General features: G+C 44.8%; 1 protein-coding gene across 1 annotated transcript; it reads left to right on the top strand.

Annotated features, from left to right (window-relative positions):
* The first annotated feature begins 22,499 nt into the window (after positions 1-22,499).
* Positions 22,500-65,602, top strand: LOC120986522 (probable N-acetyltransferase 16). The gene is made up of 3 exons (XM_040415146.1): positions 22,500-22,779; positions 41,382-41,606; positions 64,958-65,602. The coding sequence occupies exons 1-3, from the start codon at positions 22,597-22,599 to the stop codon at positions 65,567-65,569; spliced, it is 1,020 nt and encodes a 339-aa protein (XP_040271080.1). The 5' UTR covers positions 22,500-22,596; the 3' UTR covers positions 65,570-65,602.
* Positions 65,603-133,183: the final 67,581 nt, after the last annotated feature.

Genomic DNA, 133,183 nt, shown 5'->3' with positions numbered 1-133,183 from the left:
GGCCGTCTTTAATATTGATTCAACCCTGGGCAAAATTTACTTGGGCCCCCTGGATCCTTCCTTCCCACACCCTAGCATGCAATCACGCCCTCCACCACAACACACACAAAAAAAATCCATATACCTGGTAGAGTCCAGTGAATGACTGTAAATACTTCCAATTCTGACGACTCCAGCGGCTCAGGATCAGTGCTTAGGGCAGCTGGGCTCAGGCTGAAAGTGGGCACCGCTCTGCAGGAAGGAGACCGGGGCTCGGCTCACCCTAGTGTTACAGTGCACCCCAGCACCCCACAGTATGCCGTATAGCACCCTATAGTATACAGCACCCCACAGTATGCAGTATAGCACCCTATCGTATACAGCACCCCACAGTATGCAGCATAGCACCCTATACAGTAGAGCAGTATAGCACTACACAATATACAGTTCTCCACAGTATACAGCACCTCACAGTATAGAGTATACAGCACCTCACAGTATACAGCACCCCAGAGTATACAGCCCCCACAGTATGCAGCACCCCATAGTATACAGTAGAGCAATATAGCACCCCACAGTGTACAGTAGAGCAGTATATCATCCCAAAGTTTACCGCACCCCAAAGTATGCAGTATAGCACCCTATAGTATACAGCACCCCACAGTAGGCAGGCAGTATAGCACCCTATAGTATACAGCACCCTACAGTATGCAGTATAGCACCCTATAGTATACAGCACCCCACAGTATGCAGTATTGCACCCTATAGTATACAGCACCACACAGTATGCAGTATTGCACCCTATAGTATACAGCACCCCACAGTATACAGTAGAGCAGTATAGCACTCCACAATATACAGCTCCCCACAGTATTCAGTAAAGCAGTATAGCACCCCACAGTATACAGCAACCCAAAGGTATACAGCACCCCACAGTATACAGTAGAGCAGTATAGCACTCCACAATATACAGCTCCCCACAGTATACAGCACCTCACGGTATACAGCACCTCACAGTATACAGTATACAGCACTTCACAGTATACAGCACCCCACAGTATACAGCCCCTACAGTATACAGCACCCCATAGTATACAGTAGAGCAATATAGCACCCCACAGTGTACAGTAGAGCAGTATAGCATCCCACAGTATACAGCACCCCATAGTATACAGTAGAGCAGTATAGCACTCCACAATATACAGCTCCCCACAGTATACAGTAAAGCAGTATAGCACCCCACAGTATACAGCAACCCAACGGTATACAGCACCCCACCGTATACAGTAGAGCAGTATAGCACTCCACAATATACAGTTCTCCACAGTATACAGCACCTCACAGTATAGAGTATACAGCACCTCACAGTATACAGCACCCCAGAGTATACAGCCCCCACAGTATGCAGCACCCCATAGTATACAGTAGAGCAATATAGCACCCCACAGTGTACAGTAGAGCAGTATATCATCCCAAAGTTTACAGCACAACACAGTATGCAGTATAGCACCCTATAGTATACAGCACCCCACAGTAGGCAGTAGAGCAGTATAGCACTCCACAATATACAGCTCCCCACAGTATACAGCACCTCACGGTATACAGCACCTCACAGTATACAATATACAGCACCTCACAGTATACAGCACCCCACAGTATACAGCCCCCACAGTATACAGCACCCCATAGTATACAGTAGAGCAATATAGCACCCCACAGTGTACAGTAGAGCAGTATAGCATCCCACAGTATACAGCACCCCATAGTATACAGTAGAGCAGTATAGCACCCCACAGTATACAGCACCCCATAGTATACAGTAGAGCAGTATAGCACCCCACAGTATACAGCACCCTACAGTATACAGTAGAACAGTATAGCACCCCACAGTATACAGCACCCCATAGTATACAGTAGAGCAGTATAGCATACCACAGTATACAGCCCCACAGTATACAGTAGAGCAGTATAGCACCCCACAGTATACAGCACACCATAGTATACAGTATAGCAGTATAGCACTCCACAGTATACAGCACCCCATAGTATACAGTAGAGCAGTATAACACCCAGTATACCCCACAGTATACAGCCCCTGACAGTATAAAGTAGCTTACAGTATATTAGTATAACAGCCCCTGTCACCTTTTCCTGATGTAATCTTCACACAAAAAAGCTCTACAAGTCTGGCAAACTTCTCCTGCAGCAACACTCCTGGTAGACAGGACCTTTGATGACCTCATAGCCATGTGACCAGTAATATTGCTAGGTTACTGTTCACATAGTGATGATGTCATCTAAGGTCCTTAAGAGAATCACAGCTCTTACAGTTCGCTGCCTGGAGTGCCGGCAGGCAGGCATGGCATGGCAGCAACCCCCTGTGTAGCTTACAGCCTGACACCCAGGGCAGTGGCCAGCAGGGCTCAAGAGGCAGCTGCCTTGGGCCACCCAGGAGCAACTGAGCCCGGGGCAGCTGCCCCTTTTGCCCCTTGTTAAAGATGGCCCTGCACAGGTAAGCCCTTAGATAACCTATAAATAAACACTGAGAACTATTAAGCTAAAAAATATTATTTTATTGAGTATATAGTTAAAAACATATACAAAGAGATGACGAACAAGTGCAAAAAAGTGCAGTACAATCCTGGGAGAGTTTATCCAGTATGACAGAGTAATAAGGTAAGTGACCAAAGGTATAAACGCCTGTATATAGAGAAGCTCCTATACAAAATATACACTTAAATAGAGTATCCACAATGCAAATAAATGCATCAAATATAAAAGTGCAAGTGCATATTATCTATTATGAGTAAAGGGCAAAAATATCAGCCCTCAAATGTGGCTCTTTCCAAATGTATAGTTGTATCTATACAGCTAAGTATAACAAACAGTAAAGTGCATGTGCAAGCTGTAGGAGATGATAGATAAGTAACATAACCAAACATGGTTCAAAAGGCAGAGAACCGCAACAGAAATAGTCAGACATGCGGTCCAAACAAAACAAAGTCACATACCGTATATGAAGGTAACAGGTCCACAGGAAGACTGCACACCCCGACACGCGTTTCGATTTGAAACCTTTCTCTGTGGGTACAATCTTCCCACTGGAGAGCTGATATTTAAATACCCGTGCCACCTATCCAGAACATGTTAATCAGTCATGTGATATCCGGAAGGCTAATTGTTCAAAGGCACAGGTGAACTGCGCAGAGGCCAGTTGCGCTAGTGCAGCTGCGCCCTTTGACCAAAGGACCTTCCATGACGTCAAACGCGTCATGATCCCACGAGATGTTCAAAGGCCGCGTAATGGCCAGTCACGCAAGCGGCGAAGTCAGGGGGATGGGTCATATGATCGTGAGTCCCGATCACATGATCTCCTATGGTTCAACCCCCAAAAAATCGGAGGTAAATACCACAGATCATAAACAAATGAATATATAGGCATTAATGGTACAATTATGTATACAATGAAAGTGCATTGTGCATACTACATGGGCAGTAATAAATTAATAAATAGACTGGAGGTGGTGAAATGACCCGCGGGGGTCATAAACAAATGAATACATAAGTATTAATGATACAATAATGTATACAATAAAAAGTGCATTGTGCATACTACATGGGCAATAATAAATGAATAAGTAAACTGAAGGTGGTGAAATGACAAACAAAGTCACAGGATCACCAAATGATGTGGCGGCCAAAAAAGGACACCCACCAGAGAGGGATCGCATGACTAAGTATTATAGGTGATTAAGCAATAATAAAAAGTGGGGTAGATTGAGTCGCGGCCACAGGATCTCCCAAACATGCGGAGGCCAAAAATGGACCTCCAACAGAGGGAGATCATGTGACAGAGAGTCACGACCACCAAAAAGGAGGAGAGTGAAGTGAATCACGGTCACGGGGTCTCCCGATGGTGCGGCGGCCAAAAGAGGCCACCCAACAGAGGGGGATCGCATGACAGAGAATAAAAAAGTGATGATGAAGTATTTAAGAAATAAGGTTAAGTGAATTGCGGCCATAGGGTCTCCCAAAACATGCGGTAGCCAAAAAATGGGCATCCACCAGAGGGAGGTCATGTGGCAGAGAGGCACAACCAAGAAATATGACGACATAATTGATGTGAATATAGAGTGATACATCAAATCATGATGTATCCAGATGAAGTGACAAGTTAAATAATGAGGTAAAGTGAGTCGCGACCACAAGATCTCCCAAATCATGCGTTGGCCAACAAATGGGCATCCAACACAGGTAGGTCGTGGGGCAGAGAGTCACAGCCAAGTGAATAGAGAAACATGACTGATGCAATTATAAAATAATGCATCAATTACGATACATCTAAACAAGTGACTAAGTTAGATAATCGGGTACAGTGAGTCGCGGCCACAGGATCTCCCAAAAAAATCATGCGGTAGCCAAAAAGTGGGCATCCAACAGAGGGGGATCGTGTGGCAGAGGGTCACAACCGCGTGAGTGAAGGAACATGATTGATGCAATTATAAAATGATACATCAAAATGAAGTGACATATTAGTGATGAATTATTATGAAAAGTGAATTGGAAATACTTGATGAAAAAAAGAGAGAACATCAATACATATTTTTCATGATTGAATGAACAAAAATATATAGACAAGCCCATAAAGGAAGTAGGAGACATAAGATGATGTTTCCGTCTTCAGATTGAATCTTCAATGATGCAAATGATCCGTGTCCAAAGTGTCTTATAGGAAAAGGGAAACTAATGTATTAGCCTAAATGTGGAAAGGACAGCATTAGTATCGAGACTCTCCAATGGGAAGATGCAAAAGAACACTATATAGACATGAAAGATAAAAAACCTAAAAAGATAATGCTAAAAAATGTCTACATATTCACTGTAGGAAAGGGGCATAAGACAGGACATCATTGAGGCCTTTTGGTTGTGTCGTGTCCAGGGTCCAGATCCACTTTGTTTCTAATTGGGCGAGGCGTTTCATCAAGTTACTGCCACGCATGCCCAAATCAATATGATCTATCCCACAAACTTTCAAAAGGGAGGGATCACTGTCATGGAAGTTCTTAAAGTGTCTCGCGATAGGTTTTAAATCGTCCACATCGGTGGAGTCTTTTGATTTCAAGATGTCCCGAACATGTTCGCGGACTCGTACCTTCAATTCCCTGCTGGTCAATCCCACGTAAATTTTCGGGCATGGACAGGTGGCATGGTAAATTATCCCTTTAGTTGCACATGAGATGTGGTGTGTGATCTTATATGTCTTGGTCTGCATAGAGTTCATAAACTCAGTGGTCCTCAGAATGTTATCACAGGCCACACATTTCCCGCAAGGAAAACAGCCCCATTTGGGTCCTTTTGACCCAAAAATTATGCCCTGTGCCTGAGGGGCATAATAGGATCTCACCAAATGGTCTCCTAAGGTTTTCGCCCTCCTAGGTACAACAGATGGATGTGGGGGTAATATTTTTTCTAGAATTGGATCCGCCCTCAGAATAGGCCAAAATCTCTCCAAAATTCCTCGCATGTGTTGCCATTGTGAATGATAAGGAGTAATATATCTTACCATGTCAGATGTTTCTTTCTTTGTTTTAGGATAAATGAGATCTTGTCTTGCCGAGTGTTTGGCCCGATTATACGCTCTCTTTACTGATATTTTACTGTAGCCTCTTTCCAGGAAACGTTCTCACAAAATATCCGACTGGATCTCAAAATCCTCATTGGTGGAACAAACTCTCCTGATCCTGATAAACTGGCCAGTTGGTATAGCTTCAATTGTCTGTGGAGAATGGGAAGATGACGCATGTAAAAGTGCGTTAACAGCAGTTTCCTTTCTATAGATGTTGGTTTGTAAATAGCCTGATGAGTCACATTTAATTAAAACATCCAAAAACTCAATTTGTTTCGTGTTGTATTTGTAGGTCAAGTGGATGTTATACTTGTTCTCGTTGAGATTTTCCATAAAGGATCCCAAAGCTTCAGAGGTGCCTTGCCAAATAAAAAAGACATCGTCGATGTACCGGGCCCAGAAAATGACCCGGTCCATCGACGTGTGCCCATCAGACATAAACAGCTCCCTCTCCCACAGCCCCAGGAAGAGGTTGGCGTATGAGGGCGCGCAAGCCGCCCCAATCGCCGTCCCCCGGAGCTGCAGGTAGAAGGAGCCGTTAAAGGTAAAAAAAATTGTGCGTGAGGGCAAATTGTAATAAATTAATCAGGCAGGCAGAAAAATCTTTATCGCTATTTGTCATGGATAGAAAAAATGAAGTAGCACGTATCCCATCCTTGTGGTTGATGCTGGTATAAAGCGATTCGACATGTCACCAGCATCATGTCAGGATCAAGGTGAATACCATCAATTCTTTGAAGAAAATCGGCAGTGTCTCGTGTGTATGATGGTAAATTTTCCACCATAGTTTTCAAATTATGATCCAGAAATTTGCACACATTCTCCAGAAGGCCCCCACATCCCGATATTATCGGCCTACCTGTTGGTTTTGTAGGACTCTTGTGAATTTTAGGCAAGAGGTATAGGGTAGGTATTGAAGGATGTCGTACAGTCAGTGATTCACATAGTTGTCGAGATATGGTTCCATTGGTTGCGGCTGTTTCCAAAAGATCTAACAGTAGTAGACTGTAAAAGGAGAGGGGATTAAAAGTTAATTTTTTATAACATGTTGTGTCCCTCAGTTGGCGATAGGCCTCTGCCTCGTACATTTTACGGGGCCAAATGACGATATTCCCCCCCTTGTCTGCCGGTTTGAACACGACATCTTTCCAGGATCGTAAATTTTTCAAACTTTTACGTTGATCAAACGTCAAATTGTCAGCGGTCCTCCCTACTGGAAGTTGTGAGAGCTCGTTTGATACTGATCTCACAAAGAGATCTACTGCTGAACATAAAGACAAGGGGGGGAATACAGTATACAGCATCTCACGGTATACAGCACCTCACAGTATAAAATATACAGCACCTCACAGTATACAGCACCCCACATTATACAGCCCCCACAGTATACAGCACCCCATAGTATACAGTAGAGCACTATAGCACCCCACAGTGTACAGTAGAGCAGTATAGCATCCCACAGTATACAGCACCCCATAGTATACAGTAGAGCAGTATAGCACCCCACAGTATACAACACCCCATAGTATACAGTAGAGCAGTATAGCACCCCACAGTATACAGCACCCTACAGTATACAGTAGAACAGTATAGCACCCCACAGTATACAGCACCCCATAGTATACAGTAGAGCAGTATAGCATACCACAGTATACAGCCCCACAGTATACAGTAGAGCAGTATAGCACCCCACAGTATACAACACCCCACAGTAGAGCAGTATAGCACCCCACAGTATACAGCACCCCATAGTATACAGTAGAGCAGTATAACACCCAGTATACCCCACAGTATACAGCCCCTGACAGTATAAAGTAGCTTACAGTATATTAGTATAACAGCCCCTGTCACCTTTTCCAGATGTAATCTTCACACAAAAAAGCTCTACAAGTCTGGCAAACTTTTCCTGCAGCAACACTCCTGGTAGAGAGGACCTTTGATGACCTCATAGCCATGTGACCAGTAATATTGCTAGGTTACTGTTCACATAGTGATGATGTCATCTAAGGTCCTTAAGAGAATCACAGCTCTTACAGTTCGCTGCCTGGAGTGCCGGCAGGCAGGCATGGCATGGCAGCAACCCCCTGTGTAGCTTACAGCCTGACACCCAGGGCAGTGGCCAGCAGGGCTCAAGAGGCAGCTGCCTTGGGCCACCCAGGAGCAACTGAGCCCGGGGAAGCTGCCCCTTGTTAAAGATGGCTCTGCACAGGTAAGCCCTTACCTGTGCCTGTGCCGGGAGCCTGTCTGAAATCACATGCGGTCACCGGGAGCAGGCAGTTCCGAGAACTCAGCCCAAAAAAGATAACTTGATTCAGATGTTGGTAATCGTAATTTGTGATATATATATATTATGTCCTTTAATGAATATGAATGATGGTTCAGTAAATAACTTGGTTAGTTGTCAATACATTATGTATATGTTTCTTATTTTGCAAAACGTTTATATGTTACGGCATTGTAGACTTTCTCAGGAGTTGGTCTTCTATATAAGCCAAATTCCACTCCTGGATCCAATCTCCTTTACTATATATATATATATATATATATATATATATATATATAGCGCTGTCATTCGGTATGCCTTGGCTCTTTATATCAGGGATTATGTTGCTGCATCAGGTTATGACAGTACCGGGGTCTCTCTGGATTACTGTAGTCTTTCCATACGGGTTTCAGAGAAACCAGCTCCTTCCTCAGTGGCTTCGATCAGTAATCCATATATCGCTACTATGTATACCCAAAAACATGGGTGGAGTAGATTACTCTCTGGGATTCTGTTAAAAAGTGGAATGGATCCTCACATTGTTCTGGTTATGCCTTCAATAAATATACTAATAGATGTAAAAAACATGTTAAAATTGTGTACAAATAAATAAACAGATTATAGAGATATCTATACCAATCTACTTACACCTATTATATTTATAGTTTATACATATATTTTAGGGTTGGGCGAACCCGAACTGTAAAGATTGGGTTCGTACCGAACTTTAGGATTTTTGGACCCAGGACTCGAACCCGAACATTTTAGTAAAAGTTTGGGTTCAGGTTCGGTGTTCGGCGCTTTCTTGTCGCTTTTTGAAAGGCTGCAGAGCAGCCAATCAACAAGCGGTTAACTGTCTGATCTTAGAAGCCATCACAGCCATGCCTACTAATGGCATTGCTGTGATTGGCCAGTGCAGCATGTGACCCAGGCTCTATATAAGCTGGAGTCACGTAGCGCTGCACGTCACTCTGCTGTGCTTAGTGTAGGGAGAGGATGCTGCAGGTGATTTCAGGGAGAGAATAGGAAAGAATCTTTATTCAGAATGTGAATCTAACTCAGCGATCTACATAGATTGTGTTGTGTGGGTGCAGGGCACAATCTTTTTACCCTGCCCTGAGCCCAGTGACCGAAAAATAATATTTTATGCAAGCTCAGTGCACCAGCACTGCATCTGAGCTTTTGTGACATTGAAATCCGAACTTGAAAAACTGCACTAATAATCTGGTTGTAAAAAATCACCCTTTTTTGGCAATATACAACATCTGGTGCATTTGCAGGATTAGTCAGTGCAATTTAAGCTAGAAATACAGCCATAATTAACTGTTTGTTTTTTTAAAACACCCTTTTTGTGCAAAATACACTATTTTACATCCCTAGCTGCATCTGGACGTGTGAAATTCAAACGTTATATACAGCTTTCATATTCTGTTAGTAAAAAAACACACTTTTTGGCAATATACAACATCTGTATTAGTCAGTGTGTAATTTAAGCTAGAAATACAGCCATCATTTTCTTGGTTTTTAAAATCAGTTTGCCAAAGTTATTTGAAATACAGCCATTTTGGGCACAAATCTTTAATTGTGGCCTAGTGTGGGTCAGGGGGCGTGTGAGATACACGATTAATATACTGGGGTTATATTCTTCTATTAATAAAACACCCTTTTTTGGGCAAAATATAAAATTTTTCAGGCCTTGCAACATCAGCACGTGTGAAATTCAAGGGTTATATACTGCTGTCATATTCAGTTATTAAACAAACACCCATTTTGGGCAAAAAAGTTCATTTTGCAGCCTTTGCTGCATATGTCTGTCACCGCCAGTTCTGTGAGAAGGTCTAGCAGACGTTCTTCTCTACTAGAGTTGAGCGAACACCTGGATTTTCGGGTTCGACGAGTTCGGCCGAACTTTCGAAAAATGTTCGGGTTCGGGATCCGAACTCGACCCGAACTTCATCCTGAACCCGAACCCCATAGAAGTCAATGGGGACCCGAACTTTTGGGCACTAAAAAGGCTGTAAAACACACCCGGAAAGGGCTAGAGGGCTGCAAAAGGCAGCAAAATGTAGTTAAATCCCCTGCAAACAAATGTAGATAGGGAAATGATGAGTTAACATAAAATAAATAAAAATTAAACAATATTAATTGGAGTGAGGTCCCATAGCACAGAATCAGGCTTCAAGTCACCCACCAATGGAGAAGGTCACTTACTATTATTTTGACCACAGCACCCAGACAAAGGAGAGAGGTCCCACAGCAGAGAACCAGGCATCATATCACCCACCACAGGAGTAGGCCACCATTTAGTTACTTTGACCCCTACACCCAGACGGAGGAGAGAGGTTACACAGCAGAGAATCAGGCATTTAGATCACCCACCACAGGAGTAGGCCACCATTAAATCAGACCCCGGCAACCATGTCAGATGGCACAAGCATAAGCTTTATATCAATCAGCACAGGAGAAGGCGACTTTGACAGACTTTGACCCCTACACCCGGACGGAGGAGAGAGGTTTCAAAGCAGAGAATCAGGCATTTAGATCACCCACCACAGGAGTAGGCCCCAATTTAATGGGACCCCGGCAACCATGTCAGATGGCACAACCATCAGCTTCATATCAATCAGCACAGGAGAAGGCGACTTTGAAAGACTTTGACCCCTACACCCAGACGGAGGAGAGAGGTTTCACAGCAGAGAATCAGGCATTTAGATCACCCACCACAGGAGTAGGCCCCCATTGAATCAGACCCTGGCAACCATGTCAGATGGCACAACCATCAGCTTTATATCAATCAGCACAGGAGAAGGCGACTTTGAAAGACTTTGACCCCTACACCCAGATGGAGGAGAGAGGTTTCACAGCAGAGAATCAGGCATCATATCAACCACCACAGGAGAAGCCACCATTTAGTTACTTTGACCCCTGCACCCAGGAAGAGGAGAGAGACACCACAGCACATATTCTGGCATCATATCAGCCACCACAGGAGAAGCCACCATTGAGTTACTTTGACCCCCGCACCCAGGAAGAGGAGAGAGGCACCACAGCACATATTCTGGCATCATATCAGCCACCACAGGAGAAGCCACCATTGAGTTACTTTGACCCCCGCACCCAGGAAGAGGAGAGAGGCACCACAGCACATATTCTGGCATCATATCAGCCACCACAGGAGAAGCCACCATTGAGTTACTTTGACCCCTGCACCCAGGAAGAGGAGAGAGGCCCCACAGCACATATTCTGGCATCATATCAGCCACCACAGGAGAAGCCACCATTTAGTTACTTTGACCCCTTCACCCAAACAGAGGAGAGAGGTTCCACATCAGAGAATCAGGCATCATATCAACCACCACAGGAGTAGGCCCCAATTTAATGGGACCCCGGCAACCATGTCAGATGGCACAACCATCAGCTTCATATCAATCAGCACAGGAGAAGGCGACTTTGAAAGACTTTGACCCCTACACCCAGACGGAGGAGAGAGGTTTCACAGCAGAGAATCAGGCATTTAGATCACCCACCACAGGAGTAGGCCCCCATTGAATCAGACCCTGGCAACCATGTCAGATGGCACAACCATCAGCTTTATATCAATCAGCACAGGAGAAGGTGACTTTGAAAGACTTTGACCCCTACACCCAGATGGAGGAGAGAGGTTTCACAGCAGAGAATCAGGCATCATATCAACCACCACAGGAGAAGCCACCATTTAGTTACTTTGACCCCTGCACCCAGGAAGAGGAGAGAGGCACCACAGCACATATTCTGGCATCATATCAGCCACCACAGGAGAAGCCACCATTGAGTTACTTTGACCCCCGCACCCAGGAAGAGGAGAGAGGCACCACAGCACATATTCTGGCATCATATCAGCCACCACAGGAGAAGCCACCATTGAGTTACTTTGACCCCCGCACCCAGGAAGAGGAGAGAGGCCCCACAGCACATATTCTGGCATCATATCACACACCACAGGAGAAGGCCTCTTTCAGTGATTTAGGCCTTTGGACCCAGACAGAGGAGAGAGGTCAGAGATTAGCTTCATATCCCCCAGCACAGCAGAAGACCGCTTTATTTGACTTAGGCCTCAGCACCCAGACAGAAGACAGAGGTAGCATGGCAGAGGTTATGGCTTCATGTCACCCGTTAGTTTAACCGGCCACTTTCATCTGGTTAGGCCCCGGCGCCCAGACAGAGAAGAGTTTCATTCAACTGTGGGTTTCATAAAATTTGTATCAAATAAAGAAGTGGCCCGTAGCACAACAAGACATGTTTTAGGCAGTTAATAAGGACTACTCTGCACAAGGGAGGGACAGGTCCTGTGGGATCCATGCCTGGTTCATCTTTATGAAGGTCAGCTTGTCCACGTTGGCTGTGGACAGGCGGCTGCGCTTGTCAGTAATGACGCCCCCTGCCGTGCTGAATACGCGTTCAGATAAAACGCTGGCCGCCGGGCAGGAAAGCACCTCCAAGGCATAACATGCTAACTCTGGCCACGTGGACAATTTCGAAACCCAGTAGTTGAATGGGGCCGAACCATCCGTCAGGATGTGGAGGGGTGTGCAGACATACTGTTCAACCATGTTAGTGAAATGCTGCCTCCTGCTAACACGTTCCGTATCAGGTGTCGGTGCAGATAGCTGTGGCGTGGAGACAAAACTTTTCCACATTTCTGCCATGCTAACCCTGCCCTCAGATGAGCTGGCCATGACACAGCTGCGTTGGCGACCTCTTGCCACTCCTCTGCCTTCACCTTCCACCTGTTCCCCTGTGACATGTGGGAATGCTCTCAAGAGCGCCTCTATCAGCGTGCGCTTGTACTCGCGCATCTTACGGTCGCGCTCCAGTTCAGGAATTAAAGTGGGCACATTGTCTTTATACCGGGGATCCAGCAGGGTGGCCACCCAGTAGTCTGCACACGTTAAAACGTGGGCAACTCTGCTGTCGTTGCGCAGGCATTGGAGCATATATTCGCTCATGTGGGCCAGGCTACCCATGGGTAAGGACAAGCTGTCCTCTGTGGGAGGCGTATCGTCATCGTCCACCGTATCCCCCCAGCCACGCACCAGTGATGGGCCTGGGCTGCCACCCCACTGTGAACTTGCGTCATCCTCGTCCCCCTCCACCTCCTCCTCCTCATCCTCCTCGTCCTCCAGTACAGTGCCTTGGCTGGCGACTTGTGAACCTGTCCTCTGCTGCTTAAACAAACCTCCCTCTGAGCCACTTCGAACAGACTGGCCCGAAAGTGTTAGAAACGAGCCCTCATCCTCCTCCACCTGGGCCACCTCCTCTAACATCATTGCCCTAAGTGTTTTCTCAAGGAGACATAGAAGTGGTATTGTAACGCTGATAACAGTGTCATCGCCACTGGCCATGTTGGTGGAGTACTCGAAACAGCGCAGCAGGGCACACAGGTCTCGCATGGAGGCCCAATCATTGGTGGTGAAGTGGTGCTGTTCGGCAGTACGACTGACGCGAGCGTGCTGCAGCTGAAACTCCACTATGGCCTGCTGCTGCTCGCACAGTCTCTCCAGCATGTGCAAGGTGGAGTTCCACCGGGTGGGCACGTCGCATATGAGGCGGTGAGCGGGAAGGCCGAAGTTCCGCTGTAGCGCAGACAGGCGAGCAGCGGCAGGATGTGAACGGCGGAAGCGCGCACAGACGGCCCGCACTTTATGCAGCAGCTCTGACATGTTGGGGTAGTGGTGAATGAACCTCTGCACCACCAAGTTCAGCACATGCGCCAGGCAAGGGATGTGCGTCAAACCGGCTAGTCCCAGAGCTGCCACGAGATTTCGCCCATTATCGCATACCACCAGGCCTGGCTTGAGGCCCACCGGCAGAAACCACTCGTCGGTCTGTTGTTCAATACCCCGCCACAACTCCTGTGCGGTGTGGGGCCTGTCCCCCAAACATATGAGTTTCAGAATGGCCTGCTGACGTTTACCCCGGGCTGTGCTGAAGTTGGTGGTGAAGGTGTGTGGCTGACCGGATGAGCTGGTGGAAGCAGTGGAGGAGGAAGCCGAGTAGGAGGAGGAGGCTACAGGAGGCAGAGAATGATGCCCTGCGATCCTAGGGGGCGGAAGGACGTGCGCCAAGGAACTGTCCGCCGGGGGCCCAGCCGCCACTACATTCATCCAGTGTGCAGTTAGTGAGATATAGCGTCCCTCGCCGTGCTTACTGGTCCACGTATCTGTGGTTAGGTGGACCTTGCCACAAATGGCGTTGCGCAGTGCACACTTGATTTTATCGGACACTTGCATGTGCAGGGAAGGCACGGCTGTCTTGGAGAAGTAGTGGCGGCTGGGAACCACATACTGCGGGACAGCCATGGCCATCAGCTTTTTGAAGCTGTCTGTGTCCACCAGCCGGAATGACAGCATTTCAAAGGCCAGCAGTTTAGAAATGCTGGCGTTCAGGCCAAGGGCTCGAGGGTGACTCGGGGGGAATTTGCGCTTCCTCTCTAAGGTTTGAGATATTGAGAGCTGAACGCTGCTGTGTGATATAGTGGAGACGCTAGTTGACGGTGGCGGTGGTGGTGGTGTCGGTGGCACATCCTCTGTTTGCTGCTCGGCAGGTGGCAACATTCCTCTCGAGGCGGAAGCCGAGGCAGCAGCGGTAGAGGGAGCAGGGGGAGCCTCAGCGAGTGCCTGGTTTTTAAGGTGTGTACCCCACTGCAGTTCATGCTTTGCATGTAGATGCCTGGTCATGCAGGTTGTGCTGAGGTTCAGAACGTTAATGCCTCGCCTCAGGCTCTGATGGCAGAGCGTGCAAGCCACTCGGGTCTTGTCGGTAGGACATTGTTTAAAGAAGTGCCATGCCAGGGAACTCTTTGAAGCTGCCTTTGTGGGGCTGGGTCCCTGTTGGCGATGTCCAGTAGCAGGCGAACTCTGGGGGCGGCGGCTCGTCTGCTTTGGCCCCCTGCTCCCTCTTTGGCTTCGCTGTTGTCTCGGTCTCACCACTACCTCTTCCTCTGAACTGTGAAAGTCATCGCCACGACCTTCAGTCCATGTGGGGTCTAAGACCTCATCGTCCTCTGCATCGTCTTCCACCCAGTCTCCCTCCCTGACCTCCTCCTGTTCAGTCTGCACACTGCAAAAAGACGCGGCAGTGGGCACCTGTGTTTCGTCATCATCAGAGAGTCGGTGACTCTGCTGTGGTGGTATTCCCATGTCCTCTTCATCTGGAGACATAAGTGGTTGTGCGTCAGTGCATGGTATGTCTTCCTCCATTGGGGAAGGGCTAGGTGGACGCCCCTGGGAAACCCTGGAAGCAGAGTCTTCAAACAGAAGAAGAGACTGCTGCATAACTTGTGGCTCAGACCGTTTCCCTGATATGCTTGGGGGTGATGTGACAGACTGATGGGCTTGGTTTTCAGGTGCCACCTGTGCGCTTTCCGCAGAAGACTGGGTGGAAGACCATGTGGTGAACGTGCTGGAAGCACTGTCGGCCACCCAATCGTTAATGCCTGTACCTGCTCAGGCCTTACCATCCTAAGAGCGGCATTGTGCCCCACGAGATATTGCGGTACATTCTGCCGGCTAGTTGAGGGAGTTCGTTCCCTACTGTGTGCGCCTGGGGCCGAACGGCCACGTCCTCTACCAGCAACAGAGGCTCCACGGACACCACCACGACCGCGTCCTCGTCCCTTAATAGTATTTTTCTTCATTGTTGCGATTCAACTCGCACCACAATGAAATATATTATTTTTTATAAGCAAAATCCCCTCACTGGAATACTTTCAGTCTTTTGACTGTATGGATTACAGATGGAATGACTGTTATATGTGAGTACCGCTTTCTTTGACAGATTCTAGTATGGGTACATATATGTTTTCCCAACCCCAGCACATTAGTTTGCTAATTCCAGATGTATGAAACGCAGGCCTAACTGTATCTAGTATATTGAACGCCAGATAAACTAACTTGGCCTTTTTTAAATAAAAAAAATTCCCTCACTGGAATACTTTCAGTCTTTTGACTGTATGGATTACAGATGGAATGACTGTTATATGTGAGTACCGCTTTCTTTGACAGATTCTAGTATGGGTACATATATGTTTTCCCAACCCCAGCAAATTAGTTTGCTAATTCCAGATGTATGAAACGCAGGCCTAACTGTATCTAGTATATTGAACGCCAGATAAACTAACTTGGCCTTTTTTAAATAAAAAAAATTCCCTCACTGGAATACTTTCAGTCTTTTGACTGTATGGATTACAGATGGAATGACTGTTATATGTGAGTACCGCTTTCTTTGACAGATTCTAGTATGGGTACATATATGTTTTCCCAACCCCAGCACATTAGTTTGCTAATTCCAGATGTATGAAACGCAGGCCTAACTGTATCTAGTATATTGAACGCCAGATAAACTAACTTGGCCTTTTTTAAATAAAAAAAAAATTCCCTCACTGGAATACTTTCAGTCTTTTGACTGTATGGATTACAGATGGAATGACTGTTATATGTGAGTACCGCTTTCTTTGACAGATTCTAGTATGGGTACATATATGTTTTCCCAACCCCAGCACATTAGTTTGCTAATTCCAGATGTATGAAACGCAGGCCTAACTGTATCTAGTATATTGAACGCCAGATAAACTAACTTGGCCTTTTTTAAATAAAAAAAAAATTCCCTCACTGGAATACTTTCAGTCTTTTGACTGTATGGATTACAGATGGAATGACTGTTATATGTGAGTACCGCTTTCTTTGACAGATTCTAGTATGGGTACATATATGTTTTCCCAACCCCAGCACATTAGTTTGCTAATTCCAGATGTATGAAACGCAGGCCTAACTGTATCTAGTATATTGAACGCCAGATAAACTAACTTGGCCTTTTTTAAATAAAAAAAATTCCCTCACTGGAATACTTTCAGTCTTTTGACTGTATGGATTACAGATGGAATGACTGTTATATGTGAGTACCGCTTTCTTTGACAGATTCTAGTATGGGTACATATATGTTTTCCCAACCCCAGCACATTAGTTTGCTAATTCCAGATGTATGAAACGCAGGCCTAACTGTATCTAGTATATTGAACGCCAGATAAACTAACTTGGCCTTTTTTAAATAAAAAAAATTCCCTCACTGGAATACTTTCAGTCTTTTGACTGTATGGATTACAGATGGAATGACTGTTATATGTGAGTACCGCTTTCTTTGACAGATTCTAGTATGGGTACATATATGTTTTCCCAACCCCAGCACATTAGTTTGCTAATTCCAGATGTATGAAACGCAGGCCTAACTGTATCTAGTATATTGAACGCCAGATAAACTAACTTGGCCTTTTTTAAATAAAAAAAAATTCCCTCACTGGAATACTTTCAGTCTTTTGACTGTATGGATTACAGATGGAATGACTGTTATATGTGAGTACCGCTTTCTTTGACAGATTCTAGTATGGGTACATATATGTTTTCCCAACCCCAGCACATTAGTTTGCTAATTCCAGATGTATGAAACGCAGGCCTAACTGTATCTAGTATATTGAACGCCAGATAAACTAACTTGGCCTTTTTTAAATAAAAAAAAAATTCCCTCACTGGAATACTTTATGGCTTTTCACTGTATGGATTACAGGTGGACTGGTATTAGTAGGGGTGACACAAGCACACCCAAGTCCCTGATGTAGGATTTCTATGGCACAGACCACTATTACAAGTGATTAATGGACGTTGGGAGAGATTGTGCTGCAGCACTAGTCCCAAGATAGCCGCCGCCTATCAGCCCAGTAACATGTGCCACAAAATGGTCTGCACAACCTTTAAAAAAAATAGCCTTGGACTGTGCTGCTAAATCGCTATTGGTCTGAATCCCAGGTGTAGATGTCTGACTTGTTTGGAGCTTTGGAATGCACACTGTGGCAGCTTCTGCTGCAGCACTACAAGTCGCAAAATGGCGGCCGGCGGTCAGCCCGGGTACATGTGGATGGAAAAATCACTCTGGCCACTCTAAAAATAGCCAATCCCTATCAAAAAAGCAGCTCAGCTGCAGTTGTTCAGATGAATCACAGGTGGAGGAGAGAAATTTGCTTCCAGTTATTCAATTATCCCTGCCTATTCTCGCCCTAGCATCAGCTGCGTCTAACCCTGTTCTATTCACATCGGGAGTGAGCACGTCCCGACGTGCGCACAAGCTTATAAGAGGCTGAGTCACATGCTGCACTTGGCCAATCACAGCCTTGCCAATAGTAGGCATGGCTGCGATGGCATCTTAGGGCAAGTAGTATGATGCATGTTGATTGGCTGCTTTGCAGCCTTTCAAAATGCGCCAAAATACATGCCGAACGACGAACCCGAACTTTTACGAAAAAGTTCGGGTTCGGGTCTGTGTCACGAACACCCCAAAATTCGGTACGGACCCGAACTATGCTCGAACTGTTCGCTCAACACTATTCTCTACCTCTTGTATGATGTTCTTTGTTTTGGTTTCACTTTCTCATCTCCTTTCCTTCTGCCAGGTGTCACTTATTTAGACATAATCGTCTTCCTTTATATTCCCTCCCATACTGCCTCACTTTGCGGTTTATACTACTTCCTGGGTGAAGTGTTCACTGCTGGAGGCTGTGTATTCTGTTAGCTCAGATACGTCCTTTACTTTATTGTGTTTGCTTGCTGGCTTGATTCTAGGTGACCCAGACTCCCTCCGCATTAAGTGCAGGGAGCCGGTGGTCGTGTCCCCTCACTATTATAGGGTTTTCAGGTGTCACACAGGCTTAGGTACGTGGACATGCAATCGTCTACCATCGAGACCCTTGTATGTGCATAGCAGTCAGGGAGAGCTCTTAGGGTTTTATAGGGCTCACCTATAAGCTCCTTAGTTTGGGATAAAGCCAGTCGCTCGTTTATTTATAAGTTCCAGCTATCTGCAAATCTCATCCATGACATTACAGGGAGTGCAGAATTATTAGGCAAGTTGTATTTTTGAGGATTAATTTTATTATTGAACAACAACCATGTTCTCAATGAACCCAAAAAACTCATTAATATCAAAGCTGAATATTTTTGGAAGTAGTTTTTAGTTTGTTTTTAGTTTTAGCTATTTTAGGGGGATATCTGTGTGTGCAGGTGACTATTACTGTGCATAATGATTAGGCAACTTAACAAAAAACAAATATATACCCATTTCAATTATTTATTTTTTACCAGTGAAACCAATATAACATCTCAACATTCACAAATATACATTTCTGACATTCAAAAACAAAACAAAAACAAATCAGTGACCAATATAGCCACCTTTCTTTGCAAGGACACTCAAAAGCCTGCCATCCATGGATTCTGTCAGTGTTTTGATCTGTTCACCATCAACATTGCGTCCAGCAGCAACCACAGCCTCCCAGACACTGTTCAGAGAGGTGTACTGTTTTCCCTCCTTGTAAATCTCACATTTGATGATGGACCACAGGTTCTCAATGGGGTTCAGATCAGGTGAACAAGGAGGCCATGTCATTAGATTTTCTTCTTTTATACCCTTTCTTGCCAGCCACGCTGTGGAGTACTTGGACGCGTGTGATGGAGCATTGTCCTGTATTAAAATAATGTTTTTCTTGAAGGATGCAGACTTCTTCCTGTACCACTGCTTGAAGAAGGTGTCTTCCAGAAACTGGCAGTAGGACTGGGAGTTGAGCTTGACTCCATCCTCAGCTTGTGTGTCTTGTTAAGTGGTGGTCGTCTTTCAGCCTTTCTTACCTTGGTCATGTCTCTGAGTATTGCACACCTTGTGCTTTTGGGCACTCCAGTGATGTTGCAGCTCTGAAATATGGCCAAACTGGTGGCAAGTGGCATCTTGGCAGCTGCACGCTTGACTTTTCTCAGTTCATGGGCAGTTATTTTGCGCCTTGGTTTTTCCACACGCTTCTTGCGACCCTGTTGACTATTTTGAATGAAACGCTTGATTGTTCGATGATCACGCTTCAGAAGCATTGCAATTTTAAGAGTGCTGCATCCCTCTGCAAGATATCTCACTATTTTTTACTTTTCTGAGCCTGTCAAGTCCTTCTTTTGACCCATTTTGCCAAAGGAAAGGAAGTTGCCTAATAATTATGCACACCTAATATGCGGTGTTGATGTCATTAGACCACACCCCTTCTCATTTCAGAGATGCACATCACCTAATATGCTTAATTGGTAGTAGGCTTTCGAGCCTATACAGCTTGGAGTAAGACAACATGCATAAAGAGGATGATGTGGTCAAAATACTCATTTGCCTAATAATTCTGCACTCCCTGTATATTCTGCGTTTTTCACGCAACGCAGGCCCCATAGAAGTGAATGGGGTTGCGTGAAAATCGCAAGCATCCACAAGCAAGTGCGGATGCGGTGCGATTTTCACCCATGGTTGCTAGGAGATGATCGGGATGGAGACCCGATCATTATTATTTTCCCTTATAACATGGTTATAAGGGAAAATAATAGCATTCTGAATACAGAATGCATAGTAAAACAGCGCTGGAGGGGTTAAAAAATAAATAATTAACTCACCTTAGTCCACTTGATCGCGTAGCCCGGCATCTCCTTCTGTCTCCTTTGTTGAATAGGACCTGTGGTGAGCATTAATTACAGGAACAGGACCTTTGATGACGTCACTTCGGTCATCACATGGTACGTCACATGATCTTTTACCATGGTGAATCACCATGGTAAAAGATCGTGTGACGTACCATGTGATGACCGGAGTGACGTCATCAAAGGTCCTGTTCCTGTAAATAATGCTCACTATGTTATGAGGGAAAATAATACAATCTACAGAACACCGATCCCAAGCCCGAACTTCTGTGAAGAAGTTCGGGTTTGGGTACCAAACATGCACGATTTTTCTCACGCGAGTGCAAAAATCATGGGTGTTCCCGCAACACACCCGCACATTTTCCCGCAACACCCATGTGAAAGAGGCCTTTGTGTAACAGTAGAAAAATGCCCCCTTATAATGTGCGCCAGTACATAAAAGTGCCCTGTTGTGTGGCAGTATAAAAAATACCTCCTCTTAGTGCCCCGTAGAGCCAATGTCCCTATAGTACCCTCATAATGTGTGCCAATGACCCCTACTGTGTGCTCAGAAAACTCTCTTAGTGCCCCCAATTGAGCCAAAGTCCCCATAGTGCCCTATAATTTGTGCCAGTATAAAATACTCCTATATCATGCACCAAAGTGCACCTCCCCTTGTCCCTATGGTCATCTGCAAATGCGGTCCGCAATACGGCAACATGCAGAATGGGTCCGTGATCCGTTCACACCCCATAAAAATAACATGTTCTATTTTTTTTGTGGTGCGAAGGCACGGAGAGAAACACAAATTTTACAAACAAATTTGCTTTGTGACGAATTACTTCATCACAAAGCACATTTATTTCTAAATAGTGGGAAGGGTGATTGCGCTGCCCCCATCATTGTACCCCTCAGATGCCGTGTTCGTAGCTGGCATCTGACATTAATAGCACAGTGTAATAAAAATAAATAAGTAAAATCATACTTACATACAGGCTCATGCACACAACCGTATGTATTTTATGGTCCGCAATAAACGTATCCGCAAAAAATACTGATGACGTCCATGTGCATTCCCTATTTTGCAGAACGGAACAGCCGGCCCCTAATAGAACAGGACTATCCTTGTCCGTAATGCAGAAATTTTTTTTTTTTTTTTTGAAGACATACAGACATACAGAATGCACACGGAGTAAGGGCTTGTTCACACAACCATGTGCTGCCCGTGCCATGGACCGCAAATTGCGGTCCGCAATGCACGGGCACCGACCGCGGGGCAGCCACAAGCGCTTCGCAGACCCATTCACTTGAATAGGTCCGCGATCCGTCCGTTCCGCAAAAAGATAGAGCAAGTTGTGCTTTTGTGGGGTTCCGTTCCGTACTTCTGTTCCCCACCATTCCACATCTCCGTATTTGCGGACCCATTCAAGTCAATGGGTCCACATCTTTGATCGCACATCCCCATGCTGTGCTTTGATCTAAAATTGCTTCTCGGCATAAGGGCGCATTCCACCACTGTAGTGTTTTACAAATCCGCAAACTGCGCAAATGAATACAGGCCCATGTGCGTTCCGCAATTTGACAGGGTGGCTTTGTCTAGCAGCAGGGTTGCTGTTTTATTGCTGGGTTCTGCCACCCGCTGATGCAGTGCTGCAGCGTAAGTAGTTGCCACGTGGTACTGTGCCACATTAGAATAGGTCCCACTCAGCCAGGGTGGCTTTGTCTAGTAGTAGGGGTGCTGTTTTACTGCTGGGTCCCACCTCCTACTGGTGCAGCGCTGGTGGGCATCATGTGGTGCCGTGCCACATTAGTGTAGGTCCCACTCAAGGAGGCAACCTTGGCGTGGTGAGTGGGCTTATACACTCTGATAAAAACGTGTACCAGTGTCTCATGTACAGTATGTATATCAGGGGGTTGTATACCATTTATTACGTGTTGTTGTTTTTTTTAGCTCAGAGGGTGTGAGAGGCTTCAAAGAGTCTTTCATAACGACATGTTTTTTGTTTTGTTTTTTACTATCCAACCTCCAAAAAAATCTCGGTTGTTAATGGTGAAAGGATTTGTACCAAGATTAAAACGTATCCCCAGTATAAGGGACAAGTATCGGATAATGTCTGACTGCTGGGAACCCTATCAATCTCAAGAATGATGGTAGACTTTGCCTGATTAAACTTCTTCTCTTCTCCTTTCAGCTGAGACTCTGGTCTATATCGCGCAGTGACACCATGTCTGTTCCGACTTCAGTTCCAAAAATAGATTTTTCGCCTGCAACGGCAGAAGACTATGAAGAACTGATGTCTATCTCTAGTGGGTTATACAACGGACTGGACCATGTGCCGGGGATGTACCATAAATGGCTGAAGGAACCCCAGAGAAGAATGTTCGTGGCCAGGTGTGAAGGGAAAGTGGTGAGTAGAAAAGAGTAAATGATTGATGTCTGATGGTCACATTTATTAAGATTATTAATAGGGAGAGGGAAATAAGCCACTGCTAGACACCTCTGGTAGAGTCTTATCTCCTGCAGGACCATAGGATCAGACATGTTGAAATCCAGCATGTCCAATCATTTTTTTAGCCCCTGTGGGTGGGGTCGCTCCATTTCATGCAACTTGGCCAGTGATGCGGCACGGCTCATACCCCTCTTGTTTGATGGACAGTCCCTGAGAATTTATAGCTGGTAGCTGTGACACAGGAGGCGCCAGGTCTACTGCACAGAGTGGCCCCACCCACAGTGCACCAAAAACCTAATTTGCTTAAAATTAAAGTATTTTTCAGGATTAGAGGAACAGATTTACTACAAAGTTTATTAGGTATACGTTAAAATAAAGGGGGAGGGTATGCGAGCCCTTCCTCAATGTGTACAAACAAGCAAACAAAATATCGACGGTAAACTAGTCGATACTCTGAACTGTAAATGTGGACCACAAAGTATCTCCTCAGAGTTCCCTTACGTAACAACAGTGGGATTGTTGGCTGTCTCAAGGGATATAACGCAGAGTGTACGCAGCTGACTAACGCGCTGCACTCTGCAGTATATAATAACTGGTATCTATTGATGAAGTGTGTCTTCAACATGAATAGGTTATTGGTTAACGCCTCTCCGAACCAACCAAGTGCCTCAAACTATGAGAGTCCAGCCCCACCATTGAGTATTTTCCAATACTGTCATATACCACCAGCTTCTAGGATCTCCCACCGCCACGACTGCCGCGACAGCCACACATGCCCGTAATCCACCCCATCCCCCAATTGACTACCGTGTCAGCCTCATTACATCACCCCCAGATCTCTCTTTTTATTTTATTTTATTTTTTATAAACCTTAGGGTGGGAGGGCGGGAGTTCTTTTTCCTCCAAAATGGCACCCGCTCGCCCCCAGCCACCTCCTTTTAAATCCTAAATCCCACCTTCTCTATCTCCCTAACCACCCCCTCTCAACATTTATTAACTCACTCCTGCCCGGCCCTTCCTACCAAAACCTCTCATGTCAGCCTCCACCTACCTCACGTCCTAGTCCGACCTCTCTTGAATAGGTTATTGGTTAATTACTCAGGGCCTCACCCATAATCCTCAAAATTTTCTCCTCCCCCAAGACCTTTCCAATAAGCACGCACACACTCTGCTTGGATTAAATTGGCCACAGCAGCCGTTTTTATTAATAAAATAAATACATACATAAATAACAATAACATTAACCCCTGACGAGGGAGATCGTAGAAGCCCCAAAACTTTACCATCCGTAAGAAGCCAACATGGCAATTCCATCTTGCCTCCAGATGTAAAACACCAGCTCGGAGACACCAACTGATGGACGCCTCTCCGAACCAACCAAGTGCCTCAAACTATGAGAGTCCAGCCCCACCATTGAGGCCCTCCCATTTTCCAATACTGTCATATACCACCAGCTTCTAGGATCTCCCATCACCACGACTGCCGCGACAGCCACACATGCCCGTAATCCACCCCATCCCCCAATTCACTACCATGTCAGCCTCATTACATCACCCCCTGACCTCTCTCTTTTTAAAAAAATTTTTTTTATAAACCTTAGGTTGGTAGGGTGGGAGTTCTTTTACCTCCAAAATGGCACCCGCTCGCCCACGGCCACCTCCTTTTAAAACCTAAATCCCACCCTCTTTATCTTCCTAACCACCCCCTCTCCACATTTATTAACCACCTCCCATCCGCCCATTGAATATAAACGTCCGGGAGGTGGTTCTCTATCTCTGAATGGACGTTTTAAAACGTCCATTCAGAGATCGCAGCTGCACGCTAATCGTGCAGTGACAGCAGGGCAACCCTTAGAGAAGGCAGGGACAGTGCCCAGTTGTCCCTGCCTTCTAGATCGCTGTACAGGGAGTGCAGAATTATTAGGCAAATTAGTATTTTGACCACATCATCCTCTTTATGCATGTTGTCTTACTCCAAGCTGTATAGGCTCGAAAGCCTACTACCAATTAAGCATATTAGGTGATGTGCATCTCTGTAATGAGAAGGGGTGTGGTCTAATGACATCAACACCCTATATTAGGTGTGCATAATTATTAGGCAACTTCCTTTCCTTTGGCAAAATGGGTCAAAAGAAGGACTTGACAGGCTCAGAAAAGTCAAAAATAGTGAGATATCTTGAAGAGGGATGCAGCACTCTTAAAATTGCAAAGCTTCTGAAGCGTGATCATCGAACAATCAAGCGTTTCATTCAAAATAGTCAACAGGGTCGCAAGAAGCGTGTGGAAAAACCAAGGCGCAAAATAACTGCCCATGAACTGAGAAAAGTCAAGCGTGCAGGTGCCAAGATGCCACTTGCCACCAGTTTGGCCATATTTCAGAGCTGCAACATCACTGGAGTGCCCAAAAGCACAAGGTGTGCAATACTCAGAGACATGGCCAAGGTAAGAAAGGCTGAAAGACGACCACCACTGAACAAGACACACAAGCTGAAACGTCAAGACTGGGCCAAGAAATATCTCAAGACTGATTTTTCTAAGGTTTTATGGACTGATGAAATGAGAGTGAGTCTTGATGGGCCAGATGGATGGGCCCGTGGCTGGATTGGTAAAGGGCAGAGAGCTCCAGTCCGACTCAGACGCCAGCAAGGTGGAGGTGGAGTACTGGTTTGGGCTGGTATCATCAAAGATGAGCTTGTGGGGCCTTTTCGGGTTGAGGATGGAGTCAAGCTCAACTCCCAGTCCTACTGCCAGTTTCTGGAAGACACCTTCTTCAAGCAGTGGTACAGGAAGAAGTCTGCATCCTTCAAGAAAAACATGATTTTCATGCAGGACAATGCTCCATCACGCGCGTCCAAGTACTCCACAGCGTGGCTGGCAAGAAAGAGTATAAAAGAAGAAAATCTAATGACATGGCCTCCTTGTTCACCTGATCTGAACCCCATTGAGAACCTGTGGTCCATCATCAAATGTGAGATTTACAAGGAGGGAAAACAGTACACCTCTCTGAACAGTGTCTGGGAGGCTGTGGTTGCTGCTGCACGCAATGTTGATGGTGAACAGATCAAAACACTGACAGAATCCATGGATGGCAGGCTTTTGAGTGTCCTTGCAAAGAAAGGTGGCTATATTGGTCACTGATTTGTTTTTGTTTTGTTTTTGAATGTCAGAAATGTATATTTGTGAATGTTGAGATGTTATATTGGTTTCACTGGTAAAAATAAATAATTGAAATGGGTATATATTTGTTTTTTGTTAAGTTGCCTAATCATTATGCACAGTAATAGTGACCTGCACACACAGATATCCCCCTAAAATAGCTAAAACTAAAAAATAAAAAAAAACTACTTCCAAAAATATTCAGCTTTGATATTAATGAGTTTTTTGGGTTCATTGAGAACATGGTTGTTGTTCAATAATAAAATTAATCCTCAAAAATACAACTTGCCCAATAATTCTGCACTCCCTGTATACACAGCGCTCATGTGATCGCTGGGACCGAAGAGTGCAGGAGCTGTGTGAGGTCTTGTATGACCTTATGGGGGATGCAAAGTGTAAAATAAAAAAATAAAAAATAAAGTGTTAAAAAAATGTAAGGAATGCAATTTAAAAAAAAAAAAATAGAAAAAATAAAATAAAATAGACATATTTGGTATTGCCGCATCCGTGACGGTCGGCTCTATAAATATATCACATGATCAACCCAGTTCGATAAACACCATTAAAAAAAAAACTGTGTAAAAAAAGCAATTTTTGTCACCTTACATCACAAAAAGTGCAACACCAAGTAATCAAAAAGGCGTATGTCCCACAAAATGGTACCAATAAAACCGTCACCTTGTGCCACAAAAAATGGGCCCCTACATAAGAAAATCACTGAAAAAATTTAAAAACTATAGCTCTCAGAACATGGAGACACAAAAACAAAATTTTTTTGGTTTCAAAAATGCTATTATTGTGTTAAAGTGAAATAAATGAATAAAAGTATACATATTAGGTATCACCACGTCCGTAACAACCAGCTCTATAAAAATATCACATGACCTAACCCCTCGGGTGAACACCGTAAAAAAATAAATATAAACTGTGTAAAAAAAAAATCTATTTTTGTCACCTTACATCACAAAAAGTGCAACACCAAGTGATCAAAAAGGTGTATGTCCCACAAAATAGTACCAATAAAACCGTCACCTCATACCAGAAAAAATGAGCCCCTACGTAAGAAAATCGCTCAAAAAATAAAAAAACTATAGCTCTCAGAACATGGACACATTAAAACATTTTTTTTGTTTCAAAAATGCTATTATTGTGTAAAACTTAAATAAATAAGAAAAAGTATACATATAAGGTATCGCCACGTCCATAACGATCTGCTCTATAAAAATGTAACTTGACCTAACCCCTCAGATGAACACTGTAAAAATGAATGAATAAAAACGGTGCTAAAACAACACATTTTTTGGTCACCTTGCCGCATAAGGTGTTATAATGAATGATCAAAAAATCATATGTACCCAAAAATAGTACAAATAAAACTGGCAACTTATCCCCTAGTTTCCAAAATGTGGTCACTTCATGGGAGTTTCAACTGTAAGGGGGCATCAGGGGGACTTCATATGGGACATGGCATCTAAAAACCATGTGGCACTCCTTTCCTTCTGTGCCCTGCCGTGTGCCCATACAGCAGTATATGACCACATGTGGGGTGTTTCTGTAAACTGCAGAATCTGGGTAATAAATATTGCGTTTTGTTTGGCTGTTAACCATCAATGTGTTAAAGAAAAAAATTGATTAAAATGGAAAATCTGCTAAAAAAGTTAAATTTAAAAATTTGATCTCCATTTTCCTTTAATTCTTGTGGAACGCCTAAAGGGTTAACAAAGTTTGTAAAATCGGTTTTAAGTAACTTAAGGGGTGTCATTTCTACAATGGGGTCATTTATGGGGGTATCCACTATGTAGGCCCCACAAAGTGACTTCAGACCTGAACTGGTCCTTAAAAAGTGGGTTTTGGCAATTTTCTTAAAAACTTTAAGAATTGCTTCTAAACTTCTCGCCCTTCTAACGTCCCCAAAAAATAAAATGACATTTCCAAAATGATGCAAACATAAAGTAGACATATTGGGAATGTTAAGTAATAAATATTTTATGAGGTATCACTTTCTGTTTTAAAAGCAGAGAAATTGAAATTTCTCTATCAGTTCAGATAGCTAACATTATATTACCCACTGAATTCAACTAGATCCCGGCCTTGTAGTTGTTAGGTGTCTGGTTACATGCTATCTGAACTGATAGAGCAGTTTCTGCGTAATCTTAAGTACTGCCCTTTGGGAATACCTTTTTTCAGAGCTACAAGATGGCAACTGTCCCAACGTAGGAGGCTATTAGTGGCTGTGTCCTTCCGGAACAGACGTGTGCCTATATTCCCTTCAGGATCCTTAAAGATGTTAAGATCTAAAAAGGTGATGTGGTTTTGATGGATTTCCGACGTGAAATATAGTCCCAGGTCATTCTTATTCAAGTCAGTGACAAAGTCTTTAAAGTCACTCACACTCCCAGACCATAGGATCAGCACGTCGTCGATATAAAGTAACCACAGGCCTATGTGTTTGATCCATCTGTTTTCCTCCTCAGTAAAAAACGCTTTCCGTACCCACCAGCCCAGGTAGAGATTGGCAAAGGTCGGTGCACATGGGCTACCCATTGCCACTCCCCTGAGCTGTTGGAACAGGCGGCCATTAAACAAAAACACTTTATGTTCCAGAATAAACCGTAATAACTCCAGTACAAACTCATTGTGCCGCCACAAGTGCATACCCCGTTCTTGTAAAAAGGCCCCCACAGCCCCACAGATGGATCAAACACATAGGCCTGTGGTTACGTTTAGAATTGAGCGGACACCTGGATGTTCGGGTTCGACGGGTTCGGCCGAACTTCGGAAAAAAGTTCGAGCACTAAAATGGCTGTAAAAATGTCATGGAAAGGGCTAGAGGGCTGCAAATGTCATCAACATGTGGTTAAGAGCATGGCAAGTGCTCTGCAAACCAATGTGGATAGGGAAATGACTTTAAACAACATAGAATACGTAAAATTTAAAAATAATAATCTTGCTCTAAGAGGACCAGGTCCATATGCAGAAGGAGGTTGAGGAGGCGGTGGATGTGGCGGTGTAGGTGGAAGTGGCGGTGGAGGAGGAGGTAGCCTACACTGCTTTTTGTTTTAAAATTTATTTTTATTTTTTTAATTTAGGGTACACACCAAAACATTGGGAAATATAACCCTCCAGTCGTGCTAAACACACGTTCAGACAATACCCTGGCTGCAGGGCAGGCCAGCACCTCCAAGGGGTAAAGGGCAAGCTCAGGCCTTGTGCCCAATTTTAGATCCAGACGTTGCAGGGGCTGACCCCTGTCAGTTAGTTCGTGTAGGCGTGTGCATACTTACTGCCCCACCCCACCATGTCGCACGTCCCCGTGATGTTCATGATCCACTTTCAATGCTTTTTTATGCGCCTACCATGGTGATTACGGGTGGCGGGGAATCAGGGTTCCAGGCCGGAGAGGGAGCGTGAGAAAAAGAGACCAAATTTAAGGGAGATAAATTTCTAAAAAAAAATTGGGATCGAGAAGAAATGTGGGAAAAGCTATTGAGGCGCAAATGTGGGACAAATTACAGAAGCCCAAATGTGGGCCAAAACAGTCAAGCGGAATTGTGGGAAAAGCTATTGAGGCGTAAATGTTGGCCAAAAGATTATAGCGGAAATGTGGGACAAAGTATTGAAGCTTAAATGTGGTACCACTTGTTTAAGTTTAAGCATTGAATCAAAGGAGGTGGCGCGCATCAATTAAAGAAGCATTTCAGAAATTTTATTCCCTGTCACCTATGCAGAGCAGGGGTTTATTCACAACTAAAATTGTATAATGTGAACCCAAGAATGTAACAGAAAAATTACAGAAATTAATTAACCTGTCTACTTGGTACTTTAATTATTAATTTATGACCCTTTGTCATGCGATCTCCCTCTGTTGGGTGTCCATTACTGGCTGCCGCATCATTAGGAGATCCTGTGACCGCGATTCACTTGATCTCACTATTCCCATTGTTTACTTATTAATTCATTGTCATCCATGTAACATGCACATTGCACTTTCATTGAACATATAACTGCACTATTGATGTTAATGCACTCACTTGTTCATGATCTGTGACGTTTACCTCCTATCCGGGGGTTGAACTATAGGAGATCATGTGATCGGGATCTATGATCATATGACCCATCCCCCTGACTTCGTCGCCTGCGTGACTGGCCATTACGCGGCCTCTGAATATCTCGTGGGATCATGACGCGATTGACGTCATGGAAGGTCCTTGATCAAAAGGCACAGCTGCACTCGCGCAATTGGCCACCGCGCGGTTCACCTGTGCCTTAGAATAATCAGCCTCCCGGGTATCACATGACTGACCAGCGCACTTGGATTGGTGGTATATGCATTTAAATACGAGCTCTCCAGTGGGAAGACTGTACCCCCAGAGGAAGGTTTCAAATCGAAACGCGCGTCGGGGTGTGCAGTCTTCCTGTGGATTTGTTACCTCTTATACACGGTATGTGACCTTGCCTTTTTGGACCGCATGGTTGATGTAACTTGCTGCGGCTCTTTGCCTCTTGAACCAACCTTGGTTATGTTTCTTGCCTATTACTTCTTGCAGCTTGCACATGCACTTTACTGTTTGCTGTATCTGGCTGAATAGATATACTTATACATTCAAGAGATCCACATTGGAGTGTTGCTATTTATTTTTTTGCTTATACTATATAGCATGCACTTGCACTTTATATTTGATGCCATTACTTGCACTCTCATTAATAGTGGATACTCTTTTCAATGTATACTTTATATAGTAGCTTCTTTACTTATAGGCTCTTACATTTAGGTCACTTACCTTATCACACTGTTGTACTTGATAAACTCTCCCAGATTGTACTGCACTTTTTGCATTTGTCTGTCATCTCTTTGTATATGCTTTTAACTATATACTCAATAAAATAATATTTTTTAGCTTAGTAGTTCTCAGTGTCTCTTTATAGGTTATCTAGTTATCTTCTGAGTTAAGCTCCAGTCAGAGGTTTTACAGTTTTTTTTTTTTTTACGCCATTCCTTTGTAACTTACTTTTGTACTAATTGGTAGAGCAGGGGTCTATGACAGAAAACAATTGTTTATTGTCACCCTAAATGTAAAATAAAAATTATTGAAATTTATTAAGCTGTCAACTAGGTATAGCAGTGGTACATCACACCAAAAAATTGGTGAATTTGACCAGAAAATGCAACTGACAATTATTATTTTTTTGTTAACCGGCCTACTAGGTATAGCAGTGGTACTATACACCAAAAAATTGGTTAATTTCACCAGAAAATGTTAATGAGAATTTTTTTTTTTTTTTTTTTTTTTTTTTTTTTCCGGCCTACTAGGTATAGCAGTGGTACTATACACCCAAAAATTGGTGAATTTCCCCGGAAAATGTTAATGACAATTTATTTATATTTTTTTAACCGGCCTACTAGGTATAGCAGTGGTATTATACAACCAAAAATTAGTGAATTTAACCAGAAAATGTAAATGACAAAGTAGTGAAATTATATAAAATAAGACACGTACAAAAAAAAAAAAATGGATTTATGAGGTGGAGTTCCATATGGAGTAGGAGTTTGAGGACGCGGCAGCGCGTCTACCAGCGTGCGCTTGTACTCGCGCATCTTACGATCACGCTCCAGTGACGGAATTAAGGACGGTACGTTGTCCTTGTAACGGGGATCCAGCAGCGAGGCCAGCCAGTAAGCAGCACAAGTTAGAATGTGGGCAACTCAGCGGTCGTTGCGGAGACACTGCAGCATGTAATCGCTCATGTGTGCCAGGCTGCCCAGAGGCAACGAAAATTTGTCTTCTGTGGGAGGTGTATCGCCTGTGTCCTCGGTATCCCCCCATTTCACGCACCAGTGATGGCCATGAGCTAGTCTGGGTGCCACCCTGCTGTGAACATGGTTCCTCCTCCATCTGCTCCTGTCAGGGCCTTTGGTTTGCGCTGTGACACTGTTGTTACACTTGCGGTTGCCCGCGGCAACGTGTTGCTGTGAGAGCATGCAGTGGCAGTGTCTCGGCCTTCTAGTTGATTGCCGGTACATGGTTGCACACGCATGCTGTTGCCGGTGGTAACATGTGGATTAGTATCCTTGTGTGTGCACTTCCCCTTTAAGTGGCTTCCTTCCCTTGTCTGGTGTTGGAAGGGTTAACTCCCTTCCTAGTGTTTTGTGAACACTGGGTTTATGTGGGTGTGTGGGTGTGTGGGTGTGGTTACTTGGGCTTCTTATACCTGTGGCTTCAGGTCAGGAGTCAGTTCTACTCCAGCCTTGGTGTGTGCTGGAGTTAAGCTCCTTGTCTGGTTATTCCATCTGTCCAGTGAGGGCCACCCTTTTGGTCATAGATGTTCCTATGGTGTCTCACGTTTATTGCAGCTATGGGTGTCCTGGGTTCCTGTGTGGTTCGTGGTGTGTGCTGTGTCCTTTAATGTTGGTGTGGACACTAGCACTTGTGCACGGGTTCCAGTCAGTGTGTCTGTGGCAGGTAAGTGTGTTACTGGTTTCACTTACCTGCCATCTCCTTTTGCTGTATGTGTTTCCCCTCCTTGCAGCCTGGCCTTAGTTAGAGACTCCTGTTCCTCCGTGTTGTGGATGAACAGGTAGTCTCTCCCCTGCTCCTAAGTGAGGGATTTCCAGGGCGACTCAGGATATTAGTTATCCAGTGTATGAGCCGTCCCACCATCGGGGTCCACTCATATGGTGAGGAGTCAGGGAGAGGATTAGGGACGCGGTAGGAGGTGACCTGCTCCCTTATCACTCATTTTGAACAGGCTGATCCCCTTTACCCTTTGACACTGCACGGTGGGGGGTTTCCACCACTCCCCGCCATGACACCTCCTCCTCATCCTCCACCTTGTCATCCTCCAGAACTGTGCCCTGGCTGGACAATTGTGTACCTTGGGTTTGTGGGTGCAGGAACCCACCCTCGGAGCCACTTGGGAATGACTGGCCGGAAACCCTACAAAATGATCCCTCTTCCTCCTCCTCCTCCTGTGCCACATCCTCCATCATTGCCAGGAGCGTTTTTTCAAGGAGGCATAGAAGTGGGATAGTAACGCTGAGAACGGCGTTATCGGCACTGGCCATGTTGGTGGAGTACTCGAAACAGCGCAACAAGGAACACAGGTCTCGCATGGAGGCCCAGTCATTGGTGGTGAAGTGGTGCTGTTCCGCCGAGCGACTCACCCGTGCGTGCTGCGACTGAAACTCCACTATCGCCTGCTGCTGCTCGCACAGTCTGGCCAGCATGTGCAAGGTGGAGTTCCACCTTGTGGGCACGTCACATATGAGGTGGTGAGCGGGAAGGCCGAAGTTACGCTGCAGCGCTGACAGGCGAGCAGCAGCAGGGTGAGAACACCGAAAGCGCGCACAGACGGCCCGCACTTTATGCAGCAGCTCTGACATATCGGGGTAAGTTTTAAGGAATCTCTGCACCACCAAATTCAGCACATGCGCCAGGCAAGGGATGTGCATATCGGCTAGTCCCAGAGCTGCTACGAGATTTCACCCATTATCGCACACCACCAGGCCGGGCTTGAGGCTGACTGGCACAAACCACTCATCGGTCTGTTGTTCAAGGCCTGTCCACAGCTCCTGCGCTGTGTGGGGTTTGTCCCCCAAACAGATAAGTTTAAAACTGCCTGCTGTCATTTACCCCTGGCTGTGCTGAAGTTGGTGGTGAAGGTGTTACGCTGACCAGGAGGAGGAAGCAACAGGAGGCAAACTGAAGCGCCCTGCAATCCTCGGTGGTGGAAGGACATGCGCCAAACTGCTATCCGCCTCAGGCCCAGCCACCACTGCATTTACCCAGTGTGCTGTTATGGAGATATAACTGCCCTGACCGTGCTTACTGGTCCACGTATCCGTAGTCAGGTGCACATTGCCGCAGATGGCATTGAGCAGTGCACACCTGATTTTGTCCCCTACTTGGTTGTTCAAGGAAGGGATGGCTCGCCTTGAAAAGTAGTGGCGGCTGGGCACGATGTACTGTGGGACAGCCACCGCCATAAGGCCTTTAAAACTATCCGTCTCCACCAGATGGAATGAAAGCATTTCAAAGGATAGTAATTTAGAAATGCTGGCATTCAGGGCTAGGGATCGCGGGTGGGTAGGGGGGTACTTCCTCTTCCTCTCCAGCGTTTGGGAGATGGAGAGCTGAATGCTCCGTGGGACATTGTGGAGATGCTTGGTGACCCAGGTGTTGGTGTTGCTGGTAGATCCTCTGTTTGCGGGGTGGCAGGTGGCACTGTCACACCAGAGGTGGATGAAGAGGCCGAGACTGCAGCAGAAGAGGAAGCAGGAGGAGTCAGACCTTTCTTAGTTTTTGAGGTGTCTACTCCCCTGCAGCTCATGCTTTGCACTTAAATGCCTGGTCATGCAGGTTGTGCTCAGGTTCAGAACGTTTATGCCTCGCTTCAGGCTCTGATTGCACAGCGCGCAAACCACTCGTGTCTTGTCGTCAGCACATTGTCTGAAGAACTGCCACGCCAGGGAACTCCTTGGAGCTGGCTTTGGTGTGCTTGGTCCCTTGCTGAGGTGGGCAGTAGCAGGCGTACTGTCTAGAGGACGGCTGCTCCGCTTTTGCACCCTGCTCCCTCTTCTGCTGTGCCGGTGGCTCTGTGCGACCACCTCCTCTTCCTCCGAACTACATAGGTCACTCGCATGACCTTGGTTCGCATGACCTCATCGTCCTCCACATCATCTTCCACCCAGTCTTCATCCCTGCCTTCCTTGTCGGTCTGCACACTTTCAAAAGCCCCAGCAGTTGGCACCTATGTTTTGTCATCATCCGAGACGTGCTGCGATGGTCCTCCCATGTACTCATCTTGAAAGATAAGTGGTTGGGCATCGGTGCACTCAATCTTTTCCACTTCTGGGGCAGGGCTAGGTGGATGGCCCTGGGAAACCCTGCTAACATCATCAAAAAGCAGAAGAGACTGCTGCATGACTTGTGGCTCAGACTGCTTGGCTGATTTGCAAGGGGGTGATGTGAAAGACTGATGGACATTGGCTGCAGGTGTCAACTGTGGTCTTTCAGCAAGAGACTGGGTGGGAGACAATGTGAAGAAACTGGATCCACTGTCAGCAACCTAATCTACTATCGCCTGTACATGTTCAGGCCTCACCTGTCACAACCTTGTGTTAAGGTCGTGGCTTTATTTAGTTGCCTGCGGCAACATTTAATGGTGTTTTCCCTGATTTGGTGTGCACGGAGTTAAACTTGTTGGAGTGTGGTGGGTGTGACCTCAGGCCTCCTTATATGTTGGTGTGGTGGAGCCTGAGGTCAGTTTGGGTTTGATTGTTGTCAGTCTGTGTTGGAGCTCTGCTCCCTGGCTGAATGTGTCATGCTGTGTGAGCCACCCTTAGTTGCAATTATTTGTGTCTGTTTCCTGTACCCTTCCTCTCTGGTTTTGTTGTAGTTTTGGTGTGGTCCCTGTTTGGAGGTTCGCATGGTGGTGTGATTGCTCCGGAAGGGGCTTGCTTTCCCGGAGGGGTTTAAGCGAAGGCAAGACTGTGGGTTTCCCAGCCTGGAGCCTCCGTCCATCTCGGCTGCGGCAGGTAAGTGTTTATAGCATTGTTATGTTGCTGTGTGACTTACCTGCCGTACTGTTTTACCCATAGTCTTGCATCCTGTCAGCTACTGGGCCTCTGGAGATGCCTGTCATCCGTGTCGTGGATGCACAGGTATTCTCTGCCCTGTTATCATCTGTAGGGCAATGCAGGGATTCCTAGGTCTCTAGGCATGTGGGTATGAGTCCTCTTACCACTGAAGGGGGCTCATACAGTTAGGAGACTAGGGCCTGTTGAGGGAAGCATTAGGAGGTGACCAGCTCCCTTTTCCCTGCATTGCGGCCTGGTAGCCAGAGCATTGTGCGATGGGGTGTTCCCCCACTCCCCGTCGGGACATCACCATTTGTAGAGCAGCATTAGGCCCGACCAAATACCGTTGCAGGTTTTGTCGCCTACTCGCACCTGAGGAAGGAGTTTCACTTGTGCGTGTAGCTGGCACAGATCGACCACGTCCTCTCCCTGCAACAGGAGCTCCACCAGCAGCACCACGACCTGGGCCACGTCCCTTATTTGACGCTATCCTCATATTTTTCGAATTTAGGATCTTGCCCTAAATGGGTGTTTAATTAATAGTAGAATAGAACGAAAGTATGTAAAGGGTGTATCTCACACGGCCCGATCCAGACTAGGCCTCAATTAAAGATTTTTTTGCCCAAAATGGATGTATTTCAAATGTCTGTATTTCAAATGCCTGAATCAAACCCCTGTATGTAGAGGGTGTATCTCACACGATCTGAACCAATGTAGGCCTGAATTAAATATTGGTGCACCAAATGGCGGTATTTCAAATGCCTGAATTAAACCCCTGTATGTAGAGGGTGTATCTCACACGGTCTGAACCAGTGTAGGCCTGAATTCAATATTGGTGCACCAAATGGCGGTATTTTAAATGCCTGAATCAAACCCCTGTTTTTAGAGGGTGTATCTCACACGGCCTGAAGCAGTGTAGACCTGAATTCAATATTGGTGCACCAAATAGCGGTATTTCAAATCTCTGAATCTAACCCAAATGTATTAAGGGTGTATCTCACAATGACATCTGCATCAAAGGCTGCCAACTAAATTTTCTTTGTTTGTTTAACAACTGAATTTGACAGCAGTATTTAAGCCTGTAATTTCACACGTGCTGATGCTGCAAGGCCTGAAAATAGTGTTTTTATGTAAAAAAAACTGTGTTTTTAAAACCCCAGAAAATGATGGGTGTATTTCTAGCTTAAATTGCACACTGACTAATCCAGATGTTGTAGATAGCCAAAAAAGTGTTTTTTTTGTAACAGAATATGAAAGCTGGATATATTATCTATTACTATCAGTGTAGGCCTGAATTAAAGATTTATTTGCCCAAAATGGCTGTATTTCAAATGGCTGTATTACAAATGCCTGATTCAAACCCCTGTATGTAGAGGGTGTACCTCGCAGGGCCTGAACCAGTGTAGGCCTAAATTATATATTTCTTTTCCCAAAATGGCTGTATTTCAAATGCCTGAATCAAACCTCTGTATGTAGAGGGTGTATCTCTGTCACGGAAGGTGTACAGCAAACTAGAAGACACAAAATGAAGATCCGGCTGACTGGATCCAAAACTAAGGAACCAAAGGGATAGCCCTGCCACAGACCTGGCTCTCTCCCTAAACTGCTCAGCCTATGTAAAATTCTCAATGGTAGAAGATCGCATATCCTCGTACCTTGACTGAATAACCCCTGAACACTCTATAATAGTGAGGGGACACGACCACCGGCTCCCTAAACTTGATACGGAGGGAGTCAGGGTCTCCTGGGATCCAGCAAACAGGAAAATACAAATGAATAAACAAAACTTATCTGTAGAAGACTCAGTAGTAGCATCCAGCATGCATATACTCCAGGAAGTTGTATAAACCGCAAAGTGATGCAGTATGGGAAGGGATTTAAAGGGATGCAATCAGTGCAACTACATGACAGCTGAGAGAGGCTAACGAGATGAGAAAATGAAAGCAAAACAAAAGGAACCTCAAGGAGGAGGTTCTGAAGGAAGTCTGTCAGAGCTTCTCAGATGTCTGGTGGTGACAATCTCACACTGTCTGAACCAGTGTAGGCCTGAATTAAATCTTTCTTTGCCCAAAATGGCTGTATTTCAAATGGCTGTATTTCAAATGCCTGAATCAAAACCCTGTATGTAGAGGGTGTATCTCACAGGGCCTGAACCAGTGTTGGCCTAAATTAAGGATGTCTTTGCCCAAAATGGCTGTATTTTAAATGGCTGTATTTCAAATGCCTGAATCAAACCCTGTATGTAGAGGGTGTATCTCACACGGCCTGAACCAGTGTAGGCCTGAATTCAATATTGGTGCACCAAATGGCTGTATTTCAAATGCCTGAATCAAACCCCTGTATGTAGAGGGTGTATCTCACACAGTCTGAACCAGTGTAGGCCTGAATTAAATATTTCTTTGCCCAAAATGGCTGTATTTCAAATGGCTGTATTTCAAATCCCTGAATCAAATCCCGGTATGTAGAGGGTGTATCTCACACGGCCTGAAGCAGTGTAGACCTGAATTCAATATTGGTGCACCAAATAGCGGTATTTCAAATCTCTGAATCTAACCCAAATGTATTAAGGGTGTATCTCACAATGACATCTGCATCAAAGGCTGCCAACTAAATTTTCTTTGTTTGTTTAACAACTGAATTTGACAGCAGTATTTAAGCCTGTAATTTCACACGTGCTGATGCTGCAAGGCCTGAAAATAGTGTTTTTATGTAAAAAAAACTGTGTTTTTAAAACCCCAGAAAATGATGGGTGTATTTCTAGCTTAAATTGCACACTGACTAATCCAGATGTTGTAGATAGCCAAAAAAGTGTTTTTTTTTGTAACAGAATATGAAAGCTGGATATATTAAACTTGAATTTAACACTTGCAGATCAGGAAAATACTGTTTTTTGACAAAAAAAAGTGTGTTTTTAAAACCCCAGAAAATGATGGGCGTATTTAATTGGGCGTCAATTTAAGGCCGACCCCAGTATAATATTCATCACAAATATCTCTAATCGGCTGCTTCTATATGTGTGGTTGTGCCATGGTTGGCAGGATGGTTCCTTGCAAATTGGATGACCTGCCATTATATTCCTTCAAGATAGATTCAAGGACACGATCCAGAGGGTATTGGCTAATATTGCACATTCACACTACATACAAAAACCTGTTGCAAGAAGATTCTGTGCTCGTCCAAGTGTGTGCACTAAGGGTATAAACACACAGTGCCATCCACATCTTCTGACCACACCACCTGTCTCTATTATCCACCATCTTGTGTGTGTAACACCCCAGAGTTGTGTTACTACACACCTCTTCCCCACTACTATTTCCTAAGAGCCTTTATAATGTCATCTGATATAATTTACATTATGTCTTCCACAAATGTGCATATAAATCCATGTTAAAAGTAATTGTTCCTGTAGTTTGCCTGGTTACCAGTAGGTGGCAGCAACTCATTGGCAAGTACAGTTTAGTGAATCTAAGCTGGAATGGATTATTCCAGTTTAGCTCCCCCTCTGTGAGAGAGTGGGCAGTTCCCACATCCAGCAGCATGGGTGGAGAAGGAAGTTAGAGTCAGTGTAGCCTCCCCCCTGCTAGGGGTAGGGTGTGTGATAGCGTCCAGGAGTCCCCCTGCATAGGGAAGACAGCAAGGACCTAGTCTCTGCTGAGACTTAGTCATATACCCAGTCTGAGCACCTTCAGCTCTGCTGGATGAGAACAGCAGAAAACTACAGATCACCTCCAAAGTTCCAGGAAGAAAGCATCCACTGAGAATCCATCTGTGAGATAAATCCAAAGACCTAGGATCAGCCAATTCCTCCTCAGCTAGTCTGTCCCCACAAAGAAGAAGCTATCAGATAAGTGCAGAAGCTAACCCTGCCATAGTTACAGAGCTACCAAGCAGACGTTTTTATCCTGCAAGCTCCATATTTAAAGCAGAAGTATTCATTCCTGCCAATGATTCCTGAAACCTGCTGGGACCAAGAGACCAAAGCTGTATACTGCTTGGATGAAAGTTATGTCAAGTAAAGCAACGTTTGAACTTCATCTAAAGGTCTGGACATCATTTATTCTGCCAAGTTCCTCTATTACTCCTACTATCACTACACTCAAATCTATTGCAAGTGAGCCAAGAGCCCAGCCGTACAAATGTATGAGATCCTACAGAGACATTACAGGCCATTACATCACATTCCTAATCTGGGACTTGCGTTATAACACCTTGGAAGGGCCCTGAGATAGTACCCTGCGCACGCTGCAATTGGCGTCACGACAAATACAGAACATTAACAACAAGTATCCTGGCCACTGCATGTACACACAATGAGAGATTACCAAGATCTGACCCGAAGCTCCGTGACCTTATCTGCCTGCTGCTTTTTAACATTACGTCTAATATCTGCACTGTACAATAAATCTAACAAAATGCTGAAATAATTTGCAGGCCTTAACCCTTCACGCATTTTCATGTACATCGACGTGGGGGAATGTGGTCTTTTGCTGTATTCCCACGTTAATGTACTTGCCTTGATTGAGCAGGCGCAGCTCCTGCACTCGCCCGATCAGCAGCAGGGGCCTGGCTGTTACGACAGATATTTCTCTTATACCTTATCTCTGTGGAGCCTCCTCTCCTGATTTTGGCTCAAAATCACTGACCAAACACTGATGTGTGAATGAGGCATAAAACAGTTCAGCATATATTGTACTGTATTGAAACAGTGGGACAAAAATAAAAGTGAAAACTTTTTTTATAATAGAAAAAATTGGTTTCAAGTGTCAAAATAGCCATTTTTTTTTTTTTTTTTTTTGGGCGGGGGGGTTCCACTCTCTGGAGACCTCAGCATCTCATCAAATGTGAAATGGTGCCCAAAAACATTTCCAAAAAAAAAAATGTACCCTCCAAAAATCATATGGAGCTCATTCCCTTCTGACCCCTGCTGTGTGCCCAAACAGTTTACAACCATACATGAGGTGTTTGTATTCAGAAGAAAATGTTTAACTAAATTTGGTATATATATATTTTATTATTTTTGTTAGTAATTACACATTTATTTTGTGCCATACATTTTTTACAATTACAAAAAAAAAATATATATATATATATATATAAATTAAATTTAGCCTCTATATCTCATACGTTTCTGCCAGGATTTGAACTCGCAACCTTCTACATTAGAGCCAAGAACCTTAACCACTCCGCTATACAGCTACATGGTAACCTGCGGTTAAATATAAAATGATACTTCTGCTGTATAGGAATACTTACTACATGAGAAATTACTATTTGGTTTTTCTGACACAGTTTATCATTTAGCTTTATAGCTGAGTGGTTAAGATTCTTGCCTCTAATGTAGAATGTTGTGAGCTCAAATCCTGGCAGAAACATTTCAGAAGTAAAGGCTAAATTAGATTTAAATACACTGGTGTCCCCAAGCACTGACTCCATATATGGACATAGCTATATATGGAGTCAGAGCAGGTACTCCTAAGCGCTGACTCACACTGGAGGTTTCCCCACTGTACAGCGATCTTCTGCATAGACCTCAGTAGGACCCGGCACCCTCCCCTCTTCAGAGCAGGGGGAGCCTGGTTTAATGCTCGGGTTCTCCCATAGACTTTTATTGTGCTCGGGTGCTCGATCAACACTACTGATAATATAAAAAAATGTTTCCATTCACTGTCAAAAGGAATTCAAACACAAAGTATACTAGAAAGTTGAAGATGTGTTCATAAAATATGACAAAGTACTGCTTGTATGTCCTTCTGTATGGTCAGATCTTAGAGCAGAAACTCCATGACCTACTCTATGCTCATCTTGTTCTTCTCCTTATGGATCGTCAGGTGGGCTTTGAGTCATTCATAGTGGTTGATGATGGAACTACTGCTGTGGTGGAAGATATTCGTGTAGCTGCTGAGATGAGAAGACGTGGAGTGGGTGGAGTGATTCAGAGGTTTTGCTGGGATGTTATATGTTCTGACCACCCGGAGGTTAAAAGAGTTCGATCCGCTGTAGCTGGGAATCCATCAGCTATTATGGTGAAAACATGCAAAATGATCACCTGTAAGGTAGGTTCAATCTTTCTTTTATATTTCTTTATTATAATTTATAATTTTTTTACTCTTTATTTAATGGCATTTCAGCAATAAGAAAAAAAAAATGCAGAACCCACAGTGTAAGTGTTCCTCCCCATAATCCCCTTGAGCAGAGAGATAAAAACTTATCTAGATCATACACTTTTTTCTGATTCAACCACGTCCAAGAGTCAATAAATTCCTCATAATTAGTTAAAAAATTATAAAATCATAAATAGTGTGGGGTTTCGCTCTGGTAGATAGGGTAAGTGGACGCAGAGGCAAAATACAAGTTCTTAACTCCAACTTCAGTGTTTATTCACACTTGCGGCAGTTGCACAAAACAACACGTCACTTTGTAGTCTTTGGTGTTAATTCACACACAAATGGGCAGTTCAATTTGCACAGAACAATATGTCACAGTCTTTGGTGTTAATTCACACACTATGGAAAGTTCATATTGCACAAGTCACCTTGCTAGCAATTCTGCCTCCAGTAGTCCACAGCAGGTTTTAGGGGGCCTGTTCCCCCTGCACATGGCTCTCAGCCCTCCAGTCCGGCACAAAATCTCAGATCCCAACACAGAGACTCAGCTGCTTAGCCCAGCTGCCTATTTAAAGACAGCCAGGTGCTGCCAAAACCCGGACCGGCACTTAAACTCCGGTCCGGTATTTGACCTCACATGGCTGTAAATCAGCCCAGCAGCAGATACTGGGTAGTGATGAGCGGCAGGGGCTGTATTCAAATTCACGATATTTAAAATTTTTCAAGCTGTTATAAGTTTTCTGAGACTGGAGAAAATGGTTGGCACGGCAGAACATTAGAATAACTTTATGTTACTTGCGCAGGATCGTTTCGGGCTTCATTTGGAGGCGGCCACGTCCGAGGTTGGCGTATGCTTTGTTAACCCTTCCCAAACACAGAGGCGACTTTGGCTTGCCAGACATCAAACTATACTATGGGGCTATTCAACTCCGTTTACTGAGTGAATTACTAAACATGAACATTAAAAAATTGGGCTGCCAAATCGCCCGCCAATTAATATCTCCGGATGTACTTGCCTACCTCTGGACTGCTGGACATGGTCCTGCGCATTATCTAGATGCACTACTCCTACTTAAAGGACTTTTAGTCTCTCGGAACACTGCAGCTAGGAGGTTTGGTTTTCACCCCGGTCCCTCGCCCCTTCTCCCCATGCACCTGCTGCCGTACTGCTTGTCTTCAAATTATTCATATGTCCTGGGAATCTGGCCTGCCTTTAATGCGTTTGTTGTGGGGGATTTCTTGGGAGATAGGCGGATCCCATCCTTGCAGGACCTCCGGGCATCGCGGATGGCTTTGAGTTGGACCCCTTTGCACTACTCGCATTTTTCATTTATATGTCAACAGTACCTTGTTAAAGCTAACAAGAATTTTATACCCTCTTGGTTCGACACTCTTGTGGCCTCGCCCAAACCGACGAGAAAGATTATCTCGCTAATTTATAACAAGCTGCTATTAGAAGGCGCACCTAGCAGACCGGCCTTCATTGAGAGATGGGAGCAGGATTTAGGTATAACCCTGTCGGATGAGTTGGTCTCTTCACTACTGAGGAATTCTCACAGGTTCTACAGATGCATTAGAATCCAGGAGAATTCCTTTAAACTGCTGACGAGATGGTACCGTTCTCCGGAGGTGTTGCATAGGTTAGACCCTCTCACTTCCCCAGCCTGCTGGAGATGTCACGAAGAAATTGGTACACTCTCACATATATGGTGGTCGTGTCGGGGGGTCTCTCAGTTCTGGACTGTGCTTAATAAAATATTACAACAAATTTGCCCTTCGGCCCCTCCCCTCTCTCCGACTTTGGTACTTCTCAATGCTCCTTCAAAAGACTTCCCCTTGCACAAATACTCTCTATTAGCACACATGTTGTCGGCTGCCAAACTTTTGATCCCTTTACATTGGCTCTCGACACAAGTACCTTCAATTGAAGAATGGACCCAAAAGGTTCATGAGATCTGCAGGTTCGAGGAATTAACCAGTTGGGAGACCCTCTCGCACGACAAATTTATTAGCCTCTGGGGACCGTGGCTAAAATGGCTGGAGACGGAGTCGAGGAACACGTGTCTTCCTCCAGGTGATTCGGCAGTCACATCTCCTCTTCATTAAATGTCCACTTTGAGTTGCACATCCTCTATTGTATGCCATGCTTATTTAATCATGCCAGTGGTTATGTCTCTTCCAACATCTGTCTGATATTTTATTGTGCTAGCTTGCTCTCCTCCTGTCTTTTTTGACTAAAGCTGGTCATACCCTCACAGGAACCTGATTCTTCTTGCATGCCATATTTACTATTCATGTCATGTCTGCCTAACAAGCCTATCTTAACATATTGTTGTATCTTTACGCTGCTGTACCTACATTTTACATCATTGTATCATATATGTCCTCCTCGACTGTTGGGCTGTCGCCCGCTTATTGTTCTTGTCTTTTTTACCATGCTTGCTGTGATAAATAAAGATTTGTTAAAAAAAAGAATAACTTTATATGCAGATAGAGTCAAGTGCTCCAATATATTCGCGATTACGCTAATCGGCAGTGATTAGAATATTTTATCGCACTACGTGCAACTTCACATTTTGGCAGGTCTGACTACAGTTTACTGATTGGTGCACTAAGTATTGTTGTGAACTTGACATTGATTCCTTCTCATTGGCCCACAAGCAATTCGGTATTCGAATATTTGTGCTCAACACTAATGCTGGGAGGAAAATACCTGCCTTCCCAGACAAAACCCCTCACTGTGTCACAACCCTGAGGGGGTGAACACACGCCAGACAGTGTACCTGGGACAGGGCATCCATGTTTCTCTGTAACCGGCCTGCCCTGTGTTCCACCGAAAACTTAAAGTTTTGTAAGGACAGAAACCATGGGGTGATCCGGGCATTTCTGTCTTTAGCCTGGCTCATCCACTTGATAGGGGAGTGGTTAGTCACCATGCGGAACTTTCTAGTGCCCACTTGATAGGCAGGCACTCTCTCTCCACTATACTGTACCGGGTCTCGGCTGAAGTGAGCTTACGGCTGAGAAAGACAAGGGGATGCTCCTCCCCATTGACTTCCTGAGACAGTACATCACCGAGGCCTACTTCGAAGGTATCAGTCTGTACTATAAACTCCCTTTTGAAGTCAGGCGTCACCAAACCCGGGGACCCGGAGAAAGCAAAGACTTCAAAGCGGAGAAAGCCTCTTCCGCCCGATCATCCAAGTGAACCAGTACTCACTTGTGTCCCTTCAAGAGCCCTGTTAATAGAGTGGCCACCGTAGTAAGGTGGGGATCAAACCTCATTTAATAGCCCACCATTCCCAGGAATGACTTTACTTGCCTAGTGGTGACAGGTCGGGGCCAATTTCTTATCGCCTCTATTTTGTTTACTTGGGGTTTGATGACTCCACGCCCAATGACATACCCCAGGTACTTAGTCTCCACTAACCCTATTACACATTTTTTTTCGGGTTAGCGGTTAGTCCAGCCTTTCGAAGGGAGTCCACTACAGCCTGCCCTTTGGGTAGGTGACTTTCCCAGTCGCTACTGTGGATGACAATATCGTCCAGGTAAGCCGAAGCATACCGACAATGTGGACAAAGCACAATGTCCATAAGTCGCTGAAAAGTGGCGGTGGTGCCATGCAGACCAAATGGTGACACCTTATACTGATACAGCCCCTCAGGTGTGACAAATGCAGTTTTCTCTTTGCCAGCCTCCATTAAGGGCACCTACCAGTACCCTTTCGTAAGGTCCAAAACAGAAAAGTACCGTGCTTGTCCTAACTTCTCGATTAGCTGCCTAGCCAGGAACTTACTGACCACGGTCGGCACCAGAACAAAAACCCAATCACCCGGGTTAAAGATCCGGACCCGAGCCTGCCGATTATAGACCCGACTCTGGGCTTGCTGAGCTGCCTCTATATGCTCCCTAACAAGAGGCAACACTGTCTCTATTCGATCTTGCATCTGGGTAATACTCAATAAAAAATTTATGTGGAGTGGGTTGTTGTTCCCATGCCCCTTTAGCCACATCCAAGAGACCGCGAGGGTGTTTGCCATATTGCAGTTCGAAGGGCGAGAATCCAGTAGAGGCCTGGGGTGCCTCTCGCACTGCGAACATGAGGCTTTGGCATTAGAAGAATTTTGATATCTCTGACTTTTAGTCTAACCAGACTGTCTATTACTCTGTACTTTCTCTAGCGCCGTTCTATGGAAACAGTAGGTTTAAAGGGAACTTTTAAGATTCTGTAAATGCGCCCTCTCAAGTGCCCAGAGCGGCATCTCAATCGTCCGAGCCCCAGACAGCACCTCCTCAACGGCTCATAACCCCGCCCTCCGTGTGCCTCTGCCCGCCCGTTTACTCTCCTCCTCTCTCCTTTTCCACTGCGGCTGCGTGGTCAAATTCGTAGCGCAGTGGAAAAGGAGAGAGGAGGAGAGTAAACGGGCGGGCAGAGGCACACGGAGGGCGGGGTTATGAGCCATTGAGGAGGTGCTGCCTGGGGCTCGGACGATTGAGACGCTGCCCTGGGCACTTGAGAGGGCGCATTTACAGAATCTTAAGTTCATTTTTGGCTGAAAGAAAACGACTAAGAAGGGCGTCGACGTCTGGTGGGATGAGGCATTGCAGTCCTTTTCGGTTATTAAGGAATGTTTTGCCTCTGCTCCCATTCTGGTGCAGCCCGATGTGTCTCAGCCATTCGTGGTCGAGGTTGATGCATCAGAAGTGGGGGTTGGAGCAGTGCTGTCGCAGGGTTCATCTCCTGGCAAATGGGTTCCGTGTGCTTTTTTTTTCCAAGAAGCTCTCGGTCGCCGAGAGGAATTATGATGTAGGAGATAGGGAATTGCTGGCCATCAAATTGGCCTTTGAGGAATGGCGTCACTGGTTGGAGGGGGCGTCTCATCCCGTTACGGTATATACTGATCATAAGAATTTAGCTTACCTGCAATCTGCCAAGCGTCTGAATCCTAGACAGGCTAGATGGTCACTGTTCTTTACCAGGTTCAATTTTGTGGTTACTTTTCACCCGGGGGTTAAAAATGTCAAGGCAGATGCGTTGTCTCGCAGTTTTCCTGGGGGATGTGATTCAGAGGATCCTGCTCTGATTTTGGCTGATGGGGTGGTGGTCTCTGCTCTGTACCCCGAATTGGAGTTGGAGGTGTTGGGAGCCCAGGAGGGGGCTTCTGGTTCTTGTCCCCCAGGGAGGTTGTTTGTTCCTGATGGACTGCGATACAAGGTATTCAAGGAACATCACGATACTGTCCTTGCTGGACATCCTGGTGGTAAGTCCACCTTTGATCTTGTGTCCCGGAGGTTCTGGTGGCCCGGGTTACGTAAGAGTGTTGACCATTACGTAGCAGCTTGTGAAACCTGTGCACGGTCAAAGGTTGCTCACACTCAACCTTCTGGTTCACTTCTTCCTTTGTCTATTCCGTCACGTCCTTGGACGCACTTGTCTATGGACTTTATTACGGATTTGCCGAGTAAAACAGTAATTTTGGTGGTTGTTGACCGTTTTAGTAAAATGGCTCACTTTGTATCGTTAGCTAGTCTGCCCAATGCCAAGACTCTTGCTCAGATTTTTGTGGATAATATCGTGAAATTACATGGCATTCCCTCAGATGTGGTTTCTGATAGGGGCACGCAGTTTGTCTCCAGGTTTTGGAGGGCGTTCTGCTCTCTGCTTGGCATTCAACTTTCGTTCTCTTCTGCTTTTCATCCGCAGTCGAATGGGCAGACAGAGCGTACTAATCAAAACCTGGAGACCTACTTGAGGTGCTTTGTGGCTGAGAATAAGGAGGAATGGTCCTCATTCTTATCCCTAGCAGAGTTTGCTTTGAATAACCGTAGGCAGGAGTTCACGGGTAAGTCGCCATTTTTTGACGCATATGGTTTTCATCCTCAGTTTGGTACCTTTTCTGGGACTAGTTCCTCTGGGATGCCAAAGAAGGAGAGATTTTCTTCTGCCTTGTCTTCTATCTGGCGGAGGATCCAAGTGAATTTGGAGAAGATGGGTGAGAGGTATAAGCGAATGGCTGACAAGAGACGTATGACCGGTCCGGACCTGTGTGTGGGTGATTTGGTGTGGTTATCTACTAAAAATATTAAACTGAGAGTACCATCTTGGAAACTGGGTCGAAGATTTATTGGACCTTACAAAATATCTGCGGTGGTCAATCCAGTAGCGTTTCGTCTGGATCTTCCGCAGACTTGGAGTATCCTTGATGTGTTCCACAGGTCTTTACTGAAGAAATATGTGAAACCGGTGGAACCATCGCCATTGCCTATTCCCCCTGTTCTGGTTGATGGAAATTTAGAGTTCGAGATCTCTAGGGTTCTCGACTCAAGAGTTCTTCGGGATTCCCTTCAGTACCTGGTACACTGGAGGGGATACGGCCCTGAGGAGAGGATGTGGGTTCCGGCTGTGGATGTTAAGGCCAGCCGACTGGTGAGGGCTTTTCACAGATCCCACCCGGATAAAGTTGGGCCGGGGTGTCCGGAGGTCACCTGTAGAAGGGGGGTACTGTCATGCCCTGCTCATGTTATGTGCGGAGGTCTGCCAGGTGAGCAGCACGTGTGTAGCCTTTTGTTTTTATTTTGGAGTTGAGCTGTATCTGCCTCCCTTCAGGTGCACTGGGTGGGGTCGTTGGTATGAGTTTAAATTACGCCCACTCCCAGTGTCCTGTGTGGGTTATAGCTTCTGTCTTGCTCAGTGGAAGGAAGGATTTTCTGTTCCTGCTCAGTAACAAGATAAGTTGGTTTTGTTTTTCTTGTGGTTGTCTGTCTAGGCTGTTAGAGAGACGCCTGCCCCCTCCAGGTCCTGAGGGAGCAGGCTGCCTCTTTCCCCCTTTCACCATCTTAGGGATTTTAGGGAATCTTCAGCCTAGGCACGGGGACACGTTCATTCCCACCTTCAGGGTCTGAACGTGGGCATAGAAGTTTAGGGAGAGCTGGTAGGGATTTGTCAGGAGGTGACCTTTATCCCCAGGTTCTTGCCTAGACACTTGTTTGGTGGTATTCTGTGTATCTTGTATCCTGTCCAGCATAACAGACACTGGTTAGATTTGCAAAAAATGGCCTGGTCCTTAAGGCGAAATATGGCTGTGTCCTTAAGGAGTTAAAGGGCTGGAGTCGAAGAGTGGTTATTTAAGTAATATATATATATTTTTTTGTGGGGTTTTTAAGTGTGGTGTTTATAATGGAGGCATCTGACGGACACCTGCATTACTATCACTAGGTGTTAGTGTCGGCCAGCGGTGTTTTTCTACCCTTGGGCTGACATTAACACCCCAACCCCCATTTCTATCTCTAGAGAGACAGACCCAGATAAATGTAACTCTATTGGTACAGCACTAACTCCATCCAATCTTTATCTGCACAATCCGACCCAATCCCCTTTATTCCCCCTTATGGTGTGTTCACATGTCGGACTTTGATGCTGTCAAAATCTGATGCAGAAACCACTGCGGTTATTCACTTTGAAGGCCGCGGACCCACTCGTGGTTTAGCTCCACTGAATTGAGCTAAACCTCAAGCGGACACCTGTCACTGCTTTAAGCGGCATCCATCTGGACACAGTGCCAAGTGGGAAACCCCCATCTTTGCCCAGTCACAACCTTAAACTGCTGGTCATGAAATGCAGTGCTTCTATTAAAAACAATGTGAGGCAGACACCATGCGGCGGCTGCTGTTGGAGTGTTGATTCTGCGTCTGCACCAAAATTCAGCTATTGTGACGGTCACATACACTACACACAGGGGGGAGGATAGTGACCACTGCGCTCCACCCTCACCCCTGGCCCTGCCTACTGGCCTCGTAAGTCCTAATGACAGGGGACAACTAGACGGCAGTCCCTAACTTAGTTCTGGGAAGACAGACAAGACAAATAACGGAACGTGAACGGACCGGGTCAATACCTAGAGAGCTACGCAGTACTAAGGAATGAGCAGAGAATAGTCAGGAAAAGCCGAGGTCAAATACCAGGAGAGAAACAAAGTACAACAGGAGTCCGCAAAGAATCGTCAGGTGGAAGCCGGGGTCAGGATACCAGGAGAGATGCGCAGTACAGGAGGAGCAGGCAAAGGATCGTCAGGGAACAGGATCAGGTGAGTATTCAGTAGTCCAACAAATAGCCAGGAACCTAGAATTAACAGGCAACCTGCGGCCAGCACGCAGCCTGTATTTATAGTGGGGTCTGAGGGTCATGTGACGTGGCCAGCGTCACATGACCGACAGACAGACAAGTTGAGCACCGAGTGATCAGTTCGGCGCTCAAGGCAGACCTAGGAGCAGGGAGCCTCCCAGCTAGCAAAGCCACCCTGGGAATGAGGCCAAACACAGATCCTCGCTGCCGAAGCTAAGCAGCAGGTCTGCGGCTGATAGGAGACTGAGTGCGCCTTTGGCGCCCCGTGACAGTACCCCCCCTTTTACGAGGGCCCACCGAATCCAAGACTTTAGGCGATGGCCTTTCATGGTGTTCTAAATTACATTTTGGAACAAGTCTAGGAGCATGAACCTCCATGGCGGGTACCCAAGATCTCTCTTCGGGTCCATACCCCTTCCAGTGAATCAGGCACTGTAAGGAATTACGCACTCTCCTGACATCCACTATCTTAGACACCACATACTCGACAGCCTCACTAACAAGAACCTCCGGAGGCGAGGTTTTCAATGGTATAAAAGGTTCAAAATACTTTTTAAGTAGAGATTTATGAAATACATTATGAATGTGGAATGACTCGGGCAGCTCCAACTTAAACGATACCAGATTAATCACCTCCGTGACCTTATACGGTCCAATAAAACGAGGAGCAAATTTTCTAGAAGCTACCTTGAGAGATAGATTCTTGGAGGACAACCATACTTTATCCCCAACCTGAAAGTTCACTCCCTTGGAACGTCTCCTATCGGCCGGAGTTTTTGAGAACTTTGAGCCTTTTCTAGGTTCGATTGAACCCGGGTCCAAACTGTGCACAGTTCGGAGGAGAGTTTATCCGCTTCAGGGTTAGAGGAGCAGACTGACGACCCAGAATGAAAACGGGGATGAAAATCATGGTTACAAAAGAAAGGGGAGACCCCAGCAGAAGAATTAACACGGTTATTCAAAGCAAATTCAGCCAACGGAAGGTATTTAACCCATAATTGCATTGGCATTCGGGAGTTTAGACAGGGGAATGAAATGAACCATCTTGCTAAACCTATCGACCACTACCCAAACCACAGTCTTACCCTCCACTGGCGGCAGGTCAGTAATAAAGTCCATCGAGATATGGGACCAGGGTCTACTGGGAATGAGTAGGGGTCGTAGGTTACCAGCAGGGCGAGTCCTAGGTGTCTTAGACCTAGCACAAACCTCACAGGCTGACACGTAGGACTTGACATTCCTAAATAGAGTGGGCCACCAATAAGATCTAGAAACCAGCTCTCTAGTGCCCTCAAAACTAGTGATGAGCGACAAGGGCAATATTCGAATTCGCGATATTTCGCAAATATTTGGGCATATATTTGCCATATATTTGAGAATTCGCGAATTCATGATCTAAACATTATTTTCTTGATTGCGAAAATTCGCATGAACTGGTATTTAAAAAAAACTCAAATATTCGCGATTACGAATATATTTTGTGATATTCTAAATATTCTCGAATTTTCGAAGTGCAGGTATTCGCGATTAAAATTCGCAATTCGAATATTTGTGATCAACACTACTGAAAACCAGATGTCCACAAAAGGCAGAATCATGACACTCACCCAAAAGCTGGAGACGAAATTGTATCTGGACAAACAACTTATCTGTTGGGGTGGTTGCCTGTGCCAGATGTTGTTCAGCCTTAATGAGAGCCGAGATATCTTGGGTTAAGGCTGCTACGAAGATATTTGCTGGTAGGATGGATTCAGGCGGTGCCTCTGTAGGCTGAAAAGCATGGAAGCTCCGAGATAATCAGCCTTCACGTTTTTACTTCCAGGCCTGAAAGTAATGGAGAATTCAAAACTAGTAAAAAACAGTGCCCATCTAGCCTGATGGAGATTCAACCTCTTAGCAGATTCGAGAAACATAAGGTTCTTATGGTCAGTGACAACAGTTACACAATGCCTTGCCCCCTCCAGAAAATGCCTCCACTCCTCAAATGTCACTTAATGGCCAGCAAGTCCCGATTCCCTATGTCGTAGTTTCTCTTGGTGGAAGAAAATTTTCTGGAAAAGAATGCACACGGCCTCAGGTTAGTTAGACTAGCAGGACCTTGTGAAAGGACTGCTCCTGCGCCGTCCTCAGACGCATCCACCTCCACAATAAAAGGTCTCTCCTGATCTGGCTGGATCAGAATGGGAGCGCTACTGAATGCCTTTTTTAGTGTTTCAAACGAAGTAATGGCCTCAGTAGACCAGTTCTCCAAATCCACCCCTTTCTTAGTAAGGTCGGTCAACGGTTTAGCAATTACTGAAAAATTCTTAATAAATTTACGGTAGTAATTGGCAAAACCTAAGAACCGTTGTAGATAATATAGTAAGGCAGCTCTCACCTGCGTTGATTTCAAACACCCTTTGTGCATGGATGCCACACCTGGATCCGGTAAAGTCCAGAAGATTAGAAAAAAAATATAAAAAAAAAAGTATCCAGCTCAATTCAGGTGAAATTATAGTTGACCTTTATTCCAGCGTTAAAATCCGTAATAAGTTATTTTACGGATGAAGGCCTTACCCATTCCTTAATAGCTAGTACCTTACCAGGATCCATCTTGAAGGCGTGAGGGGTCAGGACATGCCCTAGAAACAGTATCTCCTGTACACCAAAGACACATTTCTCTTGTTTAGCGGACAACTGATTCTCCCTCAACACCTCTAATACTTGTCTAACATGAGACACATGAGATTTGAAATCAGGAGAAAATATCAAAATGTCGTCAAGATAGACAATGACAAATTTACCTAAAAACTCTCTAAGAATATCATTCATAAAGTTTTGGAACACAGCTGGGGCATTGCTGAGTCCAAAAGGCATAACCTGATATTCATAGTGCCCTGCCTGAGTATTGAACGCCGTCTTCCATTCGTCTCCCTCCTTGATTCGGATTAGATTATATGCCCCTTTCAGGTTAATCTTAGAAAACCACGTTGCCCCCAGAACCTGGTTAAATAAATCCGGAATCAATGGGAGAGAGTATCTATCTATTCTGGATAGTGATCTTATTCAATTTCCGGTAATCGATACAAGGCCTAAGACCACCATCCTTCTTCTTAACAAAGAAAAACCCCGCTCCCATAGGAGAGACAGAAGGTCTAATGTGCCCCTTACCGAGGCTTTCCTTAATATAATGCTCCATGGCCTTGCGTTCGGGCTTAGAGAGATTATAAATACGCCCCTTAGGAAACCTGGCACCTTCTACTAACTCTATGGTGCAATCATAAGGTCTATGGGGTGGTAGAACCTCCGGGGTAGGTGATGAGAACACATCAGAATATTCCCTAATGACCGTGGGTAATATATCAGATTCTACTGAGAGCCCAGCTTGTACCACAGACAAGCACGAGTCACACTTAGGTCCCCATTTCACCAACTCCCCCCTGGACCAATTAATAGTGGGGTTGTGTAATCGGAGCCAAAGCAACCCTAGTACCACCTCGACCGGTAAGTTCTCCAGGACTAAGAGGGAACATTTCTCAGAGTGGCACACCCCCACGATTAAAGAAATCTCTGAGGTACATGACCTCACCATACCACTTACCAGGGGAATGGCGTCAATAGCCATGACATGGATAGGTGTAGGAAGAGAAAAAATTGGAATACCCAGTCTAATGGCGTACTCAGTCAATAAAGCTGGCCGCTGAACCAGAGTCAATAAAGGCCTTACCCGGCCATTTATTAACCCCCAGAGATATTGTTATATGTACCAAAAGCTTACATTTCGTAATATCAGGGTGTACCTGGTCTTTAGGTTGCCTTGGGAGACTTAACAGAGAGGGCCTTCTTAGGACACAGGTTGATCCAATGGTCAGGATCTCCGCAGTAAAAACACACTCCACGTCTGCAGCGCAGATTCCCTTGAGTCATGCCGACCTGCATAGGTTCTTCGGTAGAGACCTCAGCATTGTTTCTAGGATAGACCTCAGGCTGGACCACCACCTGAGGAGAGAACTGTCATTCCTGTCGTCTCTCTCTAACCCATCGGTCAAGTCGGACTACAAGGGTCATCATCTCCTCTAGAGTCTCTGGAAGCGGATAACTCACTAGAAGATCCTTTAAGTTATCAGACAGACCTGACCTGAACTGACTCTTAAGTGCTGGTTCATTCCATCCTGAGAGAACACACCACCTTCTGAATTGGGTGCAATACTCCTCCGCAAGTAGATCGCCCTGAACCAGAACCTTTAGAGCAGTCTCGGCTACCAGTGTCCTGTCTGGTTCATCATACAGGGTACCCAGGGCCTGAAAAAAACCTCCACTGATGTTAAACAACTTGCGACAGCAGGTAAAGAAAATGCCCAGTACTGGGGATCACCCTGTAACCGGGAAATGACAATGCCCATGCGTTGACTCTCGGGCCCAGAGGATAAGGGGGCGCAAACGGAAAAAAGTTAACAATTTTCTTTAAAGGAAATAAACTTCTTCCGATCTCCAGAAAAGGGCTCAGGAAGCTTAATCTGGGGCTCTAAATGTAGACTGGAGGCCTGAGGGATGGATGTACCTTGTCCTAGCTCAAAAGAACAGAGTTTGTCCCCTAGCTCCTGCACCATTTGTGTCAGGTTAGAGACATGGTCAGTCAAGGACACCAGAGTATTCATGATACAGTGGTTAGGTTATGGCCTGTTAATCTGTGACGGTCACGTACACTACACACAGGGGGGAGGATAGTGACCACTGCGTTCCACCCTCACCCCTGGCTCTGCCTACTTGCCTCGCAAGTCCTAATGACAGGGGACAACTAGACGGCAGTCCCTAACTTAGGATACGTGCTGGGAAGACAGACAAGACAAATAAAGGAACATGAACGGATCGGGTCAATACCTAGAGAGCTACGCAGTACTAAGGAATGAGCAGAGGATAGTCAGGAAAAGCCGAGGTCAAATAGCAGGAGAGAAACAAAGTACAACAGGAGTCCGCAAAGAATCGTCAGATGGAAGGAGAGATGCACAGTACAGGAGGCAAAGGATCGTCAGGGAACAGGATCAGGTGAGTATTCAGTAGTCCAACAAATAGCCTGGAACCTAGAATTAACAGGCAACCTGTGGCCAGCAGGCAGCCTGTATTTATAGTGGGGAGTGAGGGTCATGTACGTGGCCAGCGTCACATGACCGACAGACAGACAAGTCGAGCACCGAGTGATCAGCTCAGTGCCCAAGGCAGACCTAGGAGCAGGGAGCCTCCCAGCTAGCAAAGCCTCCCTGGTCTGCGGTTGATGGGAGACCGAGTGTGCCTTTGGCGCCCCGTGATAGCTAATTCCACAAAGTAGTTTTTCCCCCTTATAAAATGCCCCCTCAGTGCCCTATATAGTAGAATTCCCCCTTACTGTCTTCACACAGTTGTTTTGCCACCTTAGTTCCGCCTTTACAGTAATGCTGGCAATCAGTGTATAGCCTAAAACTGTGCTGTCCCTGAAGTGACCCCCTAACAGTAGTTCTCTCTTATTAACCACCTCAGCCCCCATGGCTTAAACACCCTGAAAGACCAGGCCACTTTTTACACTTCTGACCTACACTACTTTCACTGTTTATTGCTCGGTCATGCAACTTACCACCCAAATGAATTTTACCTCCTTTTCTTCTCACTAATAGAGCTTTCATTTGGTGGTATTTCATTGCTGCTCATATTTTTACTTTTTTTGTTATTAATCGAAATTTAACGATTTTTTTGCAAAAAAATGACATTTTTCACTTTCAGTTGTAAAATTTTGCAACAAAAACGAGATCCATATATTCATTTTGCTCTAAATTTATTGTTCTACATGTCTTTGATAAAAAAAAATGTTTGGGTAAAAAAAAAAAAATGGTTTGGGTAAAAGTTATAGCGTTTACAAACTATGGTACAAAAATGTGAATTTCCGCTTTTTGAAGCAGCTCTGACTTTCTGAGCACCTGTCATGTTTCCTGAGGTTCTACAATGCCCAGACAGTACAAACACCCCACAAATGACCCCATTTCGGAAAGTAGACACCCTAAGGTATTCGCTGATGGGCATAGTGAGTTCATAGAACTTTTTATTTTTTGTCACAAGTTAGCGGAAAATGATGATTTTTTATTTTCTTTTCTTACAAAGTCTCATATTCCACTAACTTGTGACAAAAAATAAAAACTTCCATGAACTCACTATTCCCATAAGCGAATACCTTGGGGTGTCTTCTTTCCAAAATGGGGTCACTTGTGGGGTAGTTATACTGCCCTGGCATTCTAGGGGCCCAAATGTGTGGTAAGGAGTTTGAAATCAAATTCTGTAAAAAATGACCAGTGAAATCCGAAAGGTGCTCTTTGGATATTTCTCTCACCCAGCATGGGTATATGTAAAATGACACCCCAAAACACATTCCCCAACTTCTCCTGAAAACGGAGATACCAGATGTGTGACACTTTTTTTCAGCCTAGGTGGGCAAAGGAGCCCATATTCCAAAGAGCACCTTTCGGATTTCACTGGTCATTTTTTACAGAATTTGATTTCAAACTCCTTACCACACATTTGGGCCCCTAGAATGCCAGGGCAGTATAACTACCCCACAAGTGACCCCATTTTGGAAAGAAGACACCCCAAGGTATTCCGTGAGGGGCATGTCGAGTTTCTAGAATTTTTTATTTTTTGTCACAAGTTAGTGGAAAATGATGATTTTTTATTATCTTTTTTTTCTTACAAAGTCTCATATTCCACTAACTTGTGACAAAAAATAAAAACTTCCATGAACTCACTATGCCCATCAGCGAATACCTTGGGGTGTCTTCTTTCCAAAATGGGGTCACTTGTGGGGTAGTTATACTGCCCTGGCATTCTAGGGGCCCAAATGTGTGGTAAGGAGTTTGAAATCAAATTCTGTAAAAAATGACCAGTGAAATCCGAAAGGTGCTCTTTGGAATATGGGCCCCTTTGCCCACCTAGGCTGCAAAAAAGTGCCACACATGTGGTATCGCCGTACTCAGGAGAAGTTGGGGAATGTGTTTTGGGGTGTCATTTTACATATACCCATGCTGGGTGAGATAAATATCTTGGTCAAATGCCAACTTTGTATAAAAAAATGGGAAAAGTTGTATTTTGCCAAGATATTTCTCTCACCCAGCATGGGTATATGTAAAATGACACCCCAAAACACATTCCCCAACTTCTCCTGAGTACGGAGATATGTGTGACACTTTTTTGCAGCCTAGGTGGGCAAAGGGGCCCATATTCCAAAGAGCACCTCTCGGATTTCACTGGTCATTTTTTACACATTTTGATTTCAAACTTCTTACCACACATTTGGGCCCCTAGAAAGCCAGGGCAGTATAACTACCCCACAAGTGACCCCATTTTGGAAAGAAGACACCCCCAGGTATTTCGTGATGGGCATAGTGAGTTCATGGAAGTTTTTATTTTTTGTCACAAGTTAGTGGAATATGAGACTTTGTAAGGAAAAAAATAAATAAAAAATCATCATTTTCCGGTAACTTGTGACAAAAAATATAAAATTCTAGGAACTCGCCATGCCCCTCATGGAATACCTTGGGGTGTCTTCTTTCCAAAATGGGGTCACTTGTGGGGTAGTTATACTGCCCTGGCATTTTCCAGGGGCCCTAATGTGTGGTAAGTAGGTAAATGACCTGTGAAATCCGAAAGGTGCTCTTTGGAATGTGGGCCCCTTTACCCACCTAGGCTGCAAAAAAGTGTCACACATGTGGTATCGCCGTATTCAGGAGAAGTAGGGCAATGTGTTTTGGGGTGTCTTTTTACATATACTCATGCTGGGTGAGAGAAATATCTCGGCAAAAGACAACTTTTCCCATTTTTTTATACAAAGTTGGCATTTGACCAAGATATTTATCTCACCCAGCATGGGTATATGTAAAATGACACCCCAAAACACATTGCCCAACTTCTCCTGAGTACGGCGATACCAGATGTGTGACACTTTTTTGCAGCCTAGATGCGCAAAGGGGCCCACATTCCTTTTATAAGGGCATTTTTAGACATTTGGATCCCAGACTTCTTCTCACGCTTTAGGGCCCCTAGAATGCCAGGGCAGTATAAATACCCCACATGTGACCCCATTTTGGAAAGAAGACACCCCAAGGTATTCAATGAGGGGCATGGCGAGTTCATAGAATATTTTTTTTTTTGGCACAAGTTAGCGGAAATTGATTTTATATATTTTTTTCTCACAAAGTCTCCCTTTCCGCTAAATTGGGACAAAAATTTCAATCTTTTATGGACTCAATATGCCCCTCACGGAATACCTTGGTGTGTCTTCTTTCCGAAATGGGGTCACATGTGGGGTATTTATACTGCCCTGGCATTCTAGGGGCCCTAAAGCGTGAGAAGAAGTCTGGAATATAAATCTCTAAAAAATTTTACGCATTTGGATTCCGTGAGGGGTATGGTGAGTTCATGTGAGATTTTATTTTTTGACACAAGTTAGTGGAATATGAGACTTTGTAAGAAAAAAATAATAATTTCCGCTAACTTGGGCCAAAAAAATGTCTGAATGGAGCCTTACAGGGGGGTGATCAATGACAGGGGGGTGATCAATGACAGGGGGGTGATCAGGGAGTCTATATGGGGTGATCACCCCCCTGTCATTGATCACCCCCCTATAAGGCTCCATTCAGATGTCCGTATGTGTTTTGCGGATCAGATCCGTGGATCCGTAAAAATCATACGGACATCTGAATGCAGCCTTACAGGGGGGGTGATCAATGACAGGGGGGGTGATCAATGACAGGGGGGGTGATCAATGACAGGGGGGTGATCAGGGAGTCTATATGGGGTGATCACCCCCCCTGGAAGGCTCCAGGGAGACGCCTGTATGTGTTTTGCGGATCCGATCCATCTATCAGTGGATCCGTAAAAATCATGCTGACGTCTGAATGGAGCTTTACAGGGGGGTGATCAATGACAGGGGGGTAATCAATGACAGGGGGGGTGATCAGGGAGTCTAAATGGGGTGATCACCACAGTCATTGATCACGCCCCTGTAAGGCTCCATTCAGACGTCCGTATGCGTTTTGCGGATCCGATCCATCTATCAGTGGATTCGTAAAAATCATGCGGACATCTGAGTGGAGCTTTACAGGGGGGTGATCAATGACAGGGGGGTAATCAATGACAGGGGGGTGATCAGGGAGTCTATATGGGGTGATCACCACAGTCATTGATCACGCCCCTGTAAGGCTCCATTCAGACTTCCGTATGCGTTTTGCGGATCCGATCCATCTATCAGTGGATTCGTAAAAATCATGCGGACATCTGAATGGAGCTTTACAGGGGGGTAATCAATGACAGGGGGGTGATCAGGGAGTCTATATGGGGTGATCACCACAGTCATTGATCACGCCCCTGTAAGGCTCCATTCAGACGTCCGTATGCGTTTTGCGGATCCGATCCATCTATCAGTGGATCCGTAAAAATCATGCGGACATCTGAATGGAGCTTTACAGGGGGGTGATCAATGACAGGGGAGTGATCAGGGAGTCTATATGGGGTGATCACCACAGTCATTGATCACGCCCCTGTAAGGCTCCATTCAGACGTCCATATGCGTTTTGCGGATCCGATCCATCTATCAGTGGATCCGTAAAAATCATGCGGACGTCTGAATGGAGCTTTACAGGGGGGTGATCAATGACAGGGGGGTGATCAGGGAGTCTATATGGGGTGATCACCACAGTCATTGATCACGCCCCTGTAAGGCTCCATTCAGACGTCCGTATGCGTTTTGCGGATCCGATCCATCTATCAGTGGATCCGTAAAAATCATGCGGACGTCTGAATGGAGCTTTACAGGGGGGTAATCAATGACAGGGGGGTGATCAGGGAGTCTATATGGGGTGATCACCACAGTCATTGATCACGCCCCTGTAAGGCTCCATTCAGACGTCTGTATGCGTTTTGCGGATCCGATCCATCTATCAGTGAAACGTAAAAATCATGCGGACGTCTGAATAGAGCTTTACAGGGGGGTGATCAATGACAGGGGGGTAATCAATTACAGGGGGGTGATCAGGGAGTCTATATGGGGTGATCAGGGGTGATCAAGGGTGAATAAGGGGTTAATAAGTGACAGGGGGGGTGTAATGTAGTGGTGCTTGGTGCAACATATTACTGAGCTACCTGTGTCCTCTGGTGGTCGATCCAAACAAAGGGGACCACCAGAGGACCAGGTAGCAGGTATATTAGACGCTGTTATCAAAACAGCGTCTAATATACCTGTTAGGGGTTAAAAAAATCACATCTCCAGCCTGCCAGCGAACGATCGCCGCTGGCAGGCTGGAGATCCACTCGCTTACCTTCCGATCCTGTGAACGCGCGCGCCTGTGTGCGCACGTTCACAGGAAATCTCGCGTCTCGCGAGATGACGCGTATATGCGTGACTGTGCGCAGCGCTGCCACCTCCGGAACGCGAATCTGCGTTAGGCGGTCCGGAGGTAGTTAATGCTGCTCCTTACAGTTGTGCTGCCCCTGTAGTTTTAAGTTAGTTAGTTAGTTAGTTTAGTTTAATTGGTTAAAAAAATATATTGCCTAGCCCCGCTTCCCTGGTGAACAGAGTACATCATCCCCAGGCCAGTGTGGGTCCTACTGAGCATAGCAGGTGCCATGTCACCAAATGATTACTGCTACTGGGGCACAGGCCTGAAAATGGAGAAGCTGGGAGAAGACCATTTCCTTCTCTGGTGTATCTGATATATAGTCCAGGAGGCTAATAGGGTGCAGAAATGCACAGTACTAGAGTAGGAAGTGCCCATACTGCACCATGAAAAAGGGACTGAGCATGTTCCACAAAGTACTGGGAACTGGAAGGTTCATTGGGAGGATGCTGAGAAGAGATGCCTGCATCATAAATTACACTCCTACAACATTGAAGAGTTCAAGCAAGAAGAGGTGGTTTTCCATGGCTAATACAAAAGATGTAGTTTCTGTCGGGACTAGTTTAGCAAGCCATGATGTGCATGGTTCCTGGCTCAGCATACAAACCCATAGCTAGGTGGAGGATTTAAGTCAGTTAATCATTGCCAGTTGCCTGTGATTGTGTAAAGTGGCTCTTTTTGTGCTTCGAATAGCAACGGAGCGAGGTGCAGACATAGCGTAGTGCGGATTGACTTGGGGGGAAGACTGTAGGCTAGGTTAGGGTTAATGTGGTTGGGAATGGTATTGGAAGGGCTGGTTTAGACTAAAGAAGGGTGGAGTTAGCAAGGTTGGCGGGCTGTATATAAAGTGTAGAGGGAGGGGTTTTGGGCAGTTGCCAGTTGAGAGCGCGTCAGTTTCCCACTCTCCCACCCTGGTAGTGGTTAGGTACTTGATGGCAGCTTATAAAGGGCTGCTTGATATGAGATCCTGGGGAGCAATACAATGGTTAAGAGATGCATGACATGTTAGAGTCTGCATCTCATGTGGTTTGTTAATGCCAAGGATGGGGCTCCTGTTTGGGCTAAAAGGCCTACAGGGGGAGATACTTGTATACTTCAAGCATTTGGTGCCCTGGGGTCGGTGAGTGCGGCCAAGGGTAAGTTTGAAGCATAAGGGGAGACGGTTAAGGAGAATACAGCTTGTTTGGGTTGCCCTCCAGAATCCTTGGTCACGGTGCAGTAGGTGATAACGTTGACAGATGTGTTAAAGTGCCTGTTATTATTACTATTCATGTTATATGGTGTAAGATGTTGCTTATAATGTATGGAATAATAAAATCTGGCCGTCATGGTCATTTTCACCAAAGCAAGTTGGTGTCGGTAGGATTATTTAAGGGGAAGGGGTTAGGTAGTAGGAGCCGGAGGAAATTCTTCCATCCTATTAAGTCATATGCTTTATGTCTGAACTGAAGATCTGCTTGTCAACACTGTGTACCTACCTTGGCTTGTTTTCTTGATTTAACCCCTTGTTTCTTGATATGGCTTCTGATTTTCCTGCTATTCTGACCGTGTCAAGTTTCTGCATTAACCAATCTGCTGTTTAGGCACAATCTGTCTCTCCTGGTTCTACAAATCTTTGCACCCTTTCTGGTCTTTCTAGAATGTCTGCTTCCAGTGAACTTGCACCAATTTTCTGCTACCTTACTCCAGACATAATGTGATTTCTCTCCAGTCCAACTAGCCTTGCAGCAAGTTCTGGGGAAGAAGCTAGTGTTAACCTTAGCTTCCTATTAACAGGAGTGTATAAGGAAGACTTGTGGTCATTTCTAATTTTGCTGACTGAAGTTCTGAACTGTGACCATAGTATTTCCTTACATCATATTTAGTCAGATGAGTTTCTGCTACCACAACTGTATCTGGTCTATTTTTAAACACTCCTATAAGCTTAAGCCTACCTTTTAGCCCCTTAGTATTCCACAATGGCACCTTCAGCCTGTCTGCACAGGGAAGAAAAAGGAAGAAAACCATGCATCTCTTTGCTTGTGGAGAATCCAATCTCACCCCAAAACCAATTAACAGGTCCCTTAGTCAAGTATAGCAAAATAAACCCTCCCCCACCATATCTTATCAACGTTAATTTTTAACTAGCAATTTAACTAGACTAACAAACCAATGTTGTAATAAAGTTCTGCACCTTGTCATTAAATGTCCAGTGTATCATACTGTATCAAACTGGGATCATCAATAATATATAGAAACACAGAAACATAGAATGTGTCGGCAGATAAGAACTATTTGGCCCATCTAGTCTGCCCAATATACTGAGTACTATGGATAGCCCCTGTCCCTATCTTATATGAAGGATGGCCTTATGCCTATCCCATGCATGCTTAAACTCCTTCACTGTATTTGCAGCTACCACTTCTGCAGGAAGGCTATTACATGCATCCACTACTCTCTCAGTAAAGTAATACTTCCTGATATTACTTTTAAACCTTTGCCCGTCTAAATTAAAACTATGTCCTCTTGTAGAAGTTTTTCTTCTTTTAAATTTTCTCTCCTCTTTTACCTTGTTTATTCCCTTTATGTATTTAGCAGTTTCTATCATATCCCCTCTGTCTCGTCTTTCTTCCAAGCTATACATGTTAAGGTCCTTTAATCTTTCCTGGTAAGTTTTATCCTGCAATCCATGTACCAGTTTGGTAGCTCTTCTCTGAACTCTCTCCAAAGTATCAATATCCTTCTGGAGATATGGTCTCCAGTACTGAGCACAATACTCCAAGTGAGGTCTCACCAGTGTTCTGTACAGCGGCATGAGCACCTCCCTCTTTCTACTGGTAATGCCTCTCCCTATACACCCAAGCATTCTGCTAGCATTTCCTGCTGCTCTATGACATTGTCTGCCTACCTTTAAGTCTTCTGAAATAATGACCCCTAAATCCCTTTCCTCAGATACTGAGGTTAGGACTGTATCACTGATTTTATATTCTGCTCTTGGGTTTTTACGCCCCAGGTGCATTATCTTGCACTTATCGACATTAAATTTTAGTTGCCAGATTTTTGACCATTCCTCTAGTTTTCCTAAATCCTTTTCCATTCGGTGTATCCCTCCAGGAACATCAACCCTGTTACAAATCTTTGTGTCATCAGCAAAAAGACACACCTTACCATCGAGGCCTTCTGCAATTTCGCTGATAAAGATATTAAACAATATGGGTCCCAGAACAGATCCCTGAGGTACCCCACTGGTAACAAGACCATGGTCTGAATATACTCCATTGACTACAACCCTCTGTTGCCTGTCCCTCAGCCACTGCCTAATCCATTCAACAATATGGGAGTCCAAGCCCAAAGACTGCAATTTATTGATACGCCTTCTATGCGGGACAGTATCAAAAGCCTTACTAAAGTCTAGATAAGCGATGTCTATTGCACCTCCGCTATCTATTATTTTAGTCATTATAATGGTATGATTAGAGGAAAAGTATTACAGCTTCATTGGCAAACAGGTAATACATGTGTTTAAATGTTCAATCTTCTTCAATTTACAAACTTTAATTATTAGACTATTGGTTGGAATAACTTATCTATTTTTGTAATCTGTTTATTTTTTATGTTTCCTATGTTGTTGTTTTTTTTTTTTTTCGTTTAGAGATTCGATTCGGCTGCATTGCCGAATAAAATAAAATAAATTTGCTTGAAGACTTGTTTCGTCATGCAGTGCATTTCTTTGTAAGCACCGGGCGCAATGACTACTGGCGCAATTGTTCCACCACCTGTCATTCAACCCTCTCAGATGCCAGGTTCATTGCTGATCGTGGCATCTGAGATTATTATTAAGGTCTTACAGGGGTTGATCAGTTAAAAAATAAAACATTAAATTGTACTTGCCTTATCCATTTGAGCACAAAGAGGCCATCGTGGCCATCTTGCTTGAAGATCCAGCACAAAATCTCATACGGCGGGGGATGTCATGGGTCCCCGCGCACAAGATTTTGCACTGGAACTTCAAGCAAGATGGCTGCAGCAGCCTCTTCGCGCTCAAATAGATGAGTTAAGTATGATTTTATTTTTAATGCCATTTCAGAGAAAATAGTTTTGTTACCATGAAGCACGAGGAAATTTGGCTTCCTAGCAAATTGAATATTCCCTGAAATTTGGATTGAAGTCCACTTTGATTACTTTGATTTAGGCCTCTTTCACACAACTGTTTTTTTTTTCCGTTTTGCGGACCGTTTTTTGCGTTCCGTATACGGTATGTATATGGAACCATTCATTTCAATGGTTTTCGCAAAAAAAACGGAATGTACTCAGTATGCATTCCGTTTCCGTATTTCCGTTTTTCCGTTCCGTTGAAAGATAGAACATGTCCTATATTTGGCCGCAAATCACGTTCCGTGGCTCCATTAAAGTCTATGGGTCCGCAAAAAACGGAATGCATACGGAAATGCATCCGTATGTCTTCCGTATCCGTTCCGTTTTTTGCGGAACCATCTATTGAAAATGTTATGCCCAGCCCAATTTTTTCTATGAAATTACTGTATACTGTATTTGCCATACGGAAAAACGGAACGGAAAAACGGAAAGGAAACACAACGGAAACAAAAAACGGAACAACGGATCCGTTTAAAACGGACCGCAAAACACTGAAAAAGCCATACTGTCGTGTGAAAGAAGCCTTACTCAGAACTAGTTTTGTTGTTTTCCATTTGTTCCTCTTCTACTTTTATAACAATTCATCTATGTATTGCATTGAATCTTTTGAATCTGAACCTCTCTCCTATGTTCATTGTGTTCCCCATTAGGCAGTGATACCTGTACTTGTTTCTGCTGACCAGTTGGAAGCAAAACTCAGGTTACTGGAGTCTCGAGTCAATAATGAAGACAGATCCAAAAAGCTATCTGTTCTGGGACCAGAGGAAGTTCTCAGATTCCTTGAGGAGTCAAAGACAAGAGAGCAATTGCTTCCTGGTGGATTGCTTGTTCAAAGTTGGTCTCCTATTGCCGCTCAGAAGTCCAACCTAGATCTTCTACTGAAACGAGAGCTTGTCTGGATTTATTCACATCCTGAGGATTCTAGTGACTCTGCATCTTCTTCCAAGGTCACACCTGGCAGTGATGGCCCCCATGCCTCTCCAGAAGGGTTTCTTAGCCTTGGTTCTCAACCATATCCAATGCCTTTTGCAGACAGATTATGCTATATAGATATCGACCTGTTTGGAAATGATCCATCTTGTGCTAAGGTCCATGTTCTAGAGCACTTGAAAATCGGAGTAAAAGGATTGCCAGCAGGGAGTGGTATAATATTAGTCCTATATGCAGAGAAGAGTCTCCAGACTGAGCTTGTCCAACTGTGTGAAGGGTTGAATATATACTGTTGTATTATTGAGCAGATTATTTTTGAATGTCCGGTCTGATTGAATTCCACTTCCCAGTCTCGGCAAGCTCTTATTTTGCATTTAAAGGGTTTCTACCACCAGAAATACTGTTATGTAGCTGACTGACATTAGCGATGCACCAATGTCAGCACTACATATCAGTATGTTTCTAACGTTAGTCCCTGCAGCCGTTTTTGTTAAAAAAGCACTTTTATAATATGCTAATGAGCCTCTAGGTGCTATGTGGGTGTAAAATCAGCACCTAGAGGCTCCGTCTACTCACGCTTTATCCCTTCCAGGTCCAGTGTTGTGCCTGCCCAGCTCCTCTTGATTGATGTCACGGTCCGCCGCATCGCTGCCGAAATCCCGTGCCTGCGCCGTTCACTTCTGTCTTCGGCGCAGTGAGTGAATGATGCGATCCTGGTGCCGGATTCCTCACTGCGCCTGCGCCGACTACGTCACAGTGAGGAAGCCGGCATCAGGAGAGCGGCCTTCACTCACTGCGCCTGCGCCGAAGACAGAAGTGAACGGCACAGGCGTGGGATTTCGGCAGCGATGCAGCGGACCGTGCCATCAATCAAGAGGAGCTGGGCGGGCACAACACTGGACCTGGGCGGCATAATGGGTGAGTAGATGGAGCCTCTAGGTGCTGATTTTACACCCACAAAGCACCTAGAGGCTCATTAGCATATAATAAAAGTGTATTTCTGGTGGTAGAAACCCTTTAAGAATCTGTCCAAAGACCGCATTTCTATGGCCTCTTTCACACGAGTGGGTTTTCTACGTGGGTGTAATGCGAACACATAGCACCCACACTGAATCCTGACCCATTTATTTCAATGGGTCTGTGTACATGAGCTTTTTTTTTTCTTTTTTTTTACGCATCAGTTCTGCGTGGCGTGAAAAACGCAGCATGTTCTATATTCTGCGTTTTTCAAGCAACCCTGGTCCCATAGAAGTGAATGGGGCTTCAGTGAAAAACGTATTGCATCCGCAAGCAAGTCCGGATGGAATGCGTTTTTCACTGATGGTTGCTAAGATATGTTTGTAAACCTTCAGTTGTTTTATCACACTCGTGAAAAATGCATCAAAATGCATTGCACCCGCGCAGAAAAAACTGAACGCAATCGCAGACAAAACCAACTGAATTGCTTGCAAAATGGTGCGAGTTTTACTGAACGCATCCTGAGCCAATCTGTATCGTTCGTGTGAAAGGCGCCTATAGGTTTGATGTTAAAATGCAGTGCTACATGCTTTTCAAAACATTGATTCCTATGAATCTGTCTTCCATTCCTTCAACCAAAAAGAATCCTACAGATTAGGAGAATCGGTGTTTAATCTCCATTGTGCTGTTGTCCATAACAAGGAAGAGAAGCCAGATATGTTCCTATGAAGACCTTGGAAAAAAAATATAAATTTCTGATTTGTTTTCTTTTTTTACTTCACCTTCAATAAAAACTACAGTTGTAATTTTACGATTGTCCTGCAAAAAATGATTCCTTACACAGCTCTGTAGATATAAGAATAAGAGATGTTAATATGGAGCGTGATCGTAAGATGCGCCGAGTACAAGCGCACGCTGGTAGACGCGCTGCTGGTGGCATTCCCAACTGAGAGCGGGGGCACAGTGGAAGCAAAAGGCGAAGGCAGAGGACGAGAAAGAGGTCGCCAACGCAGCTGGGGCACCACCAGCACCTCAGAAGGCAGGGTTAGCATGGCCGAAATGTGGAAAAGCTTTGTCAGCACGCCACAACAACCAGCACCACCAGCTGATATGGAACGTCTTAGCAGGAGGCAGCATTTCACCAACATGGTGGAGCAGTATGTGTGCACACACCTACATGTACTGACTGATGGGTCTGCCCCCTGCAACTTCTGGGTCTCCAAATTGGGCACATGGCCTGAGCTTGCCCTTTACGCCTTGGAGGTGCTGGCCTGTTACATTCTTGGGTTGACATTATACATTTTTAGACGTGAATAAACACCCGCTATGCACAGGTGACAGGGAATACAATTTAATAAATTATTCAGTAATTAATGCGCGCCACATCCTTTCATTCAATGTTTAAACTTTGAAAAGTTGTCACACTTTTATGCTTTAATAATTTCTCCCATATTTCAACACTAAATTTTAAATTTGAAAGAATGAATCCTCCCTTGGATGTGGTCTCTCTTTCTCACGCTCCCTCTCCGGCCTGGAACCCTGATTCCCCGCCACCCGTGATCACCATGGTAGGCGCATAAAAGAACATCGAAATTTGATAGAGCAGATACAAAATTGGATCTTGAACATCACGGGGACGTGCGACATGGTGGGGCAGTAAGTGTGCACACGCCTACACGAACTGACTGACAGGGGTCAGCCCCTGCAACTTCTGGGTCCTATAATTGGGCACATGTGTAGTGTCCCACTAGGTAAAGGTGGGCATTACACAAAGGTTAATATGTCTATTGCATTAATGTGATGTGTTATGATCATTTCCCTGTGTTATCTGGGTGTCAGGCCTGTTAGGGTGCAGTTTAGCCTCCTAGACATTACAGAGCCCTTAGTATATATAGCTAGGCCCAGACAGGGGAGATTAGTGCATTCCAGGTGGCTAGTAGTACAGTCATAGCCTGCCTGAAGTTTCCTGAGCCTCTGTTAGCTCAGAAGATTCACCCCAAGAGAAGAGTTTGCCTCCTGGGAGAAACCTGCAGTTCCCACAAGCCAAGCAGAGCCAGTGTATCCAGCTAATCAGGTAAGCTGAAGGGCAGAAGGAGTATTAATGTAAAGCAAGGATAAATACCTGAGGAAGATTGTTACCAAGGATAAAAGCCAGCATTGGGGCATCCGGGCCTTGGGATAAAAACCAGACAGGAGTTCTAAGGAACAGTGTACACTATTTCTGAGGAGAAGGTACAGCCTGATCTGTGTGTGTTGTTGTTTACCCTCTGAGTATCTTGCAAGGAACGGTATACCTGCCATAATTGTGAAAGCCTGCTTGTGAAGTGCATCTGATATGTGGAACTGAATTTACATCTTACTGTACAAAGTTGAACTGTTGCTAGTAAAGGAAAAGTTTGGTTCACCATAACACTGTGTTCCTCATTTACTACAACTATAAATCGGTGTGCCACCGTTACAAGCACTGGCGTCACGTTTCTTAAAGGGACCTTGCCCCAGGCACATAAAACACCTGCAACATCCAGGGCACCTCATCCACCATCAGGCCTGGTCCCTAAATGCAGAGTGTGCCCCAGAGGTCTACTGTGCCAGCCTCTCCTTCACTGCTGTACGCCTGCCCAGGGTTTTCCTACAGAACTGTGAGTAACCCTCGCTTGCCCATTAACCGTGACCTCACAATCGCAATACCCTGCTGGTCTGGCGTGCTGCACATGGCCTGAGCTTGCTCTTTACGCCTTGGAGGTGCTGGCCTGCCCTGCAGCCGGTGTATTGTCTGAACGTGTGTTTAGCACGACTGGAGGGTTATATTTCCCAATGTTTTGGGGTGTAGCCTAATTTAAAAAAAATATATATTTTTTTTTAACCAAAAAGCAGTGTAGGCTACCTCCTCCTCCTCCTAGACCGCCACTTCCACCTACACCGCCACATCCACCGCCTCCTCAACCTCCTACTCCATATGGACCTGGTCCTCCTAGATCAAGATTATTATTTTTTATTTTTACGTATTTTATGTTATTTTATTTTAAGTCATTTCCCTATCCACATTTGTTTGTACAGCACTTGCCATGCTCTTAACCACATTTTGACACCATTTGCAGCCCTCTAGCCCTTTCCATGACATTTTTACATCCATTTTAGTGCTCAAAAGTTCGGGTCCCCATTGACTTTAATGGGGTTCAGGGTCAAGTTCGGGGTCAACTCGAACTTTTTTCCGAAGTTCGGCCGAACCCGTCGAACCCAAACATCCAGGTGTCCGCTCAACTCTAATCCTGATTAAAACCTAATAAAAACTGTTTAAAAAATATATATATTTTGGAAAGATGATTGGCAAGTAGAGATGAGCGAAGTTTTTGAATTTCTTTGAGTCCGATTGGACTGAATTGGTCCAAAAGTTTAATTCATGTCTGAATTCTACCCAAATCAAAAGTGCTCCGACTGGCCTGATTGGTATCACACTCTGAGGTCTCCTAGGACTCGTTTATTTTTCCCCTAAATTTTCATTTCTCACTCCTTTTTAAGCTCTTTAATTCAATGACGGCAATAGTAAATGTCAGTGTGACACTGACAGATATAGCTATGGGTAAATGTATGGTTGATGTTAACAAACACACTGCACCGTCGCATTTGTTATGCTTTTTAAACTAAAGGGGTTTTCTACGATTTTGATATTAATGACCTATTCTCGAGATAGGTCATGAATATCAGATCGGTAGGGGTCCGACACCTGGGACCTCCATCAATCAGCTGGTTGAAGAGAAGGAGAGGTTGGTACCTCTGACTTTGGATTCATGCTTTAAAATGACTTTAAAGTCGTAGAATCGAAGGCCGATGTTGTTCACCAAAGTCGTGCACAACTTTGGACGTACAGCATTAAAACAAAGTTTTGGAATGAATTAACTCGCTCGATTTGATGACCTATACTCGGGATAGTAAAAAAAGAAAATGGCTGCACACCATTATACATACAAACAATAGAGCTAAGAAATGGGGGTCATTCTAAATAAAAGTGGTACAATACCAACTATAAATGAGTTAATGGAAGCTCTTAGCGCATATATTTGCTCAAACATGTGTCGGGCCCATCTACCAGGCGTCAAGGTGGCTTCCGCAGATGGGTCCCTAACACTAAATATACTGCCTCTCTTTGGACTTATTTAAGCCTACAATATTCAGGACAGTGTAGAGACCAGCTACAGTACTGACCAAAGGTTTGGACACACCTTCTCATTCAAAGAGTTTTCTTTATTTTCATGACTATGAAGGCATCAAAACTATGAATTAACACATGTGGAATTATATACATAACAAACAAGTGTGAAACAACTGAAAATATGTCATATTCTAGGTTCTTCAAAGTAGCCACCTTTTGCTTTGATTACTGCTTTGCACACTCTTGGCATTCTCTTGATGAGCTTCAAGAGGTAGTCCCCTGAAATGGTCTTCCAACAGTCTTGAAGGAGTTCCCAGAGATGCTTTGCACTCGTTGGCCCTTTTGCCTTCACTCTGCGGTCCAGCTCACCCCAAACCATCTTGATTGGGTTCAGGTCCGGTGACTGTGGAGGCCAGGTCATCTGGCGCAGCACCCCATCACTCTCCTTCATCGTCAAATAGCCCTTACTTTCAAAGTTTTCCCAATTTTTCGGCTGATTGACCTTAATTTCTTAAAGTAATGATGGCCACTCGTTTTTCTTTACTTAGCTGCTTTTTTCTTGCCATAATACCAATTCTAACAGTCTATTCAGTAGGACTATCAGCTGTGTATCCACCTGACTTCTCCTCAACACAACTGATGGTCCCAACCCCATTTATAAGGCAAGAAATCCCACTTATTAAACCTGACAGGGCACACCTGTGAAGTGAAAACCATTTCAGGGGACTACCTCTTGAAGCTCATCAAGAGAATGCCAAGAGTGTGCAAAGCAGTGTTCAAAGCAAAAGGTGGCTACTTTGAAGAACCTAGAATATGACATAGATTTGATGCCTTCAGTGTGAATCTACAATTTTCATAGTCATGAAAATAAAGAAAACTCTTTGAATGAGAAGGTGTGTCCAAACTTTTGGTCTGTACTGTAGCTGGTCTCTACACTGCCCTGAATATTGTAGGCTTAAATAAGTCCAAAGAGAGGCAGTGTTAGGGGCCCATCTGCGGAAGCCACCTTGACGCCTGGTAGATGGGCCCGACACATGTTTGAGCAAATATATGCGCTAAGAGCTTCCATGAACTCATTTATAGTCGGTATTGTACCACTTTTATTTAGAATGACCCCCATTTCTTAGCTCTATTGTTTGTATGTATAATGTTGTGCAGCCATTTTGTTTTTATTATTATGTTTGCTTCATGGATATGCACCTGTGAATCTGAAGGTTCTAGTCTAAATTCTCTTGTGAAAACCCCTTTACACAAACGTTCCCAAAAGATTCCTATATTGGGAGCAGATGGTGTTTAAATACACACTGGGTCATTTACTAACCAGAAATATGTCTATTAGGTGTATTTCTGGCACAGATTGCGGTGCAAAGGCTATTTGCTCCGCAATCAGCGACTTTTTCTCATGCCAGGTCAAAAAAAGGGAACGGGCCGGCAGGTCCATCTCATCATTTTCTACACCTGTTTTAGGTGTAGAAAATGGTCTAAATTTATACCAGCAAAAGACTTGGCGTAGATTTAGATGCAACGGTGGATCTGCCGAAGTTATGTAGAGGCCGGTGCTTCTTCTAAATGAGCCTAAAACATTTCTCCCTTTTTTATTTGGGAACAGCAGCGGTACAGCATGGATGTAGAAAGGCTAAGGTTTTTAGTAGTGATGAGCGAGCATGCTCGGCCGAATACCTGCTCGGCTCGAGCATCGCTATGATCGACACATCGCGGTACTCGGCCGAGTACCACATGTGCTCGAGCGCCATGCTCGAGTCTCCTTCCCACACAGTTCGCAGCTGCTAAGCAGCCGGAAAACGTGCGGGTAAGTACTGCAATTACTGTAATGCCAGTAGCCATGTTGGCTACTGGCATTACAGTGATTGGCTGGCCGATACGCATCATCGGGTGCTATATTGCGATGACGAGGGTTCGGCTCATTGCGAGTCAGGGAGAACTGCACATAGGAAGGCACAGATAGTGTAGGGAGATTGTGATCGCAATATATTTCAGCGAATAACGTTTCAAAGACCCAAAAGTCCTTTTAAGGACTATTGTGTGTGGTGGCAGCAATTTAATTGTGCAAAGTACTACTCGATTTTTTTTTTATATATACTTTGCGAAATAGCGATTCTTTTGCTATATAGAGGGTGTCTGCAGTGACTTGTGACATCTGTGCAGCATTACCTTCTGTGTGTCAGGGGCAAAGATAGGAAGTACATTAATGAAAACTATTATTTTTTCCCAAAATCCACATTTTTGTTGTCAACGGTATAATCCGTGAAATGTGTGATCTGCGCTTCAATACCTTGTGTGGTTAGGCCCATATATAGGGAAAAATTTAAAATACAGAAAACAATTTTTCTCTCATAATCTATCCACATTTTTGCTGTCAACGGTGTAATCCGTGGATTGAGTGATCTGTGCTTCAACACCTTGTGTGGTTGTTAGGCCCATATATTGGGAAAAATGCAAAATACAGAAAACAATTTTTCTCCCATAATCTATCCACATTTTTGCTGTCAACGGTGTAATCCGTGAACTGCGTGATCTATGCTTCAACACCTTGTGTGGTTGTCAGGCCCATTTATAGGGAAAATTTTTAACTATAGAAAACAATTTTTCTCCCATAATTAGAGTTGAGCGGACACCTGGATGTTCGGATTCGACGGGTTCGGCCGAACGTCATAAAAAAGTTCGGGTTCGGGACCCGAACTTGACCCCGAACCCGAACCCCATTGAAGTCAATGGTGACACAAACTTTTGAGCACTAAAAATAATATGGCGGTGGATGTGGCGGTGTAGGTGGAAGCGGCGGTAGAGGAGGAGTATGTAGCCTACACTGATTTTTGTTTTCAAATTTATTTTTGTTTTTTTAAATTAGGGTACACCCCAAAACATTGGGAAATATAACCTGTGATAACCCTCTCCAGTCGTGCTAAACACACGTTCAGACAATACACTGGCTGCAGGGCAGGCCAGCACCTCCAAGGCGTAAAGGGCAAGCTCAGGCCATGTGCCCAATTGGAGACTCAGAAGTTGAAGGGGGCAGACCCATCATTCAGTACGTGTAGGCGCATGTCCCCATGATGTCCACGATCCAATTTGCTATCTGCTCTATCAACTTTCGATGTTCTTTTATGCGCCTACCATGGTGATCATGGGTGGCGGGGAATCAGGGTTCCAGGCCGGAGAGGGAGCCTGAAAAAGGGACACCACATCCAATGGAGGTCAATAGATGAAATTAAATGTAATCGAGCGGAAATGTGGGACAAAGTATTAAAGCATAAGCTTCCAAGTTAAGGAGAGGGCGCGCGGCAATTACCCACTCCCGACTCGTGGAGGTAGTGACGATAAATAGCAATACAGGACTCTTAAGATGCCCTGTTATTGGAATGATTAATAAAAAATTATAAGGAATGTCACTGGGGTATTTTGGATTTGGAAATGTTAGCCAGGAGAGGCCCTGCTGCCGCTTTGTTTACTCTAGATAACTTCTGCCTGATCACACGTCCCTGTGACATCCACCATCCATTTGGATATCTTCTCTATCAACTTTCGATGTTGTTTTCTGAGCCTACCATGTTGATCACGGTTATCGGCGAATCAGGGTTCCACGCCGGAGAGGAAGCGTGAGAAAGGGAGACCTCATCCAATCGAGGTCAATGGCTGCAATAGGAAGAACCGGAAATGTGGGACAAATTATTAAAGGGATTCTGTCACCAGTTTTTTACCCCCCCCCATTTAAAAATATGGTTATGTTCATGGAGCACTAGCGATTCATAATGTGGTCTTATAACCGAAATCTATAGGCTCATTTTGTCTAAAAAACGTTATAACTAACCTGTCATTCATCTCACAAAGGTGCCCAAGGGGATGCTCATGTCTTCCAGATGCCGCCCGCACCCGCCGCTGTTAGTGCCCAGCTCCTCCTTTGCTGTCATCAGCGCCGCCTCAGAATCCTTGCTACGCCTCCGGCTGTCCCTCACTCCCCCCTCCTTCTTCTCTAACATCCCGCGCGTGCGCACAGGCCTGTGCCTGATGCGCCCATGCAGACTTCTCCGTTCGGCTTCATGGAGCGAAGTGCGCATGCGCCGGCACTTCGCTCAACCTCCCGATGACCTGAACACTGGCGCCAGCTTGTCAGAGGCCTGTGCACACGCGCGGGATGTTAGAGAAGAAGGAGGGGGGAGTGAGGGAGAGCCAGAGGCGTAGCAAGGATTCTGAGGCGGCGCTGATGACAGCAAAGGAGGAGCTGGGCACTAACGGCGGCGGGTGCGGGCGGCATCTGGAAGACATGAGCATCCCCTTGGGCACCTTTGTGAGATGAATGACAGGTTAGTTATAACGTTTTTTAGACAAAATGAGCCTACAGATTTCGGTTATAAGACCACATTATGAATCGCTAGTGCTCCATGAACATAACCATATTTTTAAATGGGGGGGGTAAAAAACTGCTGACAGAATCCCTTTAAAGCAGAAGCATTGAATGAAAGGGCCAATTAAAGCCGAAATTTAGAAATTTAAGTCCCTATGCAGAGCAGGGTTTTTTTTATCGCCAGAAATGGGTTAATTTCACCCACCAATGAAACAGATTATTTTAAAAAATTTCGGTCTCTGTCACCTATGTAGAGCAGGGGTTTATTCAAGGCAAAAATTGTAAAATATCAACCCAAGAATGTAACAAAAAAATTTGTGAAATTTATTAACCTGTCTAATAGGTAGAGCCAGGGGTCTATCACAGCCAAAATTGTTAAATGTCACCCGAAAATCTAACAGAAAAATTAGTGAAATTTTTTACCCTGTCTACTAGGTATAGCATTGTTATATCACACCCAAAAATTTGTGAATTTCACCCAAAAATGTAACATACAAATTAGTGAATCTTTCTTACATGTCTACTAGGTATAGCAGAGGTATATCACACCCAAAAATTGGTGAATTTCACCAGAAAATTTAACAGACATTAGTGAAATGACATAAAATAAAATAGGTACAAGTTGGAAGGCTGAAAAGTCAGCCTGAATTTGTGGGAGGGGCGTCTGACCTTCATAAGCGCCGGCCCCCAGCCCCTCAGGGCGCTTCTGTTCACGCGCTGGATAAGAAGTCGCCCGCTGGTACCACAGCTGCTGCCGCCTTGTACTTCGCAGGTTTCTCCCCAGGGAAGGTATCGTATGCAGGCACTCCTTGTTCCCTACACTGGGCTCCCCGAGCAGCGGCACAGGCTCCGGCTTCCGGTCACGAGGTTGGCGTGCGTTCCAGCGTGGAGCGCACGCTGGAATTCACTCTAGGCCCGGCGGTCTCTCCATGGTCAGGCGGCTTCAGGACAGGTAAGCGCTGTCCCCGCAAGCTATTACCCCCCCACAGGAGCCCTCCGACCCGGGCCCCCATTTTCCAGGCTTCCGGTCGCGGGTTCGGCGTGCATTCCAGCGTGGAATGCACATCGATATCTGCTCTCAGACCCGGTCCCCGCTACCCACACACGGCTCGTCCCTCAGTTCACCCCCAACCATAACGCAACCAACTACTACAAAGCCCACGACTCATGTCACAGCTACCACATAATCCCCCCCCAAGCCATCCCTGCTCTGGGGGAGGCCGGCGTGCGTTCCAGCATGGAACGCACGTCAGATAAACCACTACCCCACATATGGTGTAGGTAGGGGTGTCCAGCCCCTGAGCAGCAACCATTTATGAACTGTAAATGGCCCATACATAATTCGCGGGTATTGTTGAAACTTTGCGGTATTGCCAAACAACCAGACAGTTACGAAGTGCACACTCTGCCGGGCCACGCATTGTTATGTATATGATTAAAAGCTGTTCTCTGTCTCCGCTCGTAGGGGGGGGGGACTCCCATGTTTGTCGTTAGGCACGCAAGAGCGCGCTATTTATGGTTTCTGAGGTGAAGAGAGTTGGGGGTCTTGTCAGACGTAGTTAGGACCTTACCTCACCCCATGCGCAGTCACCTTTCACTGATTATGGACTGCAATTATCTGTACTGACGTGTAATGGTGGCAGGGCCTTGTGAGATATGTATTTGCACCTACCTCTGCCTCCTGGATCGCCCAGGCTCGCACCTACCTCTGCCTCCTGGATCGCCCACGCTGGCACCTACCTCTGCCTCCTGGATTGCCCAGGCTCGCATCTACCTCTGCCTCCTGGATCGCCCAGGCTCGCACCTACCTCTGCCTCCTGCATCGCCCAGGCTGTCATCTTCCCAGCTAGTCCCCCTTTCGACTCTTATGGATTTGTCTCCCAGGAACGTTTTCTTGCCTGTCTCATTTATCTGACATCGGGCCGAGGTCAGGTGACCCAAGACATCGGCACAGGTATCATTCGTCAACCTCAGGTTAAGCATGTCGCATGCTTCAGATACGGAGGACACCATGTCACTCCCTGGAACGTCCGTCTCGGGCCAGTCTGGCACCGTGTCCCTGAGAAGCTGGACGATTCCCAGACTCACCGCAGAACTTAATAGGAGAGGCATCCCTCACCCGGCCTCTGCTCGCAGAGCAGAACTATATAAACTGTTGATGACCACCCCGGGCCCGTCAGGTGTCCAGCCAGGGACCACGTCCATTCAGCAGTCGCTGTCACATTTACAAGCCACTATTGACTCCTTGGTCTGCGCAGTGGCAGATGCTCAGTCCAGGGTGTCGGTGCTGGAATCTCGGGCCCCGGCCTCCCCCTTGGCGTCACACCCTCCGGCAGGGTCCGGCGTTCCTCAGGGGGCCTCCCTAGGTATTACCATTTTCACCGTATCTAAAGGGTGTATCTCACATGTACAGATGCAGACTAGGCCGCAATTAAAGATTTTTGCCCAAAATTGATGTTTTCTTAATAGAAGAATAGAACCACAGTATCTAAAGGGTGTATCTCATACGTACAGATGCAGACTAGGCCACAATTAAAGATTTTTGCGCAAAATTGGTGTTTTATTAATAGCAGATTAGAACCACAATATGTAAAGGGTGTATCTCACACGTATAGATGCCGACTAGGCCACAATTAAAGATTTTTGCCCAAAATGGGTGTTCTTATAATAGCAGAATAGAACCACAGTATCTAAAGGGTGTATCTCACAATGACATATGCAGCAGAGGCTGCAAAATTTATTTTTTTGCCAAAAATGTGTGTTTTTTTACTAACAGAATATGACAACAGTATATAATGCTTGAATTTCACACAGGCAGATGCAGCAAGGGCTGTAAAATTGTGTATTTTGCCCCAAATGGGTGTTTTTTAAAACATAGAAAATTATAGCTGTATTTTTAGCTTAAATTGCACACTGACTAATGCGGCAGAGGCACAAGATGAAGGTTATTGCCAAAAATGGGTGTTTTTTCAAAGCCAGAAAATTATTGAAGTATTTCAAACTTGTTTTGAACAATTACAGATGCAGCAAGGGCTGCAATATTAAGTATTTTGCCCAAAATGGTTTTGCCCAAAAATATTTTTGCCCAAAATGGGTGTTCTTATAATAGCAGAATAGAACCACAGTATCTAAAGGGTGTATCTCACAATGACATATGCAGCAGAGGCTGCAAAATTAATTTTTTTGCCAAAAATGTGTGTTTTTTTTTACTAACAGATTATGACAGCTGTATATAACGCTTGAATTTCACACATGCAGATGCAGCAAGGGCTGTAAAATTGTGTATTTTGCCCAAAAAGGGTGTTTTTAAAAACCCAGAAAATTGTAGCTGTATTTCTAGCTTAAATTGCACACTTAGGCTACTTTCACACTTGCATTCGGGGTTCCGCTTGTGAGTTCTGTTTGAAGGCTCTCACAAGCGGCCCCGAACGGATCCGTACAGCCCCAATGCATTCTGAGTGGATGCGGATCCGCTCAGAATGCATCAGTTTGGCACCGTTTGGCCTCTGTTCCGCTCAGCAGGCGGACACCTGAACGCAGCTTGCAGCGTTTTCGTGTCAGCCTGGCAGTGCGGAGCCAAACGGATCCGTTCAGACTTACAATGCAAGTCAATGGGGACGGATCCGTTTGACGTTGACACAATATGGTGCAATTGCAAACAGATCCGTCCCCCATTGACTTTCAATGTAAAAAGTCAGGAGTCCCTATTAATATACCATCGGATTGGAGTTTTCTCTAATCCGATGGTATATTTTAACTTGAAGCATCCCCATCACCATGGGAACGCCTCTATGTTAGAATATACCATCGGATTTGAGTTAGATCGTGAAACTCAGATCTGACAGTATATTCTAACACAGAGGCATTCCCATGGTGATGGGGACGCTTCAAGTTAGAATATACTAAAAGAACTGTGTACATGACTGCCCCCTGCTGCCTGGCAGGTGCTGCCAGGCAGCAGGGGGCAGACCCTCCCCCCCTCCCCTGTATTTAACTCATTGGTGGCCAGTGCGGCCCCCCTCCCTCCTTCCCCTCCCTGTATTTAACTCATTGGTGACCAGTGCGGCGCCCCCCCTCCCTCCCCTGTATTTTACTCATTGGTGGCCAGTGCGGCCGCCCCCCCTCCCTCCCCCCCTAATTAAAATCACCGACCCCCCATCATTAGTGGCAGCGGAGAGTTCCGATCGGAGTCCCAGTTTAATCGCTGGGACTCCGATCGGTAACCATGGCAACCAGGACGCTACTGCATTCCTGGCTGCCATGGTTACTTAGCAATTTTAGAAGCATTATACTTACCTGCGATGTCTGTGACCTGCCGGGCGCTCCTCCTACTGGTAAGTGAAAGGTCTGTGCGGCGCATTGCTTATAGCACAGACCTTTCACTTACCAGTAGGAGGAGCGCCCGGCCGGTCACAGACATCGCACGTAAGTATAATGCTTCTAAAATTGCTAAGTAACCATGGCAGCCAGGAATGCAGTAGCGTCCTGGTTGCCATGGTTACCGATCGGAGTCCCAGCGATTAAACTGGGACTCCGATCGGAACTCTCCGCTGCCACTAATAATGGGGGGTCGGTGATTTTAATTAGGGGGGGAGGGAGGGGGGGGGCGGCCGCACTGGCCACCAATGAGTTAAAAACAGGGGGGCGAGGGAGGGAGGGCCGGCCGCACTGGCCACCAATGAGTTAAAAACAGGGGGGGGAGGGGGGCCGCACTGGCCACCAATGAGTTAAAAACAGGGGGGGGCCTTTCGCACTGGCCACCAATGAGTTAAATATAGGGGAGGGAGGGGGGGCCGGCCGCACTGGCCACCAATGAGTTAAATACAGGGGAGGGAAGGGGGCCGCACTGGCCACCAATGAGTTAAATACAGGGGAGGGAGGGAGGGGGGGGGTCTGCCCCCTGCTGCCTGGCAGCACCTGCCAGGCAGCAGGGGGCAGTCATGTACACAGTTCTTTTAGTATATTCTAACTTGAAGCGACCCCATCACCATGGGAACGCCTCTGTGTTAGAATATACTGTCGGATCTGAGTTTTCACGATATGCAGACGGATCCGGAACGGATGCAAGCGTTTGCATTATAGGAGCGGATCCGTCTGTACAGACACCAGACGGATCTGCTCCTAACGCAAGTGTCAAAGTAGCCTAATGCTGCAAAGGCACCAGATGTAGGATATTGCCAAAAAAGGGTGTTTTTTAAAACCAGATCATTATTGCAGTATTTCAACTTGGATTTGAGTGTCACAAAAGCACATATGCAGTGCTGGTGCACTGAGCTTGCATAAAATGGCCGCCGCTGCCCACCTAACTAACAGATGGATAAAAGTTATTTTTCTCTGTCACTGGGCTCAAGGCAGGGTAAAAAGATTGTTCATTCCACCCACACAACTAAATCTATGTAGATCACTGAGTTCAATTGAAGTTCTGATTAAAGATTCTGTCCTATTCTCTCCCTCACAGCAGCAGCTCTCTCCCTCACTAAGCACAGCAGAGTGACGTGCAGCGCTACGTGACTCCAGCTTATATAGAGGCTGGGTCATATGCTGCACTGGCCAATCATAGCCATGCCATTAGTAGGCATGGCGGTGATGGCTTCTAAGGTCACACAGTTAAACGCTTGTTGATTGGCTGCTCTGCAGCCTTTCAAAAAGCGCTTAGAAATCGCCGAACACCGAACCCGAACTTTTACAGAAAAGTTCGGGTTCGGGGTCCAAAAATCCTAAAGTTCAGTACGAACCTGAACTTTACAGTTCGGGTTCGTTCAACCCTACCAGGGATCTGTTGCTCTGTTCATCTATTATAGCATATATCCTAGCAGCTTTCTCAGGATGACTCTTTGGGTATATCTTTACTACGCATATCTTGGCACAGCATTTGTGGCCCTTGCCTTCTCCACAGACTTCTGTACATGAAGAAGAGACATTATCTTTGGTTGGAGCATGACCTTGTTGCTCCCCGCCATGATTTTAGATGGGAGTGGAGGTTCGAAGATGTTGTGGGTTGTCTGGAAGTGGCTTAGGATGCATGACTGTAACATGTCTGTCGCTACCGCATTCCGTGCACTTAATGACAACTTTACAGTCTTTAGCAAAATAGCTATAAGAAGCACAGCACTTGTAGCATATGCCAAGTTTCCTGAGAATCTCCCTGCGCTCTTGTAAAGTCTTTGCCCTAAGCCCACAACATTTCTTAAGAGGGTGAGGCTTCTTGTGACTAGGACACTGACGATTAGGGTCTTTATCTCTGTCATCCACAATGCCCTGATCAGTAGGTGAGGTTGTGGAGGGTGAGATGTCTGTCCTTTTAACAGATATTGCTCTATTTAAGTCTTTACGTTTAACTTCTGTATTATCATACCTTAATGATGGTGAGGATGAAGCAGGCAGGTTGGGTTTACTGAAGCTGAAGCTTTTATCGTTTCTCATCCAGGCTTGATCACTAATGAACCTGCAGAAATATGAGAATGGAGGAAAGGATACATTATAGTCTCTTTTGTATCTTGACCCCTGTTGTGCCCATTTCTCTTGTAGGCCATATGGCAATTTAGACACCACTGGGTTGACACCATGAGCGGTGTCCAGGAAGCTTAGTCCAGGTAGACGTGGGTCAGTCTTTGCTAACTCTAGCTCCATGAGAAGGTCACTTAGATCTTGGAGCTTGCTATAGTCTTTGTTCCCTATTTTTGGGAAGTTTTGCAGTCTCTTGAATAGAGCAATTTCTATGGCTTCAGAGCTACCATAGGCTTGCTCAAGTCTTGCCCAGGCAGCAACAAGACCTGCATCTGGGTGGTCAACATGTAATGTTCTGATTCTTTTAACACGACCTGCAGATTCTGGTCCCTGCCACTTTATGAGCAAATCAAGTTCTTCCTTATCAGTAAGGTTGAGATCGCCAATAGTAGCTTTAAAGGTTGATCTCCAGGCCCTGTAGCTCTCTGGACAGTCGTCAAACCTTGAGAGGCTGGTGTTAATGAGCTCACGGCGTACCATGTATCTGGCAAAGTCATTCATGTCTGGTCTCTCACTCCTTGGTGTCAAAGTAACTTGTGAAACCCCTTGGGTCTGAACGTTCTCTGGTGATGTAGGGTGAGGTTTACCAGGATAAAATGATGTTGCATGAGCGTTTAACTGTGGTGTAGTCTCTAAGGCTTGTGCTGGCTTTGGTTTGAGCTGTGGCTTATCACTGGAAGTCACCTTGTTGTTGCCATGAATTAATCCGGTTTGCTGCTTAGAAGTACTTGTGTTGTAGACTTGAAGAGTCTCAGACATATAGAGCTGAGAGGTCTCTGCGTTGGGAGTCAGAACAGTGTTGTTAGTAGGAGGTACAGCTGGATATTTCAGTTCTGCTGGGATAAGGCAGTCTGAATTAGTACTTTGTCCTATTGCTTGTTCAAGGACTTTCAGCCTTGCTATGGAAGCTGCTTCCTCCCCTTCCATTTGCAGAATCTTTATTTTTTAATCTGCCTCTGCTTGGAGATCTTTGCTTTGAGCTTCCATCTTGGCTTGGTGAGCTGCCATCTCTGCTTGTTGAGCTGCCCTTTGAGCTTCCATCTATGCTTGACGAGCTGACCTTTGAGCTTCCATCTCTGCTTGACGAGCTACCATCTCTACTTATCAGAAGTAGTACTTATCATTTCTACTTACCAGAAGGATATAGATACTCTAGAGAGAGTTCAGAGAAGAGCTACTAAACTAGTACATGGATTGCAGGATAAAACTTACCAGGAAAGGTTAAAGGACCTTAATATGTATAGCTTGGAAGAAAGAAGAGACAGAGGGGATATGATAGAAACTTTTAAATACATAAAGGGAATCAACTCGGTAAAGGAGGAGAGCATATTTAAAAGAAGAAAAACTACCACAAGAGGACACAGTTTTAAATTAGAGGGGCAAAGGTTTAAAAGTAATATAAGGAAGTATTACTTTACTGAGAGAGTAGTGGATGCATGGAATAGCCTTCCTGCAGAAGTGGTAGCTGCAAATACAGTGAAGGGGTTTAAGCATGCATGGGATAGGCATAAGGCCATCCTTCATATAAGATAAGGGCCGGGGGCTATCCATAGTATTCAGTATATTGAGCAGACTAGATGGGCCAAATGGTTCTTATCTGCCGACACATTCTATGTTTCTATGTTTCTACTTGGCGAGCTGCCATCTCTCCTTGTTGAGCTGCCGTTTCAGCTACCATCTCTGCTTGCTTTCTGGTAAAGGAGCTATTAACTTGTCGCTTAATGTTGTTCTTCTGGAACAAGAGGATCTGGAAGAAAGTGCAGTGCGCTTGGTTGTGGTGGATCTGTAAGATCTGGTCTCCTGCAGTTGCATAATTTAGAGTTCTGCCTTAAGCTTAGCATTTTGCACTGCGAGATCCCTTTGTTGGTTCAATGCATCAGTCCTGGTCAGTTCCGCTGAAGAATCCTCTATATTAGAGTCCTGCAAGAAGGCTGAGTATTTTTCAGACAGCTGCTGGTAGCGTACATACACAGCAAATAGGTGATTTATAGAGTCTCTTATTTCAGCTTGTTGATCATTAGAGTGTGACAAAACTCACATGCGGTGTGAGGTTCTGTCCCATAGTTCTGACAGATTGCTGGAGAACTCATCTCTAGTGGCTTCATAGTTTTCTCTTAGTTTCTGTGTTGGTTTTATTGTACGTTTGGGTTTCACACTCTGTTCGGTAATAACTGCAGAATCTGCTCCCTGTACATCTGCCAGTTTAGAGGCATGATGTATCTGCATTTGTTCAGCCATAAAAGAGTGTTCAGAGCATTTTCTAGACATTTTTTACGGTTTTGCAAAAAATGGTGCTGTCTCTTTAAGGCTATGTTCACATCAGTGTTCAGCCTTTCCGTTCTCCTGCTCCGTTATAGGAGCAGGAGAACGGAAAGGACGGATTCGGCACATAACTGAGCCGAGCGGAGCCTACGGACCCCATAGACCCCCATAGACTATAATGGGGTCCATTAGGTTTCCGCTCAGAAGATGATTTTGGAGCGGAGACAAAAGTAGTGCATGCAGGACTTTTGTCTCCGCTCCAAAATCATCTTCTGAGCGGAAACCTAACGGATCCCATTATAGTCTATGGGGTCTGTAGGCTCCGTTCGGCTCATTTATGAGCCGAATCCGTCCTTTCCGTTCTCCTGCTCCTATAACGGAGCAGGAGAACGGAAAGGCTGAACGCTGATGTGAACAAGGCCTTAGAAGACGAACAGCAGCTTAGACAGGTGAGGTAACACAGTGCAATGTAGAGAAACAGTTTTCAACATTCACTTGAAGTGCAGTAAGCTTGTGCGACCATGTGCTTTCAAAAGATGGTGGATGGCACTGAGCTTGATTGTAGATTAGGCACACACATATACACAGCAGGCTGTAGGAATTCTATGCATCTTTTGACTATTCTGACTCTGATTGTTGTAATAGCGTCCTCTATGTTGTAATAGACCTCTATGCCTGGCCTGTATAGGCAGATATAATCACTGCGGACAATCCTCATCAGATAGCTTGAACTCACCAACATCGAGTTTATCCGTGTAAGTTCCTTTATTCTGTAGGCCAGATAACAGAGTACAGCAGAACAGATGGATTCTGGTATTGTGCGGTCAAAAGATGATGCTTTTGTAAGCTTACATGAGAATACATGTGTACCTGTGCAAATCCCTGGAGCAGTATGAAGAAACAGGAAGTTTGGTACACAGAAGAAAGGGTGGAGCAATGAAATGAATGACATATATCATAAACAGAAAAACAAGTGCATAACCAAAAATGGCCACTAGATGGGAGCATATAACCAAATATAGAATATATGAATAGTTCAATGAAATAAACTATATTGATTTTAACTGTGTAGCAGCACAAGTGATGTCATCAATGTAATTAAAAACATATGTGCCAATGTCTTAAAAAATTACCTTAGTGCAGGTGTCATTAATAAAAACATATGAGAAGGAAACCATAGAGTCGGCAGGGGCCCGGTCCACATGGAATTAGCGTTTAACTTTTTTCAAACACTCAACGGTCATTAGACCAAAAAATATCCCTCTAGTCTGCTAGTACCCCACATCCCCTGACAAAGCCACTTCTGTGGCGAAACATGTCGGGAGGGGTGTAATAGTGCTGCGCTTCTGTTTTAGACATTTCAAGTTAGGAATCCTAGTGAGCGATGGGTGTGGCTGAGGGCCAATTAGTCAGATGTATGTGTGGTCATGTAGGTCTGTTACTGTATGGTTGAGACAGAGGACAGATAGGGGCAGCGCTCAGACAGTGTGTAGCAACAGTGTTTCCAACTAAGCCTTGATGCTCAGAGCACATTACTATACCTTCAGGGCAATTGATACAAGTGCTAAGCCTGTGACATAAACAGGCACAAATTAACTGCAAAAGAGTTGTGCAGTCTAATTTCAGTACCATTAAATCACTAACAGTGCATGCCCGATACCAAAAAAAGGCTGTATGCATGTGTAAATGGACTAAGTACAGACAAATCACTGCAGTGTCTGCCTGACCCTATTGTCACTAAAAGCTACACATTGTTGCCAACAGCTTATACATACCTTGATAAATTAGGGATATGTCATACCCTTATTAAAACTAACAATAATATAATAACACAAATCATCCGACTTGTCTCCTAATATCGTGCACAGAGTACTTGGCTGTGGTTATAACAGTCATTAGGGTTGACATCAACCCCTCAGATACCGTTAGCAACTACTAGCAGCCACTAGGTTAACCAGCATCAAACCCTACTGTGGACTGATAGTTTTAACAAATCCTTTTTTCCAGACACTGAGTGTTTAAAATGATGAAATAAAGATACAATTTTATTCTACACTTATTTAGTAGAGACCCCTAAAGGGATATTTTTTGGTCTAATGACCGTTGAGTGTTTGTATTTACATCCCGAGGGTCTCTATCGGGGCTTTTGAGTAGATTGATCAATTAACTTTTCTCAATGCGCATGTCAGGACACCGATGCCAATAGTACAATGCGCTTCCAGGAACATTATCGCGATCGCACATTAAGTCACATGATCGTAAGTCCGATCATGTGACCGCATCGGAGTGACATGATGAGTTCCACTACAGAGAAGTCTGGAACGCAAGCCCCGTATTATAGCAGGGACTACTGTATGTCATTAGAAGTAACGCATAGCATAACACAAAAGTAACAATAGACATCAATCAGCATAACATTTGCCATTATTTAAAAGGAAAATTAGTGTATACTTAAAATTATAAATGCACAATTGAATATGCCATGCGTACAGGGGAAATGGATCGAATAATAAAAAAGGGGACTTATTAATGATCCTGACTACACATATCCCATAAACCAGAGGAGTATATCAAGGGGCCGATCCGCTATATATTGGTCTAAGTCTTACATATATCACACGGATGTCACCGCATGTGGTTATAACCGGGACCTGCTGGTAACACTGTGGATCCATTCCTGGATGCACTGTGCATTCCCAACAAGTAGTAATCCCAAATTGTACAGTCAACCATTCATTGGAGACTCCAAAGTGTATCATCTGGCTTCACCACATGACAACATATTGGAAACTCGCAGTTAGTTGCTGTGTATCTATTCCTAGACACCCAATGCAACTCTGCAAAGTCTAGTCACCATATTTCAGAGAGACGTGGATGTCCCGTTACCGTTGTAGTTGTACGAGGCAACCCACTGTCCACCTGACTATCCCCATGTGTATCTATTTGGACAGTCGAACCCAAGATATACCCCTCACTGTAATAAAGATAAATAATCCATATATATATGCACTCACCTAAAGAATTATTAGGAACACCATACTAATACGGTGTTGGACCCCCTTTTGCCTTCAGAACTGCCTTAATTCTACGTGGCATTCATTCAACAAGGTGCTGATAGCATTCTTTAGAAATGTTGGCCCATATTGATAGGATAGCATCTTGCAGTTGATGGAGATTTGAGGGATGCACATCCAGGGCACGAAGCTCCCATTCCACCACATCCCAAAGATGCTCTATTGGGTTGAGATCTGGTGACTGTGGGGGCCATTTTAGTACAGTGAACTCATTGTCATGTTCAAGAAACCAATTTGAAATGATTCAAGCTTTGTGACATGGTGCATTATCCTGCTGGAAGTAGCCATCAGAGGATGGACACATGTTCTCATTCTGTTTACGCCAAATTCGGACTCTAACATTTGAATGTCTCAACAGAAATCGAGACTCATCAGACCAGGCAACATTTTTCCAGTCTTCAACAGTCCAATTTTGGTGAGCTCGTGCAAATTGTAGCCTCTTTTTCCTATTTGTAGTGGAGATGAGTGGTACCCGGTGGGGTCTTCTGCTGTTGTAGCCCATCCGCCTCAAGGTTGTGCGTGTTGTGGCTTCACAAATGCTTTGCTGCATACCTCGGTTGTAACGAGTCGTTATTTCAGTCAACGTTGCTCTTCTATCAGCTTGAATCAGTCGGCCCATTCTCCTCTGACCTCTAGCATCCACAAGGCATTTTTGCCCACAGGACTGCCGCATACTGGATGTTTTTTCCCTTTTCACACCATTCTTTGTAAACCCTAGAAATGGTTGTGCGTGAAAATCCCAGTAACTGAGCAGATTGTGAAATGCTCAGACCGGCCTGTCTGGCACCAACAACCATGCCACGCTCAAAATTGCTTAAATCACCTTTCTTTCCCATTCTGACATTAGGTTTGGAGTTCAGGAGATTGTCTTGACCAGGACCACACCCCTAAATGCATTGAAGCAACTGCCATGTGATTGGTTGACTAGATAATTGCATTAATGAGAAATAGAACAGGTGTTCCTAATAATTCTTTAGGTGAGTGTATATTTATATATATATATATATATATATATATCTTATAGTTTCCATTCCCCATAATGCATGGCATAAATCAAAAGATTCAATAGAGAATTAATAATAAAGTGAAGAAAATATATATGTAAGATTTTTAATTAATAAATTGAGAAAAAATGAAAAAATGAAAAAATATACCCAAAAAATCCATGTGAACCGCTAATCCATGCCGACTTTCCATATATAGCGTCAACTTTTCCCCAATTCTGCAAGAGATAAAACAGTATGAATTATTTCCATAATAGAATAGAAGCACCAATTTACACACAGGAGGAATGACAGCGAGGATTCAAAAGTACACATTCAAGTAAATAGCCATGGTTTGAAGTCTACATTTAATCCATGAGATCTTAATTAGGGTTGAGTGAACCCGAACTGTAATGTTTGGGTTCGTACCGAACTTTAGGATTTTTGGACCCCGGACCCGAACCCGAACATTTTAGTAAAAGTTCGGGTTCGGGTTCGTTGTTCGGCGCTTTCTTGGTGCTTTTTGAAACGCTGCAGAGCAGCCAATCAACAAGCCATACCTACTAATGGCATAACTGTGATTGGCCAGTACAGCATGTGACCCAGCCTCAATATAAGCTGGTGTCACGTAGCACTGCACGTCACTCTGCTGTTACTAGTGTAGGGAAAGGATGCGGCTGGTGATTTCAGGGAGAGAATAGGAGAGAATCTTTGACTCAGAACGTGAATCTAACTCAGCGATCGACATACATTTAGTTGTGTGGGTGCAGGGCACAATCTTTTTACCCTGCCCTGAGCCCAGTGACCGAAAAAAAAGAATTTTATCCATCTGTTAGTTAGGTGGGCGGCGGCCATTTTATGCAAGCTCGGTGCACCAGCACTGCATCTGAGCTTTTGTGACATTGAAATTCAATCTTGAAAAACTGCACTAATAATCTGGTTGTAAAAAATCACCCTTTTTTGGCAATATACAACATCTGGTGCACCCTTTTTGTGCAAAATACACTATTTTAGATCCCTAGCTGCATCTGGATGTGTGAAATTCAAACGTTATATACAGCTTTCATATTCTGTTAGTGAAAAAAAAAACGCTTTTGGTAATATACAACAACTGGATTAGTCAGTGTGCAATTTAAGCTAGAAATACAGCCATAATTTTCTTCATTTTTAAAAACACACTTTTTTGCCAAAATACACAGTTTTTCCGCCCTTGCAGCATCACAGACGTTTGAAAATCCAGTGTTATATACTGCTGTCATATTCAGTTATTAAACAAACAAAAAAAAAAATTGGGCAGCCTTTGCTGCAGATTTCATTGTGAGATACACCCTTTATATACAGGGGTTATATTCAGTTATTTGAAATACAGCCATTTTGGGCAGAAATCTTTAATTGCGGCCTAGTGTGGTTCAGGGCGTGTGAGATACACCCTTTAAATACAGGGGTTATATTCAGTTATTTGAAATACAGCCATTTTGGGCACAATTCTTTAATTGCGGCCTAGTGTGGCTCAGGGCATGTGAGATACATCCTTTATATACAGGGGCTCTATTCAGGTATTTGAAATACAGCCATTTTGGGCAAACAAATTCAATTGAGGCCTAGTCTGGATCAGGGTGTCATGCCCTGCTCAGGTTATGTGCGGAGGTCTGCCAGGCTAGCAGCACATGTGTAGTTTGTTTTGTTTTGGGTTTGGATTTGAGCTGTATCCGCCTCCTTCCAGGTGCACTGGGTGGGGTCGTTTGTATGAGTTTAAATTACTCCCTTTCCCTGTGTCCTGTGCGGGTTATAGCTTCTATCTTGCTCAGAGGAAGGAATTGCTGTTTCTGCTCAGCTACAGATAAGTTGGTTTTGTTTCTCTCTTGTGTTCTGTCTAGGCTGTTAGGGAGACACCTGCTCCCTCCTTGCTTGAGGAAGTAGGCTGTCTCTTTTCCCTTTTTCCACTATCTTAGGGATCTTAGGATTTCTTCAGTCTTAGGCACGGGGGCACGTTTATTCCCACCTTCAGGGTCTGAACGTGGGCACAGAAGTCCAGGGAAGTTGGTAGGGATTTGCTAGGAGGTCACCTTTATCCACAGCTTCTGGCCTAGACACTTGTTTCATGGTTTTCTGTGTTTCTATTGTATCTTGTATCCTACCCAGCGTGACACAGGGCGTGTGAGATACACCCTGTACATACTGTTGTTCTATTCTGCTATTAATTAAACACCAATTTAGGGCAAGATCCTAAATTTGAGAAATATGAGGAGACCGTCAAATAAGGGACGTGGCCCAGGTCGTAGTGCTGCTGGTGGAGCTCCTGTTGCAGGGAGAGAACGTGGTCAATCTGTGCCAGCTACACACACAAGTGAAACCCCTTCCTCAGGTGCGAGTAGGCGAGAGAAACTGCAGCGGTATTTGGTCAAACCTAATGCTGCTCTACGAATGGTGAGGCCTGAACAAGTACAGGCAATAGTAGATTGGGTTGCTGACAGTGCCTTCAGTTCCTTCACATTGTCTCTTACCAATTCTCCTGCTGAAAGATCAGAGTTGGCACCTACAGCCCATGTCTATCAGTCTTTCACCTCACCCCCTTGCAAATCAGGCAAGCAGTCTGAGCCACAAGTCATGCAGCAGTCTCTTCTGCTTTTTGATGACTCTGTTAGCAGGGTTTCCCAGGGCCATCCAACTAGCCCTGCCCCAGAAGTGGAAGAGATTGAGTGCACCGATGCCCAACCACTTATCTTTCAAGATGAGTACATGGGAGGACCATCACAGCACGTCTCAGATGATGACTAAACACAGGTGCCAACTGCTGGGGCTTTCAAAAGTGTGCAGACCGACAAGGAGGGCAGGGGTGAAGACTGGGTGTAAGATGATGTGGAGGACGAAGAGGTCCTCGACCCCACATGGAATCAAGGTCATGCGAGTGACCTATGTAGTTCGGAGGAAGAGGCTGTTGTCGCACAGAGCCACCAGCCCAGCAGAAGAGGGAGCAGGGTGCAAAAGCGGAGAGGCCATCCTCTAGACAGTACACCTGCTACTGCCGACCGCAGCAAGGGACCGAGCACACCAAAGCCAGCTCCAAGGAGTTCCCTGGCGTGGCAGTTCTTCAGAAAATGTGCTGACGACAGGACACGAGTGGTTTGCACGCTGTGCAATCAGAGCCTGAAGCGAGGCATAAACGTTCTCAACCTGAGCACAACCTGCATGACTAGGCATTTAAGTGCTAGGCACGAGCTGCAGTGGAGTAGACACCTCAAAAACCAAGAAAGGTCTCTGGCCCCTCCTGCTTCCTTTTCTGCTGCAGCCCCGGCCTCTTCATCCACCTCTGGAGTCACAGTGCCACCTGCCATCCCGCAAACAGAGAATCTTCCAGCAACACCACTACCTGGGTTACCAAGCATCTCCACAATGTCCCACGGAGCATTCAGCTCTCCATCTCCCAAACACTGGAGAGGAAGAGGAAGTACCCCCCCTTCCCTGCCCAACCAAGTAGGGGACAAAATAAGGTGTGCACTGCGCAACACCATTTGTGCAAAGGTGCACCTCACTACGGATACGTGGACCAGTAAGCACGGTCAGGGATGTTATATCTCTCTAACATCACACTGGGTAAATGCAGTGGCGGCTGGGCCAGAGCTGGATAGCAGTTTGGCGCATGTCCTTCCACCACCGAGGATTGCAGAGCACTTCAGTTTGCCTCCTGTTGCTTCCTCCTCCTACTCCGCTTCCTCATCCTCTACCGGCTCCTCATCCGGTCAGCCTAACACCTTCACCAGCAACTTCAGCACAGCCAGGGGTAAACGACAGCAGGCAGTTTTAAAACTTATCTGTTTGGGGGACAAACCCCACACCACGCAGGAGCTGTAGACAAGTCTTGAACAACAGACCGATGAGTGGTTTGTGCCAGTGAGCCTCAAGCCCTGCCTGGTGGTGTGCGATAATGAGCGAAATCTCGTAGCAGCTCTGGGACTAGCCGGTTTGACGCACATCCCTTGCCTGGCGCATGTGCTGAATTTGGTGGTGCAGAGATTCCTTAACAAATACCCTGATATGTCAGAGCTGCTGCATAAAGTGCGGGCCGTCTGTGCGCGCTTTCGGCGTTCTCACCCTGCTGCTGCTCGCCTGTCAGCGCTGCAGCGTAACTTCGGCATTCCCGCTCACCACCTCATATGCGATGTGCCCACAAGGTGGAACTCCACCTTGCACATGCTGGCCAGACCGTGCGAGCAGCAGCAGGCGATAGTGGAGCTTCAGCTGTTGCGCTGTTTCGAGTACTCCACCAACATGGACAGTGCCGATAACGGCGTTCTCAGCGTAACTATCCCACTTCTATGCCTCCTTGAAAAAACGCTGCTGGCGGTGATGGAAGAGGATGTGGCACAGGAGGAGGAGGAGGAAGAGGGATCATTTCGTAGGGTTTCCGCCAGTCATTCACAAGTGGCTCTGAGGGTGGGTTCCTGCACCCACAAACTCCAGGTACACAATTGTCCAGCCAGGGCACAGTTCTGGAGGATAAGGAGGTGGAGGATGAGGAGGATGAGATGGAGGAGGAGGAACCATGTTCACAGCAGGGTGGCACCCAGACCAGCTCATGGCCATCCCTAGTGTGTGGCTGGGAGGATACAGAGGACACAGACGATAAACCTCCCACAGAGGACAGCTTTCCGTTGCCTCTGGGCAGCCTGGCACACATGAGCGATTACATGCTGCAGTGTCTCTGCAACAACCGCCAAGTTGCCCACATTCTAACTTGTGCTGATTACTGGGTGGCCACGCTGCTGGATCCCCATTACAAGGACAACGTACCATCCTTAATTCCGTCACTGGAGCGTGATCAAAAGATGCGTGAGTACAAGCGCACACTGGTAGACGCGCTGCTTGTGGCATTTCCACCTGACAGCGGGGGCACAGAGGAAGCACAAGGCCGAAGTCTGAGGAAGAGGTCGCCAACGCAGCTGGGGAACCGCCAGCACCTTAGAAGGCAGGGTTAGCATGGCCGAAATGTGGAAAAGCTTTGTCAGCATGCAACAACAACCGGCACCACCAGCTGATATGGAACGTCTTAGCAGGAGGCAGCATTTCACCAACATGGTGGAGCTGTATGTGTGCACACGCCAACACGTACTGAATGACGGGTCTGCCCCCTTCAACTTCTGGGTCTCCAAATTGGGCACATGGCCTGAGCTTGCCCTTTACACCTTAGAGGTGCTTGCCTGCCCTGCAGCCAGTGTATTATCTGAACATGTGTTTAGCACGGCAGGGATCGTCATCACAGACCAGCGCAGCCGTCTGTCCACAGCCAATGTGGACAAGCTCACGTTCATTAAAATGAACCAGGCATGGATCCCACAGGACTTCCTCAAGGTCCGTACCTTGTGCAGAATAGACATGTATACCTGCCTTAACCAGACATTGTTATACTGCAGTGCAATTGCTCATTCTTGTATTTTGGATATTTCATACTCTTTTGCAGTGTACCCTAATAAAAAATAAATAAAATTACAACCAAAAACAGTGGCTACCTCGTCCTCCTCCACCGCCGCTTCCACCTACACCACTACGTCCACCGCCTCCTCAAACTTCTACTCCATATGGAATTCCACCTCATAAATTAATTTTTTATTTTTTCATTTGTACATATTTTATTTTATGTCCTTTCACTACTTTGTCAGTTACATTTTAAGGTGAAATTCACCAATTTTTGGGAGTGAAGTACCACTGCTATATCTAGTAGACAGGTAAAAAAAAAAAATTGTCAGTTACTTTATCGGTTGAAATTAAACAATTTTTGGGTGTGAAGTACCTCTGCTATATTTAGTAGACAGGTTAAAAAAATAATTGTCAGTTACATTTTCGGGTAAAATTCACCAATTTTTGGGTGTGAAGTACCACTGCTATACCTTGTAGACAGGTTAAAAAAATATAATTGTCAGTTACATTTTTGGGTGAAATTTACAAATTTTGGGTGTAATATACGCCTCCTCTACCTAGTTGACAGCCCAATAAATTTCAATAATTTTTCTTTTACATTTTCGGGTGACAATAAACAATTTTTTTCTGTCATAGACCCCTGCTCTACCAAGTAGACAGGTTAATACATTTCTGTAATTTTCCTGTTACATTCTTGGGTTGACATTTTACAATTTTATACGTGAATAAACCCCTGCTCTGCATAGGAGAAATTCTTGTTTAATTAATGTGCGCTACCTCCTTTCATTCAATGTTTAAACTTTAACAAGTTGTACCACAATTGCGCTTCAATAATTTGTCCCACATTTGCGCTTTACTCATTTGTACAACATTTGCGCTTCAATAACTTTTCCCACATTTGCGCTTTTGTAATTTGTCCCACATTTGCGCCTCAATAACTTTTCCCATATTTCCGCTCGATCCAAATTTTTTAAAATACATTTATTTCCCTTAAATGTGGTCTCTCTTTCTCACGCTCCCTCTCCGGCGTGGAACCCTGATTCGCCGATAACCGTGATCAGCATGGTAGGCTCAGAAAAGAACATCGAAAGTTGATAGAGAAGATATCCAAATGGATGGTTGATGTCACTGGGGCACCTCTACATAGGTGACAGGAACATAAATTTAAAAAAATCGTCAATTACATTGTGACAAATTTTGCTGGACAATTTTGCTGGAAAGAAACCCCTGCTCTGCATAGTTGACAGGGAATAAAATGTAAGAAATTCTTCATTAATTAATGCGCGCCACATCCTTTCATTCAATGCTTAAACTTTAAAAAGTTGTCCCCCTTTTACGCTTTAATGAGTTGTCCCATATTGCCGCTCTATAATTTTAAATTTTAAAAAATGAATCCTCCCTTGGATGTGGTCTCTCTTTCTCACGCTCCCTCTCCGGCGTGGAACCCTGATTCGCCGATAACTGTGATCAGCATGGTAGGCTCAGAAAAGAACATCGAAAGTTTATAAAGAAGATATCCAAATGGATGGTGGACGTCACAGGGACGTGCTCTCAGGCAGAAGTTAGCTAGGGTCAACAAAGCGGCAGCAGGGCCTCTCCTGGCTAACGTTTACAAATCCAAAATACTCCAGTGACATTCCCTATAATTTTTTATTAACCATTCCAATAACAGGGCATCTTAAGAGTCCTGTATTGTTATTTATCGTCACTACCTCCCCGAGTCAGGAGTGGGTATTTGCCGCGCGCCCCCTCCCTAACTTGGAAGCTTATGCTTCAATACTTTGTCCCACATTTCTGCTCGATTACATTTAATTTTATCCATTCACCTCCCTTGCATGTGGTATCCTTTTCTCAGGCTCCCTCTTCGGCCTGGAACCCTAATTCCCCGCCACCCATGATCACCATGGTAGGCGCATAAAAGAACATCGAAAGTTGATAGAGCAGATATCAAATTGGATCGTGAACATCACAGGGACGTGCGACATGGTGGGGCAGTAAGTGTGCACACGCCTACACGAACTGACTGACAGGGATCAGCCCCTGCAACTTCTGTGTCCTAAAATTGGGCACATGGCCTGAGCTTGCCCTTTACCCTTTAGAGGTGCTGGCCTGCCCTGCAGCAAGTATATTGTCTGAACGTGTGTTTAGCACGACTGGAGGGGGTTATCACAGGTTATATTTCCCAAAGTTTTGGGGCGTACCCTAATTTGAAAAAATAAAAATAAATTTAAAACCAAAAAGCAGTGTAGGCTACCTCCTCCTCCTCCACCACCGCTTCCACCTACACCGTCACATACACCGCCTCCTCAACCTCCTACTCCATATGGACCTCGTCCTCCTAGATCAAGATTATTATTTATTTTCACGTATTTTATGTTATTTAAAGTCATTTCCCTATCCACATTGCCATGCTCTTAACCACATTTTGATGCCATTTGCAGCCCTCTAGCACTTTCCATTACATTTTTACAGCCATTTTAGTGCTCAAAAGTTTGGGTCCCTATTGACTTCAATGGGGTTGGGGTTCGGGGTCATGTTTGGGTCCCGAACTCGAACTTTTTTGTGAAGTTCGGCCAAACCTGTCGAACCCGAACATCCAGGTGTCCGCTCAACTCTAGTCTTAATGTGTTCAACATAGATATCAAACGGTTCTCTGTTTTTTTAAGTAGAAGGTTCCTGTTGCCTCCTTTCTTTGGAACAGGAACTTGGTCAATAATTATACATCTTAGGTCCCTTTCCTTATGGTCAAAATCTACTAAGTGTTTTGACACTGGAAGTTCCATACGCTTTTTTCTAATGTTGTACCTGTGCTGATTGATATGGGTTTTAAAGTCAAGGGAAGTCTCACCTTCATAGAGTACGTAGGTTACATGGACACCATAATACATAAACAACGAAGGTCGACTAACAAGTAAGGAAATGTTTAATAATATATTTTTTCTTTGTGTTTTGGTGCAGAAAGAAGCCACCTTTCTGTATATATCTGCAGTTAACACAATTTAAGCAGGGGAAGCATCCCATTTTTTGATTACGCAGAAAACTTTGACCACATATTTTCTGTGGGCCTATGTCCGCACGCACCAATTTGTCTTTTAAGTTCTTGGCTCTTCTGTATGACATTAGTTGAAGAGACCTAAAATCCTCAATGTCGATGTGCCCACTTTTTATGATGAGCCAATGTTTGATAATAATCAGTTTAATATGTGTACTATCTTCAGTATATGTTGTTACCAAGGGAATTCTCCTTAATTGTTTTTTATCCGATTTTTTCTTTAGAAGATCAATTCGTGGTTTGTTATTAACTGTATTGAGATGTTCCTTCAGCAAAGCTGAAGGGAACCCTCTAGCCTGGAAAGTTTGTGTCATTTTATTCAATGTGGCTTCCAATTGTTGGTCATCACTTACAATGCGTTTTGCACGTAAATACTGACTCAATGGTAGTGATTTTTCTCCTCTTTAAAATGGCAGACTTGGTTCAGTGCGGGAATTGTTGTGCATTTATTTCATGTTCCACTCTTTGGAGATTCGGATGCTGTCAGATCTGTAGACAGTTCTCCTTACTGCAGCAGGAAATTGCAATTTTGAAAGCTGAAATATTTAAATTATCTGTTAAACAAACTCCAGCTAGGACTGCTGCAATGCCACTGCCACAGAGGACCCCCAGAAATGGCAGATGGGTTACTGTAGGTTCTGGAAGTCTTAGAGTGGTGGATAGAAGACATGTCCCACAGTCGGTGGTTCTCCATAATTCATTTGCAGCACTCTCAGAATGTAAGGACAACATGGATATGGACTCAAGCACAGAGGGTGAGAAACCATCGACTCCTATGTCTAATGTATGCAACAAAAAAGATAAAGTGAAGTATCAAAGGAAGCAGCTGTTGCTGGGTGATTCAATCATAAGAAGTGTGGAGCTTAAAGAAAATGGTTTTGTGAGATGTCTCCCTGGGGCTACTGCTAGAAGAGATAGAAGATGTATTATTAATATTGTTAAGCAAGCAAAGCAGGAAGGGGACGTGGATGTTCTTGTCCATCTAGGGACAAATGACCTGGCTTGCAATGAAGTGTCAGAGGTGAAAAAATCTTTTATCACACTTGGTAATGACGTACAGGATTTTGCATCCACCATTTCATTTTCTGAAGTTCTGCCTGTGCATAATGTTCAGAATGATAGGCAGAGGCGCATAAAGGAGTTCAACATATGGCTTGGTAAATGGTGTCAAGAGCAAGGATTTGGCTTTGTTTCTCATGATAGCTCTACTTGGAATAGAAAGGAACTGTACAAAAAAGATGGTTTGCATCTTTCTCTCAAAGGAACAAATGTACTTAGTGAACAACTCCAAGAATTTGCGAAAGAGTATTTAAACTAGGAAGGGGGGGCAAAAGAGTGAAAATAAAAGAGTCCAATTGCCCCCCGAAACAATGCCAGAACAGGTCAGAAGCACAGAGGTTAAGAAATGATAAGCTCAGAGTCCTGTCTACAAATGCTCGCAGTTTAGGTAAAAAAATCTATGAACTTGGGTCAATAATGGCATCTGAGAATGTAGATTTAGTGGCTGTTACGGAGGCATGGTTTAATGAAAGAAATGACTGGGACATAACCATACCAGGGTACTCTTTATACAGAAGAGACAGAGAAGGCAAGAAAGGAGGAGGAGTGGCCCTGTATGTGAAAGATAGCATTAAATCTAACCTAATACAAGTTGGTGAGGCCAACATAGAGTCAGTTTGGGTTACGTTGCAGTTTGCTAACCATGCAGTAACTCGTGTAGGTGTGATATATAGACCACCTGGTCAAGTTAAAGAACTAGATGATCTACTAGTTGAAGAAATAGCTAAAATGACAATGAAAGGAGAAGTTATCATTATGGGAGATTTCAATCTTCCAGATATAAACTGGAAAACCAAAATAGCAAGTTCTACCAGGAGTACAGATATTCTAAATTCCCTACTGGGGTTATCTCTACAACAAGTGGTTGAGGAGCCAACCCGGAGGGAGGCCATTTTGGATTTGGTATTCACAAATGGGGATTCGGTATATGATGTCATTGTAGGCGAAACCTTGGGATCTAGTGATCACCAGTCAGTGTGGTTTAATATAAGAACTGTGAAAGAGTCCCACCACACAAAAACAAAAGTTTTAGATTTTAGAAAAACAGACTTTTCAAAAATGAAATTAGTCATAAATGAGTCCTTATCAGACTGGAACGGATTACATGGAGTCCAGGAGAAATGGGACTACTTAAAAGGTGCATTATTGAAGGCAACAGAAAATTGCATTAGACTTGTCAGTAAAAGCAAAAAAAGGAGGAGACCACTGTGGTACTCAGCAGAAGTGGCCCAAATCATTAAAAATAAAAAGCTAGCATTTTGTAATTATAAAAAAACCCAGAGCAATGAAGATAAGGAAATCTACAAGATTAGGCAGAGAGAGGCCAAGCAAGTTATAAGAACTTCTAAAGCGCAGGCAGAAGAAAAACTAGCTCAGTCTATGAAAAAAGGGGATAAGACATTCTTCAGATATATAAATGAAAAAAGGAAATTAAAACAAGGAATAACTAAATTAAAAACAAAGGACGGAAGGTATGTAGAAGAGAATAAAGGGCTAGCCGACTGCCTTAATGAATACTTCTGTTCAGTTTTTACAAAAGAAAAAGGAGAAGGACCTCCACTAGAAAGAATGACTAATAAATCGTTGGATGCATGTATCTTTACAAAGGAAGATGTTCTAAGTTTGCTGTCTAAGGTGAAGACAAATAAGTCACAGGGGCCTGATGAGATACACCCAAAATTATTAAAAGAGCTTAGTGGTGAGCTGGCAAAACCGTTAACAGATTTATTTAACCAATCATTAGTAACAGGAGTCGTCCCGGAAGATTGGAAATTGGCAAATGTCATGCCCATTCCCAAGAAAGGTAGTAGGGAGGAATCGAGCAACTATAGACCAGTGAGTCTGACATCAATAGTAGGCAAATCAATGGAAACCCTATTAAAGAATAGTATTGTGGAACATCTAAAATCCCATGGATTGCAAGATGAAAAACAACATGGGTTTACTTCAGGGAGATCATGTCAAACAAATCGATGGTAAGGTTTGTCTTTTTGCTGATGACACAAAGATATGTAATAGGGTTGATGTTCCTGGAGAACCGCCAAATGGAAAAGGATTTAGGAAAACTAGAAGAATGGTCAGAACTCTGGAAACTGAAATTTAATGTGGATAAGTGCAAGATAATGCACCTGGGGCGTAAAAACCCAAGGGCAGAATATAGAATATTTGACACAGTCCTGACCTCAGTATCTGAGGAAAGGGATTTAGGAGTAATTATTTCAGAAGACTTAAAGGTGGGAAGACAATGTAATAGAGCAGCACGAAATGCCAGCAGAATGCTTGGATGTATAGGGAGAGGTATAAGCAGTAGAAAGAGTGAAGTGCTTATGCCGCTGTACAGAACACTGGTGAGACCTCACTTGGAGTATTGTGCGCAGTACTGGAGGCCATATCTCCAGAAGGATATAGATACTCTAGAGAGAGTTCAGAGAAGAGCTACTAAACTAGTACATGGATTGCAGGATAAAACTTACCAGGAAAGGTTAAAGGACCTTAATATGTATAGCTTGGAAGAAAGAAGAGACAGAGGGGATATGATAGAAACTTTTAAATACATAAAGGGAATCAACTCGGTAAAGGAGGAGAGCATATTTAAAAGAAGAAAAACTACCACAAGAGGACACAGTTTTAAATTAGAGGGGCAAAGGTTTAAAAGTAATATAAGGAAGTATTACTTTACTGAGAGAGTAGTGGATGCATGGAATAGCTTTCCTGCAGAAGTGGTAGCTGCAAATACAGTGAAGGGGTTTAAGCATGCATGGGATAGGCATAAGGCCATCCTTCATATAAGATAAGGGCCGGGGGCTATCCATAGTATTCAGTATATTGGGCAGACTAGAAATGGTTCTTATCTGCCGACACATTCTATGTTTCTATGTTTCTATAGTCGGCATGGATCTGCGGTTCTCATGGAGTTTTTTTGTATATTAAAAAAAATCTATTTATTAATAAAAAATCTTGTATATATTTTCTTCACTTTATTATTAATTCTCTCTTGGATCTTTTGATTTATGCCATGCACTATGAGATATATATATATATATGGATTGTTTATCTTTATTACAGTGAGGGGTATATCTTGAGTTTGACCGTCCAAATAGATACACATGGGGATAATCAGGTGGACAGTGGGTTGCCTCGTACAACTACAATGGTAACGGGACATCCACATCTCCCTGAAATATGGTGACTAGACCTTAAATATGGTGACTAGACCTTGCGGAGTTGCATTGGGTGTCTAGGAATAGATACCCAGCGACTAAATGCGGGTTTCCAATATGTTGTCACGTGGTGAGGCCAGATGATACACCGTACAGTCAACCAATCTCCAATGAATGGTTGACTGTACAATTTGGGATTATTACTTGTTGGGAATGCACAGTGCGTCCAGGAATGGATCCACAGTGTTACCAGCAAATCCCGGTTATAACCACATGCGGCGAGATCCGTGTGATATATGTAAGACTTAGACCAATATATAGCGGATCGGCCCCTTGATATACTCCTCTGGTTTATGGGATATGTGTAGTCAGGATCATTAATAGGTCCCCTTTTTTTATTATTCGATCCATTTCCCCTGTACGCATGGCATATTCAATTGTGCATTTATAATTTTAAGTATACACTTATTTTCCTTTTAAATAATGGCAAATGCTATGCTGATTGATGTCTATTGTTACTTTTGTGTTATGCTACGCGCTGCTCTAATGACATAGTCCCTGCTAGCATACGGGGCTTGGGTTCCAGACTTCTCTGTAGTGGAACTCATCATGTCACTCCGATGCGGTCACATGATCGGACTTACGATCATGCGACTTAATGTGCGATCGTGTGACCATCACGGAAGCGCGTTGTACTATTGGCATCGGTGTCCTGACATGCGCATTGAGAAAAGTAGAACACTAATTCCATGTGGACCGGGCCCCTGCCCACTCTATGGTTTCCTTCTCATATGTTTTTATTAATGACGCCTGCACTGAGGTGATGTTTTTAGACATTGGCACATATGTTTTTAATGTTACATTGATGACATCACTTATGAATTATGTCTTATAATATTATGCATGTTTATGTAAACATTATTTTAAGCTATAAATAGCTAGCACTTTACCATGCACTAGCACTTTACACTGTGATTTGATATAAGGATGAGATATTTGGGACAATATGTATTAGATATGGTTAATTATTCTCTTTGATTGATAATGATGTTAACCTGTATAAATAAAAAAAAATCACAGAAAAAACTAAGATAAAAACATCCTGCACGGTATTATATATAACTGTGCAGAAGTCCCTGGCCATATTATTGAAGAAAATCACAGAAATAAGGTAATAATGCTTGATGCACATGGAGGCGACTAGGAGCAGCACACCATATGTGCGGGGTCTGCGCTCCTGAACATAGAAGCCCAATGGCTTAGGTAGGTTTAGCATAGGACCCTCCTGACCTGAGACCACCTTGGCGCTTGGTAGGCGGGCACAGATGTATTTTGATCAAAATATAGTGTCTCAGATTTTATCACATCAGAGGGAGGACTTTGTCCATATATAATGCTTGCATCTACTTTATTAAGTGCATTATTACCTTATTTCTGTGATTTTCTTTAACCTGTATAAATAAGCACATGGCACCATTGCACTTTGTCCTTGCTTGAGAAAGGTCCCAGCAAGTGGACCGAAACGTCGCTGTCTGGTGAATAAAAGTATCCACTTGTTTTTTACGCCTTGGATGTGCCGTGGAATTTCTTATCTATTTGATATCAATCACTGGGGGGAGATTGTGGCACTGGGGGGGCTGATGGCACTGAGGGGGAGATTATGGCACAGGGGGGCTGATGACACTCAGGGGGGCTGATGGCACTGAGGGGGCTGATGGCACTGAGGGGGGCTAATGGCAGGGGGGAGATTATGGCACAGGGGTGGGCTGATGGCACTGTGAGGGGTTAATGGCACTGAGGGGGTGCTGATGGCACTGGGGGAGGCTAATGGCATGGGGGGAGATTATGGCACTGAGGGGGGGTTGATGGCATGGCGGGAGATTATGGCACTGAGGGGGGGGTTGATGGCATGGGGGGAGATTATGGCACTGGGGGGGCTGATGGAACTGAGGGGGAAGAGGGAGCTGATGGCATGGGGGGAAATTATGGCACTGGGGGCAGATAGCACTGAGGGGGGCTTCAAAAACATGATCTTGGGAATAATGCGTTTGTTGTTTTTTTTGCTTGTTTTTTTTTATCTTCAAAAAGCCATATAACAAAAGAAAAAGTACATTGGAACAATTTTCTGTTGTGGGCAAACACGAGCTTATCTACTCAAAAGTAAGTTCTTGAAATAAATATTTTATAAATGTGATATCTCTGTCAATGGTGCACTAAACATGTTCATATACCGTTTTTAATCTGCATTTGGTCTTGAGTTATGTCTCGTTCAGATGTCTTCACCATCTGAATCGGAGCAGAGAAGCCCACCCAGAAGGCGCCATCGAATTCAGCAGCCGGTAAGTATAACAAGCAACTCTTGGAGTTTGGAATACTGTTTGATTGATTGCATTAATCAGTACGTGCTTTATTCTAGTCTTCTTCATCATCATCCTCCGGCTCACGTGCTGGGGCCTCGGCGTAGACAATCATAAATTAAACTTACCTGCCGTGCCCACAATTTTAGACCTTGTGTGAGTGGAGAGAAGTCACAGATAGTGTATTTCAGATTAATAAATGACCCCCTATGTTTCTATGAAGCCACAAGCAGGGGCTCCATGGGAACTAATGTGCAAGGCCAAGATCCTCCTGTCACACAGGAGGACAGGGTCTGCCACACACACGCCGGCTTCCCTGATCACTACAAATGTGATGTCTGGTACACTGGCAGAGAACAACTTTGGCCGTTTGGGTGTGAGGACACCACCTGCTGTGCTAGAAAACCTCTCTGAGATTACACTGCAAGCTGGACAGTACAGCGAGAGCAAACTGGGCCAGTTCCAGCCACTGTTCTAGTCTGCCTGTCGATGGTGTCAGGAAACGGGGTATGAGTTCTGGAGAAAGGCCACAGTCCAGGTATTGTGTGAAAGACCCAATCACTGGCTGAAGCAGGTCAATTCTGCAGCCATTATTAAACTGAGCAGCATTCACAGCCATTTCAAGATGGTATCACACAATTATTTCGCAGATGAAAGAGAAGGACGTTAAAGGAGCAGAAAGGGACAGACAGACTTTGGTCAAAGAAAGACACTGTCCTTCCAAAAGAGGGACACTTGGGAGGCATGATATAGCTATTAGAAATTGGACTCAATTTCTAACAGCTATATCTCCAATATAAGTTATGATTTAGATGTCTGCACAAACAAATCGATTACTCGATTCGCTTGCTCATTGTTGTCAGTAAATTAACTATGGGTCCTCAATTTTAAATTATGTAATAAATTCAACGGCCGTTGGAGAATCAACAAACTAAAGACACACCTGGGAGGAGGGGGGATCAATGATGATTTCTGTATTTCATTTCAGAGCAGGTGTCAACATACAGTCACGGATGTTTATACAGTATATAGATACTAGTTAGAAAATTGCCTAATAGTCTTTATCATATTTGGCTAGCAGCCTAGAGCATCTGTAGCTTGTTAGTATGGAATATGAATGATAATCAGCAAACCTCAACATTGAAAAGGTACATAGTTAGTAGGGTTAGATAGCACATCATTATCCACAGAAGCTGACATCATAATAAAACGTGATAAGATGCTGTATGAGTCCTCTGCATTTTGCTGGCTTATTTAATATCCGAAACATGGCTCAAGGACTAGTTAAAGGGTCGAACATTGACTTATAGGAAAGCTGCCTTACATCTGGTGGCATCAGAGGCAGAGCTTGTTAAGAGCTCATTTGCATCCCTTTCTTCCCAGAATTCCAGAGGAGCATAAATGAACTATAAGTCTCCTCACGCCGACTAAGATGCTCTCTCCCCAAGGAGAGATAGTACCCTTGAAGTAATGGACCACTGACTGGAACATGGCGGCTCCACTCCAGGATCTGTCTTCTCCATATATGTCACTTTCTTCCATCCACACCTTTTTCTTATCGGGTGATGTCTGGTTCTGGAGTGTTTGCAGTAATTCTATGTCTACTGTAGGCATGGCTGATGGGGCAGCCGCCATCAAAGGGAGTAATACTGTCATTTCAGCTGCCTGATCCTCCAATGTATTCATCAGAGCTTCAGGGGTCTGCCCTTTGGTGTGTGCTGACACCTTCACCACTCTTGCCCTTTTATGTAATATCAGTGAGTCCAAGAGCTGTTGTATATTCTCAGCATTCTTTATAGACTTACCTGCAGAGCTCAAGAAACTGCAGCTCCGCTTAATCGTTCCAGTCAAGTGCTACACCAAACGCATACCTCAAATCCGTATGGATGTTCGCCTCTTTTCCCTTATCAAGATTACACACTGCAGTGAGTGCCTTCAGCTCCACATCTTGTGTCAAGAACCTATAAGGAAGTGGTTTTCTGTATCACTGCCTCACCAAATTGAAATATGGCATACCCGGCGACTAATCCTCCTTGGTCATTGTCCCATGATCTCGAGCCATCTGCAAAGTACTCAGCAGAAAGGTTAGTGAGTGGTACACCAGTAACATTTGACAACCCACTTGTTTCCATACCCCTCTATGCTATAACAATTGGGTTCATGTGTCATTTTAAATGGACATTCCTCACTGACTAATTGAAAAATTTAAAAAATGAGGGCCTGGATTTCACCTTGTCTCCTGCTCTGTGCAGGCCCATCCCCCTTTTCTAAATCCACCAGCAGCAAGGTGGCTGGATTCAGAACATTGCGCCATGTAATACCTAGTTTTTATTTTCAAAAATGTTTTTATTGTTTCATAGACAAAAGAAAATACGCCGATAGGCGTGACAAAGTAGACAATGACCAAAGCATAAATATATTGGCATGCTTAAACATCAACCAATACAGTATAAATACAGATATTGACATAATCCGTATAGTGCAATATTTGGTAGAACAAGGTTTTGGAGGACATCTGCAAAGAAAAAGGTAGGGGGGGGGGTCACTTTTCATAAACCAGTGTTGTATTGGCGGGGATCTGTCTTCCGCCAGTATACTGCCACAAGAAGGCAGGCAGCCGCTAATAGTGTTTTACACAAAGCAGGGACTTCTTTTGATTTCACATTTGCTAACTCTCCCATTAAACACAATTTTGGTGATGCGCTTACTGTTATCCTACACACTTTTGATAAAATTTCACATACCTCTTGCCAATAAGTTTGGATTTTGGGACAAAACCACCAGATATGGCTCTGATTCCCTATAGTTTTCTCACACCTCCAGCAGATGGAGCTGACCTCCGGAAACATAGAGTGTAAACGTTGTGGTGCATAATACCAGTAGGTGAACACTTTGTAGCTATTCTCCTGTAATTTTACAAATCTAGAAACTTTCCCTGGAGCCGTTAATACCTTCAGCAACTCCCTTTTATCGAATGTAATGTCAAGTTCCTTTTCCCATTTATCTATGAATCTGCATCTATTTGTACCGGTGGAGGAATTAATCGAAGAGTAGAGTATGGAGATCTTCTTTCTAGGTTCTAGCCTTTGTAATGCCATCTTTTCAAATTTAGTCTGGTCAGTGCCCCATATTGGAGCTCTAGTTAATTTCTTGAGTGTATGATAACAGTGCGCTATTTGAAACGTATTACATTGTTTAAAAGCAGAGTGAATCTGTAGTTCTGACAGTGATGGTAAGTCAGCGTTTTGGCACAAGGACAATATTGGCGTCACATTATTCTTGTCTCCTTCTTTAACTGTGTTCCAGAAACATAAATTTGATTGACATAGAACGTCCCTTACCTGCATGAGTAAAGCATAATTAGGCATTAGCTTCTGAAGCATATTCAACGCACACCATCTAGTTATTGTATGTTTAGTGATTGAGCTATGTGTAATAAGCATCTTGTTTATTTTTGTCTTATCTAAAAATAGTAGAGACCTTAGAGGGAGATTCAACATCGCTTCCTCTACCAGGATGTCCAGTCGACCCGGAGTAGAGCGCAGCCAATCCAAACCTCTTGTACAAAGGATCGCCTAATGGTAAGTGTATACATCCGGTACTCCCATACCTCCTCTTGAGGGGTGTCGCATTACATATGCCGAGGGCATTCTCGCTTTCTTTCCTCTCCATAGAAATTTTAAAAAAATCTTCTGAACCTTTTTAAAAAAGGCTAGAGGAATAGGAATCGGTAATGCCTGTAATAATATAGCACTTTGGGGAGAAGTATTGTTTTTATAAGGGATTTGCGGCCAAACCAAGAGACAAAGGGGATATCCCAGCAGCTAATCAGATCCTCTAATTGTTGAGAAATTGACAGGAAGTTTTCATTATACAACTGATTGAATTCAGGTGTAAGTTCAATTCCTGTGTCGGTAAGGATACATTAAAAACTGTTGATTTAGCAAAATTGACCGAGAAATTAGAGACGTCGTGAAATTGTCCCAGGATAGACATATTCACCGGGAAAGCCTCTCTTGGGTTGGTGACTATAAGTAGTACGTCATCCGCGAAAGCGGCTGTTGAGTGTACGTCGCCCCTATTGTCATCCCCTTTATCTCTTCGTTCTGTCGTAAGGCCTATATCAATGTTTCAATCGTCAGTATAAACAGCAGAGGAGACAAGGGACAGCCTTGCCGAGTACCATTCGTTATTTTGAAGGCAGGGGAGAGAGTGCCATTCACCAGGACCCTTGCTGTTGGATGTCGGTACATTGCCATTACCCCATCGATAAAGGACTGAGGGACACCAAACCTGGTTAATGTTTGGGACATGAATTGCCAATCCACTCTGTCGAACGCCTTTTCGGCGTCTGTACTAAGCAAAACTAAAGGCGTAAATGTACATTTGCCAGCTGCATAAGGTGTATCACTCTAATAATATTGTTTTTGCCTTCTCTGCCTGGAACAAAACCCACTTGCTTCGGGGAGACCAAGTCTGGCAAGAATTTTTTTAATCGGTTAGCTAACATTTTTGCATAAAGCTTAAGGTCATTATTGAGCAGCGATATAGGTCTATAATTTGCACAAAGTGAATGGTCTTTCTTTGGTTTAGGAATGATGGAAATTTGTGCTTGCAGCATGTCACTGTTGAAGGCTCCTCTCTCCCTTGCCTCATTACAGGTGTTCAGAAAATATGGCAATAAAATCTCCTTGAAGGAGGAATAATATGATACCGGAAAGCCATCTGGTCCTGGACTTTTATGAAGAGGGGACTCTTTCAGTGCGATTTGTAATTCTGTTAATGAAAAGGGGACATCTAAAGATACTGACTGCTCTTTAGTTAATACGGGTAAGTTTAGGTTATCTAGCCAGTGTTTTGTAGCTATCTTTAAGCTTTCCTCTCTAGAAGGAGAAAGTGTACCCCTGAGATTATACAGCTGGCTATAAAAGTCACAAAACTGTTGGGCAATTAAATCAGTTTTGCGTACTATATCAGAGTTAGGTGTCCTAATCTTAGATATATATGAGGATACTTTCCTTTTCTTTATCTGGGACAATAGCACTTTGGTGGCTTTATTACCGTGGGCGTAGAATTTATACTTCGTGGAAAGGAACAGCTTCGCTGTGTTGGCATTTAGTAGATTTTTCATTTCTGAGCGGAGATTATTTAACTGTGATAGTACACTCTCTTGTTGAGATTGCCTATGGCGTCTCTCTAGAAGTTGAATTCTTCCATTTAAGTCTTCAATTCTCTTTTGTTTTTGCTTTTTTGTGAAAACACCTAAAGCTATCAAATGCCCCCTTATAACCGTTTTGTTAGCTTCCCACAGAGTCATAAATGAAAGATCACCTGTATTATTTATCTGAAAGTACTCTCGCAAAATCTGAGATATTTTCGGAATATTGGAGCTGTTAAGTAGTGTTTCATTTAGCCGCCATCGGAATTCTGACTTTGGCATATTAGGTATCACTAATGACATGAATATCGGGGCATGGTCAGATAATAGAATTGATCCAATATTTGAAGAGATGCAAAACTGGAGATATTGTACTTTCAGGAATATATAGTCTAATCTCTGATAAATTTTGTGGGCCGTTGAGTAAAAAGAGTAATCCTTGTCATCCGGGTGCATACTGCGCCATACATCTACATACCCATCCTGTGTTAATGCAGCATTAATTCTCTGAAGAGCAGAATTGGAAAGAGCAGATGATCCCGTAGAGGAGTCTAGCCTAGGGATTAACGTGACATTTAAATCACCAGTCAGGATAACAATGCCCTCTTCAAAACTGCTCAAATCAGTTAAAGCTGTAACAAGCCACGAGACCTGTGACACATTTGGAGCATAGACATTACCAACTGTGTACATTTGTGGGCCTATCGTTCCTTTCACAAAAATAGATCTACCTTCTGCGTCCGTCAGCGTGGATTTGTGAACGAAGGGTATATTTTTATGAAAAGCTACACTCACACCTCTGGTTGCTGCACCTGGTGAGGTGCTGTGATACCATTGATTGTATAACATATGTGATAGCCTAGGAACATGATTTGCTCGAAAATGTGTTTCCTTTAGACATGCTACTTGTACTCTGCTTTTATGTAAGAAGTGACATATTTGGCTCCTTTTTTGAGGAGCATTGAGACCTTTCACATTGTACGAGCAGACATGTAGACTAGCCATATTCACTGTAAAAAGTAGTACATTCCCTAGATCCAGTCATGCAATTCAGAATGAATATGTTGGAAGGGAGGGGGAGAGGGAAGAGCAGGGAAAGAGGGAAAGGGGAACACTTGATGCGCTTCCACGGACTCAAACAAATGATCACATCATGTATGAAAATCATTAGTAACATACTTGACAAACAGTATTAAGAGTAATTAACTCCTTAAGTCAGGGAGGGGAACTATTCCGAGGGACCGGGTGGTCTCCCGAGCCAGAAAATATGGGTAAACAGCTTAATGAGCGTGTATCTCACATAAAGTAGCAACATAAATCCGCCACTAGGTGTCGCCATAATACCAGGGGATGTCATTTCAAGGGAAAACTTCGGCATGACCAGACAAAATTAACCCTTCCTGGTAGAGATGAGGACTAGTGTGCAATAACAAACATTGCTAACATGTACAAGTGGTGGACATACAGTACAGACCAAAAGTTTGGACACACCTTCTCATTCAAAGAGTTTTCTTTATTTTCATGACTATGAAGGCATCAAAACTATAAATTAACACATGTGGAATTATATACATAACAAACAAGTGTGAAACAACTGAAAATATGTCATATTCTAGGTTCTTCAAAGTAGCCACCTTTTGCTTTGATTACTGCTTTGCACACTCTTGGCATTCTCTTGATGAGATTCAAGAGGTAGTCCCCTGAAATGGTCTTCCAACAGTCTTGAAGGAGTTCCCAGAGATGCTTAGCACTTGTTGGCCCTTTTGACTTCACTCTGCGGTCCAGCTCACCCCAAACCATCTCGATTGGGTTCAGGTCCGGTGACTGTGGAGGCCAGGTCATCTGGCGCAGCACCCCATCACTCTCCTTCATGGTCAAATAGCCCTTACTTTCAAAGTTTTCCCAATTTTTCGGCTTACTGACTGACCCTCATTTCTTAAAGTAATGATGGCCACTCATTTTTCTTTACTGAGCTGCTTTTTTCTTGCCATAATACAAATTCTAACAGTCTATTCAGTAGGGCTATCAGCTGTGTATCCACCTGACTTCTCCTCAACGCAACTGATGGTCCCAACCCCATTTATAAGGCAAGAAATCCCACTTAATAAACCTGACAGGGCACACCTGTGAAGTGAAAACTATTTCAGGGGACTACCTCTTGAAGCTTATCAAGAGAATGCCAAGAGTGTGCAAAGCAGTAATCAAAGCAAAAGGTGGCTACTTTGAAGAACCTAGAATATGACATATTTTCAGTTGTTTCACACTTGTTTGTTATGTATATAATTCCACATGTGTTAATTCATAGTTTTGATGCCTTCAGTGAGAATCTACAATTTTCATAGTCATGAAAATAAAGAAAACTCTTTGAATGAGAAGGTGTGTCCAAACCTTTGGTCTGTACTGTATATATACAAAAAAAAGGAACAATAGACATACAGAAATACATGAAATGCACAACAGTTTCTAAAAATAAAAGGAAATAAACCAGGAACCTAACACTCCTGTTGACGGCATGGGCTCCGGTGAAGGGGCAGGCAGAAAACTAGGATAAATCTTCACTACTTCGGTGAGCCCTAAGTAGCACCTAGCACTGGTTTTTCATACCTTATGAATGTTCTCTTTCTACATCCATCCCCCCATCCTCTGATGTCACTGTGGAAGATATGAGTAAAGCTAGATTTTTGAGTTTTATGACGTCAGCCCCATATTACCTCCGGTTGCTGAGGTGTGACTAGCCAGAAGACAACTTCAAAGGCCCTAGATGACCAGACACAAATCTGCATACACAAACATATACACAAGAATCACCAGAGAGGGGGAAGAGCTGGACACAAATTAATATCAATATTTGCAACACCTCCCTCTTTTAAAAGGTGACGGGGGAACTGTCAGCTACAGGACAGTTTCTAGGTACAATGCCAGCTATTTTTAAAGAACAGAGTAAAATAATAAAAGAACCGCTTCCTAGAAAAAGGATATGAGAGTGAAAAACTGGAGAGATGTATAAAAGATACAATAAAACCCCAAATAATCCAAAAATACCGAAAAACACAATTGACTTTCGTTTTTCGTTCATAACTCAGTTCACACAATGTTCTGGGGAACTAAAAAATGCAATTAAAAGAAACTGGTCCATCCTGAAAAATGATCCAGTACTTGGACCTGCAATTCCTGAACAACCACTAGTCATCTATAAAAGAGCACATAATTTACAAAATAAATTAGTACATAGTGCCAACCGACCTGAGGATATAAACAAAAAAAGAAACAACAGTTTTAATTGGTGTGGTTTTTGGATTGCCTGTAAAAATAGAAAAAGAACAGAAAGATTACAAAATAGTACTATAGTAAATAGTATTGTAAAAGGCAAACAATTGGAAGTAGTGGGAGAGATGACTTGTCATAGCAAGGGGGTCGTATATGTACTGGAGTGCCCTTGTGGCCTCCAGTATGTAGGACGTACCATCAGACCCCTTAAGGTCCGGGTGCACGAGCACATAAGAAATATTAAGAAGGGGCTGGAAAGTCATGGCGTCTCGGCGCACTATAAAAAATATCAGCAAAAGAACCCAGCGGGACTAAAATTTATGGGGGTAGAATTAGTACAAAACCATTGGAGGGGAGGAAGCTTTCTAGAGAAAATTAATAAAAAAGAAAGTAAGTGGATATATGAATTATGTACGCTACAACCAGGGGGCCTGAATGTAGATTTTGACCTGCAAACCGTTATAAATAAGTTTTAATAAAAAAAATTGGTAGAACAATTATTCCCATGTGAATTAGGACTTAAAGATCTGCGTTTTTTCCCTTTAGAACTAGGAGATAAAAGTGTAGGGTTAAGTGAAGAAAAAAGAGAAGGCGTCTGGAGTAGCACATCAGGTGCTTGATAACTCTAGCCTACCAAATAAAAAAGAAGGGGGAGGGAGAGATGATGTGTGCCCCTGACGAAGCTTAAGGAGCGAAGCCTGGGTCGGGCAAAGAAAAAGACACTGGGATTTTTTTATGCGAATTTTAAAGTTTATGTTTGTAAGTATGTACTAATAAACCTCGGTACTTTTCTAAAAGGAGAAGGATAAAAAAACTGTTTGTATACCATCTATTTATGACACGCGCGGTCCGAACCCTATATGTATACTTCCTTGATTTTTGGAGGATCCACGGACATGTGTCCGCCTGGCCGTGCGGAGCCAAACGGATCCGTCCTGACTTACAATGCAAGTCAATGGGGACGGATCCGTTTGACGTTGTCACAATATGGTGCAATTGCAAATGGATCCGTCCCCCATTGACTTTCAATGTAAAGTCAGGAGTTAATATACATTGGATCGGAGTTTTTTCCAATCCGATGGTATATTTTAACTTGAAGCGTCCCCATCACCATGGGAACGCCTCTATGTTAGAATGTACCATCGGATTTGAGTTACATCGTGAAAACTCATATCTGACAGTATATTCTAACACAGAGGCGTTCCCATGGTGATGGGGACGCTTCAAATTAGAATATACTGCGAACTGTGTACATGACTGCCCCTTGCTGCCTGGCAGAACCCGATCTTTTACAGGGGGCTGTGATCAGCACAATTATCCCCTCAGGTGCCGCACCTGAAGGGGTTAATTGTGCGTATCATAGCCCCCTGTAAGAGATCAGGGGCTGCCAGGCAGCAGGGGGCAGACCCCCCTCCCTCCCCAGTTTGAATATCATTGGTGGCCAGTGTGCGGCCCACCCTCCCTCCCTCTATTGTATTATCATTCGTGGCAAGTGTGCGGCCCCCCCGGCCCCCCCTCTATTGTATTATCATTGGTGGCCAGTGTGCGCCCCCCCCGGCCTCCCCTCTCTCCCTCTATTGTATTATCATTGGTGGCCAGTGTGCGCCCCCCCGGCCCCCCCTCTATTGTATTAATATCATTGGTGGCCAGTGTGCGGCCTCCCCTCTCCCCCCCCACGATCATTGGTGGCAGCGGAGAGTTCCGATTGGAGTCCCAGTTTAATCGCTGGGGCTCCGATCGGTAACCATGGCAACCAGGACGCTACTGCAGTCCTGGTTGCCATGGTTACTTAGCAATATTAGAAGCATCATACTTACCTGCTGCGCTGTCTGTGACCGGTCGGCAGCTCCTCCTACTGGTAAGTGACAGGTCTGTGCGGCGCATTGCTTAATGATCTGTCACTTACCAGTAGCAGGAGCTCCCGGCCGGTCACAGACAGCGCAGCAGATAAGTATGATGCTTCTAATATTGCTAAGTAACCATGGCAACCAGGACTGCAGTAGCGTCCTGGTTGCCATGGTTACCGATCGGAGCCCCAGCGATTAAACTGGGACTCCGATCGGAACTCTCCGCTGCCACCAATGAGGGGGGGGCGAAAATTGGCTACCAATGATAATACAATAAAGGGAGGGAGGGGGGACTGGGGGGGGGGGCAGCACTGGCCACCAATGAAATTAATACAATAGAGGGAGGGGGGCCGGGGGGCCGCACTGGCCACCAATGAAATTAAAACTGGGGAGCTGCCTGGCAGCCCCTGATCTCTTACAGGGGGCTATGATACGCACAATTAAGCCTTTCAGGTGCGGCACCTGAGGGGTTAATTGTGCGGATCACAGCCCCCTGTAAGAGATCGGGTGCTGTCAGGCAGCAGGGGGCAGTCATGTACACAGTTAGTAGTATATTCTAACTAGAAGCGTCCCCATCACTATGGGAACGCCTCTGTGTTAGAATATACTGTCGGATTTGAGTTTTCACGAAAAAGCTTTTATGCAGACGGATCTTCGGATCCGTCTGTATGAAAGTAGCCTATGGACACGGATGCCAATCTTGTGTGCATCCGTGTTTTTTCACGGACCCATTGACTTGAATGGGTCCGTGAACCGTTGTCCGTCAAAAAAATAGGACAGGTCATATTTTTTTGACGGACAGGATACACGGATCACGGAGGCGGATGAAAAACGGTGCATTTTCCAAGTTTTCAACAAACCCATTGAAAGTCAATGGGTCCGCAGAAAATCACGGAAAACAGAACAACGGCCACGGGTGCACACAACGGTCGTGTGCATGAGGCCTTATCTATAGCGAGCCACGGTCCAACTGTCACATCAAAAGTAGAAAACCCTCTAAAAAATGTCACCTTTTTATTGTAAAGATGTTAACCCCTTAGTGACATAACTGATTTTAGCCTTTAGTCTTCTTCCGTTTAGCTGTATGAGACCTTGAATTTTGCAGGACGAGTTGTGTTTTTTTCTAGGAACTATTTTAGGGTATATATGGTGTAGTAAATAACTTTTACTATTTTATTTTTAGTGGGAAAGATAAAAAAACAGCAATTTTGTGTGATTTATTTTAAACCATTCACTGTGTGGTATAAAATTAAGATGTTGGGCACAAAGACCCTTGTACCAAATAAGAAGACACCAGTATTATAGAAAGTGCATGTCGGTCAAGTTACACCTCTGGCTGGAGGGAAGGGCTTAAGTCAAGAATTTGGCATTGGGGGGGCATTTAGATTTTTGCCTCAGGCAGCAGGAAGGCTTTGTGCATCCCTGCCTCTGGTCACAAAGCACTGAGGGAAGGGGGGCCCACGCTGAACTCTTGCACCAGGGTCCATGAGCCCCTAGGTACGCCCCTGCCTTTTAAGTTGCATTACTGAAATAAATGAATATCTAAATTTTTCGAGTTTCACCTGTATAGTATTACATTTTAAATATTAACAGGCACTCGATCATCAGGAATTGTACCAAAAAAATATTTATTATATCAAATAAAAATGAATCAATATCAGCACAAACATCCAAAAATTATAAAATGCAAATAAAAATATTAAAATTAGTCTGTAGAAAAAAGGTATATTAGGCCTCATGCACGGGCAACATCCGTGCAGCAGGATGGACCCATTCAACTCGAAAGGGTCTGTGGCATGTCAGCACCGCAAAAAAATATGTCATTTTTTTTGGCGGTGCGGAACCATGGAAAGAAACACCCCAGAAGCACTCCGTTGTGCTTCCGGTGTTCCGTTCCGTGACTCAGTTCTGCATCTCACTTGAATGGGTCCGCATCCGTGATGCGGGGTGCACACGGCCGGTGGCCGTGGATTGCCAACCCGCCATTTGCAGGCAGCAATACGGCCACAGCCGCCCAACGGCCGTGTGCATGAGGCCTTATACAGAGATCAGTTATGTGTTTGCCTGTGTTAAAGATGTGTGAATTTTATTCTATATTTTTTGTATAACTAGGACTGTAATTAGTTAACTTTTTATTTTCAAAGTGCCTTCCTCCCACCCCTCTCTTTGTTTCAAGACTGGAGAGTAGAGAGAGGGGGGCAAAGTGCTGTGCTGTGGGCAGTGTCTGATTTCTCATCTTTATACAGGTGTCCCATAGAGTGTGGTGGAGATGCATAGGCCAATCATATGGCTTGATGATATATATATATTATACACTGCCTATAGAGAAGCACCTCTTTGAAGTGTCATATGACGTATGCAGTATTATTGTTAAATTGTCCGCCATTAAAAATGGCGAACACCTAGATGTTTACATTAGTTCACATTCCAAAGTGGTACTCACTGCGCAGATGTTGAAGTGTTATCTCTGTTTCTCTTATCACTTTTTCCTTTTTGACCAATGAAACAATGTTTAAGCCTCAGAGAGGATTGCCCTCTTCTGAAGATGTATAATACGGCTTACCCCATGTAATAAAAGTTAGAGATTGCTTTGACCAACTTCTGTGTCAGTGTCCAGTCTCTCAACCACGCGTGGATATTAACCCCCTGAGGATACATTGATTAGGAACACCAGAGTGTATCTTAAATGCCCTAATTTAGGGCGGTTTCATCAAAATGGCACCCCAGATGGGACTCTGAGCGAAGTAGCATCAAACAGCTGACAAGACGGGCCCTGAGCTTGACGAACGGCAGAGGGGAGAGGACTGCAGCCTCAAAGAAAGGTGAGAAAACGTTTATCTTATCTGCCTTTCTGCTATTTACTTTGTCATGTTCAGATAGCTCAGTCTGCTGTGAGGTGGTACTGATGTAAGTATAGTAGTCGGCTGTAATGCTGAAGCTTGGAGTCTATTGAACCAATAGTCTGAATTTATAGATCACACTGGTGTGTATATGTTTTGTGTGTGTCTGTGATTTATGTGAGGAGTGAGTTGAGCACAGACGGTAAAACCACAGACAAAGGGAGGGGACAGTAACCTCCTGGTTTGGAAGGGGGCGCTGTAGCGCTGAGGTGTGGGACAAAGAAACTCCGGCTGACCTGACCATGGAGACTGTAGTTCCACATGACTCATTGATCAAGGGGAAGACTGCGGAGACTACCTGACCTGACCCTAGGGAGACGGTAGTTCCACATGACTCATTGATCAAGGGGAAGACTGCGGAGACTACCTGACCTGACCCCAGGAAGACGCGATGGAGCCCGCCTGACCCCTGGTTTTGGGGAAGACGTGCGGGGAGTCCCGGCTGACTAGTCAGACGTGATAGTCAGATTTGAGCAAACCAGTGGGGAGGGTAAATCCTTTGTCCGCGGAGGAAAGGGTTAAAGGTGCTGATCACTCCTCTGTTTTGTGTGTGTGTCAGTCTGAAATACTGTTGTTAAGATGGGCCAGTCCCACTCACATGGAGATGGAGAAGGAGAATATACTGCTCCTCAGATTGTAGCGAGAGAAGAAGGAAGTCAACATGTGAAAAGTTATAAGAAGTTAATGAAGATTGCAGGATGTGATATAAATGGAGAATTGAATGTTAAAATATTGAAACGGCTGATACTGCGATGTCGGGGAAAGCTGAATGGATTATTAGGTGCAGCACAGGCATGGCACCGAGCGGCAAGTCGATTTATGGCAACTGGAGGGACAGAAAGATGGGATGAAAAAACAAAGATGTATATGTATATTGTGGGACCAGATGAACCACCACCCTATCATGGTGCTCACAAACAAAAGAGCTTGTAGCCCCTGTTGAAAAGTGCCCCCCCCCCCCCCACAGAGACCAGAGGGGTGGGTTTGTAATGTATGCAGGCAGAAAAATCCAGATGCACATAACACTTGCCTGGCAAGTGGAGCCCCCATGCTTCGTAACGCCTCTTCTCTGATAGCAGTGGCTGCAAACCCCTCAGCCCCCCTCCCCTTGTGGCTGCAGATAATGTACCGCCTCTCATCTCCCTTGGGGAAACACAGGAGACAACTCAGCCCATGCCCCCCCTGCCAGCGCCCACCCATATATCCAGTCATAAATGCTGACGGCACCTACTACGTACCAGAAAAGGGAGTGTCACAAAGAGTGAAACCAGTGGTGCCAATCATGATGGGGGCAGGAGGAGTGAGGAAGAGAGGAGCTGCAAAATCTAATGAGAGAACAGACGATGAGGACAGGGAGAGTACAGGTGCAGCAGATGAGGAACCACCTGAGTTGGATGATATGTCCAGAGTAGAGAAAGAGAAGGAACTGGATCTGATGGTAGCCAAACTGTCTGGACAAATAGACATCCTAACACGACAAGCCCAGACCTCAACAGCCAGGTCCAGTGAGGTGTATAGAACAGGAGGAAAATATGTTACGTTTAGCCCCACCCAAGCCACAAATTTAGTGAACTCACTCCCGGATCCAGAACTGCACCCTATGCCCTTCCAAAGAGCAATAGAGAAGATAAGGAAGACGCATTCAGCTGCATGGAGGGACTTGTCTGGGCTGGTACAAATCAAAGCAGGGGACTCCTTCTGGCCCACCATGCAGCGAGAATTAAATCTCCCACCGTATGCATCAGAAGAACACTTAAAGACATATGAGTCAGGGGAGGAGTTTAGTCAGAAGTTGGAGGAATGGGCAAGGGGGAGATTGGCTGATCAAGCTACTCAGATACAAGATATGAAGCAGGACAAAAGTGAATCCGTAGAAAAATTTGCTAACAGGATGGAACAGATGTTCCGGGATCTAGGATTCAATCGTAATGATACAGTGCAAGTAAGAATGTTATCCAGTGCCTTCGTGGATGGGCTAAAAATACCTATCCAAAAAGCCTTAAAAATTGCCCGCCCTGAGTATCGGACGGTTGACCTGGAAACACTTGTAGTAATAGCAAAAAGCATTGAGGCAGCCCCTCGAACTCATCCTGTCATGGTTAGCAGGGAAGGGCCCAGGGGAGCAGAAGACAGATTTCAGGATCCAGCCTGGAGAACCCGTATCACCTGCTATGGATGTGGACAACAGGGACATTTCAAACGGGAATGCCCACATCGGCCAAGGGAGGGGCAGAGGAGACCTTCCCAATTTCCTTGGGCACCGGCCCAAACTGCCCAGGCAGTTCAACAAATGGGGGCAGCCCCAAATCAACCATAGGACGGGGGCAAGCCAGATCCACAAGTCGGAGAGGCCATTAATACTATGGCTTTGTGTCCTCCCCAGTGTGCCCCTACACCAACTGTGCAGCTGCAGGTGGGGGGGAACCCACACACCTTTCTTGTGGATACTGGTGCAGCCAGAAGTGTGCTCCGACTTGAAGAGATCTATGACCCGTCCTTTCTAGACAATATTACTGTACAATGTATTGGCATTGATGGAGAGGCAAGAACATCTGTGCTGACTAAACCATTGCCTGTGTCCCTAGGTTTAGTCCTTTCTCCCACGATCCTGTCACAATTTGTAGTGTCTACTACCTGCCCCCTCAACCTCTTGGGGGCAGACCTACTCCAAAAAATGCAAGCAAACATCCAGTTCCAGGAAGACGGAACAATTACACTTTCTTCCCTCCTACAACCAGAAGAGACAGTTATGCTTGCTGCCGTAGAAATAATACAGGATGAGATATTTGGAACAGCGATCCCATCAGATGTAATGAAGCTGATACCTCCCCATATATGGTCCTCAGGACCACAAGATATTGGAAGACTAATGGTCCAGCCGGTAGTAGTCACGCTCAAGTCAGGTGCCATCCTACCACGCAAACCCCAATATCCATTGTCAGTGGCACAAATAGATGCGGTGACTAAGCAAATCTTGGCATTCCAGGAAAAGGGAGCAATAATTAAAACAACCTCTCTGTGTAACACGCCCCTTTTTCCAGTTAAAAAGAAGGGAAAAAAAGGACAGCCAGACACTTATCGTATGGTACAAGATCTACGAGGGGGGAGGGAAGTGACCACTGCGCTCCACCCTTACCCCTGACCCTGCCTACTTGCCTCGCGAGTCCTAATGACAGGGGACAACTGGACGGCAATCCCTAACTTGGAATAAGTGCAGGGATGACAGACAGACAAACAACAGGACGTGAACGGACCGAGTCAATACCAGGAAAGCTGCAAAGTACAGTACAAATGGAGCAAGCAGAGAATTGTCAGGAGAAGCCGGGGTCATAAATACCAGGAGAGCAGAGAAGTACAAGAGGAGTCCTAAGAGAGTAGTCAGGTGGGAGCCGAGGTCTCAATACCTGGACGGATGCGCAGTACAGGAGGAGCAGGCAAAAGGATGGTCAGGGAACAGGATCAGGTAAGTATTCAGCAGTCCAACAAATAGCCAGGAACCTAGAAATTAACAGGCAACCTGTAGCCAGCAGGCTGCCTGTATTTATAGTGGGGAGTGAGGGTCATGTGACGTGGCCAGCGTCACATGACCGACAGACCAACCAGTCGAGCACCGAGTGATCAGCTCGGCGCTCAAGGCAGACTAGGAGCAGGGAGCCACCCAGCTAGTAAAGCCGCCCTGGGAATGAGGTCAAACACAGAACCTCATTCCAAAAGCTAAGCAACAGGTCTGCGGGCAATGGGGGACCGAGTGTACCTTTGGAACCCCGTGACAGTACCCCCCCCTTTTACGAGGGGCCACCGGACCCAAAACTTCAGGCCGATGGCTTTTCAGGGTGTTCTAAATGAAATTTACAAACAAGTCTAGGAGCATGAACCTCGCTGGCAGGTACCCAAGATCTCTCTTCAGGTCCATTTCCCCTTCCAGTGAATCAGGTACTGCAAGGAATTACGCACCTTCCTGACATCCACTATTTTAGACACCACATACTCGACAGCATCATTAACAAGAACCGGCGGAGGCGAGGCTTTTGATGGTACTACCGGTTCAAAATATTTTTTAAGCAGAGATTTATGGAACACATTATGAATGTGGAATGACTCAGGCAGCTCCAACCTAAAATATACCGGGTTAATCACTTCCGTGATCTTATATGGTCCAATAAAAAGAGGAGCAAATTTTTTAGAAGTTACCTTGAGAGATAGATTCTTGGTGGACAACCATACTTTATCCCCAACCTGAAAGTTTACCCCCCTTGAACGTCTCCTATCGGCCTTGAGTTTTTGAGAACATTGAGCCTTTTCTAGGTTCGATTGAACCCGGGCACAAACTGTGCACAGTTCGGAGGAGAGTTTATCCGCTTCAGGGTTAGAGGAGGAGACGGACGACCCAGAATGAAAACGGGGATGAAAACCATGGTTACAAAAGAAAGGGGAGACCCCAGCAGAAGAATTGACACGGTTATTCAAAGCAAATTCAGCCAACGGAAGGAATTTGACCCATAATTGCTGGTCATCAGCAACATACAACCTCAAGAATTGTTCCACAGACTGATTAAGGCGTTCAGTCTGCCCATTACTCTCAGGATGGTAGGCGGAAGAAAAAGACAATGAAATTTTACATCTTTGACAGAAGGCCCTCCAGAATTTGGACACAAACTGCACACCCCTGTCAGAAACAATATTTTCCGGGATGCCATGTAAACGAACAATCTCTCTCACAAAAATAGACGCCAGGGTTTTAGCATTCGGAAGTTTAGACAGGGGAATGAAATGAACCATCTTGCTAAACCTATCGACCATTACCCAAACCACAGTCTTACCCTCCGCCAGCGGTAGGTCAGTTATAAAGTCCATCGAGATATGGGACCAGGGTCTACTGGGAATGGGTAGGGGTCGTAGGTTACCAGCAGGGCGAGTCCTAGGTGTCTTGGACCTGGCACAAACCTCACAGGCTGACACGTAAGACTTGACATCCCTAGTTAGAGTGGGCCACCAATAAGATCTAGAAACCAGATCCTTAGTGCTCTCAACACCCGGATGTCCACAAAAGGCAGAATCGTGACACTCACCCAACAGCTGGAGACGAAATTGTACGGGAACAAACAACTTATCTGTTGGGGTGGATACCGGTGCCAGATGTTGTTCAGACCTAATGCGAGCCGAGATATCCTGGGTAAGAGCTGCTAAGAAGATTTTTGCTGGTAGGATGGTTTCAGGTGGTACCTCAGTAGGTTGAAAAGCCTGGAAGCTCCGAGATAATGCGTCCGCCTTCACATTTTTACTTCCCGGCCTGAACGTGATGGAAAAATCAAAACGAGTAAAAAACAGAGCCCATCTGGCTTGACGGGGATTCAACCTCTTAGCAGACTCAAGAAACATTAGGTTTTTATGGTCAGTGACAACAGTTACACAATGCCTTGCCCCCTCTAGGAAATGCCTCCACTCCTCAAATGCCCATTTAATGGCCAGCAGCTCCCTATTCCCTATGTCGTAGTTTCTCTCTGTTGGAGAGAATTTCCAGGAGACGAAGGCACATGGTCTCAGATTAGTAAGGCTAGCAGGACCTTGTGAAAGGACTGCTCCTACGCCGTCCTCGGACGCATCCACCTCCACAATAAAAGGTTTCTCCTGATCAGGCTGGATCAGAATGGGAGCGCTACTGAATGCCTTTTTTAATTTTTCAAATGAAGAAATGGCCTCAGTACACCAATTCTCCAAATCCGCCCCTTTCTTAGTAAGGTCGGTCAACGGTTTAGCAATTACGGAAAAATTCATAATAAATTTACGATAGTAATTGGCGAAACCTAAGAACCGTTGTAAGGCATTTAAGGATGAAGGTCTTACCCATTCCTTAATTGCTAGTACCTTACCAGGATCCATCTTGAAGGCGTGAGGAGTCACAACATTCCCTAGAAACAGAATCTCCTGTACACCAAAGACACATTTCTCTTGTTTAGCGGATAGCTGATTCTCCCTTAACACCTCTAATACTTGTTTAACATGAGACACATGGGATTCGAAGTCAGGAGAGAATATCAAAATGTCGTCAAGATAGACAATAACAAATTTACCTAAGTACTCCCTAAGAATGTCATTCATGAAGTTTTGGAACACAGCTGGGGCATTGCTGAGTCCAAAAGGCATCACTTGATATTCAAAGTGTCCTACCGGAGTATTGAACGCCGTCTTCCATTCGTCTCCCTCCTTGATTCGGATTAGATTGTATGCCCCTTTCAGGTCAATTTTGGAAAACCAGGTTGCCCCCAGAACCTGGTTAAATAAATCTGGAATCAATGGGAGGGAGTATCTATTCTGGACAGTGATTTTATTTAATCTCCGGTAATCAATACATGGCCTAAGACCACCATCTTTTTTCTTAACGAAGAAAAACCCCGCCCCCATAGGAGAGACAGAAGGTCTAATATGCCCTTTACCAAGGCTCTCCTTAATATAATCTTCCATGGCCTTGCGTTCGGGCATAGAAAGATTATAAATTCGTCCTTTAGGAAACTTGGCCCCCTCTACTAGCTCTATGGCACAATCATAAGGTCTATGGGGGGGTAGAACCTCCTGGGTTGCTGATGAGAATACATCAGAATATTCTCTAACAACAGAGGGTAAAGTATCAGACTTTACTGAGACCCCAGCCTGTACCATGGACAAGCACGAGTCACACTTAGGCCCCCATCTCACCAACTCCCCATTGGACCAATCTATAGTGGGGTTATGTAGTCGGAGCCAAGGCAACCCTAGTACCACCTCAGCAGGTAGGTTCTCCAGGACTAGAAGCGAACATCTCTCTGAGTGGCACACACCCACGGTTAGAGAAATCTCTGAGGTACATAAGCTCACCGTACCACCAATAAGAGGAGTAGCATCAATAGCCATGACATGGATAGGAGTTGGTAAGGCAAACATAGGAATACCCAATCTTACAGCATACTCAGAGTCAATAAAGCTAGCCGCTGAGCCAGAATCAATAAAGGCCTTACCCGGCAATTTATCTACTCCCAGAGAAATCGTAATGGGTACCGAAAGCTTACATTTAGAAAATTCAGGGTGTACGTGGTCTTTAGGTTGCCTTGTCTTAGGAGACTTGACAGAGAGGACCTTCTTAGGACACTGGTTGATCCAATGGTAAGGATCTCCACAGTAAAAGCATTCTCCACGTCTGCGGTGAAGATTCCCTCGGATCATGCCAACCCGCATGGGTTCCTCGGTGGAGACCTCAGCATTGTCTCTGGGATAGGCCTCTGGCTGGACCACCATCTGGGAAGAGAACTGTTGTTCCTGTCGTCTCTCTCTAACCCGTCGGTCAAGTCGGACAACAAGGGTCATCATCTCCTCTAAGGTCTCTGGAAGTTGATAACTGACCAGAAGATCCTTTAATTTATCAGACAGACCTGACCTGAACTGACTCTTCAGGGCTGGTTCGTTCCATCCTGAGGGTACACACCACCTTCTGAATTGGGTGCAATAATCCTCCGTTGGTAAATTGCCCTGAACCAGTGCCTTTAGAGCCGTCTCGGCTACTAGAGCCCTGTCTGGTTCATCATAGAGGGTACCCAAAGCCTGAAAGAACCCCTCCACAGAATATAAACAACTGGTGCCAGCAGGTAAAGAGAACGCCCAGTCCTGGGGATCACCCTGTAATCGGGAAATGATAATGCCCACGCGTTGACTCTCGGGGCCAGAGGACACGGGACGCAAACGGAAGAAAAGTTTGCAACTCTCCTTAAAAGAGAGAAACTTCCTCCGGTCTCCAGAAAAGGGTTCTGGGAGCTTAATCTGGGGCTCAAAATGCGGACTGGAGGCCTGGGGAGTGGAAGAACCTTGCCCTAACTCAAAAGAACTGAGTTTTTCCCCTAACTCCTGCACCATCTGCATCAGATTAGAGACATGGTCAGTCAGGGTCACCAGAGGATTCATAATACAGTGGTTATTGGGCCTGTTAATCTGTAACGGTCGCGTACACACACACACAGGGGGGAGGGAAGTGACCACTGCGCTCCACCCTTACCCCTGGCCCTGCCTACTTGCCTCGCAAGTCCTAATGACAGGGGACAACTGGACGGCAATCCCTAACTTGGAATTAGTGCAGGGATGACAGACAGACAAACAACAGGACGTGAACGGACCGAGTCAATACCAGGAAAGCTGCAAAGTACAAATGGAGCAAGCAGAGAACTGTCAGGAGAAGTCGGGATCATAAATACCAGGAGAGCAGAGAAGTACAAGAGGAGTCCTAAGAGAGTAGTCAGGTGGGAGCCGAGGTCACAATACCAGGACGGATGCGCAGTACAGGAGGAGCAGGCAAAAGGATGGTCAGGGAACAGGATCAGGTAAGTATTCAGCAGTCCAACAAATAGCCAGGAACCTAGAAATTAACAGGCAACCTGTAGCCAGCAGGCTGCCTGTATTTATAGTGGGGAGTGAGGGTCATGTGACGTGGCCAGCGTCACATGACCGACAGACCAACCAATTGAGCACCGAGTGATCAGCTCGGCGCTCAAGGCAGACTAGGAGCAGGGAGCCACCCAGCTAGTAAAGCCGCCCTGGGAATGAGGTCAAACACAGAACCTCATTCCAAAAGCTAAGCAACAGGTCTGCGGGCAATGGGGGACCGAGTGCACCTTCGGAACCCCGTGACACATATGCCCTTTTGTCATGTGTGCCTCCAGAAGCCACCCGTTTCACTGTAATTGATTTGGCAAATGCCTTCTTCTCAGTGCCACTTCATCCAGATAGTCAATATCTTTTTGCTTTCACACATGCTGGATGCCAATATACCTGGACGGTCATGCCCCAAGGAGCACAGAACAGTCCTTCTCAGTTCAGTAAAGCCATGTCTTCCATACTGGATGAATGGAGAATGGAGCATGATACAGTGACACTCCTGCAATATGTGGATGATTTACTCTTGTGTGCTGACACTGCACTAACATGCAGAGAAGCTTCTGTTGCACTACTACTCTTCTTGGCTCAACAAGGATGCAAGGTCAGTCTTGCGAAAATACAGTGGTGTCAGGACAAGGTGGTCTTCCTGGGCCATTGTCTCAGCACTGGGGCTAAACACCTGACTGAAGATAGGAAGACAGCGGTTATGTAGATGACTGAGCCTACAACACCAAAACAACTTCAAGCCTTTCTAGGACTCATCTCATACTGTCGACCATGGATTCTGGATGCTTCAATCCTCATGCAGCCCTTGTATGATTGTGTTCCTACTCAGCCTTTCTACCTCACCTCTGAGGCAAAACAATGCTTTGAACTATTAAAACAAGCAGTCATATCCTCTCCAGCCTTGGGCCTCCTGAACTACAACTTACCATTCAGATTCTACGTCATGGAACGTCAAGGATATGCCACAGGCGTGCTAACTCAACTACATGGAGGCCGCAGTCGCCCTCTGGGCTACTACTCTGCCAGGCTTGACCCAGTGGCCAGAGGAAGTCCATCATGTATCCGAGCCATTCATGCATGTCACTTGTTATTGGACAAAACAGCTGATGTTGTCCTGGGTCATTCACTTCAAATCCTGGCCCCTCATGACATATCAGCCATCCTTCAGCAAACTCAGCCAAAACACTTGTCTGCAGCTAGATGTCTCAGAATGCAGTGTTCTCTCTTACTTCCGGATACGGTAACTATCGGCAGATGCCATGTCCTCAATCCAGCTTCACTCCTTCCTTTCCCTCAAGGGGGGTCTCAAGAAGGGAAGGACGACAACATCGATGCCACATACTCAGATGATGAGCCCATGACTGCCTACAATTAATTGAACAAGAAACTGAGCCCCTATGGAACATCAAAGAAACTCCTATTCTGGACCCGGACTTGACACTGTTTGTGGATGGATCTAGATACGCAGATGAAACAGGAAAATTCCACACAGGATATGCAGTTACCTCAATGGAAACAGTATTATAGCAACAACCACTTCCACCGGATAAATCAGCACAGGAGGCTGAATTAATAGCTCTGACTGAGGCTTGCAAGATGGCAGAAGGGAAAACTGCAAACATCTATACTGATTCACGTTATGCCTTTGGAGTAGCCTGACAGCAGGAGGCACACCTGTGAAGAATGCGGAAGCTGTGCAGGCCCTGATGGAAGCCCTGAGCCTCCCATACAAGCTGCAATTTTGAAGATCAAAGCTCATTCAAAGCGGAAACTCCAGAGGCCGAGGGGAATGCTCTAGCAGACAAGGCAGCTAAAGAAGCGGCAGTGAGGGAAATGAAGGATCTCAGCACCATAATGGCTTTCACTCCAGGTAAAGTGGCCAGGAAAGAAGGTGGAATTCCAAAGGGATTGTTCATCACTAAGGATATCCTGGAAGACAGACAATGTGAGGCTACAGATGATGAGCATGAGGTGTGGGCTCGGAATAATGCTAGCCCAGATGAAGATCGAATATGGAGATTGGGCCACCTCCTGTGCCTACCGAGAAGTTTATATCCAAATGTAGTCTGTTGGGCCCATGGACCCACACATCTAGGGACGACAGCCATGAACAATCTCATATCCTCCATATGGTTTGCACCCGTCATCTCCACTTACACCTCTCGATATGTGAACAGCTGCATGGTCTGTGCCAAGTGCAACCCAGGGAAGCTGGAGAAGGTTCCCACAAAGTGCCTAGCAAAACCCTTGTACCCTTTCCAAAGGATCCAAATCGACCACATCCAAATGCCCCCTGCACAGGGGTTCCATTATGCTTTGGTGGTTGTAGACATGTTCTCTAGATGGCCAGAAGCCTACCCCGTGAAGAACCAGACAGCGAAAACTACTGTGAAGAAGTTGTTGAACGAAGTGGTTTAACGGTTCGGGGTACCTGAAGTGATCGAGAGTGATCAAGGGACTGCTTTCACTGCGGACATTGCAGAGGAAATATGGACAGCTCTGGGAAAGCACTTGGCCTTTCATACAACATACCGACCACAAAGCAGCGGAAAAGTAGAGAGAATGAACGGCACTCTGAAACTAAAGATGCTGAAGATGGCCCAAGAGACTGGCAGACCATGGCCAGAAACCCTTCCAATTGCCCTGGCCAGTGTTCGCCATACTCCCAGGGGAAAAGAGAAACTATCCCCCTTTGAGATCCTATTTGGTAGTGCCCCTAAGCTAGGACAGTATTTTCCAGAACAGCTTGCATTACAGTATGACTGTCTAGCTGATTATGTGATTGCTCTATGTAAACATTTGACTGATCTACATTTTCGAGTTTTTTCTTCAATTCCAGATCCTGAACAGATTCCTGGAAGTCACAAGTTGCAGCCCGGAGACTGGGTCCTGGTAAAGAAACACGTCAGAAAGACACTGGAACCCAGATTTGAGGGGCCTTACCAAGTACTGCTCACCACAGCTACCTCAGTGAAACTTGAGGGAAAAAAGACCTGGATACACGCATCCCATTGTAAAAGAACCACGAATAGTAACTCACCTCCTGAACAATGATGATATCCTTTTTCATTCTATTCATCATATGGGGGGGTTATGTAAGCTCAGACAAATGTTTCTACAAAGATGTGTTCCCAAAACCTCCGCTGAAATGTCATTATTGGGAACCACATTCAGACAGAAGTCCTTTGGTCTTCTGGGTCAACTTAACCAAAGAGCTTCAAGTATATGACTTTGATTACTGTGATGTTGCTGATTGCAGATGTTATGATTTGATGACCATACAGGAGTATAAACTGTTCCAATACTATATCTGTGCTACTGAAGCAGGTAACTCTTACTGTTCCTCCTGGTCTAATGTCATCACTAACACAGGGGAAGATTGGGGATATAGGCCCCAAAAGGCTTTAAAAAGTAAGGATAAACAGGGAAAGAACCTGATACATAGAATGCGTTTATTTCACAGAAATGTGGGGAAAACTCGGCCCAGTGGTTGTCAGCTATATCCAAATACTATAACTTGCAAGGGTCCCCAAAAATGTTACCCCCTGACCCTAACATTGCAGAACCCACAAAGGACAGATCTGGGCATGTACGTACTCAGAAGATACCCGTCAAATTATAGAAACTATGCACCTTGGGGCAGTTCTACCTAAAGGATTTGGCAAGTAGGTTCATTGGCCCCCCTCCAACCCCTGGAAACCCCATATTGCCCCTTGCTCGCAGTCAGGAGGGAAGGAAACCCTACACAGTGAAAAAAAACCTTAGTCACAGAAACTGGCTTGGCAGATCGTAATGTGTGGCTTGATTGGGTGAGATATACTACAGCCCAGGCCAATAGGAGTGCGTGTATAACTTGTGCTGCAGCCCGGCCCCACCTAGATACCGTTCCTCTGCATCTCCCTCGAGATCATTTCACCCGTTTCCTTGGCCTATACACCAACTCCACATCTAAAGAGATAGCTTGTGAACGATGGAAAAACCAGTAACCTCTTCTTAATGAAGGCCCCAAGATAGTTGGTATTACTATATACAAGGGCAACTACACTTGTTTTGAGATAGAGGGCAAGGAAGGAAAGGAGATGGTAAAATTCCCAGAAGGATATTGTGGTGAGATAGTAAATACCACTGGACAGGAGTATAAAATCCATTTGGTGAATCAAACCCAGGCTCTAGGAGATATAGTATGGATATGTGCAGACATGAAATTGAGAACAAAAATCGAAGTACAATGGCATGGTCAGTGTGCATTAGCCATGGTATTGATGCCCTTCCATATTTTCGATATCCCTGATTGGAGGAAGGTTGTAAGTCAGATACAGCAGTCTCCAAGATCCCAGGGGCACATAGGGACAAGGGAAAAACGGGAGACTATTCCAGGTGGTAGTTTGGACGCCCATGTATATATAGATGCTATTGGAGTCCCAAGGGGGGTCCCTGATGAATTTAAGGCACAGAATCAAGTTGCAGCAGGATTTAAATCTATATTCCCAATAATTGTGGTAAAAAAAAATGTGGATTGGATAAATTATATCTACTATAACCGGCAACGCTTTGTGAATTACACTCGGGATGCCCTAAAAGGTATAATAGAACAATTGGGTCCCACCAGTACTATGGCATTCCAGAACAGAATGGCTTTGGACATGTTGCTGGCAGAGAAAGGAGGAGTTTGCAAAATGATAGGAGAAACCTGCTGTACTGTCATACCCGATAATCTAGGGCCCAATGGGCAGGTCATGAGTGCTTTAAAGGGATTGACTTCATTATCAGAAGATTTTGCTTGTTGTAATTATCTGCTGTATTATTCCCTGTGTAAAGAAATTGTTCAACAAGGCGGTTGATGAGGCCACACCAGAGATGATGATGGGAGAAGTTTATGAAGACTTCGATCCAGAAAATCAAGAGCACTGATGACCTTCAGTCCCCCCATATAATGTCAACGCCGGTTAGGGAAAGATCATCTGACTTCCCCTTGCTCAAATCCAGTGTCACGGGAGGTTGTTCGCTAGGAATGACTTGTCGTGGAAGCTGGTGAAGAGGAGTGGGAGCATTGGGACAGATGGTTAGGTTTAGGGAGAGAATGAAATTCAAGGGGGGACTGTTAAAGATGTGTGAATTTTATTCTATATTTTATGTATAACTAGGACTGTAATAAGTTAACTTTTTCTTTTCAAAGTGCCTTCCTCCCACCCCTCTCTTTGTTTCAAGACTGGAGAGTAGAGAGAGGGGGGCAAAGTGCTGTGCTGTGGGCAGTGTCTGATTTCTCATCTTTATACAGGTGTCCCATAGAGTGTGGTGGAGATGCATAAGCCAATCATATGGCTTGATGATATATATATTATACACTGCCTATAGAGAAGCACCTCTTTGAAGTGTCACATATGACGTATGCAGTTTTATTGTTAGATTGTCCGCCATTACAAAATGGCGATCACCTAGATGTTTACATTAGTTCGAATTCCAAAGTGGTACTCACTGCGCAGATGTTGAAGTGTTATCTCTGTTTCTCTTATCACTTTTTCCTTTTTGACCAATGAAACAATGTTTAAGCCTCAGAGAGGACTGCCCTCTTCTGAAGATGTATAATACGGCTTACCCCATGTAATAAAAGTTAGAGATTGCTTTGACCAACTTCTGTGTCAGTGTCCAGTCTCTCAACCACGCGTGGATATTAACCCCCTGAGGGTACATTGATTAGGAACACCAGAGTGTATCTTAAATGCCCTAATTTAGGGCGGTTTCATCACCTGTCCAACCAAGAGACAAACAGTGTGTTGCTGGCAATGTGTCTTTCACCAGTGATGGCCAGCGAACACATGCGGGCTGCCATCTTGACTCACCCGTCCAGCGATGCACAAGTACAGGGCCGTCTTTAATATTGATTGGACCCTGGGCAAAATTTACTTGGGCCCCCTGGATCCTGCCTTCCCACACCCTAGCATGCAATCATGCCCTCCACCACAACACACACAAAAAAAATCCATATACCTGGTAGAGTCCAGTGAATGACTGTAAATACTTCCAGTTCTGACGACTCCAGCGGCTCAGGATCAGTGCTCGGGGCAGCTGGGCTCAGGCTGAAAGTGGGCACCGCTCTGCAGGAAGGAGACCGGGGCTTGGCTCACCCTAGTGTTACAGTGAACCCCAGCACCCCACGGTATGCAGTATAGCACCCTATAGTATATAGCACACCACAGTATGCAGTATAGCACCCTATAGTATACAGCACCCCACAGTATGCAGTATAGCACCCTATAGTATAGAGTACCCCACAGTATGCAGTATAGCACCCTATAGTATACAGCACCCCACAGTATGCAGTATTGCACCCTATAGTATACAGCACCCCACAGTATACAGTAGAGCAGTATAGCACTCCACAATATAAAGCTCCCCACAGTATACAGTAAAGCAGTATAGCACCCCACAGTATACAGAAACTAAATGGTATATAGCACCCCACAGTATACAGTAGAGCAGTATAGCACTCCACAATATACAGCTCCCCACAGTATACAGCACCTCACGGTATACAGCACCTCACAGTATACAGTATACAGTACCTCACAGTATACAGCACCCCACAGTATACAGCACCCCATAGTATACAGTAGAGCAATATAGCACCCCACAGTGTACAGTAGAGCAGTATAGCATCCCACAGTATACAGCACCCCATAGTATACAGTAGAGCAGTATAGCACCTCACAGTATACAGCACCCCATAGTATACAGTAGAGCAGAATAGCACCCCACAGTATACAGCACCCCATAGTATACAGTAGAGCAGTATAGCACCCCACAGTATACAGCACCCCATAGTATACAGTAGAGCAGTATAGAACCCCACAGTATACAACACCCTATAGTATACAGTAGAACAGTATTGCACCCCACAGTATACAGCACCCCATAGTATACAGTAGAGCAGTATAGCACACCACAGTATACAGCCCCCACAGTATACAGTAGAGCAGTATAGCACCCCACAGTATACAGCACCCCACAGTAGAGCAGTATAGCACCCCACAGTATACAGCACACCATAGTATACAGTATAGCAGTATAGCACTCCACAGTATACAGCACCCCATAGTATGCAGTAGAGCAGTATAACACCCAGTATACCCCACAATATACAGCCCCCGACAGTATAAAGTAGCTTACAGTATATTAGTATAACAGCCCCTGTCACCTTTTCCTGATGTAATCTTCACACAAAAAAGCTCTACAAGTCTGGCAAACTTCTCCTGCAGCAACACTCCTGGTGGACAGGATCTTTGATGACCTCATAGCCATGTGACCAGTAATATTGCTGGGTTACTGTTCACATGGTGATGATGTCATCTAAGGTCCTTAAGAGAATCACAGCTCTCACAGTTCGCTGCCTGGAGTGCCGGCAGGCAGGCATGGCATGGCAGCAACCCCCTGTGTAGCTGACAGCCTGACACCCAGGGCAATGGCCAGCAGGGCTCAAGAGGCAGCTGCCTTGGGCCCCCCAGGAGCAACTGAGCCCGGGGCAGCTGCCCCTTTTGCCCCTTGTTAAAGATGGCCCTGCACAGGTAAGCCCTTACCTGTGCCTGTGCCGGGAGCCGGTCTAAAATCACATGCGGTCACCGGGAGCAGGCAGTTCCGAGAACTGCCCGATGAAGTCCCCCTCAGCCCAAAAAAGATAACTTGATTCAGATGTTGGTAATTGTAATTTGTGGTATATATATATTATGTCCTTTGATGAATATGAATGATGGTTCAGTAAATAACTTGGTTAGTTGTATATGTTTCTTATTTTACAAAAGGTTTATATGTTACGGCATTGTAGACTTTCTCAGGAGTTGGTCTTCTATATCAGCCAAATTCCACTCCTGGATCCATTCTCCTTTACTATATATATATATATATATATATATATATATAGCGCGCTGTCATTCAGTATGCCTTGGCTCTTTATATCAGGGATTATGTTGCTGCATCAGGTTATGACAGTACCGGGGTCTCTCTGGATTACTGTATTCTTGCCATACGCGTTCAGAGAAACCAGCTGCTTCCTCAGTGGCTCCGATCAGTAATCCATATATCGCTACTATGTATACCCAAAAACATGGGTGAAGTAGATTACTCTCTGGGATTCTGTTAAAAAGTGTAATGGATCCTCACATTGTTCTGGTTATGCCTTCAATAAATATACTAATAGATGTAAAAAACATGTTCAAATTGTGTACAAATAAATGAACAGATTATAGAGATATCTATACCAATCTACTTACACCTATTATATTTATAGTTTATACATATATTTTAGGGTTGGGCGAACCCGAACTGTAAAGTTTGGGTTCGTACCGAACTTTAGGATTTTTGGACCTCGGACTCGAACCCAAACATTTTAGTAAAAGTTTGGGTTCAGGTTCGGTGTTCGGCGCTTTCTTGGCACTTTTTGAAAGGCTGCAGAGCAGCCAATCAACAAGCGGTTAACTGTCTGACCTTAGAAGCCATCACAGCCATGCCTACTAATGGCATGGCTGTGATTGGCCAGTGCAGCATGTGACCCAGGCTCTATATAAGCTGGAGTCACGTAGCGCTGCACGTCACTCTGCTGTGCTTAGTGTAGGGATAGGATGCTGCTGGTGATTTCAGGGAGAGAATAGGAGAGAATCTTTGTTCAGAATGTGAATCTAACTCAGCGATCTACATAGATTGTGTTGTGTGGGTGCAGGGCACAATCTTTTTACCCTGCCCTGAGCCCAGTGACCGAAAAATAATATTTTATGCAAGCTCAGTGCACCAGCACTGCATCTGAGCTTTTGTGACATTGAAATCCGAACTTGAAAAACTGCACTAATAATCTGGTTGTAAAAAATCACCCTTTTTTGGCAATATACAACATCTGGTGCATTCGCAGGATTAGTCAGTGCAATTTAAGCTAGAAATACAGCCATAATTTACAGGTTTTTTTTAAAACACCCTTTTTGTGCAAAATACACTATTTTACATCCCTAGCTGCATCTGGACGTGTGAAATTCAAACATTATATACA

The sequence above is a fragment of the Bufo bufo genome, chromosome 1 (genome assembly GCF_905171765.1).
Source record: "Bufo bufo chromosome 1, aBufBuf1.1, whole genome shotgun sequence".
Classification (NCBI taxonomy): domain Eukaryota; kingdom Metazoa; phylum Chordata; class Amphibia; order Anura; family Bufonidae; genus Bufo; species Bufo bufo.
This window is presented reverse-complemented; position numbering and strand designations above follow the sequence as displayed.

Excerpts from the sequence above, each read along its gene's own strand:
- LOC120986522 (XM_040415146.1), top strand. The coding sequence starts at position 22,597 with ATGTCTGTTCCGACTTCAGTTCCAAAAATAGATTTTTCGCCTGCAACG. Across the intron at positions 22,780-41,381 it reads CCAGGTGTGAAGGGAAAGTG|GTGGGCTTTGAGTCATTCAT; the intron begins GTGAGTAGAAAA and ends ATGGATCGTCAG. Across the intron at positions 41,607-64,957 it reads GCAAAATGATCACCTGTAAG|GCAGTGATACCTGTACTTGT; the intron begins GTAGGTTCAATC and ends GTTCCCCATTAG.